Source organism: Columba livia, chromosome 3, assembly GCF_036013475.1.
Source record: "Columba livia isolate bColLiv1 breed racing homer chromosome 3, bColLiv1.pat.W.v2, whole genome shotgun sequence".
Lineage (NCBI taxonomy): Eukaryota > Metazoa > Chordata > Aves > Columbiformes > Columbidae > Columba > Columba livia.
The window spans coordinates 94,022,064-94,143,959 of NC_088604.1; the positions used below are offsets into that span (position 1 = coordinate 94,022,064).

Here is a 121,896-nt window from a genome sequence, read left to right on the forward strand (position 1 = left end):
TTTTCCTGACTCCCCACACCCATCCATTGGTTCCTATGTTTTTTTAATCTATTTTTTTTTTCCCATCTACATACATTTTTCTGTTATTTCTTTGTCGCCTAAATCAGAATTTCCCGTGATTTGACATAGTAAACAAAACCAAGGACAACGTGGAAAACATCTGAAAAGATTAATGCCAGCTGCAATCATGTCAGCAGTGCAGTTTATATTTAGAGGGGAAGCGTGCTGGAGAGGAGGTGAAGAGTTCAGAGTGGGATTCAGCCTGAGTGCTTGGATCTGAGCAAGGAAGAACTGCTACTCGGATCGAGCTGGCCTTCCCAGCTCTTGTACGTGGTGCCGCTTTCAGTCTGTTAACAGGGCTATTCCCTCTGCAGCCTTAGAAAAGCTGTTTGGAAAGAGAACTATGTGCTCAACACCCAGACTTCTGCTAAGAAGCCACAAGTTCGGACAAAAGGAGCTTTGGATGCTCTCTGTTCTTGCAAGTTGCCTGGCATAAATCTGACTCTTAATTGTGTATCCTACTCAGCGGAACACAAATCTCCCAACTTACTGTGAGTTTTGCTGTCTCAATACTTACATGTCCCCTTTTAATATGTGTTAATCAATTTATCCCAAAATTCATGGCCTTGTTCCTATAGTTCTGTTGCCATGTAAGGAACTATTTATGGATCCCCATGGTACAGATGAGGCATTGATGCTGACAGAGTGATCACAAAATTCCAGCAGAGCAAGAACGGAACGAGAGTCTGAATTTTGATAGAAACATGGCTGAAATTTTACACTTTAATAGGTTTTAAACCCAACTATTGTATTGGTAGGCTTTGCTGCAATATTTCCTCTACTTCTTGCTAATCAATTCAGGAGAATGAAAAAGATAAAGGCTTTTTTCAAACTTTACACTACATCTACTTCTTGTGCAACAAGTACAAAAAGGAAGTTTTTGAACATAGTTATATGCACACAGTCAAGCACTTATTAGATCTTATTTAATATATTTTTAAATTAGGAAATTTAATGACATGTGCCAGTGAGGGAATGTATTTTCCTCAGTATTGTTTGCACTAATATATTGTTGAAAGGGAAGGGTATGGGTTCCATTTAGTGTAAAACTGGAAACCCTGAAATAATAATTTTGTAATATTATGATTGAAAAGATAACAAAATCAGAGATGCCTGTCTGTTAGCACTGCAGCTAGCACCTAGAAATGAGAAAAGAAAGGCATTACCTCAAATGATACTGTTTATTAGCTGAAGGAAGTGAAAGCTTTCAAAGAATGACCTGGAAGCAGTATAAGCATATTTTTTGTTATTATTTTGATTTTGCATTTGGGGACACTGCAATGAGGAGGTCTTATGCCTTAATACATGAGGAAAAAAGCTCTCTTAATCGCATTATTATGATTTAATGGCCAAAGACTTCATAACCGCAGCAATATCAACTACCTCGTAAATAAGACTTTTTAAATTTCTGAAAAGATTAAATCTGAATGGTAGCATATATATCACTGTCAACCAGAAGAAACAGCCCTTCCAGAGGCTCCAAGTGTTCCCCCCGCACTGCCCTGTGTGAAGGCATGTTGCAGTGAAGGGGTTAAGAATGCACAAGGGTGAGTCTCGCAGCTGAATTTATCTTGGTAACCCAAGATCTTCATGAATGTGGAACACTGTTACTACCACAGCTATTCTAGTATTGGCTTCCCTACCAAGTCCTGACATGCTTTTGGCCGTGCATGCTTCTTGAGTTTCACTCCAGGGGGAAGTTTGGGGGAGATCTGGTGACAAATAGGTCTCAGTGCCTTGCATGCTTACTGAATCAAGTTGTTTGTATCTTCCACACATGCTGCTTTCGTTATGCTGGAACTTTAATTTCCTTGTAGTTTACTATACTCTCATGTACTAATTAAGATTACAAATTATTTAGGTGTTTCCATTAAAAAGCAGAAAATAAATGTGAGCCTTGAATGTTTTTTATTCTTAGAAACTAGCATTTAAGCAACCTGACAAAGGAAAACTGTTCCTCATGCTCACAAGGGTACAGTGGATTGATGCATTTTGACACGGACTCTTTGTAGACGGCAAGTATAGAGCTACATTACCATAGGATCATGATGAGAAGCTGAACTTTTGCCCTAGATTTGGCAGTTCATGGCCATCCTGGTGGTCTTCCAAGGGGCAATGAATCCTTCTATGAAAACAGCAATTTCTGATATTTATCACATGAAATGTGGATACTGGCTCATACCAAAACTTGATTCAGAAGGTGCTGTGGGCTTGGGAGAAATTTAAACCATATTTCTGCAAACTATCTCCCTATCTTGTTCATTTTCCTGCTAAAATCTTCCTATACATTGGGCTGAATCCTAGATCCCAAGTATGTCCGCCAATACAATGTTAAACTTCTGTAACATGCCAATCTGGCATGGCATGTAGCTCTGCTTTCTCATGGTGCTAGGACATATGTGTTTCAATATCACTCTCAGAGTGAATATTACATATGGGAATGATGCTTTGCATTTGCTTACCAGTATATTGCATTTAAATGCAATTTAACTAATTTCTAGAAATGCACAGTGTTTATAAGGCAAGTGAAATGCATTGCATATGCTCAGGCTGCTTTTGAGCTCTTCATTCTTCCAAGCCCTGAAGTTCAGGAAGCAGCCAAACTGGAACAATCTGTACTGGAACAACAAGGTGAAAGGTTGAGTTTATAGACTGAGCTGATACTTGTCATTTGTGGGATTTGGATTGTAACAGGGCTGTTGCTGCTCTGATACCTGAAGCAGAATTTTCATAAATCATTTGAAATCTCTTTTTGTAAGGGAAATTTAAGATAGACTTTAATTAAACTCCTTTTATCCAGAATAAGAATATCCCCAGAATTAAATTGTTATGTTGTATTTTCTGTAAAGTCTCAGAAATTTATTTGCCTCAATAAAGGACTTTGTTAGGGAGAGCAATCTTTGAGATTGGCTGGATGGGGGGAACAGTGGAGGTAGGTACCATATTCCTTGGTCCCTTTCTTAAAAATGTTTCTTTTGACGGATCTTTCTTTTTATACTACTTGTTAAATATTCAGTTGTACTGAGTGATAACTGGCCTCAATCTTATCTGTGCAAACTACTACATGTGTATCTGTAGATATGAACAAATACTTATGAGAAACATCTTTGTTTATGCCTCTATAAAGAACTTTTAGATAACTTACGTGTTAATTTAGCTGGAGGACTTGGAGTTAATCTGAAAAATATAAATGTCAGTATTTTCAAACTAAACTTTAATACCTAAAAAGTAGTTCTGAAATTCAGAGGTGTTGAATATCTATTTTCAAAAGTTGATAATGAAAGTTTTCTGTCTCTAGAAAAGCAAACACTAAGCTTAGAAATCTAACTCTAGGCTCACAGTTTTGAAATAGTGGTAGCTACTTCCTTATCTCTAAAATTGCTTATCTTTTCAGAAGGAAAGTCGTGAACTTGCATATCCTCTCGTCCTGAGAAGTGCTGGAAAGCTGTAGTATAGATTTGTTCCAAATGAGCAGAATATTTTTGTGAGCAGGAGACAATATTATTTAACCTACTCCTCCAATGCTAGAAATACGTTTGCTCAACTGCTAACATGATTGTGGTGAAAGATACAAGTAATGTAAGAAGGAAAAGCAAATGCCTTAACGAGCTTGGAAGTAAATATTATACACCCAACAATGCTACTATTATGAGGAGACTTCCTTTTTTGGGGAAAAAAAAAAAATCTACTCAGCACAGTATGAGCAGAAGTTCCTTTCCTTCCCAATTCTGTGCGAGAAGAAACTTCACAGTTTACAAGGCTGTGGTCTTCTCAGTAAGCTGATACAAGCAAAGCTGACTACATACCTTGCCCAGCAGTATGTGGTCAAGTGTGTATTAATAAAGAAGCAAACTCTTAGTGGTTTGGCCTGAATTCTTTTGGCTCTATAGGCACTCCTGTGCTGCATGTGGGAACAGGAACTGAAATGCTCTGAAATCTTACTACAGCTGAGTGTAGTTTTAGACTACTGTGAAAGGGCTGAGAAAGGAAGATCTTTACAAACAGACACCTCTATTGATTTATCAGCAACCTGATATTGCTTGTGATCTCCTGTCAATAATAGTCTCCTCCTCAGTGTAAAATTTGGGAGATTGCTTTGAAAAAAGTCCAGCAAAGGACAGCAGGAATTGGGGAATGCCTGAACTCCAGTGCATTTCTCAAGGGCAATCTGGGAGAGTACCATTGGTTTCCATCTTCTGTGTCTCTTAATTTCCCCTATCTGAGTGCTCTTTGGCAGGATGTTACTGAGACAAGATTCTCAGCTCTGATTTGCCTGCTTGCTCATTTGGGATGGGTTGCTGAGGTGCCAAGTTCATAGATGGTAATATGGGTCTCAATGGTATAAATGACAACTAATAGTATCAACAAGACTTTAGAAAAGGAGCAAAAGACTAGGGTAAAGAATATGTCACACTGGAGGTTTGTTCTTTTTCTTATAATTTTAAAATTAAGTACAATAGAGGCAAGAGTCCTTATTCAGTATGATGCTAGTGGTTAATAAATGGAAGTGAAAGCTCCTCAAAGGACCTTTAGCTTTTTACCTTTTGCTGAATCTGTTAGCTAAGAAGGTTGTAAGAAGGATCTACTCACACTTCAGTGTTCCTGTTTATCTAGATGGGCTTAACTCATGCTAAGGTGGCAGGGTCTGAGTGTAAAAGTGTTGTGAACTAGAGTGGAGTTATTGAAAGATGTGTCCAACAAGAGATACACCTGGGGCTGGGCTCACCTCGGTGACCAGGTGTGGGGCTTTTGGTACCTCATCCCCTTTGAAATGAAAATGCTCCTGAGAGTCCTGCCCTTGTCCTAGGTTGCAGGCCCCTGACAGCTGCTGCTGTGGAGCTGTGAAAGTTTGCTTTAAATTTGAGTCTCTGGAATGGCACTTTCCTGCCTTACCTGGAAAAGAACAGGGTTCCTCTGTTCTGGAGACCATTAGCAGCTTTGTCCTTCTTCATCACTTATCTAAGTACTGAAGTGAATGTGAAACACAGGCTGTTAGGAACAGGAAATCAGAGGAAGGATTGAAGTGGTGAATGGAGGTGAAATGTGGGGACAGAAAGCTGCACTGGAATGGTGGTACATGGGCTGCTAAACCATGAACTTAGGCAAAGTTTTGTGTGTAAGTCACTGGGACAACTAGCACACATTTAGTACATTGAGTCGGGTTGTTTAAGTCAGTTGTGGAAACCTAGTCACTGCACTGTATTATCAGAGCCCTTTGTAATGTACAGGGAGAAAATTAACTTATTTAGTAAGTAATTTTGAGAATACATGCTATGGTACCTGCTGCTTTCCTCAGAATCTGCATCTACAGGGGTTGCTTTTTGGTAAGCCCATGACACTCACCCTCCAAGTTCTAACTCCTTTAGAAAATCCACTGTATTAGAAAACAAAACCAAAAAACAACAGCCTTCACCTCCTCAAAGATAGAGCTCTTTAAAACATGAAAGCTGTTTTGAAAAAGCTGAAAGATCAGTATTTAAAAATTATTTATCTAATTCATGTCAGTGCTACAGACACAGATCCCACAAAGCCTGAGCCTAAAATTAGTTGGACCAGATCTTCAGGTACTGTGAATCAGAACAGCTCTCCTGACATGAATGTAGCAGTGCCAACCTGTGCCATATTAGCATTTCTGTGAAAGCAGGTCCCTTTAATAGAAGCCAGAATCATGTTCTAACACAGTAACTGCCTTTTGAACCTCAACTATTTTTTTTTGTGATTTTTTCCTTTGTTTGCTGTTTTTATCTTTTATCTGAACTTGGGTGATGGTGCTTGGGGATGGGAAAAACTGAAGTATTTGAAAAGAGGAAAGTAAACTAAAACATCTATTTTGAAATTATATGAAACAGCTGACTTGACTTAGTATTGCCAAATTCTTGCTTTAGATCTTATGAACAACGTGTCTGTCCCTAATTCTTTTTTTTTTATTTATTTCAAAATGTTCTTTTATTATTGCAATGTGTGAGTTCACGTAAATTCCGATAAGCCTGTCCTTTTCGGAACAGTTACACTATGCTGTTCCTTCAAGAGATGCGGTTTAGACCCTGATGCAGGATTCCTCTGCTTATGTACCCCTCTGCTCTTCTCCCTCAGCCTTCCATCAGTTCTTTTTACTCTCTTCTGACCCTTTTGTTACCGTGAAAGAGCAGAATTGGGTCCCAGTTGGCTGGTTAAGACCTCCTCAGGTGTGAAGTGGTAGAGTAACTACTACAATCTCTCCCATCCCAGCCAAAGAAGCAGGAGGGTCTGGGCTGGAAATGTTTCAGAGCCAACAGCAGTTATATAGTGCTCTCTGGGTTTTCAGCTGATGTACCATTACGGAGTGTGGTTAGATGATGTTTGTTAAAATTAGTCCCTGTGGCTGAAGATGCACAAGTCCTTTCCTGGTAGCGGCTGAAATGGCTGAAGAGATTTAAAATCTCTGCATCCTGCACAAATTGCAGTGACTAGTCCCTACCAAAGTCTACAAACTTCTCTGTGCTGCCAGTTGTGTTTCTCTTGACACAATTCCCAATTCCCAATTTCAGTCAAAATGACCTGGGTTGGCACAGACCAAAATTTAAATTGCTTAAATTATCTGGGCTTCTGAATGAAACAGGCTAGGGATGGCCAGTGAAGCAGCTCATCCAGCAGATCTAAGGAGTCAATAACCCTTGGCAGAAGGGCAATTAATGAGAAACTGGTGCTGGGTTAGAGTCTGTAGCCCCATCAGCTGGCACTGCTGCAACTGGATGAGGGTGGCCATGGACAGCCCAGGCTGTCCAGCTTCTGCCAGTGAGCTGGGGCTCCATGTTAGTGGCTGGATCCTTGCCTTTGTCTCCTGGGGAATGCCTAGGAGCTGATGCTGCATAGTCATCTCTCTGCTCAGTGTGTTTACCAGGCTACACAAAATGCAGCAGCCCTTTCTCTCCGCTCAGAATAAACAAATCTTGTGGCACACTGTTAAAGCACTGCTGGCAACATCAAAACAGTGGGTGATAACTTTTGCCACTTTGCTCTGTAGGACAAGGTAGAGGTATAGATATTCTGGACCTGATGTCCTCTTTCATGCTGTCTCAGCCCTTTGCACTGCTGCTTGGCTTCCTGGAGAGGAGAGGAGAGGAGAGGAGAGGAGAGGAGAGGAGAGGAGAGGAGAGGAGAGGAGAGGAGAGGAGAGGAGAGGAGAGGAGAGGGGAAGGGAAGGGAAGGGAAGGGAAGGGAAGGGAAGGGAAGGGAAGGGAAGGGAAGGGAAGGGAAGGGAAGGGAAGGGAAGGGAAGGGAAGGGAAGGGAAGGGAAGGGAAGGGAAGGGAAGGGAAGGGGGAAGGGAGGGGAATAGGAAAGGGAAGGGGAAGGGAATAGGAAAGGGAATAGGAAAGGGAAGGGAAGAGAAAGAGAAGGAGAAAGAGAAGGAGAAAGAGAAAGAGAAAGAGAAAGAGAAGAGAAAGAAGAGAGAAGAGAATTATTCCATCTTCCTCCACCTTGTCACCTATATTGGAAGGTGCTGTAAAAGCCCCCTGCTTCATCTGCCTCCATTCCCTCTCAAAAATGAAAATGTATTTACTGCTCTCTTCTCTGAATATTCTTAAAATCCCTTCATTCATCAGTTGATAGTTAACCCTCCTTCTCAGTAGTGAGCAGCTATTTCTACAATATTCTCCTAGTAACCTAAGGGGCTGTATATCTGTAGCTAATTCTCCTCTGGCAGTACCAAAAGAATTTACAGTTTGAGCCTCTTAAAATGCTTACATCACTTGTTTTTGTGTTTTGTAGAGAACTACTGAAATGATAAAAATAATTTGGGAGCTTCAATTTACCATTCACTCTTTGACATTTGCATTTCTGTTTGTCATATGTGCAGGCCAACCAGGCTTAATCACATTCATGTTCGATTGCTACATCTCACAAACCCAGTAGCTGTCACACAAACAGTAATGTAAGATTTTTGGTAGCAGGCCTTAGCATAGGCGGAGGAAAACCTTCAGATTTTAGCCTGTTGATTCCTTCTTCTGGTAACAGCTTCCTGGCTTTCTCTTCAGAACTTCCATCCTCATTTTCCATTTATTTAAACAATTATTGAAATGCTAAGCTTTACAAACATTTTGACTGAGGCTTGTTACAGTGATAGTTTTTCTGGCATGATTTGTGTACAGGCTAATCTGTTCTCACTTGCGTGGGCTAGAAAGATCCCCAGGGAGTGTTTTACAGGTTGGTATCGGTGGATGTGCAATGTACTTGCCCAGCTCAGCACCCCTGCCCTGGAATGCCTTTTCTCTGCAGCCAGTCTGAACAAGACTCCAGCTCTCGTGGGGAACAGATGTGTGAGTAAAGCTACTGCTGTGACGTCCCCTTGACATGAAGAGTCCTCTTCACCCACGGCTTGTTCCTCTGCGTGTGCTCCGTGGAAAGCACACAGGATTGAAAAAAGTCTTTAATATTGCTTATTTCTTAATCAAAAATAACAACAAACCAAACCATGGTCGGACTGTCAGAATTTTGGTTTCAGTCTTGTTTCTTGAAACCGAAGTAAGACATCCTAATTTCAAGTGAAATTAATTAAAATGTTACTGAACCCATGGTACTGACATTTTTGGGTCTGCAAATAATATTGAAAGGGCATTCTACCCCATATGCCAAAAGGAATCACAGGATTCATCCTGGAGCAGCCTGAAGCTTGAACTTCTTGAGATAGTGTGTGGGACACACAAAAGGTAGGCATATACCCCTTGCCATGGCAAATAGAAGAGTGTTTAGAAGCTGATAGCAATATTTTGAGACTCCTTCAAGCTTTCTCAGAAAACGTACCTTGCTAACTAGGCATCTTTTAAGTGTTACTGATGTCTGTACTACACATAACTGTACATTCAGGAACTGAAGTGTAAACTAGGATGCAAAAGGAGGCAAGTGCTCTGATGGTATCCCTTACCTAAAATAGAAGATGCATTATGCAGATCAGCTCCGAGAAGGGTAAACATGTGTTCAAGGTCACTGCTTCACCCTTGGCTAACTGAGGTTCTTAGGGGAATTTTGGTTTTGCCTGAGTGTATTTAGAGTCTCTGCAAGTTGCACATCATTTCCCAGGTGCCTCTTGTTTTCTAATGTCCAGCTTGAGGCTCCGTGTTCCAGATTACCTCTTTCATAATTAGCTTTGGGAGACTGTGCTGCAGAAGTATTCTGTGTTTTCATGGACCTTCCACACAGGGAAGAAGAGAAACAAACAAACAAACCCCCCAAAACCCCACACCAAACAACCTGTGTTGCTGAAAATTGGCTGTAAAGGAGAAGGGTACTGCTGCAAGTATAGATGTGCATTATCAAGAATGGACAAAATTTCTACTTTTTAAAAAATTTTGTTTAGATTATAAATACAGTTCTAGAAGGTCAATGAAAGGGATAAACATCACATTTTTAGAAGGGAATCAGCTGTTGCACAATTTCAGCTTGTCTTGATTATGGGTGAAGAGAATCTCACTGTAGCTTCAGAAACTGCCTTGAAGCATTGCAATATTTTTTTTCTTCCACCTCTTCCTATCTTTCTGAATAAGCTGCTTCCTGCCACCCCAGAATGGTCAGTGCCACCCCTGAAGTTACAGTTCGGAATGTAGACATGAGGGAAGGCGAGGGGATGAAATATGGTGTCAAGTTTGTATCTGCTCACATTTCACACACTAAGGAGACAAGCCCCTTTGGCCAGTTGCCATGGGGAATTTTCTTGCAGAAGTAAATAACATGGAACAGAAAGAACTCAGATTCATACTACCCCAGCTGCAGAATGTCATTAAGTCTAAAAGGATGCTATGCGCATTGTGTGAAAGGAATTTTGTAATCTGGCTATAACTGCAGTTGCAAAACTATGTTTGAGTTTAAACCTTTATTTTGATCTTTTAATTATTGTCTTGTTTCTTATGTGCTGATTAAAGCACATGTATTATAAATAGCTTCTATTTTAAAACCATAAAAAGGTTTAGATTAGATGTTTCAATAGCAGATGAGTACTTGATTTTGTTTTGTTTTCTTGTTTCTTCCTGTGCCAACTGCACTCTAATCTCCATTTCCTAATTCACTTTTTAAGGATGCTTGAAAAGGGAATTAAATCTACCAAGGCACTCAAAATATCATGTAGATGGCTTTTTATTTTAAAGTGTCGTTCATTACATGACTTTCTGACCCCAATAATCTTTACAAACCTGGGGGGGAGGGGTTTGGTTTTTTGTTGTTGTTGTTGTGTCGTGTTTTTGTTGTTCTTGTGGGGGGAAGGGGAGGGGAGGGGGGTGTCTGTTTGTTTTTTTGTTTGGTGTGTTTTGTTTTTTTTTTTTTTTCCTTAAAATGTCTGAGAAAGCACAGGCACCTCCCTTCCACTAGTACTTAGGCAGTTCTTTCGCAGTCTGAGTTACATGAGTGACATTCATACAATTGGTCCAGGTATACATGGGATGAGAATCACATTATGGCTTCGTAGTACTAGAAGACAAAATGGCAATTCTTCTGTTTTGGGGGGTTTTCTTGTGGTACTAATACCTCAGCTCAAATCTGGTGACGATATGGGGAAGTCAAATGCTTTTAGCATTGATTTCAGCATTTGAAATAAAACCTGTTAGCTTGATAAAAAAAAAAAAGCTAGAAAAATGCATTTAAAAAATTTCTATTTATTCACTTTGTATACTATTCCAGAGTTGTAGAAAGACACAACTTGCCTTACAGCTTTTCTTAAATGCTTTGATTGTTGTCTCTGTGGTGGTAGGTGCCATGGATTGCTTGGAGAAAGGTTGATGCTTGTGCCACTGCGGTTGTTAAACCAGTGGTTCATACCATGCTTTGAGTAAGTGCATCGAGCAGCCTGTGCAAGGATGTTTTAACTGAGGTGGTCTTTGAACCGACTGATCACTGAGACTATAGTGACTACAGGGTGCCTGGACAGGAGGACAGGGCATGTGTCTGCTAATCAAAGCCCCAAGACCTGTGCCCCCACAGCTCCCATAGACCTTCCTCTTGTCTTGCAGAGGGGTAATGTCTTGCTGCCGGGTCTGCCTCAGATGTGTCATGTTGGAAGAACCAAAGCTTGGCTGCATTACATGCTCCCAGTCTTGTGTTCCCCACTTGTAATGATTTCTCATTAACAAAAATTTCAACCTAAGCTTTTAAACTTCTTTGTACTTTGTGGTCAGAGGATAAAATTCAGGCCAGAGCCTGCCAGTTCCTATGCATCTCGTGTGATTCTCAGTGGCTCTGTCAAACTTCTCTGTGAACCAGATAAAGGGGGTTTAGAGATAAAAATACTAATACCACCTACATGGGAGGGAGAGCACTCGTGTGTCTGTGTCATCAGCCATTAGCTCCTCGAGCTGCAGTTTTGTGGAACATGTACCAGGATGAATGCCAGGAGACAGTACATCCTGCTCCCAGCTCTTTCCCCTGACTATTTTTGTGCTCCTCACAACTGTTATTAAGCAAGACCACAGAGTATTTTTACAGTGAAAGCAGAAGATGTCTATCCTTCTTTTCAGGGTGGTGATCGGCCAATAACCCATGCCAAAATATAGGTATATGTAATGTCTTTACGTAATCTGAAGAATGTGCCCTGGCATAAAAAGGAACTTGGATGCTCTTAATGTTTTGTTAAATGTTTGATCAAACAGATTAACTCTTCATAGGACTCCACCTCCTCTCCCTGTGTCATTTAAAATGCTTCCTATAAAGTTTTTTAAAAGCTGCACTTCTGATAATAGAAGGATTAACTACGTTTTACTTTGGTTTTGGTGTGGAATGGGTTGTGTGGGACATCCTAGACTGGGCACAAAGCAATGCTACACCCAGGTAGTTCTGCCTAAGCTAATAGAACCAAGCAAACGGAGACGTCCTGATCTCAGTGTGGTGCATCTGACTCTGTGCTTGTGTCTCTGTTCTCTTGAGAGTCTCTGCAACATCATCTTCATTAAATCTGATAAGTCGAAATTAGTTCTTCTGGATCTAACTGCTATTACTATAATACTGGACAAAAATACACTTGTAAAAATGACAAATTTTTAATGATGCTTTTGCCCAAAATTTGGACCAATATTACATTTAAGCCACTATCTTCTTGTTTGCTTTCGATAGAGCTTTATTCTTTATGCTTAAAATGCATGACTATGTGAATTCCTGGTTTCAGCAAGATTTGTTGAACTTTAAAGTTAGCAATTTCTAAACTAAATTATTTCCTATGCACAATCAAATGTTACAGCTGAATGAAAAGCCTCATATTCATTTTTGTATGCCATTTAATCAGCATTTTGGGGTTTTGATGACTAGTTTAGACCCTTTTGAAAACACTGATTAACTTAATTTCCTAGACTCAACATTTCTAAGGATTACTTTTCATCAGGGAGATTAGGACCAGATGGCATAGGTGAGACAGTGTAGTTTGTAACTTATGAAGGAGACAGCTGAGAACAAGAGAAGTTACACAGAAAGTATGCTGAGTTGTGTACTCCCAAGGACAGACATGGGGACTATAACCAGTTCTTCTCCGGAGTGTTTCTGTGCCTATGTTTCATGCTGTGGGAGTCCCTCTATGGAAAACTCTGGCTGTTTAGATCTGTGTGGAAGCCCTGTTGACTGCTGCCTCCTTTTGAGACTCTAATGGTCAAATTTCTGAAATATTTCAGCATAAATCCAAGGTGGTATCACAGTAAGTGACAGGAAAACTTGGCTTATATTTTATTCCTCAACTTTTCCTTGATGTCAGGCCCTTTTGAGTTGTACTGTTATTTTGTCCTGGGGTTTGCTGCCAGTTAAAGTTCAAGGTTTTGAGGAAGAGGGGGAAAAAACAAGGAACTAAATTGTTTCAGAGTTATATGAATATACTTGTAAAACATAGAGTAAGCATTTAAGAAAAAGGAAGTTAATGACCTATTTCTACAAGACAAGGCAGACCATAGTTTGCGAGGAGCAGAGCTGAAGTGCCCCATAGCAGACAGAGCTGTTGCTGTAGAGCCCTGCTTCCCCTTTCGGTATTCACTCATCTCTTTTTAAGAGATTTTTGTGGATTCTCAATCTGGCAACCGACATAGAGTTAACAAAACAGAGTTAAAATTTCCCCTCGTGTTTATGTAGGATGAAATTTTAAAACATCAGGGCTGTGGGGAAAGATGAGCCTGGATGACAGCCTGTGGTTTGGGGCAGCGGAGGTGACCACCATAGCCACAACACCGCTGGCCCTGCAGGGCTGGGCTGGGCATTTCACTCATGTCTCTCAAAGTGAGTCAGATTACTGTTGTGGTTACTTGGCTGATCTGCTTCAGCTGTTGGGATGAATATGTACGCACAGATGAACATGTGTATGCATCTGTGTAAGTGGAGCAAGTTAGGGAGTAATCGCAGCTGGCAGACTTTGGGTGCATGGTGAGTAGTGGGGCTGGGAGCAGGCTGAGCTATAGGGCTGGGAGCAGGCTGAGCAGAGGTAAGACCCAGGTGCAGGGCAAGCGGCAGGGTGTCTGTTTAGCCTCCCAAGTTTATACAAGTGCATGTAGATGAAGAAGTTGTGTCCAAAACATACAGGTTCCTCTTTGACTCTTTCTGTAATGTGCAACAAATCCTGCTCCTTGCCATGCCTTGGTTTTCTTCTTTAACGGAGAAACACTCCTGGAGATGAATGAATGAAAGGCTTGATCTGTGTCCCACTCCCTTCCTGTGCAGTGGTGTGGGTGGGGAAAAGGACCTTCTTCCTCAGGAGACAGACAGCTTTGCTTATGCCCTCTCTGCCCCTCACACAGCAGTAGGAACAGCAAATCCCAGACTCTGCTGCTTTCCTTTCCACACCCACCCTTTTCCTTCCTTGCAGCCAGGGTGAGCCTCAGTCCCAATGCGGAAACCTGACCCACAGCCTTGCCAGGCTACTCTCTTCTTCCCTCCATCATCTGCCCAGCACCACTGCTGGGCTCCTGTCGTCCTCGCAGTGAGATCAAGTTACTTTGTCTTCCTGAACAGCAGATTTGGGTTTTGCCAACACACTCATAATGATTACTCTGGTGCTGCTCCTGTGCCAGGTGCACTGCAGGACTCCTCTCACAGCCAGGATCATAGAATCACAGAATGTCCTGAGTTGAAAGGGACCCACAAGGATCATTGCGTCCAACTCCTGTCCCTGCATATGACAACTCTACAGTTCACACCACGTATCTGAGGACGTTGTCCAGTCTCTTCTTGAACACTGTCAGGCTTGGGGCTGTGACACCTCCCTGGGGAGCCTGTTCCAGTGTCCACCATCCTCCGGGTGGAGAACCTTTTCCTCATGTCCAACCTGAACCGCCCCTGACACAGCATCCTGACATTCCCTCGGGTTCTGTTGTTGGTCACCAGAGAGAAGAGTTCAGCACCTGCCCTTCCTCCTCCCCTTGAGAGGAAGCTGTAGCCGCCATGAGGTCTCCTCTCAGGCTCCTCTTCTCCAGGCTCCCTCCTTCTCTTCTCCAGGATGAGACTCTCTATGTGGTGCCAACAACACGGGTGGGCTGAAGGAGGTGGGTCAGGGTGGGAATTAGGAGTGCTGAGTGTGCATTGGTAGGAAAGGTCCTGACCATGGTGGGGTACAGTGTCTAAGTAGCCTATGGGGAAAGTGGCATCTGCCAGAAGATCCTCTATGTGGTCTTGTGCTTATGGTAGGGCAATGCAGAGTCCAGAATGCAGAAATGGAGTTTAACACTGACTTTGGCTGCCTTGGGTTGGACTGTCTGTCTTTCACTCCTTGCAGGCTCCAGTGCCAGTTTTGGGTAGGATGAAATAGGTGTTGTCAATAGACAGGACGTGTCTAATCCTCTTACTGCACCATTAGTCTCACCAAACAATGGTAGAGATTTTCCTTCAGTGAAGACAAGTCACCGCTAATTTAGGTAGTCCTTTTACTTCTGTAGTTAGCATTACTCAGGATATGTTTAGCTGAACGTCATAACAATTTTTATTCCTCCACAAGGTTAGAAAACCTTTCATGGATTTGAAACTTTTAGTTGCCCTTTTTGAGAAATGCCACAGAGTTATTCAGAGTTGTTAGATTACTGTTATAAGTAAGGATTTTTGATGTGATGCCTCAACATGGATTTAACAACATCCAATGACTTTGGATTGTGTGTAACACTCATCACAAGTGGCTCATTATGTTGGTTGGGAAAGAAAGTGTGGTGATTTGGCTTGCTTTTTCCTGCACCACAGGAATTAAAGAACTGGAAATGGCCCTGTATGAATTTTGTATAACAAGTTAATGTTTTAAACATTTCTCTGTTTGTCTGGAATATGACCTACCAGTACTTTTGTTATTGTTGCTGTTGCTAAGTTACACACAAGTGTTTCTTTATGAAGTGACACCCTTAAAAAACCTCTGCTGGTTTGAAAGATTTTGCTGAATCTTGCTTTCTCCTTTGCTTTATCCCTCCTCCCTCTCACTTTTTTACTTCCCTCTCCTCCATGCACTTCCTCCCCAGGGCAACGGGAGATTACAGAAAACTATTCTGTGATAATGGGTCTAGAAATGGCAAATGATGATATTGAAAGAACACAACTGGGGTCTTTGATTAGGATTGCTCTGATGGATTGTAACTTTTGTGTGTCCATCTTTACACAGATACATCATCCAGTAGGGTGCATTTTTCACTGTTTATGCTGATCTCTTCAGTGCATGCCAGACCTTTGAAAACTGCCCTGGTTTTCACTCCATAAAAACATTCAAGTCCTAAGGATACCCGCCTTTAGGCAATGTTTTCAGCCCTTTTGATCATGGAGAAGTTAATATGTTACGTGAGTGCTATTAACTCTTTGCTCTGGTGGTGAGCAGCAGTCCAGGTGGCTCAGCCTATGCATCCTCACCTCCATGATGGGCAAGCCCAGGCTGGGGGAAGGTGAAGCTGGTCCCATTATCAAGGTCTTACTATAACTTTAGCTTTTTAAATTTCTGATGGTGACAGCAGAAGCATTTTAAGTGAGCATACTGGCCTTTCTCGAGGTGTTTATGTTATTTCTTCCTGTAACATGTAAAAGCCTACTAACTAGTCCTTGCTCTTGTCATAAGGGCTGCCCTTTGAAATACGTGGAGTGTTGGTTAGGGTGGCTAAAAGATCTGGCTTCTGAAAATATTTCTGAAGCTTGGGAGCCACGTTTTGTCCTGAGCTGCACCCACATAACCTCGTTCAACTACAACATCAGTGCTGCAGGAGCAGGAGTCTGTGAGCAACAGGTTCATGTCATCTGGGGATGGCAGAGTGGGACAGAGAGCCCAAAGCATCTTTCCCATCATAGGACCGTGAAGTTTTTCTGCTTTGTCTTCCAAAATGTCTGGTGGTAAATGAGGTGGTATATCTGAATATGGGCATGGCTGCTAAAAATATTGTGAAATGCAGGAGAGGTAGCCAGGTGATCTGGGCAGTGTCACCGGCATGCTTTGGAGAAATGAGCTTGCAGGGAACAAAAGCAGGGAGCTGGCTCTCTTAACAAGACTGAATTTGTTTCTCCATAGCCCTTTGAAACCCTTCTGGACAGAGGCTTTTAATTGCAATGCGCTTAGGAGGAAATTTAAAGCAACTTATGGTTAGGCTACATTATAGGTTCAAACAGGAGAAGTATCAAATACCTGGAAAGAAAGTATGACTCTTTTGGTTTGCAGCCTATATTTTGCAGAGAAATGCCATTTCAAAGCTCTAAGGCAGATGTAACAGTTTTCCTGAAATAATACCAGCAGTAATCCCTTCAAATACCCTCAAGTTTACTGGCTCATGCATGTTTTAAAATTCTTTCTCCGTTTTGTTACAAAAACTTGCATATTTATCTCCCCTTCAACATATGAAAATCTTCTAAGAATTTTTTATGAGCTTTTGTAGACTTGAGAATAAGCTCTCCTTCCCCTCCCCTTCCTTACTTTCTAATCCAATTTAGTCAGATAGTTACTTCAAATCCCTCAGAGGCCTGTAGTTTGTTCATTCTCCCACAGTGCTGAGATTTCCCTCCAGCCCAGCTGGCAGGAGTTTTTAGAAATAACAATATCTCAGGGGGAAGGAGCTGAAGATTGAATGGGGTCTTTTGTCCAGGTCTCTATGAAGCCAGATTAATTATGCATTGCAGAACACAGTTTAAAGCTCTGAATTAGGTCCTCATTGCAATGAAAGGAGAGCACAGGCTTGAAAACGGAAAGAATTCCCATTTCCATCAGAGGGACAGACATATAATGACTGAAAGCAGGAAGAATTTTTGAAAATCGCAATTAAACAGTATTTTGTATTTACCACTCAGTAGCAGTTGTCTTAAGCATTTACAAAAGTGATTCTTTGACATTTTTTCACATGATTGCTCCATAGGTGGCTAGACTTTGAGGATTTTCAAGTCTTTTCTGTGTTACTAGGTTACTCTTGAAAGTACTTGTGCTTTGATGAATGAGAGCGGGTTTTTTTTGGCCAGCACTTACCTGAATAGAGGTCTTTAAAACCTCAACAGTACAATTAGCAGTCGGTCAGATGATACTGATGGTACAGGAAAAAAGCAAATGGTTTTCTCCTTTATTTCTGGGGATTTTCTAAAGCTGTCTGACCCAGTGTGATGTGCAATAACAACATTTTTCTTGGTTTCCTAATGCACTTTAATTCCAGTGTGAGGCAAGTAGAACTCTTTCACGGATGATAAGTCCATAATGTTATACAGCTGCCAAATAAAAAGTTGTCCGCAGGCATTTGTATTCAGAAGGGTGCTTTCTCTCAGGGTGGGGGATTGTGTTTTGGGTAAAAGATGGGGGCCAAAGAGGGATAAGGAAAAGGCTGGCTATGAAACGTCTTGCATTACAAATTCTTAGTACTCTTGGATATGACCAAACTGGGATAGATGGAGTGTGAGCAAAATAAACTGATTTTTCCTATTTATTGTCTTCTTGAAATCCCATAAATGGAAAAACACTGTGTAAAATAACTGCAGTATATTGAACTCTGCAGTTCAATTACAAATTTTAAACTGTAAACGTCCGAAGAGATCATCATAATACAGTATTAGATGGATAGCAATGTTTTGCAGCTCAATAAATAATTTACTGAATCACACTAGAAAATCTAGAAGTAGGAACTTACTTTAGAAATCATTATTGAGAAGCATTTTCTATGGAGCAATAACACATTAAGTTATAGAACTCTTCAGTGTTCAGCATTGTGTGATGAACATAAGCATTGTCTGTTAGCTGCAATCTGTCCAGCTGTCTGTTGTACTGTGAAAAAATAGCAAGTTCCTTGTTATTAACCTGGGGACAACATGAATGACTTTGTTAACATATGTGAGGCTCGTACAGCTCGGTAGGCAAAAGCCCTTCGGTTGTTCTGCTCTCAGGAATGTCAGGTCTGTGGGGTCTCTGAGCTAACTGTGGAAATGAATAATGTGTCTGGTCGACATTTGTCGCACAAAGTTTGTTCTAGATTGTCTCCATGTTGGTCCTCTGGAAGCACAAAGAATAAATTGCCCAAAAGCAATCGCTGCTAATTCGGAGTCACCTTGAGTTGCTCTATTTTATGGTGTCAGAATGGGGCTGGTTGAGAGAGAGTGGGAAATCATAGAATCATTTGGGTTGGAAGACACCTTCAAGATCATCTAGTCCAACCATTAACCTAATACTGGCACTAAAAGATGTTCCTAAGGACCTTGTCTAAATGCCTTTTAAACACCTCCAGGGATGGTGATTCCACCATTTCCCTGGGCAGCCTGTTCCAGTGCCTGACAACCCTTTCTGTGAATTACTGTTTCCTAATGCCCAAGCTAAACCTCTCCTGCCACAATCTGAGGCCATTTCCTCTTGTTCTGCCACTTCTTATTAATAGTTGGGAATTAAGACTGACACTCTCCCTGACACAGCCTCCTTTCAGATAATTGTAGAGAGCGATAAAGTCTCTCCTCATTCTCCTTTTCTCCAGACTAAATAACCAGCCCTGAGCCACTCCTCATCAGACTTGTGCTCCAGACCATTTACCAGCATCATTGCCCTCCTCTGAACTCTCTCCAGTACTAAGGCACATTCAAGGCCAGTTTACCACGTACCTCTGCTTCTCTTTGCTTCTGTTTTGCTCTATTGTAACAAGAGGTGAAGAGTCTGTTTTAGTTCTCTCTGTGCTTGTCCTGGAATGAACCAGCAGGAGTAATTAGGACTTCCCAAGTCTTTTCCAAAACTCAAACTGAAATAAGGTTTCTGAAATTTGAAAGAAATGCAAGTGCTTCCTATTGTCATTTCATTTCCAAGCATCTATGGCAGAGAAGGATGGAAATAGTTCCCACTGACCTGAAGTGCTTGGTTAATAAAGGCACCAGAGAAGTTAATGCCAGGCCTGGAAATACCCAGGTCACCAGGTCCTCAACAGTGGTCTGTCTCTTATTATCTGCCATGTGAACCTTCTCATGGGTAGGTTTTGGACCACACACCAACTCTGTCCAGGTGGTCTCTAGGAAAGATGAACAAAACTCAGGTTTGCCTGATAATTCACAGAGTAACAGCAGGGTTCACTGCACTAGTTATAAGGCTGTTCACGAGCCATCTTTTCCGTGTCACTGGTCTTGAAATAAAAACAAAAAGTTGTTTTTAAGGTAAGAATACATGGACAGTTAGAGCTGTCCAGAGCATTCCCTCACAAAACATCTTCTGTTAGAAAACTGAACAGGATGAAACTAAGTGTACTGCAAAGTGTCAGCTTTGATCTGTCAATAGAGGCAAAAAAGACTTGCTGAGGAAATCTGCCTTTTTTTTAAGGAAACCCTTTTATTTGTCTGCAACACAGCCTGTTTCGTGACAGTCTGCTTGGGAGCTGCTGTAGTTAAGTACCTGGGAGAGCCTCGCTTGGTCTCTCTGGACTTCTAGGTCTGCATCAGCGAGTCTGCAGGATTGGGCTCAGCTTTATGCGGCCCCAGAATAGCTGGGTTCCCAGCTGCTGGGCTGAGAGCAACATCAAGGATTTTACAGTCTTCCAGAAGTACGTGCTACTTGGTGAATCTGAGTTGGAAAGTCTGCACGTGAGGGAAGCATTTCCGTCAAAATAAAAATAAATAAATTAACCCTCTTGCCTTGAACATATACTTATTAAAGACTGCAAAGATAATGAAGTTAAGGTCAGGACTGGGAGTATCATGTCAGCTTTTTACCTCTGGATGTCCACTATCTGAAGGTTTTCGACAGTCCTGTCAAAAACATTTGAGTAATGATAGATATTTACCCATTTCCTCCTCAAACATCAGCTGTTCTATTTGGAGGGTTTTTAGGGTTCTTAATAATGGTACTTAAAAAAATCACTGTTCACTTTTGAAAATCCTGTATATCTAATTTGAATTCCTGTTACAATACTTTTTTGTCATTAGTCTCATTTTCAAATTAAAAAATAAAAACCTAACTATAAAAAAAATCTGTCTGAAAGTGATCAGTGTAAATAATTAATATCAGTAATGTTAATATAAAGCTGAAGACAAGAATTCTGTGTGTTAAAATTGCATTTGAACTTTAAAGCAGCAAACTAGCATTGTCACAGCGACTGATACACAGCTATCTCTGTTAGTGGGAGAGAAGAAAAGTTTCTAATCATAGTTTTTCTTCTTTCTAAATAGGCCTTGAAGTCATTTTCCTGAGCCCTATAAGGACAATGTCAGGTAACCTAAAAATGCTGAGATTTGTCTGATTTCAATATTGAATCTTGGACCTTCAAAATCTGAAAAATCTGACGTGTGGATGTAGGGGCTCAGCTGCAGTGTTCAGCAGTTTTGGCCCAAATAACTTTTGTATCTTAGTTGGAGTATTTGTTTTCATGTCAAGAACCATACATTGCCACTCAAACCTTTATTTGTTTAATTATTTATTTATCGGTGCTGTGAGATTTTTTTATAAGTACTGCTCTTACTAGACTAGTCTAGCTTCTGTACTCTGCGTATGTGCAATTGTAAAGAAATCAAATATTACAGCTGGAAAATGTGAGATCAGCCTTGTCAGTGCCCCAGCCTCCTATTTACCATGAAAACAAACACAGCTCTCTTCTCATGTCTGCCAGCAGGAAGGGGGTGGGGAGGCAGGGGAAAGTTTTTTTTGCCTTCGAAAAGGAAGAAGGTCAACTATTTTGGGAAACTAAAACCACTCAGCAAGTAGAAGAATTCTTTTCTCTCTGCTCAGTGATTAGAGAAGTCTGCAGGCAAGCAGTAATTGCTGCAAATAGTAGAGCCGTGCAGATGGACATGAGGTAAATGCATCTTTTGGCCTTTGCAGAAACATGTCTTTGCAGAAGATGAAGTGGATAACACAATGTATTTTCCTGCACCAACAGTTAAACTGTAATAAAGAGTCTGTAAAGCTCTGCGCTGGATAAGTCTGTTCTTCAGGTACAGTTAGTCAGATGATGAGCTGAAGGCAGGGAATGCATGACTGATTTCCACCCGCTGCTTCTGATGTCTCTGTGGGACTTGCTGTGTTTCTTACGGCTGCATCCACCTAGGACAGATAAAGAAATAGATATGACTCACAAATTCTTAAGATGCAAACCAGTGAAAAATCATAATTCAAACCGTAAAAAATAAAAATAAAATTAAAAAAAAATACAAACCTGGAAGAAGCCTCAGACTACCTGGTTAATGCAGCTTTGTTGTGGGGTCTTTGGGCTGGCCCTGCATCTCCTGCCAGGAGTTCAGGTGTCTCTGCATTCTTCTGGCAAAGGAGCCTCAAAGGAGTCCGTACAGAAAAATATAGACATGTTCATCATGACTTTCTTTCATGTGTTTGTGAGAACCCTTGCTTTCTTTAGGTTTCACCTCATGCCATTCAATAGTTAGAAGACTCCAGTATGCGGTAGGATCTGAAAAGTATGTTTTTGAAATGACCTATTGAAGTAATCTGGTTTTCTGTTCTGCTAGTGTTTTTCATGCAATGAAGATTCCCTTGTATTTTTAAAGACAATATTCCAAAGCCTGATACTTCAAGAATTTTTTTTCCTCAATAGATGTATTACTTTTGTGTCTACAGTTATAATGTTACCTCCATTCTTGGTGTTTACATTGCAAATACTACCAGACTGCTGTTTGAAGTCCTTTCTATGAGAGCTCTTAGATGTGCTATAAATGTGTTTATACAGAAAATTAAATATAAATCTATTACAAGGCATTGCTCAGCTTGGAAAATTCCCTGTTTTTCATCACGTGGTTCTGGTAATCTCATACTCAACTGACTGTAATATTCCATGTAGGATCATATGGGAACTGCATAAATTTGAACTGTTAAAATGTCCAATTTGCACTCAGAATGAAGATGAACGTGCAACGCGAAGTTGTACTGATCTCTGCAGCTGTGTTGCAAGCTGTTGTATAATTGGCTGTCTGCAATCATTCCTAGGTGTCCTTTGTTCTTCATTCCTTGAGTTTTTTCATTTGATTTTGGACATACATGGGGATGTTTTCTTCCAGATGGATTCAGCTGCTGATGTAGTCTTCTAGTGGCCATGCCTCTCTTGTGCTCAGCAGTATCTGTGGAAAGCATAAGTTTCCACTTCTCCCACACCCTTTTGGAAGAATACAGAACTAATTTGGTTGTCTTTCTGCCCGTACTTTTTAGGGAGGACTTAGACAAAATCCCTAGGAAAGAATCATACTGTTCTGTGTATCTATCTTGTGATTGCCAGGAGTGGGTGCCTCAGCGTAGACACATCCAGGAAGGCACCATGAGTCCACAACACCAGTAGGAAGGTCGTAGCCTTTTCTTTGTCTCAGCTGGAGCTCCTCCTTCAGCATTTGAAATTTTCTCAGCCCCTAGAGCAACTACTTCCTTTCTCCATCCTGAAGATAAAATAATTCCTACTCAAAATGTACTCTAATTGAGATTTATGTTGCCCTCTCCGTTTGCCTGCAATACTGTGTTCACTGGCTTTACAGGTGATGAGTGCTACATTTGGAGAGGAGCACAGTGAGGAATTGCCAGCAAGAGTCTGAAAGATCCTTCCCTCATGTTGGATGTGAACAGCCTTCTCAGGCCATGTCCACCTTTTCTTCACAAAATTCCCATCATTATTATCATCATGGTGTTAAGTTCTTTGGCTACTGATGACTTTCTTACAGTGTTTCCAACCTCTGCAGAGTAAGTTGTGACAATATTTGCAGTATTGTTATGTTAAAAATTGTTTTATGTGTTATTAGTTTTATTAAGTATTTTTAATATATACTATATTACATAATGTAAAATAATATATTCTAATATAATCTCAAATTAAAAGAATTATGTGTCTTCTGTAGCAAAACAAAGTATTTGGGAAATCTGGGTGCCCAGCATCTGAAACAGCCATTTTATTTCTGCCAGGTCTTTTTGAGATCACATACCCTTGTTACAGAAAGTTAAAATGCTTTGAATGCTATGGAGGGAGGAAGAGGGGGAGATTTTGGCCAACAGTCAGTTGTCTCAAGTCTTTCATCCGACAATGCTTGTGCCTCTCTTGTGCTGATCACAAGATCATTAGATTATCAAGGAAGATGGTTAGTGAGGCCGATGTTGAGATTACTATGCATTGGTCAACTCCTACATCATTAGTTTAAATTGCCCATTCATTGGTATCCATAATTATTCTGCTTTGAGTTCATTCTCTTATTTTTCAGATGGCTCTGTGATGAGACTGCTGCTAGGCAGGAGTACTGCTAGAAGGTCTTGGAGCACATCCAGGCAAAAGTTAAAAATGGCTATTACTATATTCCAAAACATTTATTCCTCCATTGCTCATCTTCTCTTCTCAGATGTCATCCTATGAATGCAGTATGACACATCAAAAAACCCCAATGAAACCTTCCAACAAATATTTGTTCACAGTAGATGCATGATTCATGAGGTGTTGTTCTGCCAGCATATGGACATCATGGTTTTGTCCTGTTTATTATTAACTACTTGGAATCTTATAAACTTCTCTAATATTACCCTTCTTCAGTATTTGTTTTGGAGACTACAGTTTTTTCTTTATTTGACATGCTATAAACAATGTAATTTCATGAATCACTATACTGTAGGGACTGGTATAGTTAATGTTTTTAATAGAAGTTGCTGGCATCCATGAGTTGTTTCTCACTAATGGGTGGAGATTTAGTGTGGGTTTTCTCACCATGGCCTAGGAAAGTCACGGTGTAAGTCCAAGATAGCCTGATCCGAAGTGGATGCCAACCAGTAAAGGTAAAATACATTTCACCTACACTTAGTGGTCTAAATTTGGCTTTAGATGCACGTGAGTCATTTACTTTTTTTTTTTTTTCTCCCTTTTGACCATTAATAGATAAAGGCCTGTGTCCAGAGGGTGATTCATCTGAACTATGTAAATCACCTAAAATTAGGATGAGATTACTGCTGTCTGGTAGTCCCTAACTTTCTCTGTTGAATAGTGTGCAGGAATCCTAGATGGGGTTTAGAGGAAGTACCGAACTTTTACACAGGTGAAAGCAAATGGCATGAATCTTGCCAACAAAGACAGCCATAGCATTTAGCCAAATGTAAGCTCTGCTGCTTCAAGTACCTTCTTGCATTCTAAAATGTAGTGAAATTCAAAGAGAAAGGAACTGACATATACCACTGAAATGCTTTTTGACACATATTTCTGAGAAATGTAGAAGGACTTAATGAAAGGATGGTGCTGAATGAAAATCGAGCCTTCTCTTCAGCCTGAGTACAAACACATCAGTACTTTGTAATTCATTGCCTAGTTGCACAAATTAACGTGATTAGCTTGGAATGTAAATCTCGTGATACTGCTACTTTCTGAGTGTACAGAAACTTCCTTTTAGAAGATGACACTCGACTGAAAATCTTCTGTTTTGGAAAACAGGACTGAAACTTCACCAGGGAGTAAGAGTTTGTTGTGCTTTGTTTTGATGAAAAACCTTGCAGTGAGCCTTAACATGACTGTGCTGAGAAACTGAGTGGAGCAAACTGATGAAAATATTGATAGCTATTTTCACTACAGTGCTTTCCACCAGTCACCCAGCATTTTAAATCCATTGTGTGTTTTGGCTGTAAGACAAGTAGTCTGTGTTTTCTGAAATTAAAGTTGGACACTATGAAGATGTTGTAATCGTGTTTTGAAGATTAGATACTAAAATAAATTCTCTTCCTTCAGTGGTGATTTTGAGAATTGTCCAGATTCCTGTATCTTTGACTGTTGCTTAAGGTACCAGTCAGAAAGTGCAAAGGGTTCATTTCGGGACCAGGTTTTTCACTCTAATTTATATGGTCATAATGTGCTTTCTTACTTATGTCAGCATCTAAGTTGGTTAGTTTCTGTTTTCCACAGTAATATTCTTAAAGTACTGATGGTCTCATTCTCTTCTCACTCTAGATCAATACTGAAGTTACTGCTATTTAGTAGTAGTGTCAATACCACTAGGCCCAGATTCATTATGATATGCCTTATTTAAATTCAGGCTAATTCAAGCATATCAGGGAAGTTTTCAAGTATTAGCTAACATTGTATTGTAACTCTTACAGCTAATCAACAATTCAAAATGTATTTCGGAACTGGTATTTAGGACTTGAAGTATTTGTTGGTGCTTTCCAGCATATCCATTAACTATGTTTGTGTGTTTTCTTTTGCCTTGCAAAGCCAACAAAATCTTTAGCAAATTGCTGTTTTGTGTTGAATTACAGGCAATTGGAATTATTTTGCAAAGCATGTGCAACATAAAAATAAGTCATTAAGATTTCAAAGTTTAATATGCTGGAGAGAGAAAAGAAACCAAATTATATAAAGCCTTGTAGCAATAAACGTTTTATTTTGCTTATGTTGTGATATTCATTGACTGAAAGCCACACAAATTAGATTTCTGTTCTTTGCTTTTGCAGCTGCTGCTTTTACATGTTTCATTCACCGTGCTTTTACATGAAGTAGCAAGCTGACACTTGCAATGTTTTCTGTTCATTTTTCTCAGAGCTGTAGCTTGGGATGACAAGGTCTATGAACCATACTTGAATCTGTGAACTACGTTTGATTTCTGTAGGCACAGGTCCAACATCAGTATATCTTCATGCTGTTTTGATCTGAACAAATTCGAAAGCATTTTAAAAAGAGGTTGGTACTGTTAGCCTTATTTTATAGTTATAAAACCTGAAGCAGGTCTTGTATAGCCTTGTGTCCTATGGTCAGTTAAGCAGTATCACCTGGATTTCACTGTGAACTCATGGAAGAAGGACTCACAAGGTTTTGAAGTGGTTGTAGGATTTGAGGTCTGAGTTACTGTAGGAAGTCTCATTGTGTTTTGTTTAATTTTTAAGTTATTTCTTATAACTAGGAACTTGAACCTGCAGCACTTGAGTTCTGTTGCTGATTCTGTCATTGATTTGGGAAGATGGTCAAAATTTCTGTGCCTCAGAGAGGTTTAAATTAATCTCTGTTAGCTTCACTGCAAGAATTAACTAGTGTCTGGAGTTGCTAAAATTAAGTGGAAAGAATCGTGATTAAGGCTTATCCTTTCATGCTTAATAGCAGTGATTTTAAGCATTCCTTTTATTGAAACAAATGGAGGTTTTCCTCCATGTATATGCTTGAGGCTTGTTAGACCACAAGTTAATGGAACAGAAGTCCTTGTGAGTTTTGCCTAACTAAGAACTGAAGACTCACTTAAAGATAAACAGTGCCTGACAACTTTCTATTCCCTTCTTTCTAGGAATCATCACTTTAAAGGAAACTAGTAGGGACAAATAAACAAAATCCCTGAAATTTAAGACAAAATACTTGAAGAAAATATTCCTCATACTTTTCAGATAATTAAGTTATTTAAAATTTAACTGTGCCTGAAAGAATAATAAAACTTTCTGTTGCTGTTTTAGAAATAATTTTTACATCCTTCATCTTTCATCTCCTTTATTTCGACACACATGATGAATGAACTAGATTGAGATTTACATACGGATATTTCATCTGCCAATCTATCTAATTGTGCTTTGAAGGTTTCTATCAGTACACTTTTCCAGTACCTTGTAAATCCTTACTTTAACATTAAACACATCTTTCCCAGATATCCTTGCTTCAAGCATCTGTGTTGAAGTCCGCTGAAAGAAATGGAAATCCCTTGACTGACTGTCATGGACCAAAACTCCCAAAGGTACTTTGGCCTAAATTTCATGTTTGCTTAGACACAGTTAAATGAATCAAATTTCACCCTTCCTTAAGGAATGAGCTGTTTGTTAACTATATTTGCAACTACAACTGGAAACAGAATTATGAGGAAGCACAGTTTAATATTGATTAGAGTTTAGGCCTTCATTTTGATGAGATATTTGATAAGGGTATTTTATACTAATTCTGACTCTTATTGCAATTTTATTTTTGTAACTTTTGTTTCTTCTATTTACATTTTACCAAGGAAGCAGATTGCTATTATTTACATGCTGATATATATTGACTAATATTTACATATTCAGGTACTTGCATGAGAACATTGAATCCAGGCTGAAACAGAGAGCTGTCATGCATGATTTCCACTTTATACACTCTAATTTAGATACCTTAAATAATTACATGCTCTTATCTATGTGCCTGATTGATTTTAATGATATCAAAGTGGCAGAGTGACTGAAAATGAAATTCCTCGCTCAACAAGTCATCCAATAATTATTTCTGTGAAAAGTTGCAGAATTTTCCTGAAAATTGTCTCAAATGACTCCATCAGGACTAAGCACATTTCTGGGAGGCATATTGCCCTGAAATTTAGGTCTTCTCTCTCAAAATTAGGTCAGAAAAGTTATTCTGTCAATACTGAAATGTGATTGATATACTTTTGATCTTGAATCCAGTGTTTCTCTTGCTCTTTACCAAATAAATGAGGATTTTTCCACATGGTAAGCAAGGAAAAACAGCCTGTTTCAGAAGCACAGGAAGGGCAAAACTACATGTGTCCTCCTTTATTTTTCTTTTCCTCTGGCAAAAGCCAGTGAAGGGGCTTAGGGAAGAGAATAGTCTCCTTAAGAAATGAGCAGAGATTGTTGTGAGGAAGGGAGGGAGAAAAGATTTAGGGAGAGCATAAAGTGCTGCCTTTGGAGAGGGCTGAGACAGCTGAATCAGGGTGATACAGACTTTTCATTATCAGAAACAATTACGCCGTCCAGAACAGCATGGGACTTCATGAAATGTTTTTGAACTCGGACTCCTGATAGGAGTGTGTTACATAACTTGCACTTTGTGAATGCTGGCAACCGGCAACCTACAGAAAGACACAGCCAGAAGCAATGCACTCAGCTGCTTGCTTTTTAAAAAAAATATATATCTGGGCCAAGCATTAAACAGACAAGCCTATCTTTACCCTTCCCTCTGCCCCCTCTGTCAACAGAAGCCTGGTTTTCATCACAGATTAATAAATGAAACCTTCTATCATTTTCCTGTGCTTCCCACAGCCTTTTGGTAGGAGTTAACAATGCTCCAAGTCAACATTGCCATGATGCTTGAAATATCTTTGCATGTTTGTTCACTTGAAAGAGTCATGGTGGTGGGGTTAGAGAGAGGGTTTTAAACTGCCAGTGTGTACGACCTCAGAAATTTCAGGATGGTTGTGATTGCATTTGATTTGACAAAAATCTGTTGGAGAGCTGTCACTATTGCTTATGTATTTCATTTTTATAATAACATTTTCTTTTAAAGACCCCATGTTATATATTTCACTGTCTCCTGAAGCAATTATTTGTATCATTTGCTGTTAAGGAAATATGTCTAAGTGCTGAGGAATTCAAATTAGGCAGGCTCAGCTGGAGCGAATAGCTAGCTGGAGGATTTCACAATACCATTCTGAAATTAGCGGCAGGCCCAGAAGCCAGGGAAGTTCTTGAATTTTGGGGTTTTACCATAGTGGACATAGCCACTAAATCTTACTTATTTGTTTTCAAATCAGTGGGTTTTTAGACCATGTTATTTCACAATCCCCTGTCAGTGGTTGTTCCTCTTTTTTACTTTCTCTTCCATCTGCCCTAAAAAAGATGCAATCTTAGCCAAACAAGCAGAACCTCTTCCACATTTCTAAGAGAAGTGTTTATAGTACTAAACACCATAGAATTTTGTTGGCTTCAGGTGGTTTATTTGTGAGGAAAAAAAGGCATCATTTTCCTTGGGGGCAGAGACAAAACTGATGAGCCCTAAATGAAACTGCATTGTAGGTAATTACTGAATTTGTGAAAATTTAACAGAAAGAGGACCTATTAAATTCTACTGTAATATGCCCTTTTCTACATAGTGCGTTCATAAAAAAGAAAAAAAAAAAGGAAAACTTCTCTGTGTTGTATAACTCTTTGGTTCTCTGTTTACATGGTAAGCACTTCTCTGTTTTGCTTTCCAAGGGCCATCATTCCCTGCCTGCCTAATCTGCTGTTGCTAACAAAAAAACACCAGTAACAAACCAGGGAGCAACATCCATCTCTAGCCTTTTGTTTTTACTCTGCTAGGTTGAACACATGTGTTTTTCCCTTTGCCTTTTCTCTTTTCTCCTTTTCACTTCTGGGAAAGGAAACCATTTGTACGCTGCACGAAGGAAAAGTGATGGAAAAGTGGAAGCCCATGCTTTTCTCCTTAGCAAGCGGAGATCTGTTTTCAGTCTGATGTTTGGTGAAAGGAAGCTTCAGAGCTTGGGCCAGGTGCCAGGAATGTCTGATTTCCTTTCCACCCACTCCTATGATCCTCCCTTTTGGCAGTGATTACCGATGACCACAGCTGTCATGCTAGGTCATGGTAAGCTGTCAAGCAAGGTAGTATATGAGATGTACAAGGCCCAGTCCTTGAACTGCACTGAAGAACAGGATCTTGGTATCAGGCAATGCGTGAGCATTCCACAGCAAGCAGTGTTGGGCTGATGTCAGCTTACTGTTCTGGTTTCTTGAGAAGATGGGCAAGCAGGAGGTGCTTCTCTAGGCAATGGAAAGTTTCTTCACAACTTTTCCATAGCTAGTGATATCCTGAAGCATGAGGAGGGGTTGTAATTTAGTCAGAATGGATGGTTGTCTAGAATGGGTAAGTCCTTCCAGCTAGCTGAAGCTACAAATAGCACTTTGGGTTGCTCTCACCTAGTAAGTATGTAATAATGCAGGACAATTCCATAATCAATGATCAAAAAAATAGTGTTCAGGTGGTTGTGCTGTATGCAGCACTCCGTATGGGTGACTGATTGTTGGCATAATGGATGTGGCTGAAAATCGCCACAGAACTGCAGACTTCAGAAAATGAGGGATACTGTTGTCAGGGATGTAACTTTCATAAATAGGACTTGCATTCTGCGTAAGGCAGTATTTTGTTAAGCTTCACATGTTCAGTGCCAAGTGCATAAATATCTTCTGAAGACGTAGTATTTTACTATGTTCTATACTAGGAGTTTCAAACTCATTTTCACTGAGCACCATATCAGCCTCAGCCTCGCGGTTGCCTTCAAAGGGCCGAATGTAATTTTAGGACCGTACAAATGTAACAGCTCCTACATTCACAAAGTCCTAAAATTACATTTGGCCCTTTGAAGGCAACCACGAGGCTGATATGACCCCCAGTGAAAATGAATTTGACACCCCTGTTCTTTACTGTTGTACTGGCTTCATAATGCAGTTTTTGCTGGAGCTTCTGTTCTTCTTCTAACAGTGTATTAAATAACATGACTAAAATCTGATAGGTGTTTGTTCTGTATGTCTTCCCCCAAAGGGGGAAGCATTTGCAATGGAGTGTTTGTTTTAAAAATGTATAAGAGCAGGTTGCTTTCTGTTTCCCAGAGAAAAATGGTCAACACTCGAGGGACAGAAGGTCATAAGTGCTGTGATCATTCATTGTTTTTGTGGGAGTTCATTGCAGCTTTAGGTTGGCACACCCAAGAAATGTGCCTTCTAAATAGACTCAGGATGTGTGGACGTAGGTGATGCTGGTTTCCTTCAGTTCTCATTTAAGACCCATGTGATCTTGCTCCAGTTGAAGGTATGATCACCTTAAAAAGTCCCATCTGAACTTCATTTGGTATTATTTACTTTGGAACAGTAAAGATGATTTCAGTTCTTTTGCTCTTTGTTCTCACAAAACACCTATGGCCTTGTAACAAATCTTACATAAAATTAAATTTGATTTTATTAAGCTCTTACACAAGGTTGGGAGAAAATTCCAGGAACCCTCTGGACAAGAGCCGGTTTCTTTACAGATTTATCCTGGCCAAACAAGGCAACTAATGACTGCTTTCACAAGGCTGGGAAATCCACAGCTACAGCTAAGAGAGGTAAAAAAAAAATGTAATAAATAAACAAGTCTGTCCACAAACCCTTCCTCAGGAAGCCAGCATGGGAAGCACAGGCATTTAGAATGACAATCCAGCATGTTCTGCCAAAGAGAGACGTTCCAAAACAGCTGTAGAAATGGCTATGGTTTCCTTGAACGTCCATTTTAATAGCATTATAGTCTCAACTGTTTACATGTTAATCTAATTGTTTTCATGCTGTCAGCTGTATCTATTGCAGTTGTATAAAGTTTTAAACCCATGCAAGTAGCCCTCAAGAGGGAGTGACAGACTTCAACAAACGCTGTTGTCCATGAACCCAGCTACCTTCCAGCCCCCATTCATTCAGGTACAGTTGGTTTTGAGGCTGTGACAGAAGCTGTTGTTTGGTTTCCCTGTCCGATACCACGTTTGCTTCATTTGTGCAGAAAGCTTTTCAGAACTGTCCCATGTCTGGAACACTCGGGAATGAATGTGCTTCCTCTCTTTGAATAATGGGTGAAATCCCACTGGAAGAGGAGGTATTTAAATAACCACGTTGCCACGTAGAGTATCTCATGATTTCAGTCCTCGGAGTCCCTGATCTGTCTGAGCACATATTCATAATCAGCCTGGTGAATGCTCTCTGTGACTACTTTTCAGCTGTGAGCCTGTTTGCATTTTACAAGTGCAACTACATAACATAAGAATACAATATGTCTTGTCATTAGTAGAATAATTTTTTTTTTTGTCTCCAAGAACAGAAAGTTCCAACATAGCACAATCCTTCTTTGTGTAATCTTATATGCTTTCTTCTCATTGCTTTGCTGTCTTGGACTGTGAGGCATAATTACTGAGACACGAAAGGATTTCTGTGTCTGGTCCTCACTGCCATGTTAGTGAGTTTAGCTTTAAATGTATTTGCAACTGGAAGGACCTGTGTCCATACTTCTGAACTCCCCTACACTTAACTAACCTAAACTGACTTTTGGGAGCAGTGTCTGGCCTATACTAACTCCTGAGCTGTGCAGGAATTAGCTGTAACCTGGCACACTCCCAAATGCCAGCTGACCCAGACTAAAACCGTGTCAGGGCTGCTTCACCACTTTAACAAGAAAAGCATTTGACATTGCTTAATCTACCAGTATATGTGCTGCTCTTAGCCACAAGACAGGCCTGTCTGTACTGGTCAAAGGGAGGACTCAAGCCCCTTAAGTGAAGCTTGGATGCCTACATTTCAGTTCAGACTGAGAGTCTGCAAGGCCATCTGCAGTCATCTTTGTTTCTGAAAGCCCAGGGACACAATTTTGCCAACAAATTCCTTGAGTAGTACTGCCTTTATTCAGAAATAATACCATTTTGGTAAGACTGAGTGTCTTGGCAAGTTGAAAGCACCATCAGAAGCTACAAAGCAGGCTTCTCTTGATTTGACATCTCCTGAAGGGCTGGGTTTGGTAGGTCTGCTTGTGGTGACAGTGGTGGGTTGAGCACAAAAGCGAGCATCCACGACTACTTCCATTCAGAACTGTGTGTAGCGCTTGCGGTGAAATGCTGAGCTGTATTCAAATCTTCACTTACATGGAAGAACTCTGGTGTTTTGTGCTGAGTGGGGGGATATGTGGATTCAGGATCCTAAGTGCATTGTGGGTTTAGGGTCTGAGTTGCCTGTTTCCTTGGAAGTCTTCTGTCCTCTGTCCTATAGCTTGAGGTGAATGGTAATATTAACACTGGATGTGTAGAACAAGAGAGTGATCTTGATCTAGTCAACCACGCCTAAAGGGACATGTGAGGCCTCTGAATACAGAAGGGGTTCACGAGTAATTCCTATGATCATCACTAAGTTTAAAGAAGCTCTGCAGTGTAGAGAAATGAGCGATCTCAGACACACTTCTCCATTTGGCATTTTCTTCAGCAGCTTGATTGACTGAGGCCTCTGGGTGCTGGGAATCCCATCACCATCTGTGTAAGTGATTGACTGAGAGCTGCTACCTGGACTGAGACTGCACAGCCTGCTCTGTGAGCTGGACCCCTGCAGAAGAAGTGAGCATAACCTTGTCATATGAGAGTCCCACTGAAGATTTAGGCAGCATTGACCCAAGGAAATTGCAGGCAGATGTCCAGTGTCCTCAGGTAATGTTTTGACTGTGGGGGCTGTGTATCAGCTCGAGGGTAGATCATGTTGCTGTAAATAAAATGTGGTGCTTTGAAGTAATGGTGTTCTTGTCCATCTCAGTAGAAGTTGTGCTAACAAGGGCATTCCCGAAAAAAAGGTGCAAAGAGACCTTCGTTTTCTCCATCTGTCAACTCTGCATAAGAATGATGTGCCTCTTGCAGCACTTCCATGCATTTTACTTCTCTCGTCAGCCAGTCTTGCCCTTATATTTGAGAAATATTTGCATCTTATTTTCTACCTGGGTGTCTATCAATCAACTGCTTCAAGACAGACTTTGGACTAAGAATGCTCCATTGGTCAAAACTTATATACTGTTGATACCAGTAACTCTATAGGATATCAAAGAATATTGAATACTCTCTTTTTGAAGGCTGTGAACTGGCTTGTGTAGGGTAATCAGAAATGAGAATCAATACTCAGTTTTGAAAGATTAGATTTGCAGTTGTAAAATCTCTTCCCACTTCCAGCACAATGTTTTATGTGCATGGTAATGAGGGAATGTTAATCAAAAACTGTGTATAAGAACACATATTTTGATAACTGGTACTGTTGTGAAATGTAGATTGACTCAGACATTTTTAGGATGTGCTAAAACACTAAAGAAAAAACTTACTAAAAGTGCATAAAATTCTACTTGCTTGCTAACTGAAGAGACATTCAACAGAAGTTAAATGGAGGTAAATTTCTGTTTAGGCCTGCTTCAGTATTTTAACTGACACCTGGCATAGGATGTGAGCCAGATTTAACAGACAACTGCTTAACGCTTTGTGAAGAAGAGCCTTCCGCTAGTGTTAAGGAAACTGGATTAGAAATGGCTGGTTTTCTCACGAAGGAGACATCAGTCATGGAGCTTTATTCCTTTGAGTGCCCCCAAGAGACCAGGCGGATCTGATCGGCGAGGAGTGCTGCTGACTCAGGCTGCTGCGGGAAGGCGTGGAAGCCCAGCCAAGGAAATCTCTGACCTTCACTTTGCCGCTGACCCTCACTTGGGTTTTCCTGCCTGGAAGAGAGGCGGTGGGCTGGGGTAGCGGGGGAGGAAACAGAGACCAGAGCCATTGACCTCAATCTAAACACAATACAGAAAAAGACAATAAACTCCAGAAGGAAAAACACAGGAGTGATTTACCTAGGAGGAAGTGAGAATATTAAATTCTTTCAAGTAACTTCAGGAGGTGTAATAGAGGAAATCTATTGAAAACACAGAGAGAAGACATCTGTCTCTAGCCAGTGAGCCTTGTGACACACAGTAGCATTGGATATCTACTATATAACTGATTACGTACATACAAATTATTAAGTCTGTGAATTTCATGGGATTATTGCAATTGTGCATTCATATTGCTTTTCTGTGTCTGGAAAAGTAGAAAGGTTATAAACTGTAATAAATTCATCCTCATTTATCTGTTCATCTGAATATAAATTCAAGGTGGCAAAATTGTAAGCCCACTTGTCCAGAGTTGACTAAGATTTTTAATGTGGGTCACAGTGGCCTGTGATGGAGTTCCTCTCATTGAAGGTCTGTTTTACCCATTTTACTTAGTACTATAATACTTCTTCTCCCTCTCCCTATTCTGTCCTCTCTCCTTTTCCATGTATTCAAAACCATGTTCTGTTTAATACAGAGAAGAACTGTAGCTATACGAATTGCCAAAAACATGATAAGGTTTTGATATTTCCTTTTCTGTAGTTTGCACAAGTGTGTCACCTTGGCTCTCGGTATTCACAAGGCTCTTCTGCTCTTGATGCTTATCCTTACCAGAGAGTGGGAAGACCTTTGTGCAGTCAAGCCTCTTTGTTACAAACATGGGAAAGCAGCTAGAAAGCCAATTTGTAACAGCAGACAAGTTATAAATAGTAGCTTACAGAATCGTACTCTGAACAGGAATTCTTTGGTTTTATTCATTACAGTATTATGTTACATTGACTCTGGTTTCCATGTACCAGACGTGTATAGCATATGCTTTATCACATCCTTAGGTTCTTAGACACAGAGATCAATTAACATATGTCAAGGGTAATTCTTATACTCTACCCGTGCCTGACTGAGAGCACCTATGCATGTGGAGGGGACAGAGCACCAGAATTCAGGTCTCTTAAAGGAATTGTTTCCCATCAGACGATGAAGATTAAATAATGGAAAGTATTCTCTTTTTCTCCAGTCCCTTGAGTTTGATATTTCTATAACTCTTAACCCAGACTAAATCTTCATGCATTCTGAACATGAAAAAATAGAGAAATTCTGTCTTTTATGAAATACGCTTTCATTAAAAAGAAAGAGACAAGAAAGAGACAAAAAGAATCAACTTATCATCCCCTCCCTGCAAACTAAATCTTGACAGTATAATTCTATAATTTATTCCTTTCTCCTAATTGATGCAATATTGCCAGGTAATTGCAATCCTTTTTGCATGTGTGTCTAGGACACTGTGCTCATGTTCAGTGCTGTGAAAGAAAGTCCAGAGAGATTCTATTTTGCAATGTTGAAAGCAGTTCTTCTTGTTTCAAGGAAAGTAACACATCTTGTTGACAATTATGACTAAGTGTGCCCAAGTACAAGACACACTGAGTAAAATGATGTGGTTGTAAGCCTCTTAATTTTCTGCCCAAAGCACCCTGGGTAAACATTTCTAGAACCTACCATGTAGCATACAGGTAAATGAAGAACATACTGATTTCTTATTATTGATGTGTCACATTGTTCCCTACTTCGGCATCTGTTTTCTTTATTCCCTGTACTAATACTGTATGTGACTGAACACGTGGAAATATATCTTACTGTATCAATATTTCCTTGGCATTAACAGCTTTAAGCAGTGACATCATAAAATGGGGAAATGACAACAGCTTTGAGAAAGGATCATCGCTAGGTTTGACACTGTTGGCTTGCCAAGAATGAAAGAGGGTTTTAATATTTTGTTTATTACTTGTTCATTGTGTATTACTAAGGCTACGTGGTGTGTTTGGGTGGCCTAATTCTCTTTCCCATAATTTAAAAGAATTCCCAAGTGCAGGAGTACTTCTGGGAAAGCAACAGAATCAGATCAGTTGAGGAGATTTGATTTATGTGAACTATTGTCTCCCATATATTTTATCTCCAATCCTCTTACTTCAGGAAGATTTAGATATCAAATACGTAAGAATTTTGTGACAAATGCTTTAGATTCAGGCTTACTGTGGATTTAATTTCACTAAGCAGTTCACTGCCCTCCAAATGTCTTTAGAGTTGAAGTAGTCTGTTGGTGTCCAGCAGGTTTGTGAAGACTAGTAAGTGGTTAAACCTAACTTTCTAAAAACTATAAAGTCAAGTGTGTGGTATGATCAATTTAAAAGTCTTTGGGAAGTTCTGTATTTCTTCTTTTAAGAATATAAAGTTATTTTTAATCTCTGAATTATATTGATTCAGAATCCTCGTGCAAATGAATTCCAGCTAGTAGGACTACTTCTATAATTGCAGGGTGACATAATAAATAGGCAGGAGAAATATCTAAAGTTGTTTGCCTTCTGTTTCAAATGTCTGTAGTGTTATATTTTTCTTGTGCACTCTGGCAGAATTTGCTGTCTAAGGGAGTCTGCATCAGCTAATGGCAGAATTAGCTGTAGCTGTAGCAGTGTGGTAGACCTGTGTTTATGTACTGTAGCTGCAGGATCATCATGGATACAACACTGGACCTACACCTAATGGTAAACCCAGCATCTATGGTGTCTCAGTGATGTGTGCTTCATCAGGAGAAAGGTGTGCTCTGGATTTTTGGAAAGACCATGTTCCAGCAGATCATGTGCCCTACAGTAGGACCTGTGTGGATTCAAGGAGAACATCTGGTTGGGTGTCTGTCTTAAAAAAAACCACGAATCAATAGACCAAAGGAAATTTTGTATGCTGTTAGTTGGCATCTGCTTGCAGTAAGAAATGACAAAATGAAGCTATATGCTAGGTCTCCTGGTCTTCTACGTTTGCCTTTATGCTGTGTGGGTAGAGATATATAACCTTAATATGTAGTTTATATAGACTGACTGCCCTGTATTTCAAATAGTGAATGATACTAGAGGAAAACTAAGTGGAAGATTTCATGTTGCAGGGCTGAGAAGCTAACACGAACATGCAGCTGGAGCAGTGGGCTGGGTACCATGTACATGATCAGTGCTTCCAGTGTTTTTTCATTCTTTTTAAAACCACTGGCACTGCTAAACAAACTAGAGTATGTTCAGCTATTTTTGATTGTTATAACTTTCTTCCTTCGGAGAATCTTACATTAAATACTCTGTGGATTCATCTACAAAAGCTCAAATTGTAAATCAATCCTAGCTGTGCATGTAAAAGAAACCTCCTTGCAAACTTGAGGTCTCACTGCCACAGAGCAGGACTTTGACACTGGCACTTGCTGCGGGATGTTTGGTCTCCTGACAGACTGGAGCAGGACAGGGAGTACATGGGGACTTCTTGGAACACGTTTGAAGAGTAATGGCTAATAAAGACTTGCAATACATAATAAGTGCCCAAGGTGATATTCTTTCTCATGAACATTTTAATAGTTTCTCTTCCCCAGTAGGGGACTCTAAGGCTTCTTAATAGAGGCGCAGAATGAACTCTCTGTGCCACGGCTGTCTCTCTCCATCACTTTTTGTTTTCTTCTCACCTATTCCTTATTGCTGGCTGCTGCTGCTCCACTCTGCCTCCAGCTGTGAGGGCAAAGTTTACAGTGTCTTCAAAACCTGCTGTTTGTTTTCTTTGTTTGGGGTAAAGCTTGATGAGGCACAAAGCAAAGTGCCTCCCCTGCCCACTAGAATGCCCCAGGCAGCAGGGGGAATGCTTCTATAATGCAGCCCTGCTCCCTACACCAAGCGTCAGCTGGGAACAGAAGAACCAAGGCTGTTTCTGCAGTAAAACACTGTTACAGGTGGTCCTGGTGGCATGATGACGATTAGCTGAATAACTTTCTGAACTGCCTGAATAACTGCTGAATAACTTTCTAACTGCCTTTTTCAAGGCAAGCTTCAGATATTTTTATGTGGAAGCAATGTATCCTGAGGACATCCATGCTCTCTACTTAGCTCACCTTTGTCTATAGATTCTTTGTTAGACACAGGTTTCTTTCTTTTTTTTGTGCACTGTTTTCCTGAATTTGCAGAAGTGCCCTGCATGATAGAAAACTTCATATTCTAGCTTGCTGGTCTACTAAATTCCATAATATCAGAAAATCTGAATAGTAGTTCTCTATCAAAGTGTTTTGTCTTAAAATTCAGTCCTGCTGGGAGATTATACCTAGCCACCTTTAAATGGTTTAGAACTGTATTTTTAACTGGAGTTAGAATATTTCCTAAAGGAACCTACAGTCTGGGATGGAGTCCAGATGTACATTTGAGATGGCTAAAATGGAAAGTCCTGATTTTTTTATTAGGCATGACATTCAGAGTGCAAAATGAAGTGTTAGCAAAGAAAGCATGTTGGCATGGCAACAGCAAGTACAATTTAATACAACAGATTTTGATTCTGACCTGAGAAAGGAACTATTTGTCCTGAGAGTCAGCTTGTAGCCCATAAAAGTTTTAAAAGATAGAAACGCCTTCACTGAAGGCCAGCAACCAGAGAGATGGATGCCTCAGAGCTCTTTGGCCAGCAAAAGAATCTAATTATTCTAATGGTTGTTGTTCTGGTATAGATGTGCAAAAGAAATTGCTTCAATAATGCATCTGTTGCTCATATGATAACCGCCTGCGGGCAACCTCTTAAGCTCAGGGTCTCTGTGTTATTTTTAATAAGATATGTGATGTTTGTAGGACTGTAAGACATAATGAGGCTAAGTAATTTGCAGAAAAATACACAGTGTCAATTACCAAGGTTAAAATTTAGGGTTTAGAAATTCCTGTTTCCCAAATCTATGAGGAATCCACAATTATGCCCCCCCCTTACTTGTTACAACTATTCATCTGAAAAGAAGAAATGACTATGGGAAAGCAAGCTGTTTTCTAGATTAGTTTATTGATGACCAATAGCTTAAACTGCATGTCTGATGCCAGGTATTTGGTTTTGAAGGACATACTCATTTTCCTTTCAAGATTAGCTACTCCGGATTCCTGATAGTGAAGCTGGCTGCACAAGCCACATTCAAAACAATTGTCTCTCTAATTCCATCTGCTGCCACCTCATCTGTCTCCATGGGAAGAGGTAAATTTATAGGACCAAAAGGAGGAATGAACTATTTTCCATTTTTTTTTTTTCCACTCACAGGAAGAAATAAGCACCACATATCTCAAGAGTACTTTGATGTTCCAAGCTTTGCAGTTCATCCTCTGGACTAAAGATGCTTGAAGCAGTTTGGCTAAGGGTAAGGTATGATCATCCAGGATGAACAAAAGATTCTAGATGTGACTCAGAGACTCACCATGGAGAGGACTTGGGTCACTTCAGTGGAAGGCAAGTGAAGTCTAGACATCTGTGTGCACTTTGTGACCTGAGGATCCTTGTATTTTCACCTCATTGTTTGCAGGTGTATTCACAGAATAGTGGGCAAAGGGATTTATGCTTATCAACAGCATATGCACTGGAGGCAGTGAAATCATCCACTGTGTAGGTGCATATGAAGTAAAGCTTTTCTAGTGGTCTGACACACCATACCATGCTCTCACCATAGCCAAATTTTAATAGATCAAGGAATATGCAGAAACCAAAGAGTAGTATCATTGTTGCACTATGATTTGTTGTTGTTCAAGATTTGTGTGACCTATTCACAGCTCTTTCTATAGTGGAAAAAAGACCAGTATAAAACACACAAGGCTTGAGTTTCATGCTTTTCTGACGCTGTGGCTGCTGGCTGGATTTGGAATATGCATCTCAGTTAATATAGGCCTATCCTGGCCTAAGTTAACAGTCCTTTTGTCTAAATATTTAATATTTTATTTCATTTAAAGAGAGAGTTGCTTAAAATGATCCAGCATGGCTGAAAGCTTTAAATAGAAGTACACTTAAAATGCATGTTATGTGGTTCATATACTGTTGAGAGAGGGAAGAACATGAAGTGGGGCTTCAAGCAGTGAATTTCACTGTGTTTTGATGCTGTATGGGTTGAGTGCGTGTCATGAACTGAAGTCTGTTGTAGCCTTTTTTTATGTAGATTTTTCCTTTTCTGCTTTTGATGAACCTTTTGAAATTGTCTCCTGTTAATTATTATTTTTTTTTTTTTTCAGAAGCGTGCATATGTGAAATTTTGCTGTTTAATATGTCACCTAGATGCTCTCTCATTGTCTGCTGAAATCAGTAGAAAGACTCTCATTTCATCAGTATTTTGAAAAATTGTTTGCAGTTCTTGCATTTTTCTGATTGCTGCATTATTTCTTTTATACAAGTTTTTAGAATATAGCAGGAAACAGTGGTACCTATGCTGGCCTAAATTTAGTCAATCACACACAGTGTAAATTGCTGCCCACATAAAAATACACCAGATAGACACAGCCCTTGGCTTCATCACAGTGGGATGCGGCACAGGAACGCAGTGCTTTAACAGTGCATGATGAAAACACCAAAAAGATAGTAATCTTTTATTCTATTTAAAGTATAACAAGTAGCACTTCTGTTGGAGGAACTGAGAAGTAATTACCAACATACCACCTTTTCCTCAGAGTGACCAGATTAATAGCAGGTTACGGGGGCCCAGAGTCAGGGAATTTAAGCCTTGTTATGATTTACAGTTTCTCTCTGTGTCCTATAATATGCTTTCCCATTAGCTAAAAGTGCCATTTCAGGAAATTGCCTTCGAGGGTGTTTTGATGTAGGGTGAGGGTAAGAAAAGAAAGCAGTTTCCCTATTCCACTACAGCTGTAGACAGGTACTTAGTAAGAAGCAGGTATGTGATTTTTCTTATCTGTCCACTCCTTGTCACTTATCATTCAGTAGGAAGACATCTTCAGGAATCTCACTCAGGTTACTGCATCTCGCCCTTTCACAGATTGTCAGGGTGAAAACAGTGAAGAGATGCCAATAGATCACATGGTTACACTTTTCTAGTTTTGCTAGTTCCTAAATTTTGTTAGGGACCGGAATATTAGCCTTATTAATATTGGTTAATTATAGCTGAATGGGAAGACATTTGCATCTTATCCTCAGGACTGGTAGTAGTCCTAAGATTGGTTTCCTTTTGTGCCATTACAATTCCTGACAGGACAACTCCTCCTGCTCTGGAATGGACCAATTGACAGTCCTGAAGGCCATGTGTAACATTAACATTTCTTTAAGACCTCAGTAGCTTTGATTTGTCATTTGAGAAATTTACTGTCTACTGTTTCATGTTTATTGAATTTAGAAAATCATACATGTCCAATAACAAAGTCCCACAGGTGGACATGTTTGGTCTCAGACTCTAGCCTCAAGTATACTCTCTTTTTGTTTGGTTTTAATCTTTTCCTGCTCCTGCAAATTCAGGAAGAAAATATTATATTTTTTACACAAAGTGCTTTTAATCCTAAATGAATGACATTATTGAGAGAAAGAAAGAAATCTTGCAAATGAAGCTCTGGATAAATTTGCAAGGGGAAAACACCATAAATATCTAATTACTTGTAGAGACATCATAAAGTAACACCAGAAGTGAAAGGCCAGCAAAGGCCTCATATGCTATGTATGAAAGCCAAGATTTTTTAAATTTTTTTCACTTGAGCTACTTGATGTAAATCTGGAATAACTCAATTTAAAATGAGATGACTGGAGAGAAAATTTATCCCTAAACAACTGGTGAAATTCTGCTTTCCAGCTTTTTAGTGTACTTTCAAAAGTGAAGATGCTCTCCAAGCAATAAGTTTTGTACAAAGTCTGTGAACAGGAAACTTCAGTAATGTTCTCAATCAAATAGAATTGACTCCTGGAAAAACTGATATACAAATTGATTTTTATTCTCACGTGACTCATTACAAACAGTTAATTTCCCCCCCCCCATTAATGCAGACAAACCCCACAAAGAGGGACTATAGTGACTGTTGCTAGGATTAGTGGGGGTTTTTGGATTTTTTTTTTACTGTGTTTTTTTTTTTTCTTTTTTTTTTTTTTTAATTTGTATGTACAGAGTTCATGCAAGATTTTTTTGTTTTGGTATAATGTACATTTGTATTTTATTTTGCATAAAGTCTAACAATTCAACATCTTTATTTTTAAGGGTAATTCTATTTGATTCTTACGTCTGAATGCATCCTGGTTTTCCACACGACTTGACTTCAGATAAAAAGTAGATCATTTGGTTTAGTAGTAGATCTGGTCAGAGATGATGTGCCACATTTTTAACTGGATTTTAATTTGACAGATGTGTGCTTAGCCTGTATCATCTGACTGATGCACGAAACATTTCTTTCTCCAAAGACACCACAGATCTTCTGCACCTTTTCCATCTCATTTATGCACATGTACAGATAGTGCTGGCTATTCAAAATGATATCAATATGAAAATGATGACAACAGATTTTTTTATAATCAGAATGGGGCATGACTGGAGCAAATCAAGAATGCTTCAAATACTGTGTGCCAGACCTCCTTGACAAGAGCAGGTGGTTGAAGAGTCAACAACACGACATAAGTGCTTTGAGTGTGATCCGAATGAGCATAATTGATTCACTACCACATGATATCCATATACTTTGTGGGGGCCTTTATTCAAACAAATGCTGCATTGAGACATAAATCAGCATAGAGGGATGGTTCTACTAGTGCTGATCAATGAGATACAACACTTACGTGTGAGATGCATGGTTCTGTACTTACTCAAGACATCTTGCAGGTGCTGCCCTCTTTAACAGTGAATATTTGAAGAATACATTTTGATGAAAATGAATTCAAAAGCACTTTTGATTTTTGCATTAAATTAATTTGCACAGTATTTCATCCTGCTACTTGATTGTGAGTTGCATGCTCAATGACAAAATCACCAAAATGTATCAGAAAAAAATTGTGCAATGAAAGTCCTAAACATTCATAAGCAACTAGAACTCAGCACAGAGAGAGGAAACAGCTAATTATTTGCCAAGAGCAAATTATGACAAAGCAACCAACTTCCTGCTATGATGAGGCAATGAGTCCACAGACACAGGGGACACACAAAGTGTCCTGCCTCTATGTTACTTAAGCTTTGGCATTCTCTTGAATTATATTCTTATTGGAAAGCTAAGGAAATGTAGCCTTGAGGGTAAATGCAAAGCTGAATGAAAAGTGAAACTTGGAGCATAATTCTCTAATTTTAATGTTTAATTGAAATATACTGTCAAGTTTCTACGGGGACTTGTCCTTGATCAAATATTGTTAAGTATTCTCATGAATTATCTGAATGAGGGAATAATATTATATGCAGTAAATTTGCATATGACAAGAGATGAGGGATTCTGAACATGTGGAAAGCAGAATTAGAATCCCAGATGATCTTCACAAATTGGAGAGATCATCTGAAAAAATTGGATTAAGTTCAATAGGGACAAATGCAAAGTGCTAGACAGAAATAATCAATTGCACAAATACAGGATGGGGTAACACAATAGACAGCAGTTCTTTGGAAAAGATCCGTGAACGAACGTGGATCAAATGAAGCATGAGCTGATGAATTATTAAAGAGCTAAGTGACCAGCTAGTATGTATATGAAAACCAGAATGCAGTCTGCAAAAGTAATCTTCTAGTACTTTGTATTGGTAAGGACTCTTAAGAACTGTAGCCAAGGAAAACTTAAAAAAAATGGGTTATTAAACACTCTAAAAGAAGACGGAAGGGCCAGGGCAATAATTAAGATGTAAAAAAACCCACTGTTGTAAAGAGGAAGGGAGTAATAGGTCTTTTTTTTATTAATGGTAGACATAATAAGAAATAAAAAGCAAAATTACACCGGGAAGATTCAGAACAGTTATTAGGAAAATCTTTCTAAACATGAACATAACAAAGTCTGGGAACATGATGAAGTCACCATCATTAAGAACAGACATCTCTTACAAGTGACACGAATATTGATTCTGCTTTGAGGACAAAAAGCCCTTTCCAGCTCTATTTCGTATAATTTTATATCAAGACAGGAACAGGGTTTGCCACTCTGTGTATCTCAAATAGTACCTAATTCCCTGAGATTTATTCACTCACAGGAAAAATTCTTAGTCAACAAGAGCAATATTTACCCACGTACAAGAACTAGATTTGTTGAAGTTATTGCTTAACATTCTTGCCACATGAATTCTTTTGTTAAATTTATATTGGCTTATACCTGGAATTACTTTAAGATCGGTATTTCAGGTTAGTACAAGTATAATAAAATAAATTCTGAAGTGATTTTATCTGCTTAGGGAATAAAGGTGAGTATTCAGTAAAATTAAATCTTGCTCAGTGGCCCATGCAAAGTTTTGGGAAAAGGAAGGTGACAGACTCACACCACATTTAGCTATGTTTCTGCTGTTTGAGGCTGCAGCTGTCTCAGGAGACCATGGCAATAAGAGATCCACGCAGAGCACTCTATACTATGGTACTGTGTACTGTGCCCATGATGCGAACCTCAACATCGCTTCCAGACGGACGGGAGGAATTAATTGCATAAAGCCAGTGCACTGACTTTTTATCACCTGGGCTTTGTCTTCAGCTATTTCTCCAGGGCATCCTTTGCGCAAGGCAAATGGGGTGACCAAGGGGCTGAGGGATGAACTCCATCAATTTCATTCCTGTGTCTATGCAAAGCTCTCTCTTTAGATAGGAACTTCATGTTCCAAAGTGTTACCTGAGCACTGCTCTCAGTCTGTCATTTATTTTGGATGATAATGAAATGCTTAAAGGATGTAGCGATACATAAATATTTGCCCTGTTCAAAAACATATACATATATATATATATTTCTGAATATTTAGGGAAGTTAGTGAAATTCTTCATACCTTTCTGCTCCTTGAAGCCTAGAGTAACTCTTTTTTTTATGGTGCTTCCTTCCAGCTTTTTGTACGACATGGTACCAAATTACTGTAGCAGAGATTGGGAAACCTCTGTTTAGCAGGTCTGGTTTATGGTTATGTTAAAAATAGAGGTGAAATGTGTAACTCATTTCAAGAACAATTTCTTTGCTGAGATCACAGGATCATTTAAAGCTGTCCAAACACTTAGCGTGTATGTCCAGATAGTCTGGATTTATTATTAATTTTTTTCAGGAAATTTGGAAGTGGGACAGCTTACTCACTGTAGATGATTCATATATTTATGTCCTAGTTTGAAGTGGTTCACCACACCGTGGTCACAACTCCAGAAGTGTCAGATGATCATCAGACATCACTCCTGCCTGTAAGACTGATTTTTTTTTCCAGGTTTCCATAGTTTTCATAACTTGCTAACCTCTCCCCCTAAACCCAAACAATTTAAGGTCAAGAATAAGCATTAGGAAACAGTTTATGAAATAATATATTAAATTCCCCAATAGACACAGCTCTTAAAGATGAAGCTCTGGGGACTCAAGTGCAGAGATACTGCCCTTCTCATGGATTCTTAAAGCACTTTTCCGTGTTCCCTAGCAGAAGTTTTATCTTTTCCCATTTTAAATCTTTTTGTCTAGACAGCAGTAAGTAACTGGCATACCCTTCTGTCAAGAATGGGATGGTTGAGTCTTTCAGATAAATATAGCTGAATATTTAAATACAAAAATAAATGTCTAAAGCCCTACTTATTAGTAGCATCTGTCTCGTGCTTGATGTGTACTTCTCAGAAATATTCTAATACCTACAGAGACTATATTTAAGCAGCCTTGCTTCTGCTTTGGTGATCACATGTCATGCGCTGCCTATATTGTTGATTTTGTTGCTAAGCCCCGCTGCGAGTTCTAGTTTCCAGTGTTTCAGGTTACATGTTTAAACCTGGCCTTCCAACTGTTTCACACTATCTTGCATGTTCCCATCTACTACAGCTGATACTCTGGAGGCCCTCTCTTTCCACACTGGTCCACACTGGCATGAAAAATTGAGTGTAAGGAGGAGTTAAGATTACAGATTTTTTGTTTATGATAGTTGCTAGCTTTCCATTTCAGAAATGTCACTTAGAGGAAGCCTTAGGAAGCACATACTGGGTGTACGTGGTCAGCAGATTGGCCTTTACCACCTTCCCCCTTTATTGGAGAATTGCATCCATTAAAGAATAAAACCCAGAGAATACGACGAATCTGGCAGACATCAAAGCTGAGAAACCAAAGAGGACTAGAGACAAAAAGTTCTACTTTAAAACTCTTTCCCATAAACCTTCAATTTTATGTTTTACATTAGGACAGATAACGAAAAAATTGATCTTATGGGCACTTCTTTGGGGGGATTATATTTGGACTCACATTACTGGAAGAGAGCTCCCCGAACACCTGTGAGGTTTCAAGTAACTTACAATATAAAGCATCAGTGACTTCCATGGGACTTGGGCTATCCTGGTGAAACTGTGGGCATGATGACATATCAGTCAGCATAACAGGACTTCATTTCTGCAAGTAGAAACCCCTCATGCACTGTGTTATGGAAATTCTTGCTCTGTGCCAAGAAACTTTGCGTTACCCCATCAGGCACAACTCCATTCCTGTGACGCTCCGAATATTTTCTGTATGTGCCTATGGGTAGTTTGTGTTTCTTCAGCGAAATAACTCCAGAATCTTTATAACTGGTTTAATGCATTGCAAATTTTCTTGGCAACATGTTATTATTCCTTTGATTAGAGCAGCCACTGTTGCTTGTTTTTGTATTTAGAGCAAAGAAATGCAAATTTCCTCACCATCAAGAAAGCTGGGCGGGGTAGTACTGAAGGTAGGTTGTTTTTAATCTCTGTCCTGCCTATATTCTAAGCTTATGTTTGTGTGTGCCTGTTCTGCCAGCAGAAGCTGCTGTTTTTCAGGAAGCAACAAAAACTGTTTTCTGAAGACTTGCTTTTGGGGGGCAAAAGGCAAAGGAGAGAAAAAATCCAAGCTGAACAAATCCATATGCTGAGGTTGACCTTACCTTAGAAAAGTTGCTTGGATTTTCATGCCCCTACACTGGTTCATTGATCTACATGCCAAAACGAGCTGGTTGGTGTTGATTTACAGATTCTACATTGTTTAGGAGATTATAGTCTAATTCTCCTTCTGCTGTGGCTAGTCAGGGCATGAACTGCAGTCATAATGATAGGCACTCTGTTTCTGGATTTTAGCATGCCAAGCAAGGAAGGCACTTCAAAGTAAAGCTGGAACACGTGGAAGAAGTAGTTGTGGGGGAGAGAGCACTGGGAGGAGGAAATTAGATTGACCTCAGCTTATTAAAGAGTAGTATACACTTGATGAATCACTGAACTTAGGCACCACTAGAAAGGTTATTACAGATACCTGGTTTACATTAATAGAGTTGGTGTGAAATAGCAAATATAAGAAAAACGTAACTTGGAAAAGAGATCCACTTCAATGGGAAAATGTTTTGCTGTCAATGGTTGATGGTAGTATTGGTATTACAGTTGTGTTCAGGGTCTGCTTTGAGATGAGAACACAGGGAGGAGCCACACTGCACTTTTTACTTGGCATGTGTTTAATAAAAGATTCCCTGTTTTCAATGGTTCTCAGCCCCCATAGAGGTGGGATAAAATGAGTTCTTGCTTGCAGAGAGCATCAAGGGCAGGAGCTTAACTGCAAGACTTTGAAAATGTCCTTGAAATGACTTGGTAAAACGTAGTTTATGAATGTGCAAAGCTGCTCTAGGCATTTTTGTTTCATTCAGCTTTCTTTTGTTTGTTTGTTTTGGTGCTCTTTTTTTTTATTATTATTATTTTTATTTTCTCCTCCTTCTTCTCAAGGCTGGCCTGAGATCTTAAAAGGCACTATAGTTTAGACATTTGTATTTTAATAACATTTGGCTCTTTCTAATCTCTCACCTTCAGCCCACTCCCTATGTTGTTATAGCACAAATGAAGTACAAGAAGCCCTTTGTTGTGACTCTGGATATTTCTTTGTAATAGACAACTTATTTGCTGTGTTTTGCCTCTTTGTATCAAACATGATCCTCTTTCCTTTGATATTTTAAATTATTTCCTTTATAATTTCTTGGACTAATTTTTGAGTTATTCCTTGCTCAAGAGTTGTCTGTTGTGTGGTCTAATGACAAAAATTGAGCAGATTAGGCTTGCTAGTATTTGTTTCTATCTAAAATAGATGAGAGTCATTGCGAGGGCTGAGTTTCTGACACAATATTTACAATTATGAACCCAAAAGTTGCTTTCTGTGCATGTTCTTCAATAGTCGATTAAGATTCTTTGTCCTGGTTTCAGTCAGTAAATTTGCTCATTAGAGTGTTTTTGTGTAACCACTTTTTGATCAAGACATCTGTGGAAAAGTGACAGTGAAAACTGACAACTAAGGGAAAGGTTACCAAGCTAAACCAAACATTAAACTTTAAAAGATTTCAATTTATGATGCATTAAAGCTGTCCTAGGTGTAAAACAATTTAGATGTTGATTCACCGGTTCATCTTCATTCTGGAAACATTTCAGTTTGGGGACTTTGACTACACAGAGATTTTAATTAAAGTGTGTTCCTCTGCCCTGTTGAATCAGCCCACCTGGAGATCTACTGCCTCTAATAGAGAGAGGCCAAGTTTGGTTTGTAACTGAATATTAATGTATATCCAGAAAGCCAGATATCTTAAGGGAAGCTTGATTAAATCTGAAAGCCAAAACACTTCCAACTGGATACGCTTTCATCTGGCTGCACACATGCACATTCTTTACTCTCTGGCAGGGAAGTCTACGTGATGAAGCAAAGATTTCTCTGACGTCAGCATTGCAGAGCCCCTTTCTTCTTCCCCTTCTCTCCCTTGCCCTTCAGTTTTGGATTCATGGGTCATAGCGGTTCAGTCTGGGTATTGAGTTACAATGTCATCACTATTTTGGAAAGGAAAATGCTGGCTGAAAACTTTAAACCTTTTTTTTTTTCTCCCGTTTGGCCCAGTAAGTATCCCCACAAGTAAAAATATATGGATGCAATTGTGTGCCAAATTAAATGCTATCAAAAGCATGGTAGCTTTAAAACTGTAGAGGTTTGTGAAAGACTCTCTAATCTTTTACCTGCTACATGTGATATAGTAACATTGATATATGCTGAGCATCCATTTGGGATTTTATATATCAGAGAGTCTGTGTATTTTGAAATTTAACCCTCATGAAATATTTGACATACTGAACAGGAAAATTGACACAGGGACACTAATTAGGGAGTTGTAATTCAGAAGGTTCTGATCATGTACTTTATACTGACATGTGTATTGTCCCCCTGGTAACAGTGTTAATGGTGCTTAGACATGTGAATCAGGAAAAGAGAGCGTACCCCTGGGAGATCTGGAAATCAACCTCCTATGTAATGCCATTTCTATAATGCTCTAGAAGGAGCGGATTTACACATTTTTCCATTTATTAAACTGATCATACATAAAATATTCTGGTTTCAGAATAGTTTGACTCATCTGGTGTTTTCATTCTTAAAAATCTGCAGTGTATAATATCTTTCCCCGAAACTGAGCTTTTTGCCTAAAGAGTTTCGCAGTTCTCAGTGTTTATTTGAAATCTTGGGTAAATCTATTATACTCAGCTGAACCAAGTCCTGTTTACCTTATACAGGGATTATTTCATCGACTCCTGAAATGCAAAACCTTCTGTGGCAGGAGAGAAAAGGCAGCCTTGTGACTGTGGCTCTGACCTGAAGTGTGACACTGGCTCTCTCCAAGTGTGATTTCATTCAGGTAGTGAGAGCAAGAGCTCCATTAAAAAAAAAACAAAAAACAAAAGGATTTGCCTTAAGCAGACAGGTGAGCTCAATTTTTTTCTCTCTTTTCCTCCTGTCTTTGTGATTGCACTACACACATAATCAGACCATCTTGCCTGCCCCAGAGCATTCCTTGATGGCTTTTCAACAACTCTGAGAGCTCTTGAAGTCTGTTTCCTTATCTTCACCAGACTTTTCAAACTTTCTGCATGATTGTAAGGCTAAAGTCAGGAAATACTTTAAAAGCAGCCGTTTCCTATATGGTAAATGAATACAGAGAATTATTGATTAATACTGCTTAAGAAGCAGTACTCTACCACTGCAGAAGACAGAAAAGCAAAAAACAGGCTAAAATCCAGTTAAAATTGGTGGAGTCTGCCAAAGTGTAGTTACCAAATTTAAAACCATCTGAGAGGCATTGATCTTATTCTTGAAAAAATTCTTTCAAAATTAAACATTTTTTAGGTCTTCTTGTGTGCAACTTATCCAAAAGCTGGCTCTTTCTGCAGTACAGTGTGTCCTCTGATGCTCATGTTTGGCTGTTGCTTTAGCAATGACTCAGAGTTCCAGCTATTGTTTCATTAACACCAGTTCCTGCCATGCTGGGGCTTTCCCCTCTCATCTCTTTCTCAAATTTCAGCCAGAACCAAACCTCTCCTTTTCATAAAATCTGATGGGAGGCCCTAGGTTGGGCTAGGGGCTACAATATACTATTCATGCATTTCCAGTGTTGCAGCTACCATGCAGAAGAAATAATGATTATTCATTTTCATATCTGATGCAGGAACCCAAATGCTTTGAGGTATCAATAAGAGGAACAGTCATTGCGATACAGTGTGGGTGGCAGCATTTTGTCAAAGGCTGTATTTTGGTATTAATACCAGTACCTCCTGTAATCAGCGTGTCACACAGCTCTGTGTGGCTTCTCTGCAGAAGTCACACTGTGATTTCTGTAGTTCACTTTGGGGAAAAAGAGACAGATAGACTTAAAAATGCTAAAAATTACCAGTGTACAAAGATCCATGCAGAGCATGGAGAACATTTAAACAGCTATTTAAACAGAAATATGGACAGTTAGAGAAAGACATTGTGTCTTGGAAACAGGGCGGTTGCTCTGTTGCAGCTGTAAACTTAGACAAGATGGAACTGGAAAGAGCTGAGGGTATCAACCTTGTATGTCTTGTAGCACAAGGACATGGAAAATGGAAAAATGAACATGTGACATACAGGCTAAGCCAATGTTTAAATGTGTCTGTGCCACTACAGCCAGCTACCTGGGCTGGAACCCGCTGTCTTTCGGTGTAAAGCTAGGAGGGTTTACAAAACCTGCCTTTCGCAAAACTGAACTATTTATGGCAGCTCTCATCCGTGCAAGAGACTCTACTGTGGTAGCACTGCTAATGTAAACTTCTCCAATACACTTCATCTCATCAAGGCTAATGACAGTAGCCATGACGTGTTCAGAAGTGTCCTTAACTTACAGCAATGCCCAAGTCTCACATGGTTGCAATCTTTCTTGTATGTGGATATTTTCATAAGATTTTTTTTATTAAAAAAAACACCAACAACTTAAAGAAAAACTTTTAAAAACTTTTCATTTATGTTTCTTACAGAAATACGGAAGAAATTGTTCATTTGCCTTTAGTGTGGTCTTTTCTCTTAATTAACAATTTTCTGTATTCATATTAACCCTACCTTTTTTCCCTCACCTCCATTTACAGTTGAGTCATTTACTCAACTGCATATATGGTTTATAATATCTTTTGAGAAGAATTACATGTCCTTTACTGCTCCAAAAAGCCTAGGGCACTCTGAAGTGTCATGAAATTACGGTACTTCAATTGCATCTTTTTCATACGGCTTTGCACCTCAGCAGCAGTCAAAATTCAATTCATTCACTACTTAGTACTATCCTCAGAGATGAGCTAGGAGATGGAATGACCAGGTCTCATAGCCTGAAAAGTTGCTTATTATTTTCCTTTGTTTGTGGTACTTCAGCATGAGACATACAGATTTCCATTTTGAGTGCTTTTGGTAAATTCTGACAGTAATAAATATGATTCTTCTGCTTAAGTCTTAAACTTTCCATAGGCTTTTTTGACTTTGTGCTGCTTATAGTGCTTGGACCCTCAATATAGCAGAGAACAATGCCTTATTAAAACAAGCTGCTGTATAAAATTTGCTTACTCAGCTGGAAGCTACTTGGCCATTTTTGCTGCTGTTCTCAAGTTCCAGAGCTGCAGATGGAGTTGGATTAATGTAACACAACTTTCCCAAGAGCCTGCAATAGGACTTGGTGTTTTCTGCTACATATCCTCATCTTCCCAACTAACCTGAAGACAAATGGGATCTGTTTATTTGCTGCTTCTCTGAGACTGTATTCAGCTGTCATAGTTGTATCATCTGCTTCATATTCTGAGTAAACCTGAGGCCTTAGGCAGCTGGTTAACTAAGGCCAGAGAATACCCCATGTGCAAAAAAAGTCAATGGCACATATCAGCATGCAACATGACAGGAAAAAATCGTCATAAAAAGCTGAAGACTTTTGTGAGAGATAGCATGTGTGTCTGATCTTTGGTTCAATATTTCCCCCTCCTTTTTTAGGCATGTGGCATTCAGTTATGAGCACGGAATCACAGAAACCTGAACAACAATAGCAGCAGTGTGGAAATCGACCCATGTACCCACACTATCTGAATGGTTCCAGAAGATGTGGGAAATTCTATTGATGGAAAAGCTGATTCATACAATTCTCCCTACCCCGAAAGTACAACAAACAAAACTACTCCTATACACAAGTATATTTGGAGTCTGTCCACTGAACATGCCAGGTGCTAACAAACAATACTTGTGGCCATATTTTTATCAGGAAAACAAATGCAATATTAGAGAATAAAGCTCATGAAAAACAAAGCCCATAAGACAGTGTGCTGCAATTAGATCAGCCATTAATACAGGTGACCGATAACTGTTACCCTTCTTCTTCATTTCTCCTTGAAGACGGATGGAAATGGTAGTAGATGTGCAGCTTGTTGAACTGACGGATCTGTTTTACTATAATTCAGGCTGAGATGCCAACAGTTCAAGTCGTTACAGGCCAGGCATACATCTGGACATGCCTGTGCAGCTTTCCTCTTGTGTCCTGTACTGTGCACTGTAAGAGACAGGAGAGCACTGTGAAGATGAGGTTTGGATCCAGCACTGAGCAGCCAAACCAGAGCTCATTGATCCTAACTGGTGGATTCCTATAGCCCTCAATGGATCCTGTAAACCTGGCTTTTTTTTTTTCTTTTTTTTTTTTTAATTAGGTATCTAGATTTCTGATGACCCAGCACATTTAGAGATGAAGTAGCACAGGAAAGTAACTTTTCTCAATGCCTCTAGTTTGTGTGAAACAGAATATTAGCATTACCATGTAGGACAAGCTGAAACCATTACAAAGACATACAAAACTTACAGATGAAAATATACATGTAATGTAAAGATGTCAGCTCACTATTGCTTCATTCAATGCTCCAAACTTAATTTTTACATTATTACTAAAATTATCAATGAGTAAGTGCCTGGCTCCCTGTGGTTGTCTGCATATCTGCCCAGTGGTTTTTATGGTAGCTGCTGTAAGACCGATCAAGAAGCTATTCCCCAGGAAGACCACAGCCTCCTCCCACCTGCTGTTGACATCCCCACCCATTTGGCTACAGGGCTAGGCAAGGGAAGGAAATGGTCTTGCACTATGTATGATGATGATATACGGTACAGAGTGTCATAAATGAAAGAAGTGGTTTGCTGAGGGCTGAAGTTAGCCAAGGATCTTCGGTTAACTCTGACAGAAGCGACACTGGGTCTTCATCTGCATGTTACCCATAGGCGAAGGCAACAGATGATAGGATCAGCTCAAAGCAGCAGTCTCTCTCCCACACTGTAACTGGATTAAAGCAAATTAATTTGACAGAAATAATTTAAAAAGCAGAAAGTGTAGGAAAGGACTCCAGGTGACATTGTGTCTATGGAAATATTAGGACAAGATTGCTCTTTGGTTGAAAAGCTTGCTTTAATCATCAATGGCAATGGTAAAGAGGTGATGGTCTTTTATTTTTTGACTGCACTTCTTTAATGAGATAAATGCTTAACACTATTACAGGTGTTGTAAGGTGTGAGTAACAGCAAAATCAAGAGTGGTGAAAACCAGCACCATTGTACATTTTTGGTAATGTGTAGAGCAGAGGTAATTTTTAACTTATTAAAAATAATTTAGACACCACATTAATAATAATTTTTAAAACAGTGAAAACCTTAGTATTCAGTGAGATAAAAACAGAGTTTTATGTGACATAGTTTGGTCTGGATTACAGAAGGAAGTTTAAGAATGCAGCTTCAGCTCCAGGGTCTAATAGGCTGTGAAAGAACAAGATGTGAAAGATATGTGTAAACAACATATGTGACAAATACCTTTGAGAAAGTTATTGTTCCTTCTCTTTTCCATGTCATTTGGAATGAAAAGACAGTCAAACAGCCTATTCTGTCGTGTTCACATTTCTTAACTGTTTAGTCTTCCTGGTTAATCACTTTCTATAGTTTAATGAAAAGAAAAGCCCCAATACCTTGTTTTAAAAGCTTACATTTGCCATATCAAAGAACTCACAAAGTTAATGCCCAATTGCATCTTTCAGTCCAAATAGGATATTTCAGAGATTTGACAAAAAAGAGCAAACACCGAAATAGGCTCTCAAATGCTGCTCATGCTGAGACAACATTAGATAGGAAATGAAAGTTTAATGGTTCAAATAGGGAACATTTCTTCAGCTTCTGGGGTAAGACAGAGTTGCTCAGGAAGTGTGGCATTTTTCCAGAGCAGGGAGGCTCCAGGAACTGAAACAGAACAGCACTGGTGACCCTTCACTGCCTTCGACCAGCTGTTGGAGAGAAGGCAAGCGCTGGTGTGTGCACTGCTACGTGAAAGGGAAGAAACAAGGGTACATGGAAATTGTCACATCAGCGTCAGGCTGGGAATGTGTATATTCACTGGTGGGAATGTAATGTGTTTTTTTTTTGTTGTTGTTGTTTTTGGTTTTGTTTGTTTGTTTGTTTGTTTTCCCCACAATGATCTTTTATAGGCTATATCTGCAATTATTTTTTTCCCTAGGATTTTACCTATATTTGTGCTTTTTCCTGCAAAATACTAAGTCATTCTTGTGTAGTCACAGAGAGTAAATATTGTAACTGGTGGGATCTGTCCTTTAAAATTACTTTAAAAGTTTAAAGGCATGCCCTGGAGAGTTTATTTATTTCTGTCCACCCTAACTAATGGAGAACTTAGACCAAGGAAGGATCACACATGGTAGTTTATGTGTTTTGGGGACCCTAATGCTATTCACCCAGACAGGGTGAACTTCTCATTCCTGACTGGATCTGCACTGTAAAGAGATCTGAACTGTGTGATAGAGACCAAGTACATAGTATAGATGACTCATTGTTGGATACCTGCTCTCTGTACTGGCTGAGTTGGAGGTAAGGCATTTGGGCTGCCTTTTCTGTGCTACACACAGTCCGTGGGCTGCAGGAAGCCCAAAAAGCAACGTGTTGTCTTGTTGGGCAGCCCAGAATCATCCTGGGTTGCTTGCTGCCTTCCTGAACATCACTGTACTAATGTACTTCTGCCTCTGGATTGCAGGGCCAGCCAAAAAAAAAAATAATTCAAATGTAACTAAGAGGAAGAGGAAGTTTAAGCCCTGCACTCTGTGATGTTGCACGTAGGTTCACAGGGCACAGGAGGATGGGGATATTCCAGTTAGAGTAAAATAGGAAGAGCCAAATGTTCAGTGGAGGACACACACTTGTTTGACTTGCACACTGCTGACACACAGTGGAGGGCTCCCCAGTGCCCTTTCTGAAATTCACTCCAGTCACCAGCAGGAAAAGAAAACAGCATTTTGAGTACAGAGGAGGCACTCAGCAACCCTAGAAGGAGCAGCAGCTGTTGAGCCAGCTACAGAGAGGGCTAACCGAAAAACACTGAAAGCTGAGATCAAATGGATGAGAATGGAGAAAAAAAGCAGCAGGAGACAACAAAAGCATGCAGCCCAATGGGCCATTATGAGCACAGTTCTCTATTAATCCAGAGTGACCCGGGCTTGGTGCTTGAATGGGGAGTTTTCTTAATTTTTACTGAGAAATGCTCATTTATACCACTGAGAGATCCTGTTTTCAACATACTTTTACATGTAGAAAGTTATAACTATCCACCCTGCTATATAATTATCTTTTAGGAGGGGAAACAAAATAATTAAGCACTTCTTATCCATATTTGCTGGATAGGAATTATAGAGCATGGCCTTTTTTGAAACTCTTCTCACCTGTTTGGGCATGATGCTGCTAGCTTTAATGGATTTCCTTCTGTTTTGAAATAAGTCACATGAGAGGATACTCCTAATGTTCTTGTCCAAATTTATAGTGCTACATCCTACCCTGGGAGTCAGGAGCGTTTGCTGTATTCTTCAGAGATATGTATTTGCAATTAGTCATCCATACAAGGGGACTGTTTAAGACAAGCCTTTCCCCTAAAGCAGTTAATTCTTCAAAATGAAAATAATCAGATAATGAGTTCATTTCCGATTTCACATTTAATGCCAAACATTTTTGGATAAACAAGATATGCTGGCAGAGCTCTGCTCTCATTGTATGTTTTTTATTAACTAGGAAAGAGTTGATTCTTATCCTCTCTATCAGCTCAAATAAATTACATATATTTTAGAATGAGAGACTTGTGCAAACTGGCTGGTTTTAATGCGGTAGCCCATCAGCCAATCTGTGTAAACTGCACCCAGGCTCCAATAGCAAGAAGTCCAAACCTATGAAGACCCAGCTTGGGAATCTCCCACTCAATGGGAACTTTTACCACCGTAACTCATATTACCACAGCATGAAAATAAGTAAGGCAGCAGAGAATCTATCCCTGGCAACTTTACCAAACCACACAGGCCAAGTACCTGAGCTGCTGTGCTGTTTCTGTGGGCAGCATGGGTGCTGCCACATGGCTCCCTGCTGCTCCTGACCTGGTCTTGGCACAGGATAGCAGATACTGCTAGGCATTTTGGAGTTGTATTTTAAAGACGTTGTGGAGGGAGCTGAGAATACAACATAGCATGGGACCAATGAAAATGTTAAATACTTTTTTTCCCTCCCTGGAGCTCAGCTTTGGTCAGTGAACTTGCTGTGGTTCTACAGACCTGCCAAGGAGAAGAGAATCTGGCTCTGAGTCTGGGGCTCCTGAAGCTGTCAAAATCAACCCTTCTTTCCTGGCAGGAGAGGCTGAGAAGAGAGAACTTGAAAATATTTATTTGGAAGTCAAGTTTATGACATATTCTATGTTAAAAGCAGTTAAAGAAGACTATTCTTAAGATGTCTAAAATTTTAGAAAGAGTTCAAAGGATTCACAATATTTTCATAATTTGAACATTGTAGACTAAAATTCACATAGATGTCTCATTTCTCTTGTACAAATAATGTTCTTCCTAACTGTGCACGAGGAACTTCAACATGTCATGAAGAGACCAGTCATTCATAAAGCAAAGCTGCCTTCCCTGTTGATCCTTTATATTAGCTTAGCACTTCAGTTGATGGTCCTAGCTCATGTGCAAACTGAGAGGTTAAAAACAATCTCTGCACTAAGGAGTTCCCAGTCTAAACATACAACATAGAGTCAGGAGATGGAGACAGACAAGGAGGGAGCACAAGCACAGCTATATCGATCATCACAGCCCAGGCGCAGCAGTAATCACACAGCAGTTAAGGTTTTGAATGGTTATTGCAGAAAAGGAGCAGCTCAAAGTAAGATTTGAAAGTTATTTTTTATAGAAGTTTATCTATTTTTTAAAAAATAGTGAGAAGCAGTGTCAGAGAAAACAGTTTGTCTGAATCCAGGCTGCATTCTTAGGAAGTCATAGCTGACCCTAGAAGTGTCAGATTCAGATATTTTTTCTTACATACAAAATAACATCCATGGCAGTGGAGGGTGTAACAGAGATATATAGGTGCAGCTGGAAGATGACTTGGCTCTGCGAACTCTAGTCAACTCCTGTCTCTGGCAGCTTCACGGTGTATCTTCTGAGGACCCATTGAACAAAAGTCACCTGCACTTTTGCATGAGTACAGAGGAGAGGGAGCCTGGTGGCCACAAAATAAAGCAAATGAACATTGTGTTTTCTGGGAAAAACAGTGTATGTAGCATGGGCTCCAGACAGGAGAAGCTGGAGCATTAATAACGTGTGAGTAGAGACAGTCTCAGCAGTACAGCTCTTGCTGTCAAGAGAATAAAGGAGTGTCTCAAGACAATCCTTTCCAAGCCTCTCCTTAGAGATGGGAAGAGTGCAAATATTTTTCTTTCTGCTGTCATTCTGAGGATGAAGCCACCATTTGGATTTTCCTAAGCCAGTGTTTAACTTTCAGATGACAGATATACAACAGTTCACAAGAACCTGGTTTCAGCCCTCACACATGTGCTAGTTAACAATTTCATGGCTAAGTTAAACACTAAGTAAATCTAAGCTGCTTAAATAAGAATTTGGCAAAATAAAACCACTCCCCTGAAAAAAACCCTGAACAAGTAAAGATACGTATCTCTGCTATTTCCTTTTTAGGGACCTTCACAGATTGTTTTCTTTTCTTTTTCAGTAAAAGCTTGATTTGGAAACTTATTGTCCAGAGGCTGTATTTGCATAACAGCCAGTAGGGTCAACCTGCAAGGTCCTGTGTTGAGGAAAAAATAACCTTCGGAGAAAAGGAAGACAATTTGCCCTGTTGTGAGTCATCAGGAGCTGTTGTGCTGAAGGAAGGAGGCAATCTTGAGGGAAAAGCTGCTGGCATAGGTCTACTGCAGGGAAGAAACAGTGTTCTACTGTGCATGTGGTTTAATTAGGAGAACACTTAACAAATTTGGTATGTGCTCTGCTTTTGTGTTCTCAGAAGGCGATGATCCCTGGCAGATTGATAGTGACAGTTGTTGGTTATAATGCTTCGAGGTTGCTTCAGCCACTTCAAGCCTTAAACCTAGTGTTTGCATTTAGAGAAATTTGAATTTGGTTTGATATCTACCAGTTTTCCATACAAACAATAGCAGGCTTTGGGCCTGATGTAACATATCCTTAATCAAAAGGTGCCTTCTGTTTTCTCCTCTGAAATTTCTGGTTCTCACTTGCTGTTTCAGAGCTTGTTTTGTATTCTGTCTCCATTTGCAGTAACTTTCATACTACGTGTTTTTTTCAGGGAAAAATAGGCCGTGGTAAGGGAACGTTCAGAAAAGCACCCAGCTTCTCTGTGGGGTCCTTTGAGGAACTCTGCTGCAAGAAAACAAATGTTATACCTAAGTGGGGCGATATTTTTCTAAGGGGTCTTAATGCTTTACCATCTGGTTTGCTAGCCCATTTCAGCTGTGAAGGAATACTTGGTATGAGCAACCCATTCCATCAGATAGGAAGGTCACCAGACAGTATAACATTCTGTTGCCTTCTATGCCTCCGTCACTCTAGGATACTTATACATTAATTTTGAGTATGAACATCCCGTTTAGACTAGTCCACTGCTCGGTCTGAGGTCTGTCACACAGCAAACGTCTCCCTGCCCAGATTCAACCAAGAGGGCCCCAGCCTCCAGGAGAAATGGCTCAGGACCAACACCGCGACCTCCAACTGAAACGTGTAGCGCTGGTTTGTCCTTCAAGTGTGAAGCCAGTAAGGGCTTTCTACCACAGTTTTTGAACGTATTTCCAAGTATGGCAGGGTGCAGTGGCAGGCACATAATAGGGCTTTTGGCATGTGTTATACTGTGCTCAACAACTCCACTCTCTGATCCAAACATGCCCACCAAAAATAACTTCAGTGAACAGCTTTTATTTTAATTATTCCAGTGTGGGACTCATGAAGTTTTGCCAACAATCTGGTTTGTAAAGCTTTTTGTATCCAAGCACAGAAACCCGTAGTGTGTAGTCGATCCCCCACTGGGATTTTCCTGATCCAGTCACAGGTCTATTCTGCAACCTCATCTTTCTTTACCTTTCACTTGCTCTTAATGCTGTTTACTCCATCGACTCCTTGAAATCTCTCCCTTTCTTGGCTCCTGTGACTGTTCTTACTTAGCTATCGGCCCTAATTTTCTGTTTTCTCTTTCAGCTCCACATTTAATTGTTGGTGTTGGTTATTTGGTTGTTCCAAAGTAGTTCTGATATCTGCAGGGATCTCAGTGGGATCTGTATGTGGACTATCTTCTCCTCTCTCTTTCCACTCTCTGTCCAACCTACCACATGAGGTATGTCCTGGTTTTGACTAGGGTAGAGTTGATTTTCTTCCTAGTAGCTGGTATAGTGCTGTGTTTTGGATTTAGAATGAGAATAATGTTGATAACACACTGATGTTTCAGTTTCTACTAAACACTCAAGGACTTTTCAGCTTCTCACAGTGACCTGCCAGCAAGAAGGCAGGGAGTGCACAAAACGTTGAGAGGGGGCACAGCTGGGACAGCTGACCCCAACTGACCAAAGGGGTGTTCCATACCATATGACATCATGTTCAGCATATAAATCCAAGGGAAGAAGAAGGAAGCAGGGGGGATGTTCAGAGTGATAGGGTTTGTTTTCCCAAGTAACCGTTACCTGTGATGGAGCCCAGCTTTCCCGGAGATGGCTGAACACCTGTCTGACTACGGGAAGTAGTGAATGAATCCCTTGTTTCACTTTGCTTGTGTGTGCAGTTTTTGCTTTTCCTGTTAAACTGCCTTCATTTCAACCCACAAGTTTTCTCAGTTTTACCCTTCTGATTCTGTCCCCCATCCTGCTGGAGGGGGTGGTGAACAAGCAGCTGTGAGAATAACCAAACAACTGCACTTTTGTCAATGACTTGCAAATTTGCCTTTTCCTACCTGATTTGTTTCCTTTTGTCACTAAATTTTTCTGTTTTCTTCCTCACCTGTCCCCTTCTTCCAACCTCCTTCCCTTCCTCCCGGTGTTATAAATCATGAAGCAACCGCAAGAAAAAGGATGTCCCTTTGGGGGGCATCATCATCATCTGGTGAGACGGGCTGCTGGGTTCTGCAGAACACTTCCAGGCCCTGAGTGTGCTGACTATGATGGTTCCTCCCTCTTCTCTATGTTGGACTACTTATTTAACCCTTCCTTCATCAAGCCCTAACTTGCTTTGTGGGGAAGCACATGCAATTCAGGACTGCAGTATTTACGGACGTACTTACTGTTACTTTGTAAATAGCCTCAGACAGCAAATAAATTGGCCCTTTAAGAAGATCAAATATGAAAGACAAAAACAAACACGAGTTGATATGATGTTCAGTTTAGATTAGGTTAATTTCCTAAGCATGCTAAAAGAAACAGCTTTAGAAGGAAGAGGAAGAACTTCTCTATATAACCTATAGCCTGATCGCTTTTGGCACTGGTGTGGATAATAGAGGTTCAGAGCCCTCCACGCCTAGAGGGAACTGAGCCCAAATCCCCTGCAGTCTGAGGGAGTGCTCCTGTTGTGGAGTGATTGCGTCAAACAGGCCTGGCAGCATCAGCACCCACTTCTCTTACAGTTTTGGTGGAGGAGGGTGGAGATCCCTACGTTGAGACAGGCGACTGAATTCCAGAGAGGCTTCAACTAAGTCCAATATCCTCCATGTATCCTAATGGCTAATTTGGGCAGCTCTTGTTCAGCCCTCTGTTTAGGGTGTCTGTATTCTTCCCTTCCCAGACCTCTGGATCCCAGCACGCAGACACACTCCTAGCAGCCAGGAGCTGCAATTTTCATCACTGTGGAGTCTAAACACTGCTTCTGTCCAGAAAAATTATTGCTTAGCTCTAGAGGGTCTTATGCTTGGTTACCTTGATGAGTGCTACTAATAATAGCAATATGGACAATATGAGGTTTATATGTAGTGTTCATATAGCTTTCACAAGCCATCTGTTACAACATCTATAACAAAGTGCTTAAACTTATGAAGCAAAGCCAGGGGGAAGGTCTTTACACCAGCTAAGTACAGAGAAGACATACAGTTTTGTGGGAATCCCTTTGCCTTCAAGATATTTTCGAACTACTGCTTACTAGCATGCTAATCTGACTAAACCTGAAACACAATACCTAATACTGGTATTTTCATTTTGTCTCACATTTGGACTATACTCTGGTTCTGCTACCTTAAGTTTCTGTGTGTGTGCAGTGGAGAATATAAAATGGGGAATTTTCAAAGGTCTGGAGGTCTTTCAGTGTCAAATTACTTTTAAAATTCTACTTTAGCATTTCCACAAGGCCCCCAGATATTCTTGGCACTTTATGATAGTCCTTGCCCCAAAGCATTTAAAATGCATTTCAGATGTACCAAGAATAAAAAGCTAAAAACAAGAAGAAAAAAAAAAGAATTAAGTAATCCAGGATACATTTAGAGGATCAGTGATTATTCAGTATTTTATATTTAAAGTTTGTCTGGAAGGACATTTCACTTTTAATTGGTGTGTAAGGCATGTTTCTAGAAGACAGATTTGAATTAGAGGAGGGTTTCACATGAAATTTGAATGCTTTTGAGAGAAAGATTTGCAAACACTAGGCTTCATTATCAAATACAAATACTGGAAACAAAATGGTTCATTGATCCTCATTCTCATCAGTTTGTTTTTTCCAAATATACCAGTGCATTTTCCCATATGTGATTAAAAATATAGATAACCAAGAAACTTTTGTCTTATGTTAAGTGTGAAGAAAACAAAACAAAATCTCTGCTTTACAGTAAGCAGAGGGATGCTGCAATATTTGAGCAAGTATCAGCCAGCAGCTGTTTTTTTTAAAAAAGTCTGAAATAACGAAAGAACTTCCACTTTAAAATTTTAAACTTTTAAAAAATAACAACCATGGATCATTAGATTTGGTGCCTACTCACTGGAAAGTCACCAAATCTCACTTGTTTTGCTTGGGCCTCACTCAAACATAACTGGCCTCAAGCTAGTAAGCAAGCCAGCAAATGTCCTGGCTTGTAAAGAAATCTGATCCAAAACTGTAAACCGAGCCCAGCCTAAGAGCAGTGGTGAGGGGAAACATATGGAAAATTAATGACAGATAACAGAATGGTGGGACAGCCTTAAATAATAATAAAGAAAAAAATTTTTTTTTTTTTTTTAAAGTTCGTAAGTTTTCACAGCAATTCCAGCTAATGGTCTTTTGAGTTAAGAAATTTACAGAGCAGCTGAGTGTTGCTTTTGCCATTGCCAGAACCTAAGCTCCAGAAATGGCTGCTGTGTTGTTCTTGCAGCCTGAAATTCCCCATTGCACATTCTTAATTGATACCTGTAGCGGAATTGCTTTATAAGCTAGTTCAGCTGCAACAGCACTTTGGGAAATACAGTAATTGTGCTCCCACCTGTTTAAATAAATGGGAGCCTCAGGAAGAGGAGTGGATTGGAATTTGCTTGGGCTCAAACTGGGTATAATAGCAAAAGCCAGGCTGAGAACTGCAAGCCTGGCCAGGCACAAGGAGGAGGAGGCAAGGGTGGTGTGTGTGTGTGTGTGTGTGTGTGTGTGTGTGTGTGTGTTTTCTTTTTTCCTTTATGGACCTCCAGGCATTTTGCAAAGATGAGCTGCTTGTGGTATGATGTTGTGGATGGGGAAACAGTCCCAGGGACCTCATAGTTGTACAATCTTTCTCTGGTGGAGGGACTAGGTTTCACAATGGAAAGAATAATTTTGAGGTAAGCAGATGTATTTCTGAAACACTCAAATCACGTATTTATTTGACTGATGCCCTGAGATGCTCACCTAAGGTAGACTTTGAAACGTGGCACTACACACTAGTTATTTTGTAACAAGAGAATAATTATATTTTCCTTCTTATTCATCCACTTTTGTTTTATTGAAGATCAGCTAAAATACTGACATTCTTTCTGCCTGGACCCTAAAATATCTCTCACTGCTTCCCTCTTGTTTCTGAAGAATCACCTAGTCACAGTGGGTGAGCATCAAGCTGCATTTATTGCTGAATAACTCAGGTGTCTTCATTTCTCATTACCTTGCCCAGCCCCCTGCATCGTTAACAAACCATGCAGTGCAGGGTGACCCAGATGATTCTGTGTGGTAAGCTGATGCCTTTTGTGCTGAAGGTTTCCTGTACATTTGAGGAAAACCAGCAAGGACTGTACAGAGAAAGAATGGCAAATGGAAGTCTCCATCTTTTTATTGCTAAATAACATATTATGGCTGCTGGTTTATTGTCTTTGTTTCCTGGTGAGTAACCTGGCAGGAGGGGCACAGCTTATGCTTTTGTGGCTGTAGCCTCCATCCAGGAGAAAACTTGTTTGTGTTGCTTAGTCTTAAGTTTGTCTCTTTTCCTTTCTTTTATAAGCTGAAATGAGGATGGTATGCTGTGATCCTTGCAAAACAATTCCCATTTCCAGGGAACGTATGATAACAGTAACTCAGCATTTAAAGTATTCCCCTTTCCTTGCTCGCATTTGTGGCTTGGAGTATTACACGCTGTGTTATCAAGGTGAAAAGTAAAGGGTCGACTGAAGTGGAGCAGCAGCAAAAAATGTTTCATACATGGCTGTGATAGAAAAGTAGACCCTCAACTTGTCTGGGAGTACCAGCACTACCAGACACATTTTTGTTTGCATCCATCCTGTTACACATGAGCAAGTGTTGTTTTGCCCACTCTAAGACCCTTTAGGGCCGAAATTTAGCCAACTTACCAGGTCATTTGTGTGTTTAAAAGAAAATCTTGTTGTTCCATTCAATACACATTTTTTCCTGAACCTGTTGCCTCTGTGCTAACACAGTGGCTTAGGGTCCTTCCCAGAAGAGCCTTGGGGGTCTCTGATGTCAGCTCTAAGCTTTCCTTGCTGGCTGCTCAGCTGAGAGAAGAAATTAACTTTCCAGTAAAAGCTTTCCAGGTGCTTTCTGCATCTGGGAAATATTTCCCAGGAATACACTGGGATCAGGGTGTCAACAAACTGGTGAATTCTGTAGCTTACATTAAATAGATGATCATATTAAATCATCATAACAACTCATACTAACCATAAAAATGGATGACTATAAAACAAAAAAAAAAAATGCTGAGTTGTGTAGGAAAAAATGAATGTGTAACACACAAACATATACGTTATATATGCACATACATAGTGGTAGTAGTAATACCAGCAATGCAGCAGAAAACCTCTGCTCTGTGTGTGTGTGGGGGGGGGGGTGTGATGTAACAGGCAGACTTCTTTTCCTGAGAATTAACTTTTAAACCACTTCACATGGCACAAAGACTGGGAATCAGTATCAGTAGGGAAGGAAAAAAACAAGAAATGTTTAGAAATACCAATGTTTCCAAACATAAATATTTCCATTTCTGGTTTGATAAATCTGTTTAAATCCTTTCAGGTTCCTGTAGAGGAGTAAAACAGCCTAAAGGTAAGACTTATGATGTAAAAGAGTGTTTTTCTGTGACCTTGGCAAACCTATGAACTGACCAAAAGAGGTGATGGCTTCAGAGTGCACAGTGCATGTTTTGCTTTTCTAATGTCTAGAAGATTCAATACATCTGAAATATAACAAAAAAATTTCCTGCAGGGCAGTGGAGAAGTCCTACTGACAAGAGGGAGCTGTATTCTTTTCTCATCACCTCATAAACAGCGGGGTTCTGACTGAGGATGTTAGGTAGCGTTTGCCATATACAGAACTCAAAGGGGGTATTACTTTCCTTGTATAACCCTTCGAGATCTGAAGCAGTATTGTTTAACAAAGCATATTGTTTTCCCCTCTTGCTTTTACTGAGCTTTGATGCTGATTTTAGAACTTGACAGCTGTGTTTAAACTTGTCTTACATCTCTCATACAAAGGAGGGGAAAATATAAGTGTTTGGGGCAGCAGGCAACATAAACTGTGTGGAGGGGATATGGAGACCAGGGTGGGTGTAAAAGAGAAGGCATGATTTGCCTTGGGATATCATGGAGTAGGTCCGAAATGACAAACTTCTAGCCATCCTCCTTTTGGGAGACTCCTTAGAACTAAATGGGTTGCCGGTCCCTTATGGCCTGCCAAGGAGAACTGGGTGCCTCAGAAAGGGACTCATCACCACTTAACACCATTGTAGAAAGGTGAGAAGTCTGGCTAAGCACCCTGCTTCAGAAGGATTCCTACATTTGCTTGAGACTGTGATCCAGAAAACCTAGGTCTCTAGGTTGGTCTTCCCTATAGTAGTCTTCATTATGACAGTATTTAGGTATGAGTATTTTGTGTGGCAAAATAATTAGGGTGAAACAAAATATCTGTTATTAATAGATTGAAAAATGTCAGAACTTGTTTCAGCTATTGTAATAATGGAAATGAAAAGAAACTTTTTAGCATTACTTTAAAATCCCTAGTATCAATCAAACTAAAGTCATTCTTGTAGAATATTTGGCTGCTAACCTGTTTAAATTAATCCTTTATGGCATAAAAGGAGGTGTAAAGTGTTCACATTTGTGCAATAGCTGAGTTTTTCAGATGGCCCATCTTTGAATAATTATTAATACCTTGTTCAATGTCTGAAACCTGTGATATTCCACCATTTCTACAGATACCTGAAGAGAATGTCTTTACATAAGTCATTGGGACTGCACACATAGAAACAGGGATTGGGGCCAAAACAGAAAAAGAGAAGAAATCAAGGGACATTCAAAACTCTAACAAAATAGAAGTCAGACAGACTCCTATTCAAGGCCAGAATAGCTCTTTTCTCTTCATTGTCCTGTCTAATGATAGAAGACCTAAGAATATTCATTCTTCTCAACTTCTGTAAGACGCCATTCAAACAAGCGCTCTTAATGAATTGTGTGTCACAACACTGTTTGTTTGTGTTTGGGGTGGTTTTTTTTGGAAGAATGACATTTCCATGGCATTGGATTAAGTCATAACACTCTCAGGAGAGGTCTCCAGAGTTTCATCAAGATTTTATCTAAAGGGAGACACAAAACCCCAGGTCCCTTTGCATGTTTCTCCTGTGCTGTTTATGTACATTCTTGTTTCCAAGCCGAAGTGAATCTTACGAGCACAGAGCCTTTGTAGCAACTTCTCTGTAGGAACGCCACCTCCCCAGACCATGAACATGTCTGTTCTGTAAATAGACTTCCCCCACTCTGACATGGGATGTCTTCACCTTTGTTTTCTCACCTTCTTTTCGGAATTTGTTTGCCTTTGGCAGTTGAAGGGTGGGGTGTGATGAGCAATCCTTGCCACCCATTGCATACACTTTGAATTAATTTTTAACTGGCTATCAGAAGCAAGGATAATTTAACAATTACCGCTGTTAACCATTTCATAAACGATCAGTTTAGCAGGAATGGAAAATCCATATACTTTTAAGCAAATATAATATCAGCTGTCAGTGTTTGGCATTGTGTCCCCTAAAAATTGAAATTAGCAGTTCATAGGCCTTACTTGGGCACTGAGCACAGACCCTGTATTTTATTCTCATAGAACAAAATATGTTACAGGATTGTCACTTCTAAGCTGTCAAACAAATATCCCCATAGCTTAGCCCCCAATTTTGGGTCATTTTAAAGAAGAAAAATCTAAAAGTTCTTCAAGTATTTCACAATAATTGAGAGCCAAACCCAAATTTCATCGCTTGCAGTGTTCTTCAGTTCCAAACCACTGTGTCTGGTGGAAATGTCTGGAATGTAGAGTATTGTATTTAAAAATAAAGAAAAACAACACTTAATAGCCATTCTATCATTTAGCTAAACAAAATCCAGTACCCACACCATTCTGGAAGTGGGGAGTGGTGAGGATGGGAGAAACGGCGGGAAAAAAATAGAAGTAGAACTGTGTATACAGTGACCAGAATGAATCACTTTGGGGTTTGGAATAAAGATGAAAATATAAATTAAACAGAACTGCCTTTATTCTCTAAAACACTTAAAATACTAGTTACAGAATTCAGGGGGTCCAGTGTTTATTTCCAAAGAAAACTTCATGAAGGCCAGGAAGCCACTTGTGCTTGGTTATCCTTACACTAAGGATCAAAGCAGAAAAGGATCTCATTTTCATACATAACTTTGAAGTGTTTTATAAAGAAAGTCAGAAAATGGATCTTAAGAGTAGTTCTTATTAGGCTTATTGGATCAGAAAAATGAGTAAGAAAAAGATAATGTCTCTTTTTTTTGGAAGATGTACCAGGACTGTATTCTCCAGCAAACTTCTTCATCTGTCTCTTGTAATTTTCAGTTTGTAAAGACCAAGAAAGAGTGGGACAGGTTTTTTTATTCCCTTGGGATCATATTTTTTTCCCCTGCTCTCATAAACCTTCCATATGCTTCTATATCCATGTCTTGTTTTCAATTTTAGTGAAGGTTTTTATTTGGAGCCTCATAAAATTCTAATTTATTGCAGCTTCTTTTTATACAATGGAGGGGGGAGGAGAGAAGTACTGAGATAGCATGTGCAAGGCAGCCCCGAGGAATGCGTTTGTGCATTTAAAGCATTGGTCAGTTTATCAGCCCCTGCTTCAGTTATTGGCAAATACTTTTCCTTGCTCTCTAACCTATGCTCATGGTATTCTCACTGTTTGTATAGAAAGGCTAAGTGGCTATCTAGGTGTGCTAATATACATTTATTTTGGGAGGTACAGAATTCAAGTGCCAAACTCTTCAAACAGTTGAATAGGCCATACTGATGCATAATGTGTATACTGAGAGATGGTGAAGAGAACCTGCCCTCCCAGTGTGCCACATCTGGCACTGCTTGGTAATAATGTCTCATGCATTTTTGTGCATTATGATATTTGAATTTTACCTAAATTTGGAACAGGAATGTCAGCTTATTGAATAGCTGCTAGTTTTAGCAGCATAAAGGAGTGCATCTCTAGTACAGGGAAAGGCATAGTCTTTCCTCTTGTAGGGCAGAAGCCAGAGCAGAAGGCCCCAAGATGCCAAATGAGCATACCAAAGTCAACCTCAGGAACATCCAAGAGCACAATGAACTCCCAGGTCTACCCGCTTCTTGTGCACATGAACTCTTGCATGCAAAAGGACATCAAGGGATAGCAGTTTGAGCATGCATTTGGGAAACAGAGCACTGAGTGTACTTGAATGTATGTGGGCACATGCATCACTTGTTTTGCATTTTTACATTTGATCTTTAGTTAAATAGCAGAACTGGTCTACAAACTCATATCCTTCTGCTTAAATAACACTGTCTCTTTTTCATTCAGCAAACTTGTCTATATACACAGCACAGAGAGGGAGAATCAGGTGAAAGAGTGTCCTTTCTAAATGGTGTGTTAGTCCTAATTGGCCTGTCATGGACCGACTTCCACAGTGCACATCATTTGCTGAATACTCAAAAGAAATACCCTCCAAGACAGCAGTGGTACATCCCTCTGGATGACACTGTTGACAGCTGGCCCTTTCTTAGGTGAGGAGCAGAGGGTTTGCCTCTGAGGAAACAGGAATACTTCCAGGCTTACCTGTGATACCTCCTTCTACTCTGTTCAGAATTGGATCAAACACTTCTCGTTCTGATCCAGAAAATCAGAATAAGACTAGAAATCTTGTTCTAGAGCAAGATTTCTATGCAAGTGAATAAAGTGTAAAGTAGTCTTGTTTGTTTGTTTGTTTGAGGTTTTTTTCCCTCCATTTCCAGTATTAAGCTGACCAAATTAAATCAAAACTTCATACTTCAGTTAGTGAAGATTCTGGGCACTAATGTCTTACTGTGGTTCAAGGTTTTGAGTAGCTGAAGTTTAAAAATTCAGGTAGTCACTAACTTCAAGGGAATGAGAACATCTTGTTCAGCAAAGAACCACATCACTTTTACATAACAACATGATGGACTGAAATAATCTGTAAAAGTAAATGTCCAGAGTAATGGCATACTGCACCAGTACAACCTATATAGAAGGTACTATCAGGTAAAACGACAAGTTTGAGAATTCTGTGCAAACAGCTCATATGCTTTTTGCATATGCTGTATGTCTGATAGACATTTAAACATATGTACAACCCCATGCAGGTATTCTCTGAATATGTTCTTCTTTGTCAACCACTTCCCACTCTAGGTATGTTATTGTATACATCAAGGCATGTCAGTAGTACAACACTCATGTTGTTTAAATGTTTGGAGGGAACACTCTCCTGGAAAACATCAACTTGAGCGTTGAAAGAGAAATCCAAGTCCTGTAGCACATTTGAAATCTGTTCTTGCAGAGGCCGTAAGGAAGCATGAGAGAAACTTTGCTGGAGAGAAACTGCTGGGCACTGAACTTTTTATTCCCTTCTAAATATAACATATATTAGGCTTTTAACTGCCTTTTCTCCATAATAGCTACTTAACCCTGTTCACTAACATTAAGGAAAAAAAAAACGAAATTCCAAGCAAAATTCCTATTCAGAGTAAAAAACATAAATTAAAACGAAGTGCGCAATGCAGGCCCTTTTCTTCCCTTCCTGTTTTGTTTGGTGTTTTCTAGCTCTGCTTTTCGGACAGCTGAATGGGGGCTGGGAAAGTGTTTACAATATTTTCACATGATTGAGATGGCAGAGTTCTTGCACTCACTGAAAGGCCTTCTGTTTTCAGATGGCATTGAAAGTTTACCGTCTTTCCAGACAAAAGGAAGAGAGCCCGTTGCCAGCAGATGAGTAATGGGCATGGCCTCCGCACAATACCTCCTATCCAGTCCTAAATCTACATGGTGTTCTTAGGCTTCCCGGCTTCTCCAAAGCAACCTTTGTCTCTGCTCTGGGAGACCAAAACTACTCGTTGGGCGAGTGGGGATGCAGCCAAGAGGGGAAGGCTCAGTGACAACAGTTGCTCAGTGCTCTCTGCCCAGTATCTGCCTTCTTACTCTGTTACTATAATAGTTGGAAACCCATCAACAATTGGACATCTTCTATACAAATATGTTGTGGACCATCTGTATAGTTTTCAGTTCCAGAAGATTCCAGTAACTCACTAAGTTTTAATACTTTTTTTTTTTTTTGGTTAAACTGATGGGCTGCCGTGAGATAAGTGGTTAAAACAAAAGCCTGCCATAATTACTTCAGAGCTAAAACTGCACAGAAGTTGCCAATTCCTTTATTTGTTTTCTTACAAGCAAATCAAAGCAAGCATTTTTCACTGTTAATAATTTTAAGGTTTTATTAAGTGGTCTTTTTTTTTTTTTTTTTTAAATGAAAAAAGATTTTGGCAAAAATCATTGCTAACATAGTCCTAAAAAATATTAGAAAAGATTATTCTAAAGTTTTTTCCAGGAAATCTGTGTGCTCGTTGGCGTTATAGAGACCAGTAGGTAATTTGTTTTCTTGTTTCTCTTATAAAATTTCCTAGAGCTTGTCTGTTTGGAATTTATCTATATGCATATATGTAAATGTAGACTACATGTGTGTAAGGCTTGTATGTGTGTGTGTGTGTGTACGTCTCTCTGGCTACCTGCCTAAAAGAACCTGCATTTCATCTTATGTACTAAAGTGAACTACAAAGAGCTTTCTAAGAATTAACTAAGCATCCATTAACTACACTTGATTTTGACCATGTGCTCAGATAACAATTGTCAATATTAAGTTCTTATTCTTTCATACTAATTTGATGTTCACCAATTTATTGTTGTCAGAAAAATAAAAGCAAAGATGTAGGAGACGTTGGATTTCTTAAGGGCTGATTGTAGCTAGTATCAGCAGTTTGCTGATTAACCTGTAGTAACCTGTAGTGCTGGCAGTCCGGGGTATATAAAAAATGCATTAAGGTTGTTAGCAAAACTATTTTCTAAATTGCCTGAGTAGAGCCTTCAAGGTAACTAATTCTGTTCTTTGGACTTTTTGGAGGAGTTAACTCTTTAAAACAGCATTAAAATAATCTGGCTTCATTTCCTCTGTTGAAAGAGCAAATCAGCTGAAACTTGGACTTTTTTGCTAAAAGTGGGGGGAAGGTAGTTTTTCTTTTAAAGAGCCTGACCATACACATTCCGCTCTGGTGCCTTTAAAGGGGACTTCCCAATTTTAAATGCCCTTGAGCACAGAAATACCAACACCTCTTAATTGTTTAATATAGTGCAGCTTAAAACATTTACAGAAGTGCTTTCCAAGTATTTCACTGTTCCAGGTGTTTGGTCCTGCACCTCCTAAAATAATAGGCTATTTCCCCTCGGTTTCCACATGCTTGGTGCCACAAGGAGACATATGCTCTGTATCAAGGGAAGGGGAAGTGAGGGAAGTAAGTGGGACTGCCTGACTTGCGGCACACACAGAACTCTCTGTCTTGCGTCACTCAGCTTGTTAAGAATGAGAAAATAACATGACTTGTGCTTGGACTCTAAGATCCAAGGAGAAAAATATCATACTGTTGAGCATTTGAATGTCACTCTTCACAAAGACCCCCTGTAACTGCGTCCTCTGAGCAGCATCACAAAAATGAATAATAATTCTAGCAACTGGCAGTGCTGAACATAAATCAGTCCACGATACAGCCATCTTGCAGACCTCTTAAAGCCACGCTCCAAACTGCATTTGTTGTTTCACGGAGGTGACGTGAAGCTGAAGTCTGATGTTTGTCATGTGCAAACAAGCTTCAGACTGAGGAAAAGAAATATTCTGAAATAAACATGACGCTGTATTTTGGTTCAGTGAGGGCAAAGTGAGATACACCAATTTACTTGGCCTATGCTTAGCTGATTTATTTTTCAATTTTAGCCAAAATGAAGCGAGATTTTTTACCACTCGAGAAATAAACCCCTTAATACAGAGCACTTAGAGCTACCTGGGCTCCCATGAGACTCTTCTCTGACATAGCAGGACCCGAGCTACTCTGTCAATCTTACTGTCACATTGTACCTCTGCTAAGAGTCTCAGATGCCACCTGCACACAAGCTGTGCACTTCAGACATCCACATGCCACAATCACGGGTAACCTGAGCACACCAGGGTTCAGTGCATGGGCACTGAGTGAAACTGGGCATTTAAAGTGACTTGTCTGGAAAAATAACTGCTCAAAAAGTTACCTTCTCCTTCTTGAAAACCCACCCTACTGTGCAAATGCAAGCTAACACTGATGATTTAAAGAATTGGGGTCTCAGGCTCTTTTCCTATTAACTCCCTTTAAGGGAGCAGCAGCTGGACACAGTTTCCAGTAAGGATCTGGAGGGAGGGTGGCTCTAGTTGACCCGAGGGAGTAGATAATGCAAAGTTAAACAATTCTGTGAGAGCAGAGAACTGAATCTTTCCGCGGCTGCAGTATCAATCATGCACTTCCCCACTACGTTCCCTGCCGTCCCTTTGAACCCACGTCTCCCATGTGACAGAGCAGTGATCTGGCTGCTGAGCCACTAGACTAATATTGTTCTTTTAATCTCACAAAAATGTGTTATAAAAGAGTTTGATTCACATGAGAAATTAAGTATAAGGTCTGTCCTCATAAAGACATTATACCATGAATGCTCTCTTTCTGCTGGTTGCAAGAATAGGTGGCTCAAGGGTGAAAGGGTAGCATTTACATTTAAATACACCTATTGGAATCACACAAACAGAAGGCTAAAACTACTGCTCCCTCTCTGAATGCTTTTAGAGTTTGCTGCTTTTTTTACACAGCAGCATCTTTTTCTTTTTTTTTTTTACATAATCAAAAATGGAAAACGAGATCCTTAAGATCCCATAAAATAAAACAAAGAAGGTCTTTGTGCCAGCAGGATAAATGGAAGAACCTTTTCAAAGTAATTATTTTACTTTTCGGCTGGATGTGCTGCTCAGTATGTGGAATCCAGATATGAGCCCGAGCTTTCTCTGCTGTTAACCTAACTGGTAGTGCTGGCTGGGTGTGATGCTGTTTACATTTCCCAGAGAAAGTGAAATGCACTTTTTTGTCTGTGTGTGTCTGCCAAACCCAGATTTACCCCGAGATAAACCAGAAAGCTCCTTACCACCTGGAGAAAACAGAAACTGAAAGATGGTGGAAAGAGCACTGGGTGCCAGGGTGCAAGTTCACTGAAACTCTAAATGCACCCACTTGAGCCAGGCCAGGGCTTCTTCCCTTTCCTCTCTGCCATCTTCCCCCCATCCCTGCAGTGACAGAAGCTTATGAGCTGGAGTTGTAAAACTCTGGGATTGCCTTTGGTCTTTGGGACATCTAATTGGATTAAAAAAAAAAAAAAAAAGAAAAAGAAAAAAAAGAGAAACAAACAAACCCCAGAACAACAACAAAAAACCAACCACTCTTTTATGGCTTTTTTATCACAATTTTCCACCACCCAAACAAGGGCCAAAACCAAACAGCATAAACAAATGCATTAAAATCACAGTGTAGCTGGGAAACAGAAATCAGGAGCTGCATTCTGAACAATTTTTTTTGCACACAATTCAATTTATTTTAAATTACCACATAATATATATATATAATAACACTAATCATTAAATATTTTCCAAATGCCTCTGAACAGTGAAGAACTTCAAATCCAGATTTGGATGTGGCAGTTTCTTAATATCTAGTTAATATTTTTACATTTGAATTTGTATGTAAAAACTGCCATCTTAATAAATTCTAACCTTGGATAGTGATGAATCTTAAGGCATTTTTTACAAACTTAATTAAATGATATGGACTTTAGAATGGCTTCTAAGTGGAGTGAAATGATCAGATCTTCAAAATGTACACAAAGAAAGAAGAAGGGAAGGAGTCCGTATCTCCATGTTCAGTATGGGTCTTTTTTGACGAGTACATCTAATTGTATTTTGTTTGGATTTTTACTAGTTGTAGCCTTTAAAACATTGTGTGTCTGTGTAAAACAAAACAGCACATCCCTTAATCTTCCTAGTCTAGCATGTCTTAATTTTCCTAGTATGTTTTCCTGGCTTTTAATTTATGAGAAATGTTGCATAATTATTCCCTGTATACTTTCTTCATTTTTTCCATAATTTTATGTCAACTATTCATCAGTCATCTTTCTTTCTGAACCAAGGAATCCCCTACAACCTAACCTCTCCATGTAGAGAAGCTTTTTTACACATCAAACAAAGCCTATTTTTAAAAAGCAGAGGGGATAGTAGATGTTATGAGGTTCTGGTTCCTGGTCTCAGTTTCCTGTTTTCCATTATAATGTAACATAAAATATAAAGTTATTCCTAAGAACAAGGACCAGAGTCCTATAGCTGCCAACTACCACTGCCTCATAGGTAATGATCTCTCTTGTTTCCTTGGTGGATACTTAAGTGTTTCTGGGGAAATGTGATGGGAACTTCCAGGTCAAAGAAGGAAGCCTATAGTTTCTTTCAGATTTTCATATCATTAGACTGTGTGGGCAGAAGATGGTCCAGGTTGCTGTTTGAGATTAGAATCAAGACACCTTCGTTTCAGGTCAGACAATGTTATTGGACATCAGCCAAGAAGTTTATGTTATAAGTTTAGTATCGTTAAGTTATATCAAGTATAGTTCAAGTACAATCAAATACTAATTTCCTAGCTTGAGACTTTCGTTTCACACTCCGAATGAATAAATTATAGCCTGAGCAAACAGAGGCTGTGAGACAAATGCAAGCTCTACTTAGAGGTTAACAATCTGATTTCTCTCTCATACCAGTTTTATGGTCACTTAGTTCCATTGACTTTGGTGGAATGAGTCCTGATTTACAGCATTGCTTCAGAGCAGATTTAAAGCTGTATTATACAATAGTAATGCTGGTGCCAGGTCTTTGGAAGCAAAGAGTGTTTACCTTGTCCATGCCATAGCTCTGAGCCCCTTAATAAATTTTTTATTAATTTTTGATCCAGAGAGAACAAATTTTTAAGAAATTATTTAGATTTATCATTTGTTGCCTTTTAGGATTTAATATCAATTATGTTTGGGGTTTTTTTTCAGTGATTTGTCATTTACCAAGGTAATCCTAGGGAGTCAAATCATATAGGTTAGAGGTTTACAGGGTCTGTATTTGTGTGCATTTTCAGTCGGAACAGACACCCTTAACCTGAAATTAAATCTCAAAAATGTTGTCGAATTTAAAAACAAAATCCCAACAACAAAACAGATAGAATTAGTTATTGTAGAAACTACTTGGAAATTAGTTTACTTCTTGTTACCTCTCCGAAGTGTGATTTTAAGTTTGCACACAATAAACTACCATTTCTTCGGAGTTTGACATGTACCAGCACAGGGGGCCTTCTGTGCTGATTCTTACCTCATATTGACTTCCCAGTGTAGAGCTGACAGGGGAAAACATCTGAGTGAATGCATCTGATCAAGGAATGAGGATCTATGTTCTTAGCTGGACTCACGTTGACAGAAAATATTTGTATCATGGGAAAGCTAAGCAAGCCAAATATGATAAACTTTCAGCCCACTTCACTGCTGGTCGATAGAACTATGCACGCTGGAGATCTCCTTTAGGAATCCTCGTGTGCGCTGAAGATAGGGAAAAGCATGTGTACTTTTGATGTCTCTCTGATGTATCTCTTAAATTGCCAGAGCTCACCTTTTGCAGTCCTTAGTGGCTGGTCTGTCACTGGGCAGCTGTAGAAGGATCTTATCTTCTTTATGAGCCAGGCCTTATCTTATCCAGTGCAATGGCTATGTTCTTTGGAGAAGAGATCAGCTAGCCCTCTCCCTTCTCTTTCTCCATAAAATAGTCTGAAGCAGAGAAGAAGCATCAGAAGTGCAGTGTGGCAGTGAAAAGAAGGATTTGTTTCTGGAGAGATGTTATTTTTTCTCAGTTGCCAGCAGCAGAAACTTGAAACTAATGATCACGTAGGCAAGTTGAGCCCAGGACTCATGTTTGTGTTGTAATGATTTGATATTGTGTTAAGAGTATTTGCAGGAGGGACAACGTTTTGCAACATCATACTAAGAATAACAATAAATAAAACCATATTGCCTTGTCTCCCCCCAAAAAACTTCCATCATGGTTATTAATCTGATTGATCTTGGGGGCTTCAAGGCCTCTACAGATGTCAGGGTTTGTGCAAGACAGACTTTGCTGAAGGAACCAGTTGGCTGTGGTCCCACCTCTCTACTTCTCTTTCTTTCCCATCCTGCAAAATCCTGACTTTTAGGGAGGGGATCAAAATTTTTTTATGTGTGCCTGGCTGGCTGGGAGGGAGCCACATAGCTGTGGTCTGCTTGCTCAACATTAGCTGTGCTGCCCCAGTTTGAAAGCAAGCGTGAAGGGTAGATTCTCCCTGACTTCTGTGGGATCTGGAGGGGGCCCGTGAGGGATGCTACTGTTTTCAGCACTTCCCTTGGTCTGCCTGAGACCAGGCACACTGAGATACGAATGTTGTTGCAGCTGCCACATACTACATATGAGCCACATGTTGATGATTATTGCTTTAAATGAGAAGATCTTTGTTTAAGACGTTGTTTTCTTCCATCTACAACTTATTGGGGTTTGTGTGATACTTAGAGTAAGAGTTTCTAATTTTAATGTTGTTAACAGTGTACCTGGATTTTATATAATATCACAGTTTGTATTTACAAAAAATGCTATCCATATATGTATTTATTGTGCAGACAGCTTTACGGTAACAGAGAACTAGCTCCTAATTAATTGAGACAAATTGGCCTATTAATTCTTCAATTGTTTGTATCATTTTATGTTGTGGTTTGTTTATTACTTCTAGGTCTGCTTCAGCCCACTCTGCAAATAACAGCGCTTTTCTTTAAAATATAATTAACTGTGTTACATTTATGAGAGCTGCTTGGTCAAATCATGTTACTCCGGTCACCCTACTGAATGCCATGTCACACTGCCAGTTTTTGGACTGAACACTGACTGCTGGCTTCAGCAAGTCTGGAAAGGAAGGGAAGACCTGGACACACTGACTACCTCTAAACTATTACACAAAATTAGTCAGAGACTTTTCCTGGAGGCCAATTGGCTTGAAATAGCTTGCATTCACACAGCTATATTCACCCTCCAAATTACAGTGGCCAGATCCAAAATACCTATTGGAAATGGCCAATGACCCAGGTTAATACCTAAGCTGTGCTTTGGCATTGTCTGGAAGAGCCCAAGCGGCTTGGGCCAAGATTATGCCAGGGACCAATTTAGTAGTATGGAGGGTTTCAGGCCCGTATTTGTGGGTCCCATTTAGTTTATTTAGTGTCAGAGTGAACCCTCAGTAACGCTGCCAGGAGTCAGCAGAAAACCCCTGTTGGCCTGAGTGACCAGAAGCCACTGAGAAGTGTGATCATTAGTTTGTCCACCTCCTTCACATTTGTATTCCTTTTATTCTCATACTGGTTTTTACCAAATGAGTGCTGAAATGAGCATTTTAAAAATGTCACCGAGTAATGAAATTGGGTTGTCACCTGCTCAAAACTTGTTAGTTTTGAACTAAGGAGAGGTTTATCACACAAGCTGAGGTTCTGGAAAAGCCAGCTTCATTTCTGTTCTCTGATGGAGAAGCTCCTACAGCTTTAAGCAAGTAAGATCTTCCATGAGTCAGCATCCCATTTGTATAAAAGGGTAAAAAGCTGTGAGGTTGTTGAGATACAAACACACCAGGTGTTTGAGGTCATGTAAGCATGCTAAACCGATGTGATCATAAAACTCCCTTTGATTTCCATGGCAACTTTTTTCACATGTCTGGGAAGGGAATTTATCATAAACCTTGCAAAAGGGACATGAGTGTGTTCAGGCCTATGTCAAGATCTTTTCACAGTCCCACTGGGGGTGCATTTGGATAAGACTGAAGTGTTAGTAGTGCGAGATAGTTTGGGGAGCTGGTGCTCTGTGTTTCCACGGCTAACTCTATGCATCTGGTACCCTATGTAACTCTGTCCTTCATAGTACTATGTTATACTTCTGCGCCCAGCAATATAAATAAGAATCAGGCAATTTATAGTATAGTCTTTTTCTCTATTCTGAAGATAAATGGCAGTGAAGGCCAAGTTAGTTTAAAAAGCTCTTAATACAAAATTATTCTATTAGGCCATGCTGTATTACTGAGATTACAGAAAATTACCTACATGTATTGAATTAAACCATGATTTTCCAATGATCTCAGCAGCAGCAGAATTGGGACATTTTAATCATTGTGTTATCAGTTTGGTAGGTAACTCCTATACTGAATTGCTGCTCAAAATGAAAAACTGTATTGTTTTATCCAGAAGGTTTCTGATTTCTAGCAATAGCCCTTACATTTCTTAGAGCTCAGACATATGATCGAGTTACTGAAGCGGACAGGTAGTGATTTCAACGACGTTTAAACTAATGCATTTTTTGCCTCAGGTTTGCTACAGGCTAAGATTGTGCTGTTAATTAATGCGGTCATTTGATGTGCAGCACCTTGCTGAACTATGAGAACTTGATTATGTGCTTTTGCTCAATATTCCTTTCAGGTTAAAAAGCCTCTTTGTTTCTTAATTGACCTATTCATGGATCAGTCTCATAAAAGAGGCTCTGGAGCCTGACATGTGCATAGTCACACCTGTCCTGGTCTGTGTGAATCTTATTTAATAAAAATGTTATCAAGAAAATAGTCGAATTATTGCCCAGAATGATTTACATAGAAAATGAGCTGGACTTTGAAAAGCAGGAAGTATGTCAAAGCAGAGGAGGAACATTTGACCTCATCTACCCTTGGCTCCCATGTTGCCCCTCAAGCCTGTAGTGCTCTCCCATGGGTTCTTGCATCTGGCAGTGGCTCTGCTCAGACCAATTGAGACCATGGGTCTGTACTTTTGCAGTCTGATCTTAAGAGAATCCAAGGAGGGCTTGCATTTCTCTCTCACTGATAACAGTGGTGTTGAAAGTGCTCAGTGCATTCCAGGGCAAAGCTTTGAAGGCTGTGGATTAGAGAGCTGCTAACACTCCTCTGGAAGTACATGCAGATTCCTTTGGTCTTCACTGGGGAAAAGCTTGGCTCTCCATTAAAACAAAAACAAGACACCCCAAACCAACACCAACAGAACAAAAAAACTCACCACACAAACCCCCACCACACAAAACCCCACCACAATAGTTGTAGTGGCCCAAATAAAACACAGAAAACCTAGTCTCAGCCCAAGCACTCAGTTTCGGGATCTTTTGGAATGAGACAGAGGCTTGAAGCTTGGCCCAGGGAGTATTATCTCAACGGTCTTCTCATGGGCAGAAGGGAGCAAGCTCTGCCCCTGTGTGTATGCCCTGTCGTGTGCCAGGACACAGGAGACCCAGTGGCCTGAGGTGGTTTTCCCCGACTGCTGGCAGAGGGCACCACTACAGGCTTGATATCTATTCACATGATGCCTATTCACACTGCTCAGGCTCTGAGCTGAGCTCTGCAGCCATCACCCCCGGCTTCATCTTAGCCTCGTTTTGACCCTCTTTAGCTTTTTTAAAGCTGGATCCTTCCAGCTTGCATTCTCTAACAGTTCTTTCTTTTTAATTTTTTTCCCCCTCCCTACTTCCACTAGTGAATGTGCTCAGCCAAACTGCCCACTCCACCATCTATCCACCCCATATGTTTGTATTTTCCTCTTGCTGAGGCATGTTGTACTGACCTGCCTGGACAGAGCTCCTTTATCACAGGGATAAACATGATGTCCCCCTCACATAGAGTTTCTATCATGTGTGACCTTTCATCTTGAACTGCCATGACCTTTTTTTTTTTTTTTTTTTTAAAAAATTATTTTATTTTTATTAATTCTGTACTCTGCTGCTTGCAGATGCCAGGAAAGAAAATCTTTTGTTTCTAGATAGAATGCTGCTAAAGGACATGATACGGTCTTGTTTTTAATCCATCTAATTAAAATCTGCATGTGCAGTGTAACTGAGAATGCAGCCTTCGCCCACCACTTTCCCACAGGCAGGGAATAAAGGCCTTCAGTGCAGCAGCAGCTAGCCACCCTTGGATAACAGAGAACAGAGCCCACAATTCATCCCAGCCTTCCTTATCATATTTGCAGAGGGCTTTCCCTTCCCCCTCCTCCCCCTTTCTCTCCATGGAATCACTTACTGTAGCTATGCGCCTCTATACATCACTTCAGAACGTAATCACGTTAAAAATATGTTAGCTCTCGTTTATCTATGCTCCAGCAAGCTCTGAATATAATTCATGGCCAGTAAGAAAAAGAGAAAGAAAGAAAATAAGAAAGAGAAAGAAAAAATGTCTATTTCTAATCAAATGTCAAACCTATTTCTGTTAAAACCATTCTGCCAAGAACTAACGGAATAACACAGTTTAGCAGTTCACACTTTCATACATTCATTACATAGGTTTTTTCTGGATTTGCTGGATGGCTGTGGTTATTACTAAGGCTGCCTTTTGTGTGTGTGTGTTGGGGAGAAGGTGCCATGGAATTTTATTTTGTTTTTTTGTGAAACATTTCCTTGTTTAGTTTTTCACTTGTTGCTTTTTGCTGGGTAACTGAAGTGGGGGTGGGAGGAAGAGGAGGGCAGCTAGGTGGGAAGAAGCAGACAGGGCAGAACGAGAAGCACTAAAATTGACCCTCTTCTCTTTCTTTAAGTCACATTTTATATGACGATGATGATGATGATGATGATGATGATGATGATGATGTCAGCAGGGAACATAAAAATCTGCCAGGAGATTAAAAACTTAGAAGGAGATTGTATGTGAGTAGAAAATACACTTCAGTGCACGTAAAGAAGCCCTCCCCCCCAGGCTGCCCCAGTAAAGCACACAAACGGGTTTCTGTGGGCATTCCCTGGTAACCCACACAAAGGGCTGTTCAAACAGCTGTGCCTTCAGCTAAACACCATCCATGGGATGCTGCGGAAAATGCCAGTTTTTGTGTGTCAGCTTCCCTAACTCAAATTCAGCAAAAAATACAATAAAAAAAAAGTAGAGGAAAGGATTTTGAGTCCTGAATAAATATGGAGCATCTCAAGAAATGAGTTATGGTCTTACTTTATTTATGTGTGATGAATTATTCATATGTACATTGTACCCAGGGAATGATTAAAGAGATACGAAAAAGCAGTGCTTTGAAATCTAATAAAGCTTATTAAGTGACACCAGTCTACAGCACCTAACATCACATTTTTTAATAACTCAGTATTTAAAAAAAAAAAAACACAAAATGATTAAAGGACATCAAAAGTACTGTGTTGCCTGCATGTTAAAAGATGTCATGTTGATCAAGTACAATAGTGCTTTTCATCACAACTTGGTTATCTTATGCTGACCTCTGTAAACATGAATATTTTCCTGCTTTTAGTGCCTGTGGAAAGAAAACATTAAATAAGAAATAGCTATTAGAATACTTATGTAGCTATGATATAATATATTTATATAACACATTTTGAAATTACAGTGAGCATAAATTTTTGTGTACTCTGGAATTAGTGTTTAATCAGTAGAACAACGATAGCTAATAAGATACTTATCTACATTTTACCAATTTAAGATTTTCTTTTTTTTTTGTATGTTCGGGAATACATTCACTAATTGCTCCTTGATAGTGACATCTGCTTTGACACAGTAAAAAGTTGTTAATATCAAGTGTCATATTTTTTAGAAAATGAGTGCTTAGTTGTTGCATAAGCAATAGAAGATTTATGAAGCTTTTAACTGCGCTAATCCTAATAAATATGGCAATTTTTTACCGTTACTTAGCAGCCTTCCTTAAGAATTAAAATTAATTTGTATTTTGGGGGGGGACACACTTATAATTTTATGGGCAGATGTGATGTTAAATCATTTCCTGTAATTCCATGCAAGTAATAACATAAATTAGGGTGGTGAATATTATTTTTGTCACCAATAACTGCTGTTGTACAGCCCTTCTTATGCTGAAGGCACATAACAAGAGCTGAAAATCAACCACATCGCTATGTTAGTCACACATGACCAGCAGCATAGCATAAAATCCCTCTCAAAGTTACTGAAGGGTGCTGAACATCAGGGCATACTAAAGGTCAGGCTTAATAATGGGGTGTCAGTCTCAGATCTCCACAGTGAACATTTAATGTATTGGGAATCAGGATACCTTTACTAAGTCCCTAAACCACTTTGTGCTCTTAAAACTGCATCCAAAAGGTTCAGCTTATGACAGGATTCCAAACTGGTTAGGAGGTTGTTTTCAACGCACTTAATGAAAAGTGGATCAAAATTAAATTCTTCAGTCTCACACGCAGGACCTGATCTTCAGACACTTTGGTTCATGTGCGCCATCAGCAACCATTTACAGGTTTTCCTCATCGGTGATAGCATGGGAAATAAGACTATGGTAGGAGGGCATACCTGTGCTATTGTATTAGATAATTTTCCAAGTTTTCAATTTTTATTTCAAAAGTTTATCTCAGAGTTTTCAAATTTTGATAATTTGTATCTCTACTTTCTATGTCACTGTGAATCTTCTGCACAGCAGATATATACTGATTTGCCAGAATTAAAAGCAAATTCTATGTTAAGGGAAAGTTAAGAAAACTCAAGAGGCCGACATGTAAAAGATGGCGGTTATTTAAAATGTTTGGCGATCTCTTTAAAATTACCATTTTTCTTTACTATACTAACCTCATGCCAAAGCAAGTTCTTAAATCAATGCCAAAAGAAGTGAAGAGAATAATTGTGATTAAATTTCTTTTGACACTGCAAATTCCTCTCACAATCCAATTCTCAGATTTCACTGCATCCCTTCCAAAAAAAAGCCATCTAGCCCAATTGTGCAAGAATGTTTTATAAGGCTATGAAACAAAGGGTGAGTTAATTGTGCCCTTTCTACAAACGATGAAGACCATGGCAGTAATGCTTCATTTGACCTGATGATTCAGGGGGACAGTAGGAGACAGCTGCTGAATTACAAACAGAAACATGAGTCACCCCTTTTCTGACTTTTAAATAAAAAAAACCCAAACCAAAACAATAATATGACTATAAATTACTTTCTCTACCCTCAGAGTAGAGGAAGAAAGTGGCAGCTCATCTGTTCTTGCAAAATAGGTAGGTAAAATTATTACTGGTGATAAATGGTAAAAGGGACCTGTGCAGAGTGATGTTGTAGCCACACAGGTCTGAAAATGGAAGGGTAATGCTGACCAAATGATCACACCAAAATCAGGTTTTACCTACTGAAAATAATTCTGTGTGAATAAAAACTGAGTTAGAAGCTTGGGATTTAGCCTACTGCTAGTGTAGTAATGACAACAATGATCCTAATAAGAAGTCATTAGGAGCGGGAACAGAGTGACAGCACTTGTTAGTTGTAAATAATTAGTTATAAGTAATGGGAAGCCCATGGTAGCAGCAGGAGCCCAGGGCTGGTTGCCCTGCAGGCACCTGGCAAATGGACTGTAGTGGGAACACCACCCTCTCTCCCCCCTCACCACGGGGTGAGCGAGAGGGGTAAACTACTGAAACAAAACAGGGGCAACTGTTTATCCGTGGCATGGTAGAGCCTTCTTTCTACTCATTTATCCTCAGTGTGTCAGTAAGGTCCCTGTTTCTCTCTGGGACAGGGTTAAGTCCAAAGGGAGCAGGGCAAGCTCTCATCCAGTTCAGGGTGAAACTGAAAATGCAGTGATTCCGAGCACTTCTTCTCCACCTCTTTTAAGAAGCCTTAAATTTAAGATTTTAAAGATCCCTGAAATGTCTTTTCCAAATTCAAGCCTGATGCTGTTGCCACTCATGTTGGCTGGATTGGCATGCCTACCAACAGCAACACCCAGGTTTTCAGCTTTACCTGCAGGAAATGAAGTTCTGATCTGTACATTCTAGTTACATCAGGAAGATGATTTCCAACAGGTAGAACATCCAAAGTTTAGTTTTCTGGAATTGTGCCCCCTAGCAACTAGTCAGATTTTGGCCCTCTCAATCTGTTCACTGACTATGAAGATGGCTGCATTATTACATTTGTCTCTCAGCCTTGAGAAAAGAAGGCTTAGAGGAGACCTTATCACCATGTTCCAGTATTCAAAGCGTGGATACAAATCAGATGGAGACTCCCTTTTTACAAAGAAGCACATGGAAAAGACAAAGGGCGATGGGTACACGTTTCTCCTGGGGAGATTCTGATTGGACACAAGGGGGAAATTTTTCATGATGAGAACAATGCATCATTGGAATAATCTCCCCAAGAGAGTGGTGGATTCCCCAACATTGGACACTTTTAAGATTCAGCTGGACAGGGTGCTGGATCATCTTGTCTAGACCGTGCTTTTGCCAAGAAAGGCTGGACCAGATATACCTTGTGGTCCATTCCAATGTGGTATTCTATGACTATGATTCCATGAACATCAACGCAATAATCCAAAGCAAAGCAAAACAACATGTTTTGCACATTTTCTGATATCAAGGAATTCTAATTTACTGCAATTTTTATTTGGGAATACATACATGTCGAGGGTTTAGATTGCGGGGTGACAATAAAACCCTGGCAGATGTATTGTTAGCCTCCTCTCCCCCCACTTCCCCCTTTTGCCCCTCCCTCTCCCCCCTTCCCACTAAGGACAGGCGATTGAGGGGAAAAGAAAGACAGAGAGAAGAGAGTTGGAAAAATTAACGATGTTTTACTAATGCTACTAGTAAGAATAGAGAAAATAATACAAAATATACAAAACCAATCTTGAAAGTCTCAGCAACTGCAGAGCCGGCAACCAAAGTCCTGGATTAGACTCTGCAGCCAACCGGAGCTGGATTCAGTCTGTCACTAGGCCTCAGTTTGCAGGAACAACTAGCAAGGTCCTCTCCTAATGTTGGCCATAAGCAGAAGGGAAAAGGAGGGAAAAGGGACGAGATCCTCATGATCTCCCTCTTTTGTATGAAGTATTCATGCAAATGGAATGTTATACACAGTTGGTCAGTTTCTTGGTCACCTGCTTCTCATCGCCCCTCTTGGAAGATGTCCATCCATGCTTATCAATAACTTCACATTCCATTGCTATGTTTACCAAAACATGTGTCTGGTTCTCCAGGAAAATGCAGCTAGTATGAAGGCTTTAGCTGACAGGTAAATTCACTCAAAGAGAAACTTGGTTTTTGAAAAAACCAGGACAATACATATAATACATATAAGTAGCCCTTTTAATTCTCTCAAAAGAAATGAGAGTAGGATTATATGTGAGCAAGCTAGCTAAACAATTGTTAATGTAACTAAAGCAATTCACAACTCACCCCACTTCTACAACATTTTTATATACTGGAATTTGATTAATTTTTCTCAGGCAGACAAGTACTACACATATGCATGGCCCAATGTTTCTACCTTGCTCACCATCACCACATGAGCTTTAGGATAATCTTCACATTTGTACTAGGACAGGTAGGACATTGGTAGTAGCAGATCTTTTGCTGCCACTGCAACACTTTTTGGGTTCCAAATGTCTGAAACATGGTAGATGCGTCCCTGACAGCTTCAACATGTTGGGAAAAATGGAACATCTCTGAAAGTCTCAGTTCAAAATTTAGCTGTCATCAGATCTGGCATAAGTTGTTTTTCAGAGATAAACTTGTGAGTGCTTAGAAGGAAATACTCTTGAACATGTATAGTTGTCGAAGGTTACCTCTGAAGATGTCTTTGGGAAACACACCAAAACAATCCACATGTACCAGGCCAAGATGCACCTCCCCCTTGCCCCCCACCCTACCAAGTACCAAAAATTTCTAGACCACTACAGTCATTTGCACACCACTTGTCAACAGAAATGAAATGCCTCAGTTGAGAGAGGTTTCTGGACCACTACCATAAAGGACCACAGCTGAGATTCAGCTAGAGTAGGAATGAAGCTGAAGATGCCCATTGTGTTGGTCTTCCTTGCAGCAGCAGGTCTGTGTTTAAAGACTCTCCTTCTTAGACTGCCTATCTAAGGAAACTTCCCTGAGGACTGAGACACCTTGCCTGATTGGTAAGTGATCTTCTGGGTACCCTTGAGAGTTCTCGTTTTGTAAGAGTGGAAAGATGCACAATTTGAATCATCACTCTAGCATTTTGGGATCTGATCCCTTGAGTTTGAATCAGCTGTGTAGTAATTAAGCTCCTAACTGGTATCTGAATCTGTGTTTTATAATGTTGTTGGAGTGCTGAATAATTTTGGATAAACCTCATTTCTAGTTGGTTCTCTGCTAAACAGTTCTGATTAGAATAATGCCTGTTCAGAGCTCACTGCCTGTCTAAATGTACTTTTGGGATGCCGCTGTGACAGGTGCAGGGCATGCAAAAAGCCTACAAGCTTTTTAACATGTGGAAAAGTCATTCCGTGACATCTAACAACGAGAGGAAACAAAAAAGACTGAGTTCAAAGCACACATAAGCACTTTCTGAATGAAGTCAACTAAAAGGTCAAGAGCATAATCCTGAGTGATAAGCAATGTAGTGAGGCACACATTAAAAGTAATTTTCAGCTGTGCTTCCAATCAGCTTATGGTTTGAGAAAACATTATTTCACCCTTATTTTTTGCACTTGTAAGCTTGTTACCTGGATGAGCCTCATGCTGAACAGGTGCTGTGTTTCTTCCCTCTACTTCCTGCCAGGGCTGCCTGCACCAACACCTGGCCTTGGTGCTTACAGCCTGGGCTCAGGGTGCTGTGTGCTTTGCTAATGTATTACAACATTTACATTTCTCTTTCCTGGGCTTTGTTTCCAGAAACCTATCAACAAACCTTTTTTTTTTTTCTTTTTTTTTTTTTTTTAAATAATCTGCCATTTTTTCTTCTACTTGTCATGTCTTGAAGCTTGGTAACCGTCCTTGATGTAAACCTGCAAATTCTGCTCAAAGTTCTTTGAGCTGTTTAATTCCTTTCTCTTAATTAGCTACTTTCTTTTCATTTCTAGTTACAGTGTTTACCTCATCTTCTATCTCAAATGCTTTGTTTCAGATGATAGGGTTTTTAATTTCTAGATTTGTTGTCACATTTCAAAGTACTTGATACTTTCTAATCTCATAACAGCCCTTGCTGTAGATATGGTTTTTTCAGAGACTCAGCTTCTCCCACCATGTATTTTCTAGGAGTTTTTCTGTTTTGGTGATTGCTATCCCATTGGATAGAAATTGTGTCTCTTCTGTTTTGATCTGGTAAGTAATCTAACAAAAATTAGGGGACATTTGTGCCATTTGTGAGTTTTGGATTTAACTTCTTTCCTCTCTTACCAACAGCCAAAATTATAATCGGTTTCTCTAGTGAAAATGAAAAGTATGAACCATTTGGGCTAAACTGAGGTTCTAGAGGGATCATACAATTAAAAGCGGTGATTTTAGGAGGCAAATGTAAACTTCCTTAGTGTGACGAAACATAATTTACTCCTCTGAAGTGTGTTTTTAAAAAAGGAGAAGTACTAATTAATCATGCTTTGAACTGAGTATACCAGTTGACTTTTCAACTCTGACCTTGACTTAATTAGCTGGCAAAATACTATTAATTAAAATGCTCTTATAAAAAAAAAATCTATAATTTTTAAAAAATTAAATGTTGTATTGATGAAGATCATAACATAAATTCAGGCAGTTGTAAAACTCTTCCTTCCATTTCTAAGTGTTTAGTCCTGGAATGAATCCTGCTGAACTCCCTGGGAGTAAGGGAGGAAACCACCTGGCCTGCAAGCTGGGAGAGTTGCTGCTCTCATTCTTGCTGTAGCTCGCTCTTGCTGGTATCCTGCTTTATATTTGTCAGCTTCATTATGAAAATAAGTTATCCTTTGTCAGTATGTTGTTGGTAGATTTAAATAATTAGCAGATTAGTGAGACACAGGTTTTCTCTGCAGAAATCCTGCTGATTAGACTCTACGGCATACTGAACATCCAGCTGTTTTATTATTTTGCTTTTAATGACTATTTCAAAGTAATCCACTGAATAACCAGTAGATACTTTCCTAAATATACAGTGCTTGGTACCTCCATTATTTTGGAACAGTGGATGTTTTCATGCAGTCTAAAAGTCTTAGTTTCTTTACAACTTGTATGGCTTATAGGTCTGGTAAATCTTTGCTTCATATGTTGGTAATTCAAAATCTTGGATAGCTGCTCCTCTCTAAAACCAACTTGGGGTGGAATACACACACACACACCCCACAAATAAAAAGTAGTAGGTGTAGGTTTGAGATGTTCTAAGGAAAGAAAACTGATGCAGGAAAGTAATGTAGCTTTCCAATAAAATGCCTCACCTTTACAAGCTGCTTTCTTTAGGCCTTTATTGATCTGACATAATCACTGACTGTTTTCTGAGCTTTTTACTTCTGATGGACTTTTTTGTTTGTGGTTTGGGTTGTGTTTTTTCTTTTGCTAGCTCTCAGCTTCTGATAAACCCTCCAATTCATGCCCCAGCTTCCTGTTTCTGATATGCTGAACACGTGTCAGAACAACTGGCCTAACTAGAGATGAAAAATAGTGAGAGAAACTGGAAGGTGTGAGAAAGGGCAAGTACAAACACCAATTCAATATAAGCTTTAAGGTGTCAAAGTTGAGATTCTAGAGATTCAGTTGTCATGTAAATGAATCTGCATTTTTTTCTTAATATAAAATTCCTTGGGTTGTAAAAGATTCAATGAACGCATGTCTGTTTCTCATTAGTGGTGGCTGTCACTAAAATGAATATGTTGCTGAGTGTTTGGTTTCTGGGAAACGTGGTTGAAACATGAGCAGCTCTCTCAACGCAGAGCTTCGAGTCAGATGTTTGCAGAGGGGATGTTCCCCATTAAGTAATGACAGAGAACCATATGGAACACATTACAAATCGAAATACTGATTGATGAAGTGCCTGTGGTCAGCTTTCTACAGAAATGAGAATTTTGAGTGTATTATCACATCAGCATGGAACTGATCTCACGTAGAATCACATTCTAGTTTAATTTCTTTTTTGCTTCACAATCTCACACGTGCTGTTCCAGATCACGTTTATAGCAAGCAGAACCTCAGAATGAAGGAAATAAAGCATCAAGTTTGAGCTCTGATGTTTTATTGATTTAGCTCAGTTCACAGAAGCCCAGTAAGTCTGAGTTTGTTCACACAGCTGGTAAGCTATAAACTCTTTCTCCCTGTAGCAAACTTCTTCCCTCCTTCCCAAAAGCTGCAAGAGGGGCCTTGGAGATTGCCAGAACATGCTGGTGTTGGGGAGGGAGAAGTGAGGTCACCTGGGAAGCCCAGGTGGTTCCTGTGCAGGTTTGAATTTATCAACCTACAAGCTCCCTTTCTGACTTCCCGAAAGTAGATGCTTTCCTTTTCCCACTTAACTTATTTGCAGGGGTTCAGCGAAGAAAATCAACTGGTTCATGCTGGTTTCAGGGTGAGATTGCTTGATTTGTTTGCATTCAAGTTACTTATTACTCCATCTTCAAGTTCAGGTTTGTTTCAGATACAGTGACCTCTTCTGTTTTACGCAGAAAGTGAACAGGACTGGTCATATAAAATGTGTATAGCTATTCACTGTGTACATGCATTGCAAGTGAAGGCATGTCTGAGTCACAGCACACTTAAGTAAAAATATGTAGTCAAATGGTATATTTAGAAACTTAGGTCAAAGTATCTAGCTCTTTTTTTGCCAAATAATTCTTAAATAATGCTTCAGTGAAAGCCTAAGCAGGAATAGACTTAGATGCATATTTAGCACAGTGTCATGAACACTGGAGTATTTCTGTTTCTGAGATCCCAGCATGAGATTATTACAGTGCTAAGGCACATCAGGTGTGAGAGCCAAATCTTGCTTATGCCTCTGCTAATGCAAACTCATTCAAGTGAATAGGGTTGCTTGGTTTACATTAGCACAGCTGAGGCCACAGGTTGGCCCAGGACCTAAAAATCTCTTATGCTGGCAATTATAACATAAAGGGGAGTAAAATCAAATGTCTACTAATGCATGGAAATATGAAAAGTGGACTGGGTCTGAAACAAAAAACAAGGAGAGAAATACATCAGGTAAAGCCACTGGAAAATAATTTAGGTTCTAATTTTTCATAATATTTATTTCAGACAATCAGGACCTGATTATTTAGAATTGTTGAGAATGTACAATCCTTAGGTGAATTATCTTAAAGCTAAATCTTTGAGGCCTACAGCAAAAATTATGGCAGTCTGCTAGCCTTCTTAGATACATATGAGGTGAGTTTTTATTTAATTTTTCAAAGAACTAGCCATGGCAAACTTTGTTCCAGGGATCTGATTTCTGCCTTTCAGACTTGTACAGATGTTCTCAAAAATGCGGAACAAATGTACCTTGCTGATAAGCAATTTGTTAGTTTTCACTTTGTGTTTATTAATGCCACAAATCTGTATTGGTGTGTATGCAAATAATAGGATTTAAGTGCTTAATTAATTCAAAGATAAATGAATGTAGAATAAAATGAGGAAATGTAAAAACACCTGTTCAAGGATATCAGATTTTAAGCAATCTGTAACCTTCATAATTATTTCAAGGTTCTTCCCCATTATTAAAAAAATAGAATGCAGACATTAAGATAGTAATCATCAGTAGTTAGCTCAGATCCTACTGCCTTTCAGATATTTAAGTAATGAAATATTGGAAGTATTTTTGACAGTGATGGTTAGTCATGGGCAACAGATGAAGGCTTTTAATGAGGCTGAAGGCCTTCATGGCAGAAAGAATGCTGAGAAAGCTGCAACCATCATTTGGATCAGCTACCTCATGTCCAGTCCCTACCATATGAGAAAGCTCTGTCAGTCTTCATGGCTCTTCATACCAGAGCCTTAAGCTCTGCTCTCAGAAAAGGCTGTTGCATTGTACCTTTGGTACAGTTCAGAAGTGCAAGTTTGGGCTTAGATGAGGCACAGATTGGGAAAGACTCACTGAGCTGAGTTGGTATCTGGTGTGAGCGTTGAGCTTCAGAGCTCACATAATCCTGCTAGTTTTAGAGGATCAGATATTCCAGAGTCCTCAATGAAACTGCTCTCCCAGCCTAAAATGAGTAATAGGAATGATCTTTATTTGGACACAACAGCACCTCAGATAAGGAGAGGGAAATGCTGGTGGAATTCTCTCAAATATTGTGTGAATCCCCAGAAGAACTCATGAGTATGGGACATTCCCGCAGTACATTGTTGGGCCTGGAATAGGTGATGGAGGCTTTGGTGACAGAAAGATTAGTACTTGACTAGGAGCCTACTAGCATGGGCACACAAGCACATTTCTGACAGGGTAGCCAGAAGATGACTGTGACTTCTAGGCTTGTTCTGCTGCTGTATGAGGCAAGGCTGTGGTTCCCTTGCTTGCTGTCATGCAAACCCCTGGCCACATGTTTGAGCTGCTCTGTTGAGCTGGAGCTAGCACTGACATGAATGTGTGAACAAATTTAGAGATGCAGAGACACATCAGTCAAATTGGATATCAGCAGCCTGAGGCTGCCTCTTTTCTTTCCAGCACTAAGCACCCTACAACTGATAGACTATATCAATTAACCCGAGGTTTTCCCATGCTTCAGACAAAATAAGGAAATTCGTCTTTCTGCCTTCATTGAGAATTTCTAAGTTTCTAGTGGTATCTAAATTGGAGAGTTAAGAATTTAGATATTATTGAATTAATCTTCTCCCAGACTCAGTTTTTCTTGTATAGTTGAAGATAACAGCATAGCTTTGTCTTAGATTATATATGTTGCTATACCTGTCATTACCATTTTCCACAAATAAGGTTTATGGAGAGAGAAGACTTGCCAATATAATCGGCTTTATTACAGATTTCTATTTACTTTTGTTATTGTATCTTCAGAATGGCTTTGTTTGATTCCATTCCTTTGAGGAAGATTGCTTAATATTTTAGCTTGCCAATTCTAACACATTTCATCACTCTTAAAAATAATATTTTCAAAATGCTCCAGTAACTTAAGACCCTCTTTCTCAGATGTGATCTAGTGCTTACATGTGGGCATAGAAATTCTATTACATGCCAAAATTCTAGTGAAACTGGTGTAATATAGACATCTAAGATTTCTGAGACTTTTGGTCTCCTGTAGAAGATGTGGTACTAGTATAATCAGTTAGGTTATTGGTCTGTGCTTTTATTGGAAAAAACATCTTGGTACAACCACAGTCATAGATATAAAGACATTCTATGTTGTTGCTTCCCTATACTGCTATTTCCTTTTTAGATTGAAAGAGGTGATACCACTGAGAGTAGCAGTATAACTGCATCAATATTAGATGTTGTATTAACTATATCTGACATCTTGCTGAAAGTTGTGACATAGGTTCCTAAGTGCTAGTCTGTTTTGAAACCAAGATTTAGAGTCTAATTCCACAAAATTACTTCGCTCTTCTTTTACATTGGGGCTTTTTGTATGTTTGGATCTCTTGAAAGTTTTTACAGTTAGTTTTAGGATGCCAAACCAGATCAGGATTCAGACTTTGGGTATTATTATTTCTGTTTCATAATAAAGATATGACAGTGACAAGGAAAAGTGTGAATGAAGAGCAGAGCTCAAAGTTTTTGGAGCAGAAATAGTTCTTGCTAGAGATAAGCCCACACTACTGTTGCACTTTTATGGGGCTTATTTTGAGCTTCCTTAGAATTTTTGAAGCATTCTTCTGAAAACTAAACAGCATGGCTGCCTAAAAAGTAAATAAGTGCTTTTAGATATGGCAGGCAGATCAGATTGAATAAGAGTTCTAAGAATGCACAAAATTAAATCTGCTTTATTTAACAACACAACAGTTACTGCACAGTGGTAGCACTTCATGTGACTTGTCCCTGATGTTGCAACACCATCAACCAGAGAGGCTGAAAACAGAGGTGACTGTCATTGGCCTTGCTGAGAATACTAGTAAGATGTCTAACCACTGCCAGTCATGCTGTTTCTCAGCTCGCATGTTAGTCACTTACAGAAAAAAAGTAATAAAATTCTGTTCTCTACTAAGTCTCGCTGAGTAGCACCTAACCGAGTATCACAGCTGCTGGATTTCCACAGCCCACTCCAGGACTTCTCCCATCAGAACACCACAGCTGGGTGATCATATCTGGCCATCAGGGAGCAACTTGGGTCTACTGATTCAATGAGAAAGCTGTTTTGGACTTGAGCTTTCCTTTGGATGTCACAGGCAGAGTGTCAGCCAGTCTGTGTCATGTATTGATCTGCAGTTTCCGTCTTATTAGAATGTTGATTATGTAACATTAATAATTAATTTCTTTGGAGTGCCATGAAGTATTTACCACCTTCTGCTTTTCTGATATGATGTGGGACACCCCTTCCAGTCCCACCCCCAAAAACACAAAGCACCTTTTTCTACCGGTCACATAGATATGGTGCAAAAGCCCCATTGCTAAAAGGGCCAGCAGTTGTTGCAAAACCCGTCATGCATTGAATGTTTTTGTTTCTTTCTGTCCCTCTGAATTTTCACTGAAGTGTCTGACTACTGGGAAGCATCAAAACCAAAAGGAGAACATAAAGCAAAGGTAGAACTTCTTTTTCTCAGGGCTGCTCAGCTCCCAAGATAACTGAAACAAGGGCCCTTCTAAGTCCCACAGCAAGCGCATGTTTTTCTGAAAATGCTCTCTCATTCTCTCTTGCTCTCTCTTGCTTTAAAGCACACATCTGACACAAATTAATCTGCAGGGTTTTTAGTCATTTCCCATCCACTGCTGTGGCTAATTAGACTTGCTGATGTTGTTTTGGCCTAACCCTGAAGCAGCATGAAAGGAACGGCCCAGAGAGAGAGCGAGCGTGTTCTCCTTGGCTCTTCTTCCATGTACTCTCTGGCCCGTTCAACAACAAAAAAAAATTAGTTCAGTTGGCCTGAAAGGCACTGGGAGATTGAAAACCCCTCTGTAGTACCTTAAAGAACCAAAATTACTTAATTAATGTGGAGGCCATTCTGTGCGGTTACCATATGAATGAATAAGTGGACTGCCTGAGTTACAGAGCAGGAAAGAGGAGAGGATATCTGAGGTCGGCCTTGTCAGGGTAAAGGAATCCTAAACAATGAGGCCATTGGTTTAAGATTTGAGGAAGAATTTGAAAAAGAGCCCTGAGAGTGAAATCAAATGAAGCATGGGAGAGTATTAGTGGAGATTAGCAGTGCTGTGGAGGAACCCGGCTCAGGCTGCCAATCGCCCCTGAGCGCAGGCAGCTCTGGCTGCACTGCTGCAGACAGGAATTGGGCAGCGCGCTGCTGGAGTTCCACTGAAAAGTATTTTCTTGAGCAATGCTAAAGAGTTTCTCTTCCACACCCCCTCTCTTTCATTGACTTCTGAAAGTGAACATGCCCCCTTTCTGCTGATGCTTATTTTTTGCCAGGCAGGCTTATGACAGAAGTAGAAAAAAACAGAGTCAAGATTTAAAAGCTCTCTGGCACTCTCTGTGTAAATGGGAGATTCATTTAGTAGCACAGGGTTGTCACTGTGCACGTAGCACTTCAGACGAGAAGAGGATAAAGCCTAGTGAAACTAATTAAATTAATGGCTGTGTTTTTGATTGGGCTTGGTGAAGAAAGTGAGATGCATTTGCTCACATATAGAATGAAAAGGATGTATACTGGTTTAGTGAAAACTAGATTATTTTTCTGAAATATGAGTGCTTACAGTGATCTAAATTTTTCAGAGTTCTTTGAAGCCATCTCAGGATTTTTCACTCTGGAATCTTTCCTATTAGCCATGATTTCTAGAAATCAGTACCCACAATAGGGCAAGAACTAGCTGATGGCTAGTCTTTTGGAAGATGTAGGCTGCAGTATTTTTCTTTGTTTTCATTTGCTGTGTTTTTGAAACTATATTCTCTTGCATGTTCTGCAGTAACCATCCTGACTGGGTATCAGTTCCTAGCCCTTTTCCTACCAGCTATAAACAGAATTTTTGCTAAAAGCAAGGGGAGAGAAAGTAAATCAGGTCTCTGAAAATACTTCTATTGTGTGTAAGTTTTCCAGAAGACAATGGACTAGATCTTGAGTAACATTTGCAAAACTAGACACAGAATCCCAAGGCAAGACCTGCCAGAGCCTGTGGGAAGCCAGGGATCATGTATAGACCATGTTGTTCAGTTGTAACTAATGATCCCAACTGACTATAGCTTGGTAGCACCTAACAGCCTTGGAGAACAGTCGTTCAGTGCTTTGGTGTTAAATGCTGCTGTACTGTGATACCCAATAGATGGTTGTACAAACTTCACCTTAGGTATCCATCTTTGGGAGGCTGCATTGCATACTTCTCTACATCTTTATTCCCAAAGACTGTAGGTAATTTTGTGTTTTACAACTGTAAGCCTCAGTCACTGGAGCTTAGTCTTCCAGGTAGCTCTGGAGACACCAAGGGAACCCATGTGCCTGAAGTGCCTCTGAGGAATGGACTGAAATGCCTCAGTTGCCTTGTGAAAAGGCATACTTAAAACTTCACCGGTTTGAAACATTTTGGCCCTTCTGGGAAGGGAGTGAGGGTAGGGCCCTAGCTGTTAATAATCCTAATGGTTTTCAAGTAACACTGAAACTGGAGTGTGGCTTGTGTTGTAAATTAGACTGAATTAGTGGAATCCACACAAATGGTGCTTCGTTGCATAAACTGCATTTCAGAAGCAGATTGGATGACATTTTCCAATGTTCCCTCTGCAGCAATTGTTTCATTCCTCTACGAAAGAACAATTTAAGTAATTGAATTTTCCCTCAGGATAGGAAAAAAATTACCCCTCTCCCAGCCTCTTTTTTTTTTTTTTTTTCTTTTCTTTTCCATTAATTTAATGGAAACCAAAATTGTTTGAAATATTAAATACCAGATAGAGCTGTGTGGGGAAATATTTTTCTAACCTGCAAAACTTTTGTGTTTTCCTAAACATTCCTGTTTTGCTCTGAGATACCACACCCTTTAAAGGCAGGAGTACGTGTGCTTGTTTATGTATAGGTGTTAGAATTATGAGAGCAATGTGTAACCCCCTGGAAGTTACAACTTAAAAGTACTTCCTTTTTATTTTTTTTTTTTTTCTGATGAAAGAAAAAGTTGCCCAAAAAATTAAGAATCATTCTGTGATTGTATTCTTTACCCAGAGCCTGAGCTGGCTTGCTAGCAGGGCACTGCCTTCTGGCTGAGTGTTATTATGAAAGCCATCAGAAGTCTGAAATAAGTAGGAACCAACACAGAGCATGGCCACCCCCAAGTACTTAACCAGACTGCCTTCAAAATGTACCTTTCAGCCTGGCTGAACAAGAACTAAATTCCCTTTGGAAAGCAGCATTGGCTTTAGGAGACTTGTGACTCACTAGTCACCAGTTCTGTAGTTGTCATGCAGGACTTAAGGGGTAGTTTTCCAAGCTAGGCCTGACCAACATGTTCCACCTGGTCTAATGGAGTGTGTATAAGTGGCTTAAGCTGGACTGCTTGGGCAGTCAGCTGCAGGCCCAGCTGGGAGGCAGAACTACCTGTTGTGCCACAGATGAGGCCAGTCCCTGATGACATGTGAATCTTGACACAGCAGAAACACATCAGGAAGCCCTCCAAGACATAACCCCTGACTAAAAATGTTATGTGTTTTTGCATTTCTTTTTTTTACTTAAAGAAAATTACATCGTATAAATGATGAAGCTAGCTTTTTTTTTTTTTTTTTTTTTTCTTTTAACTCCAGAGCTAAAATAACTGTCAGAGGAATTGCACACACTCTAAACAGTCTACATTGCTTCTGGTAACAATAACATACGTGATGCTCCTGCTAATTCAGAATTGACCATGGAGTTACTCAACTTACCCTCCTCCACTGCAACACTGATTGCTCAACATATGGCCTAAATAGAGTTTCCAGCTGAATATGACTTTCTGTTAATTTAATGTATAATGATCAAATTTTGCCAAGTATTAATCTAATCAGCACTGGATAACATGTTTAGTTAAGAATGCTTTTTCTGCTAAATGTGTTGCAGGCGATATCTTCCTGAACGATAAACTATTCCCATTTCTCCACTCCCAACTGAACAAAACACAGTAACTTTTTATTGAAATATTTTTGTGTTACTTCAAACAGGCTTTAACCCTGATACAACTTCTTAATGAAATCTAATTTGAGAGAGGTGATTTCATTTTAAGAGGTTTTTCTCTGTCCTTTCCAGTTCATAGCAATTAGAAATCCTTTGCCTTAGAGCTCACATAGGAGACTCCTATTACTTTAACTTTCAAGTCTTGTTTTTCATGTGTGAACCACAAATGTGTTAACTTCCAATGATTCACAAATTAAGCTAATAAAAATAAAGGCAGGGAGGCTGGTAGCTTCATACTTTCTAAGAGTTTGGGAAGGGCTTTTTTATTTTGAAAAACAGAAAAACAGCTGAAGTCTCAAGAAAAAAAGAAGTGATACATGAGATCAAAATCTGTGCAGTTCTTTTAAAGGATTCTGAATAACTAATCCATTATTAAGATTCCTTTTAATGGCTGGTGCTCCTTCTAATTGGTTAAACTACTTAAGTATTTCAGCGTAGTCATTAGCATAGAAAGCCTGATTGTTTATGCCTTTTGATCATTGATGCTATCAGGGAAGAAGTTGGATTTTAATATTCTTGAGAAGGATGACTAGACTTCTGACTGCCATCCAGGCTTCTTGGTTGTAACATTATATGTCTAAGATCCTTAAGTTGCGTATAGAGATAATTTTATTTCCTCTCATCAGATGTTTTCATAATAAATGCCCTTTTTGTACTATTTATTATATGCTATACAGTGAGCTCCTTGGGAATCAAGTAACTTAGAAGAAAGTGGGAGAGAACACATTCTCCTTTTTGTAGACTGTATGGACTATATTGTGCCCTGGAGATAAATGCTAGCTTGGGGATTTTTAATGGAGGATCTGACTTTCTATGATCCAGTGTGAGTAGCTGTAGAGGCTAAATCATCTGCATTTCATCTGTTCATATTTGACCTAGGTCAACAAAGTCTGCTGGACCCATGCAAAGAAATGTATGAGCTAGTTTTGGTTTGGTTTGGTTTTCTCTGAAAACCGAGAATGAATCCCTTCAGGTGAACCTTTCCTAAAAGCTTTCTAGTGTCTCCAGCCTTGAGATACTGTTGCCTTATTGGTTTTGCTTTTGATTCTTTCAAATCAGCCCAGAAGCAAGATCTGCACCACGAAGAAGATCAACTTAAAAGCTGTCTGGTATGAACACATATTGGAAGTATGCAAAGTAGTCCATGGCATTTGTCATGGGCTAAATCCATTTTTGGTGTCAACAGGTACCCTAACAGTGCTTGTTCCTTAGTGACACCTGATAGTAGAAAACAAAGAATTAGCATCGTTAGTCTAAATTGGTTTGAAACTATAATTGTACTCTCACAGATGTGTAGTTGTACCTTTTCTGGACTGAAAACAGTGAGAAATTCATACTAAAAAAGTCTTCACAGGTGCACACATGAAGCTGAAATTTTGATCCAGAGAGAAACTGCACCTGTTGTATAGTCTTACTGTTATGGATAGTGGCCCACAGTAAAGCTGATTTTAAAAAGTCTGTCAAAGTTACCATCAAAATGTTCTTTGTTGGGTAGATAGGTAGGGGAATTTTATGTTAATCTGCTTTGGAGTGAGTCTAGAGAGCAGGTTTTTCTAAATGCACTTGTTACTGAATTCAAATCTGTTTCATTAATCAACTCATTGGCTCACGTTGTGCTCAAAGGTAGACTCCATTACTTTGGCTGGCTTTCAGAAGGCTGACAGGAGCACACCCGCATAAGTAGAGCTCAGTGAATATTGAAACAGCGAATAATTTATCTGACACATTTTGGCTAGGTTCAGGAGGTCTGCAAGAAAATTGATGGGGGGCAGGAGGGGGGAGTAATATTTTACACCGAGCAACTACAGAGTTGTGGAAATAAAAGCTGTGCTGTCTAGCTGCTCTGTGCCTACGTGTGTTGCACATGCAGCTCTGGTGTGCAGGCTGGAGGATGCAAAGAAACCTTTGGTTCTGGAAAGCCACATCAGCCACTCTCCCCCACCCACAAACCCTGCTTTCTGCTGGTGTGTTTGCCAGTAAAATCCAACCCTGTGAACATTTGCAGACACCAGTCATAAAAGCAGTCCAGGCACAACAACAGTTAAAGATGAATAAAAAAATATTAAGAGTCACAGAAAATAGGTGTGTGGGGTTTGTTTTGTGGTATGTGTTTTTGTTTTTTTTGTTTGTTATTTTTGGTTGGTTTGGTTTGTTGGTTGGTTGGAAAGAAAAATGGTTTAGTTCTCATGGCTGCTGCTATACATTACTGAATGTTTGATTTAGGTGAAACTTAACAAATTCAATTCCTTATTTCTGCTTACACAGACTTTATAATGCCTTTCAGAGAATTCTTTTTAAAAGGTCTTTTAATTGTTGTGACTTAATTGCATTTAAAAGTAAAGGAAAAGAAACCTGAGGAGGGAGGCTGTTTCAGAATGAAAGGCATGATGACTGCCCACTCTCAGCTATTGAGTCTTGTTTAACATTGCCTTAAATTACAGGAATTCTGCGTTTAGCAGCCTGTTGTCCCCTCGTGTATGTGGAAAGCCTCTGTCAGTCATAGGGAAAAGAGAGTTTCATGAGGTGAGTGGGAGGTTATCTATAATTACAAATGTATTATACTATAATTTTATTCCAAACCCTTCTGCTCGCATGCATGATTCATTCAGCATGCTATGTGACTGTCTACCTGACTTGTGAATTTGTGTGGTGAGGAGGAAAATTCTAGCTTGGAGAAGCATCTATGGTATTAATTCATATAAGGTTCCCGTGTTCATCAGAACAAAAGATGAACTTCCAGACTGTTCAGGTCCCTGGTTCTGTGATATACATAAAAGTAGATACACACACTGCACACTTACCAGGGTGCTTTATATTCTGTAACTAGTAATAGACAGTGGTCCACATTTCCGTTTTGTGCTCTGAGCACTTGATACATGATGCTTTTTTTAGCTGGCTTGGGTTTGTGCTGTCCTGAACAAATATTTCCACAGAGTTTTCTGTCACTGGATTTAACACCATTACTGTAGCACCTGACACTGTCCTGACAACTTGTCAGGATCACTTTCAAGGCTTAGAGTCCCTGGCTATATTGCTCTCACAGCTTACTGGGCCATTCTTGTAATATGGGTCACGGAAACCAGTCTGGAAGCACAAGCTTCTTTCCAGACACTTTTGAGTTGTCCCAGTGATGAGCTGGCACAAGCAATCACACCGTGTAATAGAAAAATCATTCCAGAAGGTACGTTTGACAAACTGGTATTTTAAAAAATTCTTCTTTTCTCTTGTCTAGCTGCCTGGTCACATCATTATATCCCTGTAATCTAATGAAACTGATAGATTAAATGTTTGCAATGAATAATTCAAATCCCTCTGAATTCCCCAGGTCTTTACTTTCCCCACAAGATTCCTAGTGATTTGAAGAAATAAATTTACTCTATGATACTGTTTAGAAATTCAGATGCACCAATCCTGAGCTGAAATAGTTACATTTTAGACGAAATGTGATTGTTCAAAATACACAATCTTTTCAGTTAGCATTGGCATTTCATTTAGCATGAAGAGGGGTGGTTAGTAGGTCGAGATAGGTTCTCCTTCCCCTCTACTCTGCCCTAGTGAGACCACACCTGGAGTATTGTGTCCAGTTCTGGGCCCCTCAGTTCAAGAAGGACAGGGAACTGCTGGAGAGAGTCCAGCACAGGGCAACAAAAATGATGAAGGGAGTGGAGCATCTCCCTTATGAGGAAAGGCTGACGGAGCTGGGGCTCTTTAGCTTGGAGAAGAGGAGACTGAGGGGTGACCTTATTAATGTTTATAAATACATAAAAGGTGAACATCACAAGGATGGAGCCAAGCTCTTCTTGGTGACAACCAATGTTAAGACAAGGGTTAATGGGTTCAAACTGGAACACAGGAGGTTCCATTTCTTCTCAGTGAGGGTGCCAGAGCACTGGAACAGGCTACCCAGGGAGGTTGTGGAGTCTCCTTATCTGGAGACATTCCAAACCCACCTGGACACATTCCTGTGTAACCTCATCTGGGTGTTCCTGCTCTGGCAGGGGGATTGGACTAGATGATCTTTTAAAGTCCCTTCCAATCCCTAACATTCTGTGATAATATATATATAGATAGGTCTACACAGCCTAGTTTAGTAACCATAGGCAGGTCCCAGGAGAGTTAATGGAGACATAATTTTTTAATTTATTATTATTATTTTTTTTTAATTAAAGGAAATTAAATCCCTTCTGAGAAGACGGGCAAGAGCCATTGACTCCATATCTATTAAGGAATTTAAGCATTTGGGTCACAGGTTCACATTTACACACCAAAATTAAACACTTATTACCACTATTTGGTAGAGAATCACTTTATTCAGTAAGAGGTTCTTGAGAACTACAGGTCATCCAGAAAATATGCTGAAGAGGGGGCTGCTTCTGAAAGCTTACCATTTTGCTAAGTGTGTCTCCACAAAGTCAGGTGTTACTTGCTGAAGCTGTAGTACAGTGGTCAGTTCCCATCTATCTTTTGTATAGTGGATATTGGCACAGAATAAGAGTTCTAGAAGATACATTTTGCCTTCACAACCAGAAGAGTTAGGAGGTGAATCATTCTGTGAAAACTGATACTTTTGTGTAGAAAGAGAATACAAGATTCCTCAGCTCCTGAGAGAGTATAACCAGAGGGATAATGACTCCTCAGACCTGCAAGGAACATACTCCCTTGGAGCAAGGGAAGTCTGAATAGCTGTTTAAATCAGAAATGAACATATTCTCAATTATAATACCGTTGGCTAGATTAAGAATTCTGTGTTGGGGCTTGGATCATGCCTCAGTTGTTAAGGAGGGAGTCATTCAAAAGCATCATTACAGCAAACAACATGTCAATTTGCTGTCAGATGAACTAACTCCAGTATCAACAATAATGTAACTGCAGCAGCATTAAGCTCATATTGAGATCTGAGCATATTGGGCTGAAATCTGTGGTGGGCTAGAGGGGAGGTGAGTTAGTCCCTGCTTTGCCTGCTCTTGAGCTACTAAACTGTCCTGAGTGGTCTGATATTGATAGCCCTCAGAAATCTGGTGCTACACTCTGTATGCTCTAGGTCTGATTCACTATGGTCTTTTCCTTCAAGGGAAGCTGGATGTAAATGGTTAAGTCACACCTTTGGCAAGTCAGAAGTAGATGTAAGGCTGGCTTTACCAATTCCCCCTATCCAGATTTGAAGTTATCTCAGCTTCTTGGACAATTTCAAACACTGACTAAACAAAGAAGGAAAAAAACAAAAAAACAACGAAACCAAAACCCCAAACAAACCACCATAAACTTGAACACTCATCTTCCCACTGTTTAATTGGGAGTTGACAAGAAAATTGAGTTGTACATCTGTGGCAGTGTTAAATTACATTTATTAAGAAACAACTTTTGCAGCAATCTGTATGCTTTCTCTTGCTCACTTTCACACTGAGCTATAAGGTTATACTACAGCATTCCTTTTAAGGTTGCTGCTGCACAATCTGAGCATTACTCATCAAGTGAGGTTCTGTTTCTGCTGGACCCTCCATGATATTTTCGTTTTTTTGTTTTTATTTCCCAAGCACTGCTTTCATCCTGCCTTGGGTCATTTACTCTTGTTCAGTTACTCCACTCTAGCAGAGTGGCATCAAAGGTATGCCTGCTGCTGATTCCCAGCGTTTTTGTATTTCATAATAGTACCAGAGAACATTTGTGAAAATGAAGTTCATCCTTGTAACATAGTATGTCTGGGAGCTATATGGAAAGTAATCAATGAGTAAGTCTGTATCAGGTACAGGTCATTAAGTTATTGGAAGCTAGTTTATGTGGAGTCTGTGAGTTGTATGTGTCAAACCTGAATTGATCATGTTCAAAAAAGCCTGGCACACTGTTATATTTTTATAGACATTTTTCTTTAGAGGATAACTTCTGAAAACAGCAAAAAGAAATGTTGCATGCAGCAGTAATTTTTGGAAGGTCAAATTGTTCCCGTTTACCTTTGCTTGCTCTCTCCTTTGTACACGTCATAGCCTACACATCTAAAAGTTCCTAACTAAATTCTCCAAATCTGTGTATAGCACAAACAAAAGCCTCTCCTATAGCTGCAAGTGTCCTCAAACACACATGCTCCTCTGAAAGAGATACCAACCAGTTTTGCACTAGCCACATTTGGTAACTATTTGAGCTAGGTCTGTTAAAGCCTCTAAAGAAATGTCTTCAGGAACTGCACATCCTGACTGCAGTGTGGACATAATGTAAGTCAATCATGAGACATCCTGTGTGCGTTATGAAACTACACAAGGATTCAGATCAGTATGCACATCAGGGTAGTAAGTGAAATCATGCCTTAATTGTGCCCAGAGACATGTTGTGAAGTGTCTTAGATAAGAAGACCCCACCAATATTTTTACAGCTCATGTTAAGTTCTCTAATAGGCTACTGGGTAATTTAATACAGGTGGTGGTTGTTGTTGTTGTTGTTGTGTTGGTTTTTGTTGTTTTATTTTTTTTAAGTTGACATAACCATTCTGAAAAAAAAAAAAGCCACATACTTAATAGGTTAATGCTAAGGAAGGCAAGATGAGGGCATGTCAGTAAAGAAGAGCTTTCCATTTTTATTTGAAGTTGATTCCTATCACAAAGTATATTCTGGTACTTTGCTGAAAACATAATTTTGTCATATTTCTTTCAATTTCCAGGAGAAGGTACACTTAGACCTAAGAGAGAAAGAAAATCAGTTAGATTGAGGATGAATCAGCACAACACTACTGTGAATGTGTGATTGTCATTTAATTTGTGTGTCATGGCATGCACATGAGTACTGCATTACAGTAATTCCCAGAGTTAAGAGATCAGGATCCAACATATGTTGACAACTTCTGTGTCTCTACACTCTGGTTTCTGCAAATGCAGGACTTCAGATAGATGAGCTGAATCAATTAGCTAATTAATGAAAAAAATACAAAGCAAATGCTAATTCAAGAGTTCCTGTACTCTGCAGTTGCATCACATGGACAAATGGCAACGCCCTGGTTTTGCTAAGCTGATTGTGTGTAGTGCTTATAAATATTTTAACCATGGTTCCTCAAAAGGAGCTGAATGCATGGTTCTCTATGTTAACTACTCCTCGGGGGAAAATGAGTGAGCTGAGCAAAAGCAGTGTCGGTACAGCCCGAGGAGTGTGATGTGTTGCAGTCTCGGCACCAGCTTTGCCTACAGGGAAGTCCGTGGGAGTGCAAGTGGTTTAAACATAGGCGAAGTCTAATTGCCAGTAATCATGCGATTACTTACAATTACTTAATATAGCTCTGAAATCAAAAATTAAAAATATATCTCGTTCAGGCACTGATATATAACCTTGGCATAAGGATGTGCTTTTGACAGAAGTATACTATAACCACATAGTAACTGCAAAGCCACTGCCTTAAGGAGCTATCAGTCTTGGATTTATTACAAGATGCAATTAGAGAAGGAAACAAACAAATAGATAGGAGCTGAAAAAGGAGAAGGATGTGGGAAGAACAGAGCAAGCATGCTTTTTCATAGACATGCTGTGTGCGTAATGTCACAGTGAGCAACGGGGCCCCGTGAGTCTCCTGCTTCATGCTGTGGCTTATTTAGGCACAAAATTCACAGACGGCAGAAAGAGTTTTGTTTTAAACAGAACCAAGGAGGGGAAGTTGGGGTTCATCACAAAACGATGACCAGGTATGTACTAACAAATTTATGTGCTCCCCACTATGCTGGCTTAGTGTTGCAAAGAAAAACAAATCTTGGGAGGAACCAAAAAGCAGCTTTTTATGATTACGGATCTTTTTGAGTTAGCATGACCCCTCCCCTTTCCTTCCTTCACCTTCTGTTTCTCCTCCCAAAATAATAACACATTTTGCCAATAATTTTGAGGAAGTCTCAGTGGGCCAGATGGAATTCAGAGAGAGGGATCTAAGGGAGTTTAATTTCATTCTTCTTTCTCCTGCTTTTCCCCTCTCCCCTTGATTTTCCACTTGTGATTTTTTTTTTTTTTTTCTTTGGCTCACTGTGTGACATGGAGGCGGTGAGGCAAAAATAGAAGTTAATGGTACTACCACTGTTTGTTTCTGTTAGCGTTTACATGTGAAACTAAGGCATTTTGGAAGAGAACCAGACTGGCCAGTAAAACCTTTCACCCTTGTAAACTGAACGTTTGGTTTGACTTTGGCTTAGATCCCAGAACTTGTCACAAGCTTTATTATGAAGCTGTAGTTCAGCTCGAGTTTTGTTAGCTTTATTACAACTGCTCTCCTCCTCACCAAGAAAAAAAAAAAAAAAAGCAAGCAAGAAAAGCTTTTGTTCATTCTGAATCCTTTTCAAATTCGGAGAAAACATACTAGAAAATGCAATTAGCCAGATAACTGGTCAGCATCAATCACCAGAAAATAAATGAAGTTTATCTAAAATTTACAAAAATTATACATCACCTCCTTAAAATAGTCCAAGAATGACTAATCATATAAACAATAAGTCAGCCACCAACACTCAAGCATGTTACAACTTCTGAGAAAGCGCAGGCCTAGCACTGCCAAAGAAGAGTCTACAAATCGACTGGAGAATGATATGGACATCTGGAAGGAAGATGCCTGCTACACTTCAAGGGGAGATGTTTTTTTTTTTTTTTAATACACTTTCCCAAAGGGGTAATTTAGCTCTGCATGAATTCACTCAGGGAATATATAAGGAAAAAGAAGAGGACAAAAAGGAATGTGTTACACAATTGTAAAACTATTGGTCTCATCCTGCTTTCATGCATCCTGTGTCTCTCATGCATAGGACCCCCTGCCTTGGTTCAGGATCAAGTATATGGGAGTGCACTATAGGATTTACACAGTGGTTATGGTGTTTAATGAGACTGCTTTATACCACATCCATTAATGAATTTTCCAAATCTAAATCCATTACTGTAGATGCAACAGTTATTGAGAGGACATGTAGAACTGCACTGAAAGATCAGTTAGATCATAGCACTCAGTTGGAATTTGAACCATGGTCTTGTAGTTAGGAAACTAATTTGGGATACTGGAGATCTAGGTTTGACTCTTGCTCCTGTCAGTCAATTCCCATGTGATTCCTGACTAAGTGATTTACACTACCTGTATTTCAATTCCCTGTTGAGCAAATGATGACCTGAAATTCTTATTCAAGTCTATCTTATACTAGTCTAAAAGTTTAGATTGGTTTTCTAGTGTAGAAATTCTCACTCTTCTAAAACTTTTTAGTCAGGAACTGTTAATTTGCTATGATACCTTGATTTTGATTGGAGTTTACAGAAACCAGATTCTTAAAAAGTACCTAATTCCCCAAAAATGTGAATAGATATATTGGCTTGATTTCCGTCCCCCCCACTCGACACTTTGGTGTCTAATTGCAACAGAGACAATTACAATCCTGCACTTTTTGGTGTTACCCAGCACTTATTGCTGTAGCACTGCATTGATGGTGATTCCTTATTCTCCTGTTGGAAAATACAAATTCACAAAATCTAAATGTTCCCTGAGAAACTATTGAATTGAGTCCCATGTCTCTTTCAGTAGTTGCTGTCAAGGCCTCTCCAGAACTGGGGTACACATGGAGCAGGACTACTTTAAAATCTCTCATCTTATGCAAAATTCTCAGTGTTTGGATGTGAGCAGCATTTTTTGTGAGGGAAGGAAATGTATTTTCTTATTACTACTCTTGGAAAGCAAGAGATTTGGCTCAGGCTGGTTAAGCCTGGCTCCCATGCCTAGGCTGTTGCTGGTAATGGGTACAGGCTGCCTTAGTACTGTCTGAATCCTTCCTGTGGATCTGGGTTGAAAGCTTGCCCTTGCTGGGACCAAATGTGGGCCTGGTAGAATCACCAGCATCACTGGTGAGTAAATCAGTCCCAGAACTTCTCCACTCCTTCCTGGAGAACAACATTGTCTGGTGGTTCTTCACTGTTGGTCATCTAACAGAAAGTTAGTCACTCCGCTATACTAGTGTATTAGTGATGTCCATCAGCAACCTATTGAACGATGAATTTGTGTTGCAGATGAAGGTTGTAAGCAAATGATCATTAGTTTTAGTCAAGTAGGAAAATCAGTTACATGTGAAGTGCCATGTAAGACATTGCCACTGAATTTCAGTGCACAAGCAATGAGTGCAGTTCTCAAGGAGCATTTGGTAAATGCTGATTTGCAAACTTGCATCTGATAATCAGGAATTTTCAAACCACACTAGAAAGTTTGCTTAAATTATGTGCAAATATGTAAAAATAAAATGATTAAGGACTTGCCTCTGTCAATAAGAAGAAATAAAAATGCAGCATGAAACTAACGGTCCACTGGTGTATGGTATAGTGCATATTCTGTGAAGTGTTGAGGATGAGATTGTTTTAATAGTCAGCAGGAGTCAGAGCCTCACTACTTCTAAAAATCTCTCTGTGCTTTACATTCTTATTGCTTTCTTTGAGGGGGAGGGAGGTTTGAAGGTCACAGAATTAGGTCATTTGCGTAACCAGAACCAGATGATTAATTACTTTTTCAGGGATTTTGTTCCTCTGAAAATTTTATCCCAGAAAAGCACAAGAACACACAAAGTCTGTGGTTGAAAGAAAATTATAATAAGGTTACAGAAATATTGTACGTCACAGTCCTATGGGAAGTGACTTTTCATTGTTTAGCATAAGAAAAAGAGATACTAACAAGTCAGGCTACACAGCTGGTGTTTCTGCTCTGTTAACAAGCTCCAAATTAGAGTTTTGTAACAAACCTTGAAATATTGCACCCAAGCTGAAAGTACATATATTGGAAAGTCTCAGACTGAAAAGAAATCAGCACAATTAACATTCAAACTAGATTAATTGTCATTTTAGCTTAAAAAAAAAACCTCCTCCATTCTTCCATGTTTCCCCCTCCAAAAAAATTTGGAACTCATCACTGGAAATACCACCTCAAAAATCTTTTTCTGCTTTCCATTATTTAAACCAGAGATGTATGTATTCGTTTGAGCAAAATAAGAATGAATCTAATATTTTTCTTTAATCAGAAGCAGATCCAGATGAGGATTTCAAAATTATGAGAACACTTTTTTTATTTAGATTTCTGTGCATTTAAGTGGTATGTTCTAGGGGAAAATGCTGATTATTGTCAAATGTTGAAGACTAGGTCCCAAAACCCATTGAAAATGCTGGGAAAACTGCAAATAATTTTGATGTGCTTTGAATTAGGCTCTTTCTGGAACAGTCCCTGAACACATGGGATGGGCTGAAACGTAACTCGTTATGCTGCTCCAAAGGCTCTGTTTATCGTGGCAAAGTGACAGGTTTAAGCACTGTCACACAGTCTGTTTACTTCTTTGCACTTTGTTTGGCCTGGTTTTGGCCTGGGCTGACCAGCTTCTCCTAGTTAATGACCAAACTTCGTTTGGGTGACTGTTGCAGACCTAAGGCTCTTCCCAAGAGGTAGCATGAGTGTGGCAGCTGGGTTGAGGTACAAAGAGGAGGGCTGGTTGTGTGACTCCAGACCATGCTAGCACCATTCATCCTCAGAGCCAGAGAGTGGTTCTGGACACCAAAACAGGCCAAAGGTTTTGCAGAAGTGAGGCGCATGTGACTTGACCACAGCAGCAAATGCTTACAGAGAGAGCTAAACAATACTGTGATGGACAGAATTATGGTATCTTCTAGAGGTCCTCTTTTGTGTGCATGAAATCCTGCACAACAGTATGTTTTCAGGAGTCAGCCACACTGAGCCTGGAGGAGGAAACACAAAGTGCTGGTGCCCTACCAGACATTTGCTTCTCCAGAGCTTGGTTGACCTTCATTGAACACTGCTTTGCAGCCTCCCATCCACCCTGGGGGAGAGGAGACAAGGAGAAGAAAGCAAATCCTCAGTCACTTCTCTTTTAGATTGCTTTTTAGTGGTTTTGTCTTGCCCTTCCTCAGTACCAGGAGCTGGTTGAGCCCAGCTCTTCTAAAAGCCCTGCTCTTCAGGAATACCACTGAATGGGCTCCTTACAATGTAAAGTTTGACCTAAGGCTTTTGATACTTTGAAAGGAATCCCTTTCATAGTGAGTGGTATTACATTAAAAGGACAATTCTCTTATCTCATTGGAGTGAGATCAGAATTGGGGTTTCTGCATTTTTTCTCTCCATTGTAGCTTTGGTATAACACAATCTCCCTGATGGTTTTGGTGCTGATAAATAAATGTATTTATATGTTGTGCTCTTACATTCTTGGTACTAACAGAGGAAACAGAACAATAACATACTCTTGTCAATACAAGCACTGCCCTGGGAATTGACTAATTAACATAGAACTCAGCCCTGCAGGGACATTTCCACGTTCATTTTTTGCTGCCTCAGCAAACTATAGGGTTTGAGCCGTTAACTACTTTCAGATGCTCTTTGTCTTTCAAGAAAGAAATAAAGAACATCCACATTGCTTTAGGCAAGTTAATGATTCCACAGAACACTTACCTTTTTTACCATATGCTTCACGGCAGATTAAAATCCTGAAGGAGCTAAGGATTATATACCATGTGTAGTCGCTTGGCACAAAAGCATGTATTCTGAACTAAAAGTGAGTGGCTGAACGTGACATTTATATTCATTGTTTTTCCAGAACTCTGTACTGAGGGTGTTTGATTTTACTTCAAAATCATCCCAAAGCAGAGGTTTTGTAGGTGCTTTGATTTATCAGGGTCTCTTAAAGTTATGACAAGCAGTTCATGGTGACTACTGAGAAAGTTGGAGCAACTTGAGTAACCACTTCTGTAAAGTTAGAAAGAAATCTGGCCTAACTTTCACAAAGAGATGTGCTTAAAATTTGAATAAACTCATACTACTTGTCTTTTGTGAGTGAGCATATTGTTTTCTGTGAATTGCTTTTCATTCATATTCTTTTCATTTGGCCATAAGCCAAAAGTTTCTTGTCTACAGGAAAAATATGAGAGATGTCATTTCAAATGATATGAAATTTTAATCTCACAGGTAAAGAAAATCTCTTTGTTTTTATTAGTTCTCTCTACATCTGGTTGTTATAGCAAATTGTTCTCCTCCTTCTACTGTTTGTTTGTTATTTTTAATTATTATTATTAGTCTGTTATTAATGGGCATGTGTGCCCATTGCTGTTACTTATGAATGAACAAAATCACATTCTGCAATTCATAGAAATCATCTCTAGAAAATAATGATAGAATAATTTTCTATTAGAGGGTTGAAAACTGTTTGATAGTTCCTCAAATGCTACAGATAGAAGGACTCAGAAGCTACATTTCAATGAGCACAAATACTTTCAAAGTGTTTTGTAAGAAAGAAACATAAGCATATCTGCAAAGTGCACGTTTGAGAAAGCTGACACCACAGTACATGCAGATACATGCAACATTCATAGCTCTATTTTGTACACACATTTGCTTGTTGGTGCATGAATATATGAGTGCACTTCAGGCTTGATTATCAGAAGATTGTGTGTGTATAAATGACTGTGTGTGCCTATTAGCATGAGCTATTAAGGTCACCCAAACCTACCTGATCCTTCTGTATAGGCTTCACAAACTTTCCTGGTTTGGAAGAAAATTTTACATGATGTATGTCCGTCTGAACTTTTTTTCCCCCCTGAAACTTTCAATCATAATGGTTTGAAGTTTGCTAAAAAAAGAAGAAAACACATACTGTTTCACTCTTAATCAGACATCCTGGAAAGGTTTAATTTGTGTCGCTGTGGCTTTTAGGTTTTAGAATAGCAAAGTGGATTGAAAGGAACTTTGAAGTCCATCTGAATATGAGGAAAAACTTCTTTAGGTTGAGGGTGCCAGAGCCCTGTAACAGGCTGCCCAGAGAGGCTGTGGAGTCTCCTTCTCTGGAGACATTCAAGACTCACCTGGACACATTCCTGTGCAATCTACTCCAGATGAACCTGCTTTAGCAGGTGGGCTGGATGAGATGATCTCCAGAGGTCCCTTCCAACCCCAGCCAGTCTGTGATCCTGTGTAAGAGAACTCAAAGAAATTAGGAAGGTGGGGGAAAGTGTAATCTGATATGGAGCCAGCAGGTAGCCAGGACTATGTGGGCAAGGTGACTCCTAAGAAAAGAAGTGACACTTACTATGAGAGGTGAGTGACCACAGGACAAGGAGTCAGAGGCAGGGTAAAGGAAAGATTGCTGTAGCAGTATTTTGAAGAGGACAAGGCAGCAAGTGTCAGTCTTGGGGCAATCAGAATAAAACCAGCTTTTGTGCCCCTCTGGCACTTGGAACTGCACCAAGTGTCTGTGAAAGTCACTGAGGATCTTTATTTCCTCTTATCCACACAAGCACTGGCAATTTACTACTGCCACCACCTACTATGACAACTGTTGTGCTAGTCACAGAGATCTGTGCAACGGATTTTGGTGTTTCCAGAATTGCTGATTCTGGGAGTCAGCAAATTCAAGGATGCCAAAAATATGCTGACAAAACCTTAGTATTCTTTATTTCCATGCAATCAGATACCACTCTCCTGATAAGTGTAATAACTTGTCATTAGTTTAGTCTGCCTGTACTATCCTGAAAAGCTTAAGGAAAGCTAGGCATAAGCAACTAGGTTTTATTTCTCTTTTCCCTGGAGATTCATCTCTGCATGCAGCAATGGTAGCTGTCCGTCATATAGCTACAGCATGCTAAAACAGAGGGAACACTGCATTTTGCCTTTTTCTGTCAGGAAGCGTCAAAAGTATTAATAGCATAAATTTTGCTAGCTAGCTAAAATTCTCACACTGCAATCTTGTGCATCAGCATTTTTTTTATTTTTTTTTTTTTTTTTACCACAGATGGTCATTTATGTAACACTGTTGGAAATTGTGGCCGTGTTCCAAAGCAACAGGAAAATGGGATACATCTGCACTGTGTGGGGAAAAATACAAATGAAGTAGAAGCTATGCAAACATTTAAATTACAGGGAAACGGGACTGCGATAAGGCCTGGCCTGCATGAGCAGGAAGAGTGTCAGCCTCACCCATGTCCTGAAAAAATGGTCACATTTATGGGCTACTCTATTGTACTGAGTGGAAGTTTGTTTATGTGGGACCTTCCTTCCCTCAGGACTTCCTCTGAGAGGAAATGTCGTCACTATTCAGTAGGGGTCAATTGTTATGCATTCAAAACTCAAACATAAAATAGTATTCCTGAATGCAACCAAGTGGAAAGGAATAAATAGGATATCTCCATTTACACATTTAGAAATATTTGCAACAGTTATTCTTGCTCACCAATACTTTCAGAGAGCTGAGAAAAACCAAATGGGTCTTGAGTAGCTAGAATACTGTAGTTTTACAGGCACTCTAGACAATACTCAGTATTTGATGAATTCCACTACTTCTTTCAGCCCTGCTACTGCTCTATATTTGAAATGGAAGAAGGCTAAAAAGTCCACAGCTGTAAAACCAGGGTCATGATCTTACAGGAATACATGGTTAAGTCTGGTCCATGTTTTGGATCAAAGTGCTCTGGATCTGAATAGCTCTGAATGAGCACTTTTCCAGGGCTGTTATTTGCAGCTTAGATGTTGCCTCAGTTTTACTTTTTCTCATGGTAAAACAAGAATATAATTTGAGATAAAAGAGCTAATATTAGCATTGCTTTCCCATTGCTATTGTTGTTGTGCTGTCTGTCAACTGAAATAACTATGGATGAGACTTGTGGGTGGGGAATGTCCTGAACTCTTGGAATGACAGTAATAGAATGGCCGAGGTTGGAAGAAGCCTCTACAAGTCCCCTCATCCAGCCTCCTTCTCAGGCAGCATCAACTAGAGCAGATCGCACAGGATAGTGTCCAGCTGGGTATGGAGTGTCACTAAAGGGTGGAAACTCCACAATTTGTCTGGGCAACCTGCTCCACTGTTTGGTCACTCTCACGGTAAAAAAGTATTTTTCTTCTGATTAAATGGAATTTTCTGTATGTCAGTTTGTGTCCAATGCCTGTGTGCTTTTGTCAAGATCATGGTAACAGTGCTATTCTGACACCAGCCGTACTGGAAAGGTGCTGGGCACCAACTGGACAAAGGCACACTCCCAAGAGTAGTTAGTAAATCCTGTCCCCCGCTCACGAGAGACGCTTAGTAAACTTCTTTCTCTTAGGTGAGCAGACTTTTCCTCCAGGTTGGTGTTGGCTTACACTTTTACATCCATTTTGCATTAGGCTGAGGGACACCTCAAAACAAAGGAACATGGGGAACCGACTAGGGTCTAGAGTAGTCTGTAGGGCCTGTTTGTGTCCAGAAATGACACCACAACCACGATCAGTGTTGGAGTCTCTTGACAGCTTCTCTCTTGAAGTTTCAGTATCCATGAAGCTTTCTTCCCTATTGCATGATCTGTACTATGAGTAAGTTGCCTACTGTCTCTCAGACACATTTGTCTGCAGGTGTGGTAAAACAAGATGGCAAGAAGATGTCATTTAGTCTTTCCAGCAGAGAACTTAAAAATTATTCTCCAAGGACAATATATAAAGTAAAGCACAGCACAATATTACTTACTGGCATCAATCTGATTAAAGTTCTGTTGGATCAAGCACCATAGTCTACAAGCTGGTTTTATCCCAGCTAGAGACCCGGTCCAACATGTTTAAACAAATTCCTCCCTTTCTCTGCCTCTTTTTTCCTTTCCATGCACCCATGCAGGGATTAACCAGATTTACAGCCTCTCAGTGAAGGAATAAGAGAAGAGTCTTTCATTTTGCATGTGTACCTGTAACTTTTCTGCCCAGGCGTGTGGTTAGTGCAGCTTCAGTTCAGGGCCATGTCCAGGCCACCAGCCCCTTGCATCACATCTGCAAAATAAACCATCTCCTATGAGGCAGAAATTCTCACCAGGAGAATCACGCCTCTGTGTTGCACAACAAAGGCCACCGCATTGTCTCCCCGTTAAGCGGGTGTTAAAATGCGCATATGTTGCCAGGGCTATTGCATATGAGGGTCCATTTAGGAAACACTGATTTTCCTGACTGCTGAGGGCTCTGAATCCCCTCATATTAGCACATTAGCACACATGCAGGCCTTCTTATCAGATTAGCTACAGTTGTCACAGATTAGTTCACCCTGTGAAGGAGCCGCAAAGGTACCTTTGACCATTCATTCAGAAGAACTAGAAAGGGTTTTTTTTGTTGTTTCCTTGTCTTCAACCATCAGAGTGCAAAGCAAATTAAAAATAAAGTCTTTCTGTTGCTTTCCCTGTCTCTCTCTCATTTTGGTAACAGGGTATCTAAAGTATAGGTATTAGGGTGGACTACACAGAGAGACATTAATGGATACCAAATATTCATATGGAAAATATTTATTCAACCCCTTAAAAACATTTGTGTTTTCTTCCCTCACCAATGTCAATAGTCTCTTGATAAATTACTTTTCTGAGGCTCAAAGTTGCTTTAAAAAAATGTTTTGCTTCTCTCTTTATTTTTTTTTTCCTTTTTTTATTACTTAATTTGCAGTGTGGTTCAATGATCACTATTCTGCAGATTGGGGGCGGAGGAGAGGAAGAGACTCACTAGCAGCTCATGACATTATTTATTTAACCTGTCTTGCTGCTTAAAAGGTTGTGATAGCTGGTAAAATAAACAATGACTCAAAATACCTTCGGCATGACTTGCAGTCTACACAGGCATTAAGTCCGAGCCTAGAGAAGACATAACACCTGGGAAGTGTTGTGGCAGCAGAGATTTTAACAGCCATCTCTACATGAACTTAGTGGTCAAAGAGGCCTAGAAAGTTACAAAAACATATAGTTGAAATTGCTGGTTAGCATTCACACCTTTGGCACAAAAAAACTTATGGAAGGAAACTGTGGTGAGGAAGGAATGCAGGAATTCCTTACACCTCACTGCTTTCTAGGGGACCTGTTCCACATCCTTTCTGCCAGGTGTAGCATTACTGTGCTCGGTTTGAGCTTATTTACCTCTGCAAATTAGCTGTGCTGCCTGTGTATGGGAGACAGAGAGGACAAACTGAAGGCAAAATTACTTTTCCAGGACTGGCTTTCCTTTTGTCATACAGGAGGGCTCTGAGAGTAGACCTGCAACTTCGACACATTGGTCTGGTGCGGAATCTTTCATCTAGGAAATGAAGAAGAAATCAAAAACTGAACTGTGACTTTTTTTTCGATTGCAGGTAACCAAACCACCTTATCATTAGTAGGACTTCAGTTGGTAAGTCTTCATTCAGCATCTCCCACAAATGCTGGAGCACAATTTTACCAATATTGTTTACCAGTCTGTTTCTCTGCACAGGCTTAAACCTGGATGGTTCAATGATGTGCTGTGTTTATAAACAGTAGAAAGTACAATAGATCGTTTGTAAGGACACTAGTGCAATACAGAGCCCGGAGTTTTGGTGCTTCTGAGCAAAGAGCCTGACTATGTGTTCTCAAGTGCATGCAGTCATACTCTTCTTAGGGTACAACTTTAGGGTCAGAGCATGAACTTCTTTGTCCTGGAATTATTTCTGAGAGCTAAACCCTGAAATATTCCCAATCTAGTTGTAACTCTCTTTGTAGATCCTGTTGGAATGCAACAATATTTCTATAATACACTAATTTTTTATTCTATTGTTCTCAAATCATAGTGCCACACCAATAAGAGAGGGCTGTGAAGGATGTGGCAAAACCATCCCTTAGGGCCCTGTGCAATCTGAGAAAACTCACATCACTCATGGTGCTGCTTCCCAAGTTTGTTACAAATAACTCCAATTTATAATCTAGATAGTGAGGCAACAGCAGTAACAACAAAGCAGGGTATATGTTGGAGAAATCAAGCAGTTGTACCCTGCTTTTGCTTTTACTGGTTGCATCTTATTAGTTGATGAAAACAGTTCCATGCTATATGGTTACCAGAAGAGTTCATTGCAACATGTGTTTCTTCTTTTGTCAGATAAAATGGTAAAACCTTACATTATTAATTTCCTGCATTGTTTTCTGATAATAAGCATCAGTGTCTATATTATTATATTTTTACATGCACCTAGTTTGGTACGGTCATTTAAAAATTCTATTTCGTTATATATTTATATATATATGGTGTTAAGTGATTTGTTCCAGTTTTTAATTTTTATTTTGAAAGAGTGTGATGTGGAAAGAAGCAGTAGAAGTAGAAGTAGCTCTCAAATCCATTATTTCTCTATCAATGTAGAAATTATTTTCTGTGTTTCTGTGAAAAACAGTTTTTCAGTCCTTCACTAACACCTTCCAAATGCACTCACTGTGAGTCTATGTAGCTTGTGCACCGACCTCAATCATTAATACAAATTTAGCAAAGTTGTTCTGTTGATGACCCCTCTGTCTTTATCCCAAAGCAAGAAAATAACTGCAGAGCTAAAGGCCTGAATTCACAGTAATTACATATCTTTTTCTTCCTTAAATAAGCACATAGGAGTTTGGGTCAGCGTACTAATCTTCTGTTTCTGTTAGTTATTGTTACTAGGTTGTCCCAAGTGTCACCTGTCTTGCCCGCATGAATAAAGAGTCCCACTTTCAGAGACTCCATTGAATGTGAAAGTGCTGATTTTCACACAGTCCTCTTCATTTAATTGAGTTTCGTCTGCAGCAATGCATTTTGGTGCTGAGGATGTAAATCAAACTATTTTCCAGAACCTCAATTCAAATCCAAACAATCCTCTTCCGTGCCCTCAAAGCAAAATTTAACCTCAGTCTACTAAATGTTTGTTTTTGAGTCTAAATGATAAAACAGTCTGTCTTGTTTGCTTTGAGCAAAAGAGGCTAGAATTGAGACCTGTGATATTTTATGCTTTGACTCATGTAACTGAGTCCCTGGCAGATAACCCTGCATCTCATTTCTCTTATGACATTACAGCTTCCTCCCCTTCCACAATCCCAGGCAGTGTGGCAGCCTGATCTGTGAGTTACCGATGCAGTTGTGACAGGGAGCATGTGCGGTCAGAAGACAGTGGGGAGGCAATGGCATGGGGGATGAAGATGGAGAGCTACTGCCTGCTGTGATCCGTGCGCGGAGGAAGAGCAAGACTGGACAGCATGCTTCCTCTGGCCTTGTCACCTGCCCCCTTGCTTTTGTCACCTCAAGCAGTCTGGCACATGGGCAGAGAAGCAACTTGATGTGTCTGCATGACCACACAACTTTGACCCTTCTTCAGTTCCTTCGCGCAGCGCGTAGAAGAAACCTCTTGGCTTGGGTCATTTTATGACCTAGTGAAAAGCAACACGTAATTTTATTTGAAATATCCATGAACTTTAATGAACTAATTTCTGTCGAAATATCAACAACATGTTGAACTTTCTTAGTTGCCCTTGTTTCAACAAGCATCTCCTTATTTTTACATACTGGGTTAAACTCAGGCTTCATCAAACATGACTAGTAAATCAATTATTTTAAACACCGGAGAGCTGCTTCACTTTCAACAAGTGTTTCCCATGCTGATGAACTCCTGCAAGCTCCACGGCTATTGACCTGGGCTGGGAAGCCTTGTTCTAACTGATAATGTTGCTTATTGTGAGAATACTGCCTACGCAATTCCTACTGCTTGGTGTGCAGATTTGCATTCCAATACATGGAGCGCTCCGTAAGGGTGCATAGGGCTGGTATGCTGGCTCTCCAAGCACAATGGGAATTAAGGATATGTGTCTCTGGGCCAACAATTATTTCCATGTGCTTGGTAAATCAGTGCAGGGAGGTAAGGCTTTCTTCTTGTTTAGTCTCTATCACTGTCTTTGGTGCTATATTGCATTTTAATATAAAACTCCCCCACCACCTCTAGCTCAACTGAGCCCTACGAGTTATTTGCCTGGCTTTCATTAAAACACTAGTGCATGAAGAGCTGTAAGTTCACAGGGCTGGAGGGCATCTCTGCTGAAGCTGGAATTTTTGGTAAATAGCTTGCTGCACTTTTGGAAGTGTTAAAAGTAAGCACCTAATGAATGAGTATGTAAACAATAGAGTTAGTTAAATTACTCCCACTATTCTTTTTTGCTAGTAGAAGTAAATAGTAAATGTTTTTTTCAGCCACTATATATTGTTGGCAGCTCAGACTCCCTATCATACACGTGTAAGTTCAGAGGGTTAAAGAATATCATATTAGTGTGCAGTGCCCTGTCTAGCTACCAAAAGCAATAGGTCTGTAGGCAGACTTAGGCTTTTCCTTCTGTCAGAATAGACTGGGCTACAAAAATAACAGTATCAGAGCAACAGCTGGCTTAGTCACATAATGCTCTGCTATATAGTCTACCTTTCTTGTTTTCATTTCGCTTTCCCTTTGTTTTAAAGACAAAAAAGGAAGCCCTTGGGGGAAAAGATTTCCAAGTTTATTGCTTGGCCAAAGTTAGTTGACTCCGACATCAGCAACCTTTATTAACTGGAGTTTCAACATTTCTTTCATGGAATGTAACACTGACACTGGTACCTCTGTTCAGCCACAGGACCAGAACCAAACAGGCCCTGGTGCAGGGCTTTCTGATGGTGCTTTTCCAAATGCTGCAGTGTCATCTGCCATGGACTGTCCCTAGGGTTAATATATAAATCACTCCGTTCAGTCATAAACATGCCATAGACTCTGCCCTTAGAGTGCCCAGTTAGGTATTGCTCTGCACTGTGTGGCTTCTGTTTTAGAAAATGATTTGAGATCACCGAACTGTTCTTCACATGGGAGCAACAAGCATTTGCCAGTGCCAGCTCTACTCTGATTTTAAATCTGTGACCTGAATCGGGGACTGATGGACAGGAAAGGGGGAGAGCTGGACCACGCCATGGCAGCTCCTCTGCCCGGTGACAGGTACTCCTACTTATCCCCCTCCTGCCACACTGGACTGTGTTGGTTGAGGGCAGCGGTTATTGGGCCAGCTGCACCTTCCATCTCATTCCAGTGCACTGTGCTGGAAAAGAAACAGCCTTTTTTAACAATGAGGGTGGCAAAACACTGGAGCAGGTTGCCCAGAGAGGTGGTAGATGCCCCATCCATGGAGATATTCCAGGCCAGGCTGGATGAGGCTCCGAGCAACCTGATCTAGCTGAAGATGTCCCTGCTCATGGCAGGGGGGTTGGACTAGATGACCTTTGAATGTCTCTTCCAACCCAAACCATCCTATGATTCTATGATCTCCTGATCAGCCACATCAACACATGGATCAAGATAAAGTTGTAGTGAAGAAAATACTGCCTGCACATACAGAGCAACTGAAAAAATTATTACTGAAAAGGACACTTTTTAATTAATGATGCTGGCCCCAAATTAGACTCTATTGCTTTTTGCTATTAATAAAAGGGCCATTTCTATTGCTTCCATCCTTTGATGGAAGAGCACATAAAAAGATCACATAAAAGTAGAATGAAATGAAATGAAATGAAATGAAATGAAATGAAATGAAATGAAATGAAAAATAACACTAGAAAATTTATCCAAGGAGCCTATAATACTGTATATTGGTGATAGATGACTAAATATTTTTAAGTCTTCATAGTATTATGCTGCTCAGCACAGTGTGGTACACTGTCTTCTTTCTTTAACTTTTTATGCTGAGCTATAAGAACAGCTGTCTGGGTTCCTAAAGCAGCAAGTTAAACATTTTGTCTGTAAGGTCACTTTTGTTATCACATATGGTGTTGCAAGGAAATTTCCAACTTAGTTTCAAAATAGCTTTGGGACAACATAAGATTCAAGCCAAGAAAGCCTCCTCCTCCTTTTCCCAGTTTCTGTCAACAGCTGATCAAGGGTCGGCAACCTAAACCCAGCTCTTGTGTAGCTGGCTAGCTCATTTTTTTATTTCTCGAAGGACAAAAGTAGAATTCACTGTTAAGATAATTGCCTTCCTTTTCTGCAGTGATTGAGGTCTAGAAACCATCTTCTTAGGTGCATCATGTAATCTGGATTTTTTCTTTCTATACTTTCTATACTTGTTTTAGGCATGCAGCATATATTTCAGTTAAAACAAGCACTGCTCCCAACATGTCTGGCTTGTTCTTTTGACACAGTTTCTTGAACAGGATTTTACTTGCCCATTAGCTGTCAAAGGTTTGGAGGACAGATGAATATTCATTTGGATAAGCTGTACTGTGTTAGATACTTCAAGTGAAGCTCACCTTTTGTAATAACCAGTTTGTGTTTTTTTCATATTATATCTAATGTGTTTGCTATAAATTTGTCCTTATAAGTTTTTTGTATGCCTGCATCTGTGTCAAAAATAGAAATGGGAATATAAATTGTGTTCTCTGTCCTGTTTCCTGCCTTTGAAGAATCTCTGTAGACTGAAGGATCATTAATGTTCAGGAATAGGTACATTCAGGACAGGTACCCATCATTGTCCCTATGCCCGAGAAACTGCGAATAAGTCCTCATACAAGAACACAGATTGGGCTCCTCTTCCCCACTCAACAGGCAGCTGAATTTGGATACAACTCCTGCATCCTTGAGCTTTGAAGTTTGCCTGCATGTGGTCAGGCTCAGATAGCCTTCTTTGGCCTTTCAAAGATGTCTGGAAGACTTATCTGCTCCTGTTTAAGGTATTCTTATTTGGAGAAAGAGCTGTTCATAGATTTTCAGGTTTTTTTCCTCTCTGATACCAACTAGCTGATTCATTTTACTCTGACACCATGAATAGTACAGCAGTTTCATCAGATATATGAGATCCAAACCATTTCATACTGCTTTTAATTCACAACTGCCCCATCACTCGACTAGAGGGTCATAGAGACAAAGCCTAGTTTTCAGAGAAACTGAGTATCAAAGTGAGCAAGAGGAAACCTGAATTTTCCAATTTGACATTTTACTGATATTGCAGGATGAAGAGCACCATGTTCTTGCTCACTTCTGTAAAAAAACAGCTCTGTATACAAACTGAAGTGCAGAAGCAAAACATTGAATCAGACTGAACAGAAACTGGCTGCAATAGTGGAGGAAGTTTAGGAAGGGAAAGAAGGTGTTGGAGAAGATAATAGGTAGTGGCAGAACTAATTTATAAAGCATCTTCTTTTTATAAAACAAAGAAACAAAACAAAACAAACAAAAAAAGAAACCAGAAGGAAAAAAAAAAGGATTGTAGTGGCAGGGGTTGCTATAGTGAGA

General features: G+C 39.7%; 2 long non-coding RNA genes across 5 annotated transcripts; one reads left to right on the forward strand and one right to left on the reverse strand.

The window, feature by feature from the left end:
• The first annotated feature begins 20,878 nt into the window (after nucleotides 1–20,878).
• LOC110365670 (uncharacterized) lies at nucleotides 20,879–121,039 on the forward strand. 2 transcript variants are annotated; one of them, XR_010471588.1, is made up of 14 exons: nucleotides 20,879–23,111; nucleotides 23,624–23,693; nucleotides 25,931–26,070; nucleotides 27,017–27,103; nucleotides 33,114–33,331; nucleotides 39,601–39,697; nucleotides 45,511–45,640; nucleotides 47,074–47,130; nucleotides 49,961–50,148; nucleotides 60,269–60,404; nucleotides 65,498–65,527; nucleotides 70,673–71,384; nucleotides 115,984–116,021; nucleotides 117,681–121,039. It is a non-coding gene; the product is annotated as an uncharacterized LOC110365670 (long non-coding RNA). The 2 variants fall into 2 exon arrangements; XR_010471589.1 differs by lacking the exons at nucleotides 33,114–33,331; nucleotides 60,269–60,404; nucleotides 65,498–65,527; nucleotides 70,673–71,384 and having other exon boundaries at nucleotides 39,601–45,640.
• LOC135579115 (uncharacterized) lies at nucleotides 104,439–112,232 on the reverse strand. Of its 3 annotated transcripts, XR_010471592.1 has the most exons (4): nucleotides 111,952–112,230; nucleotides 111,728–111,832; nucleotides 109,629–109,695; nucleotides 104,439–104,564 (listed from the first exon to the last, which is right to left on the reverse strand). It is a non-coding gene; the product is annotated as an uncharacterized LOC135579115 (long non-coding RNA). The 3 variants fall into 3 exon arrangements; XR_010471591.1 differs by having other exon boundaries at nucleotides 109,629–111,832; nucleotides 111,952–112,232; XR_010471590.1 differs by lacking the exon at nucleotides 104,439–104,564 and having other exon boundaries at nucleotides 106,719–111,495; nucleotides 111,952–112,228.
• Nucleotides 121,040–121,896: the final 857 nt, after the last annotated feature.